At 43.1% G+C, this 130,718-nt stretch overlaps 3 protein-coding genes and 1 pseudogene across 6 annotated transcripts; all 4 read right to left on the minus strand.

Moving 5' to 3' along the window:
- Positions 1-2,088: 2,088 nt before the first annotated feature.
- On the minus strand, positions 2,089-16,741 carry fgf24 (fibroblast growth factor 24). The gene is made up of 5 exons (XM_083651386.1): positions 16,555-16,741; positions 16,347-16,383; positions 10,197-10,374; positions 5,528-5,634; positions 2,089-4,401 (listed from the first exon to the last, which is right to left on the minus strand). The coding sequence occupies exons 1-5, from the start codon at positions 16,584-16,586 to the stop codon at positions 4,123-4,125; spliced, it is 633 nt and encodes a 210-aa protein (XP_083507512.1). The 5' UTR covers positions 16,587-16,741; the 3' UTR covers positions 2,089-4,122.
- A 9,140-nt stretch (positions 16,742-25,881) lies between these two features.
- On the minus strand, positions 25,882-26,967 carry LOC310789719 (45 kDa calcium-binding protein pseudogene; annotated as a pseudogene). Its single transcript has one exon. The product of its transcript is annotated as a 45 kDa calcium-binding protein pseudogene (transcript).
- Positions 26,968-61,261: 34,294 nt separating this feature from the next.
- Positions 61,262-90,890, minus strand: npm1b (nucleophosmin 1b). The gene is made up of 11 exons (XM_083651382.1): positions 90,837-90,890; positions 90,451-90,533; positions 89,869-89,988; positions 89,165-89,258; positions 87,141-87,232; positions 86,644-86,714; positions 85,974-86,046; positions 73,381-73,476; positions 68,296-68,397; positions 68,123-68,197; positions 61,262-64,889 (listed from the first exon to the last, which is right to left on the minus strand). Exons 1-11 carry the CDS (start codon positions 90,883-90,885, stop codon positions 64,836-64,838), a joined length of 909 nt encoding a protein of 302 aa, XP_083507508.1. The 5' UTR covers positions 90,886-90,890; the 3' UTR covers positions 61,262-64,835.
- A 7,167-nt stretch (positions 90,891-98,057) lies between these two features.
- On the minus strand, positions 98,058-114,044 carry tlx2 (T cell leukemia homeobox 2; the record flags this gene model as incomplete). Of its 3 annotated transcripts, XM_083651585.1 has the most annotated exons (5): positions 112,722-114,044; positions 104,882-105,103; positions 103,048-103,285; positions 98,940-99,120; positions 98,058-98,406 (listed from the first exon to the last, which is right to left on the minus strand). In XM_083651585.1, the coding sequence occupies exons 1-5, from the start codon at positions 113,227-113,229 to the stop codon at positions 98,395-98,397; spliced, it is 1,161 nt and encodes a 386-aa protein (XP_083507711.1). In that variant the 5' UTR covers positions 113,230-114,044. The 3 variants fall into 3 exon arrangements, with proteins under 3 accessions (XP_083507711.1, XP_083507710.1, XP_083507709.1); XM_083651584.1 differs by lacking the exon at positions 98,058-98,406 and having other exon boundaries at positions 98,904-99,120; positions 103,048-103,282; XM_083651583.1 differs by lacking the exon at positions 98,058-98,406 and having other exon boundaries at positions 98,904-99,120.
- Between the last annotated feature and the right edge of the window lie 16,674 nt (positions 114,045-130,718).

A 130,718-nucleotide genomic window follows, 5' to 3' on the forward strand; every position in this document is an offset into this window, starting at 1 on the left:
ACCTGAGGGACAATTTCAGCGATATTCAGAGAGACAAAAGTTGTTTCACGTCTCGAATAGTACAAATTTCTGTTGACAGGGCTAATTGTTAAGTGTGTGGTTGCTGATCTCTAGGCCAAAGAAGCACTTTTGGTTGTTCCACTCAAATGTGTTGAACTTCTTCAGAACCACAAAGTTTTTCTCTGCATTGACTGTTTTAAGGTCATACTGTATTCCAATACCCACGGTTTCAGTGTGCTGAGATTTCTAATAATAGAATATAAACTACTTGGCAAGGAGGACTGCGTTTAAAGATTCCACCTCCTCTGAAAAGGGGGTCGGGGGTCTTTGCAGAAAGGGAATTCTATGTTTTTCATTTTGAAGTTATTGGTCCAGTTCCAAGACCATCTCGCCTCCAATGATCAAAGGTCGAGTCAGAGAAAGGCCTAGCGGGAGGCTTATGCAAAAATGTCTTCTCCTTATTGCGAATCGGGCGACACATTTGAAACCATCAGCGCTGGTTTAAATGTCAATATACCCAGATGCAGTGCCAGGCCGGCTGTGCTCGGCCAAGTTTGAAGTATGTGAATGGGGGGGGGGGGACTTCTTGCTTGCATAAATAAAATTAGGAACGTTTTGAAAGTTGCATTGATTGAATTCCTCTACTATAGACAATTGCTGATTCCAACTCCCATATAAAAAGCCAGTGTGTCAACTTAGCCAAGTCTTCGACAACAAACGACAATCTTAAAGCAGTGATGCAAAGAGCAATGTTTTGGGCAAGTTACATGGGCAACAGTGCCCAAAGACTTTTTAACAGCATTTTCAAATATAATTACCTTGCTAAATCGATTTATTTATTTATTTATTTATTCATTCATTCATTCATTCATTCATTCATTCATTCATTTATGTTTGGGGGGCGCGTTTTTTGTTCTTCTGATTATTATTATTATTATTTGACAGATCTCTTATAGGCTACAGAGGATAGAATGCACAATTGGAAGTGAGGAAAATATTCCTTGAAATGCTGCAGTCATCTTTGCTTATTCCTTCGCTGCGTTCTGCCCAGACAAGCAGGATCCTAGGCTGTTGATCCATTGTGTTACTGGTGAATCAGTAGGTCACACATTAAGCAGAACATTTCAGCTTCTAAAAGCAGTCCAGACCTCCAAATCCCATGAGGGAAGAGGGACTTCTGGGTCTATTATAGGTAGCTGCACAGGGGGGAGCCTGATAGCATCGCTAGGAATCTAAACAAAAGTCCCCCCCCCCCCCCCCCTCAAAACCGCCATCTTTCAGTCTGACGGTTACTGTAAACATCATTCCAGCACACAGCATTATAAGACATACTACTTCACATTCCTTCTGCCTTTTCTAAGATGGAAAACTGTCTAAAATATTGTATGTTTGCCAATCTGAGGAATGGAACATTTACATCAACGTAGCTTTACGCTTGAAGTAGAAGACAGGCTTAGATCAGACTCCCAATGACACAATATCTTAATTAGTTTTAAATGTTTTAGTGTCATCACCTGTATGTCACTTACTGCGCTGTGGGAGATGTGCTACAAGATGTTAATAATGTGATCATTCAAATCATTTTCTAAATATATTCAAGTTTTTGACAGAAAAAAAATTAAAGTACAGGGGGGGGGGGGGGGATCGTACATAGGTAGCTTGTCAACAATATATGGTATAATAATGATGTAATAGTATCCGTAATAAAACAACAGCTAATGTGAACTCACTGCCCTTTAGTGGTATAGAAAGGCTTCAGATATGTGCAGTGGGGCTTTCTCAATTTGAAATGGACTGACCTTAAAAGCAGTGCTCACACTCGGGGTTTGTATATAAAAATGCATACCTTGGCAGTATGCAGAGAAGGGAATGTACTCTATGTCCCACCAATCGCTACCTGCAACATTACTCTTTTAGGCAGTATGATACTCAGTGTACCATTAATACTTCACATCATAAGATTCCAGTCTAAAGTGGGAGATTAATGCATTTTTGCCGTTCTACTATACAGTACGCAAGTAAAGACATACGTGTTTTTTTAAATATAGTCCTCATTTTATTAACAGAGGCCAAATAAAACTCATCACATTGTATTTACAAAGGGAGGCAATAAATATCTTAATAATAGTCATAAAATTATTTTTTGCTTACATTTGCTTTAAAAAAAAATCATAAATGTGTCATGTTGTTAGTAGCAACTCATACAAAAGCCTGCCAGTGGACAGGTGAATATATACTACTGGTGAACAGAGGCTGGAGTTTGTTGTCAGTAAGAGGAGGAATGGTAGAAGCATAGACTTTTCCCTTAGGATTCACAAACCAAACTGCTTTCTGGCTGCCAGAACTACCGCAGCTCGCTGAACATTGTTCCCTGAATCCTGGATCAGTTGGTCATCTGTAGTCTCTCAAGCCAGTAGTCTCTATTCCACAATCGCCGAATGCTCCAGATCACAGTCTGTACTTCAGACCATTACAATTTGGACAGAGGAAGTTTTCATCTTCCAAAGAAAAAACGCCCACTTCAGATCGGAAGGAAGTTCAGTGGTACTCGACCAATCATGACACTCGGAAACATAACCGAGGCAGGTGATTGGATACCTGCCTTATTTTGAACCGGATACCCGCCTTATTGAGAGCCAACTTTGAGACCTGCCGAGGCACAGACGGTAGTTGTCGGGAGCATTTGAGAATTGCGGGAGCCAACGCGTCTGTCTTGAGAGACTAGACCATCTGGGTTTCTGAGGAGAAGTCTTAATTGTCGAATGTGGAATTATTGAGTGACTCAGGGTTGAGTTCAACTATTCCTGGATCACACCGTCAGACAGCACAGGGCCGGACTTCCCCAAAACATCTCGAGGCTATTGTGGAGCTGCAGTGTAAGTGAATGGAGCGGAGTGTGACTCAGTCTCAAGGTGATTCCGGTGACACGGCGCCCAGTGCGGCGGCTCAGCGATGACTGAAAGGTTTTTGGAGATAGATTAAACACGGAAGTCGCACAGACGGCCAGACTAGGTAGGGATAAACAAAAGTACAAGGAGGTAGAGGAAGTCTTCATCACCAACCCCAAAATATTAGCAAGCTCACACTCAAAAGAATCAAACGGATCCTTTTCCTGGAACAGCGTTATCACTTGCAAAGACTATTTGAATACATGTCCAGTGGTGACTCATTCGCCGAGGGGAGGCGAGACTAACATCCGTCTCCCCGACGTGACGAAGTTGGAAGACAGAGTGGAATTATGAATCACATCAAACTCCGCTGTTGTTTGTTGTTGTTGTTGTTGTTTTTCTTCTTCAAGTGTTTAAACAAGACCACAGCCACGGCTGCTGCCCGACTAGTCAAAGCATGTCGTGTTTTAGCTGAATCACAGGCTGCATGATCATGTCAGTGGAAATCACACAGTGCATTCCATCCACAGCAGGCCAGGAGTGAAGCTGCTGAGGCACGGTGGGGAGAGACAAGAGGGAGAGAGCGACAGAGAGAGAGAGAGAGAGAGACCTGTCAAATATTGCACTCAAAGCTACACAGTTATCTTGGCAGAGCAGTGTCACCTGCGACCGCCACCCTCTCTCCGCTCTCGTCTCCACGGCGTCCGATTCCAGTGGAAAGTATGGGATCCGCGTTGTCAGGGGCAACACAAACAAAAACCGACAGGTATTCCAATAAAACTCTAGTTGGCTGATTTTTATAACGTTGCGTCAGCTCCTGCTTCAAACGTCCGTCCCCCCCCCCCATTGTCAAAAAGGAAAGTATTACTGTATGCCTTCAGCTTGTAGTTCAAACGCAGCTGAGAAGGGCGGCGACAAGAAGTTTCTCAGAGGTCCTTTAGTTTATCCAGTATAAATAACATGACAGACACGTTAGCACAATGACATTTAACCCAGAAGAATCCAAGAGTTAGGAGATATTCAGTCGTCCTGAAATACAAAAATAAAACATCTTTGACTTTTTTTTGTTCATTATTTTGTTTTTTTTTGTTTTGTTTTTTAGTGTCGTCTTTCTTTTACAGAGGTGAAAGTCTTTAAGGTGATTCTTTTAAGACAAGAAGCTTGAGATTTTCCTCCTTTTTTTGTTTTGTTTTGATTTTCCATGGAAAATAGTGCTGCTGTCCCATTGGTCCCGTCAGTTCCTTTTGGGGTTGGGTTTTAACCGGCGAGCCCTTCGTGTCCGCTTAGTTACTGTGGTGAAACGGAACGTCTCCGGCGGGTCCCCCTTGCCCTTTGGGGGACGTTTCATGAAGTGGACCTCCTGCTGCGTCTGCGTGGTCCGCGAGCCTTTCTTGGGCCGGCCTTTCCGGTTGAAGCCCAGGTACCAGCCTTTGTACTTGGCCGACACCAGAGCTGTGTAGTTGTTCTCCAAGAATTCCTCCACAAAGACGCACTCCTGCTTCCTTCCATCGGGCTGTAAGCAACCAAAAAATATCACATTAGTACAGATTTGGGCTTTTTTACCAAATGTAATTGTTATTATTGATATACTTTAATTTTATTTCTATGCTTTTTCCCCCAGACTAGCATGCTTCCTCCGATACATGCAGTCGCCAGCCGCCAGTTCCCCTCCCCCCCGACCAGAGAAGGCACTAGTGCAGCGACCAGGACACATACCCTTAAGCCGACTTCCCACCCGTAGACACGGCCCTTTGTGCCTGTATGGACACCCGACCAAGCCGGGGGCAACAAGGGGGTTTGAACCTGTGACCCTCTTGTCGGTAGGCAGGGAATCTACCGCTGAACTACCTGGACACCATGTTTATTTACGGTATCCCCCCGCCCCCTCCCTCAATTTCCTGTGATTGATAGCTAAAACTAATCTTTATCATTACTCAAACTATGAAAAGCGCAGACATAATCTGAATGTGTCATTTGATCCCATTCTTTAAATAATCTTGTGATGGAATTAAGGAGGAAGTCAAAGGGGAGAAAAAAATCATTTCTTTCTTTTACAAATGAGGCCCCTGCAACTAAAAGTCAAAGATGCATGTTTCTAACAGATGACCGTGATGAGAGAGTGAAAACAGTGTGAATCACTGCAGCCCCACAGATGCTGTCAGCACAAGTTATTAATGCGACAGAATCACACGTGTGCCTCTAAAGCCTTTTCAGATATTCACTTGTTTTCCATATCGGGGGTTGGTCCATCCGCAGAATCACATGCAGTCATCTTTGCGCTCGTGGCCACCTGGTGTGACTAAGTGATATAATCGCAGTGGCATTTCTCCTAAGTGACCATTAGTCTCTCAATGCATTGTGGTGATTGCAGTCCGTAATTGACTGATCGAGTGTCAAAGGAGTAGGCAGATTACGTAATGGAAGAATGGCTGTGAGTTATCAAAGGGGTTTTGTTAGGGGTGTACAAAAACAGCAGGCGAAAGCACATCTAAAGTTGCGTTCAATTCAGCTTGGATTAAGAGGTCCGTTTAAAATAATCGTTTTGATAACTATACGGTTTCATTTGAGCTTTTTATGGCGATTCACTCTCGTTTGTATTCATTTTCACCGCCCTGGTAGGAAAACCAAAAGGTACTTACCCTTCCGACTATTTTGCCCTTGTCATTCATGCAAATGTAATGCTCGCTCTCTTTCCCTTTTATTCGGATATGGCTCCCGAACGTTTCGGTCTCAACGACGAGAAGAGCTGCAAAGAGAAAGAAAAAGCAGAATCATGTCATTAACTTTGAAGCCGTTACAGTATGTGTCATAGGTTAAAATCAGACACACATCTCTTTCATGGTTCCAGGACCTGGAAATGGTCAAATTAATTAATTATTACTTAAGTTCCAGACTTTCTAGGCCTGCATAGGAACCCTGCTATATAAGCTTTCTGTGTTAATGAAAAGTCAATTAGATGTCCTGACCCAGAACTTTGTCCTGAACTGAGCAGAAACGGAAAGTGAACAATTGTTGATATAAATATAAACATAAACATATGATTTTTATACATTTGAAAAAGTAGTAGCACTTTAGTAGTTGTTTTACGGTTATTGGTTGATATTTCATTTTGGTAACATTTCAGCATGTAAAACACCATAGAAATTCACCATTAGCTGTACCGGTAATTTACTTTCATCACTGGTGTTACGGAATTTCTCTCCAGTTTTCAATATTGATCATTACAAACAAGGCAAAAGTCTTACTTGAAAAGTGAGATCCGTAATATTATTACCTGGGGGGTGTAATTCTCTGTGTTTGTAAACGTGCTTAAACTACATGTGGTGATCCACTTAACCTTTAAAGGTTTGTGCAATAAAAAAAAAGTGTAATATCACTTTAACGTGCCTTATATAATGCCACAAAGAAATGTGCACCAAAACAACAATGCAACCATCACTTCAACCCTGACACAGCACTAATCCACTCTAAAGACGCATCCCGGCGGGGCCCCCCCCTCCTCCTCCCATCACAACCTTAACCCCTGTGAGGTCACCTTTGTTTCTGCTTGCCCCCTCACAAGCAAAGGGATCTGCCAAACATTTGTGGAGCGGTTACGCGCCCCTCAGGATTAGGTTTCAAGTTCCCTTTAGTCTGTGCTCACTCAATCAAAAAGTTAAGATGATCCATTTGTTTAACACACTGGGCTATTCAGTAGCGCTCAAGGGAACGGAGGAAGAATAGGCGAGGGGACAGGCTAGGCTTGGGGGCAGTAGTCAACCCCTCCACCCCCTCCCCAAAAAATGTCCTCTCTAAATCCAACCTGTGGAGGAAACTGTGGCGTAGGAAGCCTGTCTTAATGGTGATATAAAGGCAAGGAAGAAGCTATTTCTCCTCCTGTTTTCAGAGATTGACGACAGATGACATTAAAATAAAAGTAGAATCGCTCTTTTCTGGAGTGATTTTGAAAATCGAACAGCACTAGTTTGTACAGAAAGTGGATCTAGGAGAAAACATAAAGGGGCATTTTGAAAGCTGAGGTATGTCAATTCTGAAAGTCCAAACAGCAATCTTTTGATGGCAGCTTGGCCGTTTTGCGTGGGGACCACAAACTGTATAATAAATATGGTCGTAGCTATGATGTCACCCGATTGGTTTTTGGATTCTCGTTTTGAAGCCTCGAGATTGGCATTTTCATCACCATCTTGGTTATTTGGAGCCAGAAGTTATGTGAATTTGGACAAGAGCCACAGCGCCATCTGCTATTGGTCCGTGAACGGCGAGCTGCACAACTGGACAGGCGACCTGTCAATCACGCACCAAAGCAAGCATAGTCTGCCTTATTGTCTATTTTACTCTAAATGGGACCATAATTTACAAATGAACATCATTCTGTATTGAAGAAGACTTGAAACTAGCAATCGATACCATAAACTAATAATAATTTCCCCATTGACTTCCATACAATCAGACTTCTTTTTGCAGCCAGTGGAGTTGCCCCCTGCAAGCCATTTGAAAGAATGCAGGTATAAGGCACTTCCGCCTTGGTTTCAGTTGTCACGAACGGAGCTACCCCCTTGGTGGGGAGCCAAAATCTAACCTATGACGTCTCGACCCAGAACATCAGATAATACAATATTTCCTTGCCGAAGTTGTTTGTTGTGCACGGCCCTGTCCAAACCCTGTCTTTACTGTCTTGAAATAAACCCTTGATGGTTTGATCCTTGAAAAAACGAATGCGCTGGCAGCTGCAGGCTTCAGCAAACTTAATTAGATACTTGAGTCATAGTTCCCCTGAAACACAAACACTAAGTGGAATCTCTCTGTCATCAATACCACTAACAAGTGCCATTCAGTTCACACAGGAGGGAATGCGCTACTTTTATTTACAGTGTAAGCACTTCAAAAAAGCATAATCCACATAATCCACAACCTTAAAAACATTCTGTAGATGTATGAACAGGATACTCAAATAATCTCCTGGAAGCCTTCTGAGCACAAAGGCCTTGCCTGCACTTACGGTAAGAAAAAGTATAATAAAAAAATAAATACGTGTGTTCTGATTAGTTTTATCAGAACAGCAAATCAGCATAGTCCTTAAGTAAATACATTTTAAAAAATCAGTCTAAAAGGTATTTTCAGACCAAATGTTTTTTTTTTTTTTAGTCGCACAGATTATTCGCTTTTGGTCTGAAAACACCTTCAGCCTGATTCTACTTTGATCAGAACACCATCCAGAAGCTAATATATTTGAGTTTGAGAGTTTTTGTTATTGTTTTTTTCCCAGCCTCAGGTTTAAGAATCCAAAAGTGGGCTCCATAAATTAAAGTGCTATTCCTGAACAATCTATCTGAAATGTTGTAATATCCTATCAGTATTTGGACTTGAAAAGCTATCTCCAATGGATTTTGTGGTCCTGCACAGAAGCCATACTGCATATAAACTACAAGGCACATACAGCCTGCTTGCTGCATAAAGAACCGAGGAGCTTGAAAAAGCAACTTCATCTCTGTCCCTCTGAGCAAAGTTCTCCCTCTCGCCGAACAGGAAACATCGGCGCGATATGAACGATGCGGGGTCACAGACATTCACCGACCTCGATATGGAGTCACCTGTCAGAAAGGCTGCAACCTGGCTGCTTTAATTCCAGATTACAGCTTTTATCAATTTAAAAGCCTCTGCGATGACCCAACATCTGCTCCTGGCGGACAACAGGCATTCATTACGAGGGATTGCCTCTGGACGTATTCTGTACTGTGTTAAATGCAATGAATAGACTTAGACTAACACCTAAGAAGAATGATGACACCCTCTCCCGAAACTCTCCCCGCCCGCTCCCACTTGAGCCACGTAGATACGGAGTGGCTGACCTTAGCCGTCACAAAGCTCCACGCCGAAGCGATATATGTCTCCTGTGGCGGTTTGTGACCCTTGGCGGTAAAGCTACTGCACTGACTGTGGATTAGTGCAATGAAAGATAGATAGAGAGTGTCTTCTCGAGCATGTTAGTGAGTGTTAAGGGAGTTCACAGGTGCCAGGTAGTGCAGAGGAGTAGATGGCGGGTGGGAGGGGCAGGGGTAAGAGTTGGCAAAGCGTCCTGGGAAAAATTGGATCTGCTTCCACTCAAGCTCTAACAAGCAGTGAGGAAACTTCGCCTCGGCGCATCTGCGACTGAACACACACACGCTCTGGAGGCATTCGAGACCAGCAATTTTACAGCAGTGAGTCAGCTGAAAGCGAGCAAAATGTCTGCAGGAGCAGGGGTGGGAATCACCATAGGCCCCATGATACGATATTATCACAATACTTTATTCACAATACGATATTATTGCGATTTTAAACATTTTGCGATATGAGTATTGCGATAACATATATTGAGATCTATTGTGATTTATTACCATTTTTCAACTGCAAATGATGTCCCCAAAGGAAAAATCATAGATTTAGGCGATGTCTCATCATAGACGCTGGGGTAGCTGGCTGGGGGCGTGGTCAGGATGGGGGAAATCCTCCCGTTCTCCCCATTCAGCATAGTTGGCATTTAGCTGCTAGCCCAGCCCAGGCAGACAGAATCGGGGATTCAACCACCACAGTAAATGCACATCTGAACAGATGTCTATGTACCTGCTCTAGAATCCCCAATCCTGTAGTGTAGAGCCGCAGCACTGTCCTTTGGTGAGTCAGCCCATTAAGATATATGGGGTTTTCTCCCCCCACCGTCTAGTCTCGCACGCCAGCCGTAGTAACATTTTGTGGGCATTCCCACACAGTCCGACTGTATCTAGGTAGGACATATAGGGGTGGGAATCACCACAGGCCCCACGATACAATATTATCATGATACTCTATCATCCATACCTTAATGGATATACCACAATGTAATTTGACGATGCCAAAGCTTGTGACTTTTGCAGAATAGCAAATCAAAAAGTCTATTTGGGTGAAATCCTCATTTAACGGTGGTCCAATTTGGCCCATATTAGGCATTCCGGTGAATTTTCTCAGGATACCCAAATCTCAACATGAAGTCACCTTCAAGTCAATGATTTCAAAGCATTTTTGTCCAACCCAAACAGCAGTTCTCAGCTATCAGGATTCACCATCTCTCTCTTTCATGATTGCAGATCTAGCATGATTGGACAATAGACAATCATCTCCAACCGATGGCTGCAACCTGCCGAAGAGGCTGGTAGAGTAAAACATACAACTCAGACAGAATTCACCAGCATTCAGTGGCTGGAAGCTGGTGGTTTCTTCTCACCCTGGTAACAGAGCCATCAGTGTGAGCGGACTAGCTAAATGGTGAGATGCACAGGAATTCTCCCGTACCGTACTTGCCCCCATCGTCTCCATTGGCGTTGATTTTCTTGCCCAGTATCTGGACGTGTTTTCCCGTGGTTCTGCTGTACAGCTGGTAGATCCGGATCTGCTTTCGGCTCAGGTCATCCGGGTTCCTCGTGTGGTTCTCGATGTAAAACCTGAAATCAGCAGAGCTCTGCTGGGATTCCTGCGTAGAGGAGGAGGAGGAGGAGGAGGAGGAGGAGGAGGAGGAGGAGGAGGAGGAGGGGGACGAGAGGAAAGGAAAGATGAAGACAGATAGACAGGAAGAGGGAGAGAGGGGAGAGAGAAAAGTTGAGAGAGAGATTGTCATGGCACAGGTGTTGATAGTAATGTGTGCTCTTGCTTTTATGGGCCCTGTGTCAAGAAATTGTGCTTCAGGGCCTAAAAACCGAGATAACAGCCTGGAAATAGTAGCTGCAGCATTTTAGTGTTCGGCTTTTTTTAACTGGCACATTGCATCTGCATTGCATTTAGAAGCTAACCATGCTACAAGACTGCTAATGCTAATGAAGTCAGCATTATGAGTCAAGTGCAAAAGCCTCAAGTGCAACGTTTTATACACGATTGTTGCATGCTCTGTATTGAGACAGCAGCATACTATGCGCCTGGGGCGATATTGAGAAACCAGTATTCCATTTCCACAAGCAAGCAAGCCACTAGCAATTATACACCTGAAGCATCCAGACCTGTTGCACTATCATCAAACAAATATCTGCCCGCGGGCCAAGCGGCGTCCATAAATTAGGAGATGCAGCGCGGGTGGAAGACATGACAGCGATGGCAGGAGGCACCTCGCACCACACACACAAAAAAAAACACTCTCGCAGGAGTGGAGTTTTATCAAATGTTACAAACTCGCCTTTCAGAATTCACTCGCTCTGGATTCTCATGGCGTTTACGAGTCACCTTAGACCCGACGTTAAAAAAAAGGGGAAATGACTGACTTCAACTTCAACAGCGTGTCAGAGAGCAACTGTGTCACCCAACCCATGTGCAACAGGCGAGGGGAAACGTATACTTTCAGAAGCCCTGGAATCTCGGTTCGAGCCAAGATCCCGTTCCCCCAGCTGTATGGTGTGGTAATTGCACAGTAATGGCTTTTTATGTGGCTGTTCTCAGGTGGCTAATTATATACACATTACATACCCTGACTCCTTGTTATTCTAACCTCAGCAAATTAATGACATTTAGCCAACACGATGGGAAATTATGGTCACGGTAGAACAAATCCTTAAACAAACGACTTGTGCGGATCTGAGCACAGATTCTGTGGCGGCTCCTCTGAACCGAGTGTGGCACACTATCGTGACATCTAGGAAACGCGCCCATAATGTTACTTTTGGCGTCCGCTATATACAGTGTAGGAAATGAGGCACTTTCGATAATGATTTCAATGTGTCAAAATACATTACAAACTTCAAAATGATGGATTCTTGCAATGGCTTTTCTACCTGCCTGTGGGTATCGATTATTCTATTTACAAAAACACACTGCGTGTTTTTATTACACATAACAATAGTTTCCTCAAACCTAGGGTATTGGGGGGCGACGAAATATTTCAGAACCGGTATCGAATTAAGAGCATCATCAGTACAGTATCACAAAAGAGCTCATACCCAGCCCAGCAAATATCTGAATGAGAATGCTCCTATTTCAAGTCATAATTACCCCATTTCAACTTCCCACATACAGAAACCACAGCACAGCCATGCCAGACACGCAACACAGCCCAGATCTTTTTCAACAGACGACTGGCAACAAAGAGAATGAAGGAGCTCCAAAGACAGTAACCCGTCCTCACTCACTTCCCTGTCCGCTACGAACCCATCTATTAAGCCACTCAACCCCCCCCCCCATCGCCCTCAACCTCAATGAGGTAGGCTAGAAATGGGTCCCAAATAGCCGAGAATTTCTTAATTGGTCCTCAAGACCCTAAGGCTCTCCATCCGTATAACAGAGGTCATATCAGTCAGCCACAATTGAAAAGAGGGTGAGGAGGGGGACTTCCATTCCTTCAGGATGAGTTTCTTGGCAACAGTTGGCCCCTGTGTCAGAGACTGTTGCACAGCTGTAGGGAAGTTCAGAGAAGACTGAGCAGCCGAAGATGGTGAGTTCACCCTCCGGCTGAAGGGCTATTCTGTAGGCCTTAGAGTATGTTGGCCCAGAATCCCGTTAGTGAAGGGCAGAACCAAAAGGCATGAGATACAGTGTGCCCTCCAACACTTGACACCTTTCACACAGTGGTGAGATAGTAGGGAAGATCTAATTTCTGCTTGGAGTAGTGGAGACGGTGAGCAACTTTAAATTGGATCAACTGGTGTCTGCTATTAACTGAGCAGAGTTGTACAACTGAAAGACTCCTTTCCCATATAATGTCAGATAAATCAGTACCAAGTTCCTACTCAACTTGTTTAATAGCCCAACAAGGAAGGCAGATCCACTGTATTGGCAAGCTAACATAAGGTAGCACACACATTGATCATTTTCAACACATCTGTGTGACAAGTTTATGGCAGTGCACATCTGTGTTACTTTTCAAAATAGCAATAACATTATAGGAGTGTTAAGTAATCGATGACTTGTCTACCTCTATATTGGCGACAACGACAGGGCCTTGTTGTCTTTGTTACACAACAGAGAACGTTTGGAAAGCCAAAGATCTCAGCAGCTGGTGAATCATCCTTGAGTCAAAGTCACTGGTGTTGATCAGCAACCCTCTCCATCCCCTGCAGGTATGTGTGTGTTTGTGCTATTGGGCAGTAAAAATCCTACTTCTTGCACCTCTAAAGTAATCATCTCTGACATTTTCAAATAAATAAATGTCAGTTCAGTTTATCATCTCACCGACTGATGGAACACAATAGTGATTCAACGTGTGTTCCCACTTTGTTTGGAATGAACAGAAGGATAACTGGACAGTTGGCATGAGCAGCGATATAGCCACCATGGCTGAACAGACCATAGACCGTATATGGACAGAGCTACCGTGACATCACCCATTGGTTTTTGGACTCCCCTTTTGAAGCCTAAAGGTTGTCGTTTTCACCGTCGCCATCGTTATTTGGAGCCAGACGTGATGTGAATTTGGACGAGAAGAGCCACAGCACGGCCTGCTATTGGTCCGTGATCGGTGAGCTGCACAATCACTGGATGGGCGACCTGTCAATCACGCCAAAACATAGTCTGCTTTATCATCTATTTGACTCTAAATGGGACCATAATTTATAAAATGAACATCATGCTGTATTGAAGAAGACTTGAAACTGGTGATTGAGATCGTAAACTCGTTAGGAAAATGTTTACTGAGGTCATAAATCAAGTGAGAAGTACGGCCATTTTCCCATTCACTTCCATGTAACCAGACTTCTTTCTGCAGCCAGTGGAGTCGCCCCCTGCAGGCCATTCAAAAGAATGCAGGTTTAAGTTACTTCCGCATTGGCTTCACAAACGGACATACGAGCTAGCCCACTGAATAGACATGAAAAGAGCGCCACCTACAGGAACTCAATCTTGATCAACAATAACTTAACTTAATTTAACTTAACTTGACAGGTGATCTCTGGGAAGTGCAGTGCAGAAACAGCAATGAGCCAAAGATGTCGCCAAAAACAAAACAGCAACACAGACTTTAACATGCATTTTGCATGCAATATCAATATCCATGTAACGGCAAAGTGTGTGTCCCAGACTAGACACAAATGTGTTGAAAATGACGAGTCTAACATCAGCAAAGGTGCATCTCTTGTCGACCTTCTCAAATTGGACCTCAAAGCCGCCAAGCACAAAAAAAAAAAATGTACACAACAAACCTGTGGCCTGACTGGGAAGGCTGAGGGACTTATCTCAGATCTCCCCATCTCTAAACAAACATAAAGGTGTGTTTGGTAGACAGTTGCATTTCGCGTCAAAGAAAAGGCAAGCCTAAGCACATGGCTGAGGTGAGCGCAAACGACAACATTTTTTTTTATCAAGCTCTTCTTCAAAGCCACAGGATGAAAATGGATATGGTTGAAACTTCAAAAGTCTGGCGCTCGTCTTCGCTGAGGAAGCTTAGCCCTCGCATGCATGCATCTGAGATACACCTCGCTATCTGCCCGACACACGCAGACACGGTCGCGCACACAAGCGCACGCACATACACACTCACTGGGAAAAACACACAATCACACACTCACACTTTGGCATTTCGTTTGAAAGGAACTTCCAATTGTGGTTGCTTCTGTTGTTTTTCCTCGTGAAATCACAACCGCAGCATGACATGTCGGAGCCATTACCATAGCTCTGTGAATCAGAAGAGGCTAACAATTTAGAGAGGCAATATGACAGTAGGGCATTAAAGGCTAAGTCCTGCATTTTTCATGAGATTTTCAGTTTGGTCTTCAGCCTGAAAGCAGTCGGGAGAACTGATAATTATCTCATTTGTTGCCCCGTTAAAGCACTTTTACTTGTTGAAAGCCTTTACCGACAATTTGAGTTTTGAATTTGAATTATCCTTCAACAATCCACTTTGTGCGTGCCGGGCCATCTTCTGACTACTCAAACTAAACAGCAGGACCATCCTCCTGTCCTACATGTGAGGAGAAATCAGTCGGCACGATAGTGTTGTTTGTGCCAGCTCCATTGGCATAATGGCGAAATAGCACGAAACAGTGCCTGTTTTGGAGTTTATTCTTACTGATGGCTCTCTTTGGGAGATTTCTAAAAAGTCCTGGATACAGAAAGAGTGGGGAAACCTCTAGTTTACTGGCCTGAGAGCTAATGTTTCCATAACTAATGGGATGAAGTGACATAATGGCAGTGCAAAGATTAACAATTAGCACCAAAATATGTAACCAGCAATAAATATTTTATCTACTGTAATTCACACGCAAACCTTCCCTGCTACACGTCTTCAATTGTGCCGAAAGGTCAAACGAGAAGCTACGTCTGGGGGTAAGATTCATGCTGTTCTGACAGCTGGAAAGCAGTTTTTTCATGCAATAATAGTCACAACCTAGTTTATCTGTTAAAGTAATACTAATACTAATTTAAAAAATCACATAATAAAAATGTTGTGTCAATTATTGGATGCTGATGAGGAAGAAATGACATCACAGAGGTGGATGAGGGATGAAATCTATTAAATCTATTGCAGATTTCCATAAGTCATGCTTTATTTTGAGGCAACTTAACCTGTTTGAATATCTAAGATCATAATGACCACTAAGAATTGAGATTTAAAAATAAACAGCACCAGTTATAGGATTAAGCACTGGATTATAGTAGAGCTAGATAGCTTTGTGAGTATCAGAGTGAAGGAGCATGATCTCTGCAGCTTACTTGAATCACAGCGCACAGTAAAACCTGCAAATCATTATTGTTGAGATTAAGACGCAACTAATAAAACTGAGGCAACAACTGCCAAATGAACCCATCTGTTAAAAGCACAACCCTAAATAGCCTCTTATGCCATCCTGTTGTAAACAACTACAACTGCTACTTGGATTCAAGGTTGAAAAATAAAAAGAATTTGAATAAACCAATGGTGAGATTGATGATGCTGTGCACTATACAAGGACAGACTGTTCAGAATTGTGTCTGGCTTCAATTACGAAACGGATAGCTCTCATCCGATTAGGATTTCTGCAGCTCTAAAATCCCATAGGATACTACTATAACATTCCTAAATGGGTTAAGGTTTAGGCTATGTGTCTGCGGTCCTCATTAGAGGGTTTCTTTATCGCACTTTATGACATCTTTAACTTCTATGGGCTATCACTATACTATTCTTATAGCCTAATAGTGATTGACAGTGTATCTATCTACGGTGCTCAATAGTGGTTTAGGGTACTTTTATTTCTGGTCTGCAATAGCCTATTGATGTATTTGTACAGTATCCCTCCCTCTACAGTTTATCATTGGATCTTTTTCTATCCTATCATTGCGGCAGTTATTAATATTAAGAAGTATTGATTTGATGTTAAAGCAGGTCTATCCGCTTGGTGCTCAATATTATAGGGGCCACTGAGAACACAAGCCTATACACATCATCATCATCATCATCATCATCATCAGTCAGTCACAACAACAAAAAAACAGACATCCAAAACTACACACAAACAGGAACACATAAAGAATTGAAGGTGAGAGGAAACATACCTGTAGCTGGAAATAGAGTACCAGAAAATGTAAACACCTAAGTGAGAGAGGGAGAGAAAAGGGAGGGGGAGTGAATCACAGGCAATTACAAGCATAAACGCAGCCTACCTGGATGACAGCAATGCGCAAATATGAAGCTTTTGGCGACTTCTATTGGTAAGAATGCATGTTTTTGTGCAAAAGGCAAACGGAGATGTGGGACACTTACAGGTATATGAACCTTGAAGGCAGGAGAGACATCTTGACTTGCCGAAATACACCTGAAATACACCTGTTTCCACAGATTTAGAGCCCCAGGAAAGGTTGGAGAAAGCACCCCTCCCCTCTCTCTCCAGCGCGGCTTTTACGCACACAACTCCGGGGGTAAGTTTGAATCCCAATGTAAGGATAGATCACTGGAGAGCAACAAAGTCACGGAGTGCAACATTAGGTGCTTCCTTGTTGGGGGTAAAATTATCCAGAAGATTAATTTGTTTAAATCCCCCCTCTCTCAGTCTCCTCCGCCCCCCTAAATCCCGTAAAGTCTCCGTAAATCGGTGCCAAGCGTGGACAGGATTCAATATTCGACTCGCCTCAAAAATTGCCCTTTCTCCAAAAAAATCCTTTTCGTGCACCTTTAGTTTTCTCCAATCCCAACGCTGCCGCTCCAAAGATCACAGGCTCCCCAACTCCGTCCGTACCTGCGGGCGATGTCTACACCTTGCATGGGTCATTTTATTCTATACTAAGTGCTGCAAGTGGCGGAGAAAAAGCGCTGGAAGGAAAAAATGCCGTTCAACAAACCAACTCGAGAAAAGTGAGCAAAAAAAGAGAAACTTATCCAGAGATACAAAAGTTGTTCTGTAAAAGTGGTTTAAACCCAGCAGCAGCAGATCCTTGGAGAGGTTTGGGGCTGGTGGCGCAGTGCTCAGTGCCTGTCTGTCAGTGGTGTTTGTGCGTCTGCGGCTGGAGATTTGGGCACAGCGAGGCTTTTTTGTTGTTGGTGGGTGGAAACATGTCAGCGGTTTGCACCTGATAGGGTAATCTTGGAGAGACCATCAGTTTCGTTCGTCTCGGTGCATGGGCAAAGGGCTGCGCAGGGGAGACGCACAACAAGGAGCTCAACAACCTTTTTTAAGAAGTGATTTATTTTTCTAAGAGTTAGAAGAGGGATTTAATTGTTGCATGTGGAGGCAAAGACAACTTGTGTTAAAGGATCTTCACCTATATATATGGAAGCTTGGATTTTTATTTTTTATTTTTATTTTTTACTTTTGGCACCTTTGTTATGCAGACAACGTATTTTTATATTGTTTTTAACCCATATATTTTATTATTATAGTATTATTATTAAGCCTAGTAGACGTATTCATGGGTTAATTTTATTACAGTCTCTGATAGGCTAATAAAACGAATAGCTGTGTTGTAACAGCTTCTCTCTGGCTTCTCTCTTTATTTGTGCCTTTTAACCTGCTGGCTGCTGCTGGTTTGTGGATTGGCCTCCGCTCTGCCAGACAGCATTGAAATGCAGGTTGTTGTCGAGCTCGATTTTTTTCAATAATGTGCTATAACTTATCCCTCATTTAAATGAAAGAGAGGTGTGAATGTGTTTACGAGCGCCTCAGAACTGGCACTAAAGTGAGCCCACATCCCTCCTGCCATTAAAAAAATGCCTTTGTGGTTCGTCTTTATTGTCCCATTAAAACGGGGTCGTCGGGATTCAGGCCCCATTGATATTCAAACTGATTGGATACATAACTTCCCATGCTGGGGATGTCAAAAGGCCTCGGAGGTAAATAAAAAATAAATTCCAGCTGGTGATCAGCATAAGACAATATCCACCAATCTAAACAAAATATCAGTTGTATCCCCAGAAAAGCATTAATTTAGTTTTTACTTAAACCTTTTACTTTTGTTTTTCCCTTCAGGGATCAATAAAGTTTTTCTGATTCTGAAAAGAAGCTATCTTCATATGACTTATTTTATATTACTGATGAGCCATATGATTATTTTACATTACAAAGACAGACTAAGAAATGATAAACTATATTCTGCATAAAAACAAAGGTAAAGTGACTTGATTTGGCTGTCTGCAGGAGGCTTGGTCCTGTCAGCCACAGTGCACTTTAATAATCAGAGGTCTAATAGGCCTTAATTGCAGCTTGATTAATTTAATGGTTTCCCTTGAGGAAAAATTAATTAACAGCAAATAGTAATTAGCAAAAGTTATATTTCTCTAAGTCCTATACAATGTTTTGGGCCTGTTTGATCAAATGAGCTCACATTTGCCGCTGCTTACCACCAATAAACTATAAAGATGTTCTTGGAAATCCAAAATGAGGCTGCCTGACAACTGATTAAAAGCAGTGAATGATAAACAGCAATTAGCAGGAGAGGAGAGGTACAGTCACTCATCGCCTCCTATAAGCATGTTTGTGACTATAAATCCACAACTGTGGTGAGAAAAGAGAGAGCAGTGGTCTTGGATGTGGCCACCTGTGATTCAAAACAAGAAGGGCCGGTATCTCCGCTTGCGGCAAGAGTGCAGGACCCCCCTTTTTTTTAACATCTCCCCCTTCCATCTAGTGTGGGAAATTAACATCAGCCACAAGCCAAATGCGGGTGAAGTTTTGGCTGGAGCTGCTGCACTTGTCTACTCTACCAGTCACTTTGGCAGTGAACCAAGCAGATCTCCTCTGGAAATGCAGAATGAGCAGCACAAAAGGAGGCACAGTGGACAGAAAATCACTTTATAGCCGTCTTACATCTAAATGATCTCAACCACAAGCCCAATCGGCAACTACAAGGAACACATTTTCCTTGAAGGATTGAGTATAATTGTGTCTTGCTCTGCCCCTTTCTAAAGTGAATCTTTTTACTTTTTTTTTTACTTTTAACTTTTTAACTTTTAAGATGCACCAATACACCCACAATTAATTCCCTTGGTCAAATATGCGGACAGTAAACTGACTCCTGAGTCTGAAAGGAAGGTGATCAACAAAATGCCATCACATACCTGACTCATCAGGCTTTTAAATAACACGGCGTTCTTAGATGTGGATCGCTTTCATTCATTTTTTACACGCTCAGTCACAAGGGTTGGCACCGCTGCACTGACCTTATTAAAACTCTTCAAAACTATTCTAAAATTGCAAGGTGGCTAGCATGTGTCAACCAAATGGAGGCCGCTATTGGTCTAGCATTATGAATGGAGAGTGCTGTTTCACAGTCCAGTTTCTGAAGCTGGGGGGGTGGATGGAAGAGGAGGATGGTGTGTGTGTGTGGGGGGGGGGGGGTGCAGCCACTCAAGAGTTGGGATAAGGTTACCCACAGAGATTAGCCGACAAGAGCGAGGGAGTGAGAAAAACAAGCGAGCGAGTTAAAGGTCTTAGTTTACCTGGCTTGCTGTCTTTGGCGGCCAATGAAAGTGCTTTGAAGCCACCGGCTTCACCCAGTGGCTCAAATCGCTCTCTGCAGCCACGTTTGTCAATTCCATTTCAATTTCGGGTTTGACGAAAACAAATTGAACTTATAACTCGGGGGAGATGGGGGGGGGGGGTGGGGGGGGGGGGCGTGAAGCGGTGAATAACGTTATTTGACGAGTCCCAGACCCCCTTTTCAAGTCTTTGAATTTGAACCTCTCTTGCATTGCCGTGCAGCTATGCGTGTCTGTCTGCGGCGTTGGCACTGTGTGGGAATCAATGTCACCGAGGATATCTCATTGAAGTCAGAGAAGAAGGCGTCTGAGGGCGGGCAGGCGGGCGCTCGGTGGGTTCAAAGGGCCCTAGCAGGCATTTAAGGCTCGACAAAAGAACTTGGCAGATCAGTAAGTGAAGCCCAATGTACTACATTAGTGTCAGGACCCCCTCCGCGTCCCTCCCACTTTGCACTTTCATCTCTGACACGGACGCATCGACTTAAAGGAAAGGAGGGGTGCCGGGGCAATGAATGGGGGGGTGTTTGGGGGGGGGGGGGGGGTGGGGGGGTTAGGGGTGGGAGAAGGGGGTGTCCTATTGAATTGCCAAGGTGAGGGGATGGATGCAGAGGGGTGACCACTGACTCATATAAGCCACCCACAAGCTTTTTCTGAACTCAAAGTCACAGGCCAACAAGCGCGTGAAGGCCCTAACGGGACGGCCCTCTTCCTCTCATCTCACTGAAATCAGCCTCACCCCATTAGTATATGGTGACCCCCTGCCCCCGCCCCCCTCCCACTCAAACACACACACACACACACACACACACACACACACACACACACACTCCCTTTTCACACTGTCGGCTGTGCCCTCCTCCAGGCTACCGAAGTCCATTGGGCTAACATGGGTTGTTGAGGCCCGGGTCGCAACAGGGTCGCGACACCTTGACATTGTGGAGGGTGACAGAGAGAGGAGCCAGAGGAGGTGCAGCTCGCCCGCCCGCCCGCTACCACACGGACCTTTCAAGTATCACCTGAAGGAGGAGGGGGGGGAGTGTTTTAGTAATTTGTCCCCCGTCACACGTTGTTTGCATGGAGTCATTAAGGGCCATTTAGGTTTTTGCCTTGAAGGGAAGGGGCCAGAGAATGTGGGTGCGGGCGCTCTCGGTGGAGAGAGGCCGTGGGAGTGAAGGGTGAAAATTAAAGCCTCGATCTTCAACAAATCATCTGCGAGCAGCGCGCTACACGCCGAACGTATTAACGCTTCCATTCACTTCAGTCGCCTGTTTGACATGAATGGTGATTCGCTCCCACTCAGTTCAACAGGGAGTTTGAAGTTGTCCAAAAGCATCAACAAAAGTACAGGCTTTCTTGTTGCTTAGTTGCTAACACATGCAGTAATTTCCATGTGACCGCTTGCGTTTTGAACACCTCACCGAGCTATGTTTGCTCGGGAGAAATTATTTGGCTACTCGGTACAAAAAAACGGCCAAAAAGTGTCACGATGCTACAATCAAACCACGATCAGCCGACAAAACCCATATGTTCTAACTTTTTGGCCCATGTTTGACAGATAAATGTCAACTCCCTTGGATAAGCAAAGGTAATCATAAGAGCACTGCTGAACAATAGGAGTTAATGACATAATAAGCCTTCAGAGCTGGGTGGACTGCTGGTGAAGGTTTTGGGAAGTAAAATGATGTAAGTGGTTTTTTGTCAGCTCTTTCATTCTTCTTTTCTCCCTGAATTGACATAATTGTTTGTTGGATGGCCATAATTACCTAAATGAAGGGGCTGGCTGTTTGTAATGTGACGACTTGTTGGCCAGAGGGTTTGACTCATTCACACAAAATGTGTGATTTTTTTGAGAATATATAACTTATATGGTAAGAAAAAGATAGCTGTGTACACAACCTTACACAATATTTAATAAATTTTTGGCCTCAGAATGATAAGAATTTACAGAGCTCATTATGGGCATGGGCCCACAGTAAATTAAAAATCACCCTGAAAACAGCTTCACAAAGGTGATGCTCTGAGAGAACCAAAGGATCTAGTGGCCCACCAGGCTTGTGACCCGGGATCACACACATCATTTGATGAGGGACTTTGATATGAAGTCGTTACCTTCCTGTTAGGGGTGAGTGAGAGCTATGAAGTCGTTACCTTCCTGTTAGGGGTGAGTGAGAGCTATAAAGTGAGTGTTCAAAGGCGTGACCTGTCATGGGAATGTTTGTCTAATGGTTTTAGTTGAGTTGAGTTGAGTTTATTTAACAAACTTCAAGTACAGGGTAAAACCATATAAATGGCATTGTCAGGGATAGCACGATAAAGGCCAGGACTTATTTCCATCGTGGTCCCTGGTGGGCCATCAGTCCAACCCTGCTCTCCAGGTGTTTACCGTCTTTTAGACGAAGAGGCAGGGTGATTTTCACAAGAAACAACACATTAATAATAAACACAGTAACATTCAGAATTTCAATTAATCCAACAATCTGTTTCCAGTCTGATAGTGATCAATCTGTTACAGATTGTCACTACAGAAGGTATTGCAATATACTACACAAAATACTATATAATATACAGGTAATTATGTATTATTATCTATTTCAGTCTAATTAATATATACAGATGTGCAATATAGAGTCAGATAGCAGTACTAATAAATAGGTAAGATCCATTACAATCAGTTAAGATAAGCAACTGTGCAATACTGTGTTGATACTAAAACCATAAAATAAAATAAATAAAAGTGCATTTTATTAATAAAACCCAAATCAAGTTAAGTTATTAAAATGTTGCGCTCTTTGGTTTCATCTTGTGTTATCACCAGACATTTTATATTTTATGTCATTTTGAATATGGTGTCGCCAAAAGTCTCGATTTGTAAATTCCCGTGGACAAAGAATACCAATACCAGGATTTAAATAGGGCAAATGTGGGGTCTCGATTATTGCTGATGAGTGTAAGCTTTGTAGCTTGGATAGTAGCCTAACAACCAAATTGCTAGCAGTTAGTAATTAGTTAGTAATTAGTCTAAGTAATTAGTCTACACCACAACTGCCAATGCCCTGCCTAATGACTGAAAGCTTAGAAGAAATTGGACTACAATGCAGCTGCTGCATAGACGTCCTCTTTTTCAGCCACTACAAGTCCCACAGCAGTTGGAGTGGAGTCCCTCCTCGCTAGTAAGCTAGCCTGAACCTGCAGGTCCACTCAAGCTAATGGCTGAGCCCAATCCATTCCCCTGTCTAGCACCTCTTCAGAGGCCGCTCGCCCCTTTGTTCTGACAATACACAAACGACCATTCAAATGGAGGGACTCTGTAATCAGTGAAATACTAGCCTCTGGGCTTTGTAGAATAGAAAAAGGGAGGGAGAGAGAGAGAGAAACATAGAGAGAGAGAGAGAGAGAAAATCCATCCATGACCAATCAACTCTAACTACCTGTCTGGCTTTTTAGCTGCAGATGTTATTTGAAAAGGGGAAAAATGTGCCCGTTCCAGATGTAAGATGTACAAAGAGAAGGCAGGCTGGTACCTCCACCCACCGAGAAAGCGGCCGAACCCTTCCACACCCATCCAGCTTTGATACGGGTGGTGTTGTTTTTGCCGTTGCCTACGTATTTCCTTCAACGAAATATGCAACGCATGACATTGCATGGCACTTTACGCTATTTTTAGAGCGTGTGAAAGATAAAATATGATTAATGCACGGGTTCCGTGTCCATGCATGATGAGACCTCACTGGAACATTTGGCAATGGATCTTTACCTGGAAATGTTTCGGGATCGTCTACACAAGTCGGAATTAAATTCCTAAACTTTTTCATTTCAGACCTTCAAATAGATAAGCAATGGACCATGGACCAGTTTTCATAAGACTTTATCCTCAAGAACGTTAGTTATGTGAAAAGATGTTTTTCTTGCTTGATGTGACCGTCTGTTGATCTCCAACTGACTTTATACACAGATAATTTTATGCAGATATGATTTTATACTGGATTACATCTGTCTATATATAGCCTACTGTAGTTGGAACGGAACAGTGAGGACTGTGAAATCTATGACCAAAATAGACATCGATATATATACATTCTCCCACTGTGCCTTCTCTAATGAGTGAAATTGAACTGATTTGCCTCATATTGCTGCAGTCCCAGTGGAACCCACTGGGTGGAACCCCTTGAAACACCCTCAAGGACCTGGAGCTCCCCAAATCCCACTTTGCAAACTAGTTAATGAAGCGTTGGGGGGCAGGGAGGGGAGGGAGGTGATGGTATTGCTCGCTTTTAGGCTTTCTTCATCACAGCTCTATTTTACAGGGATGCAGGGTGAAACATTTTTTCGACCTTCCTATCTCTAGCTACAGCGTCTTTTCCCCAGCCCCGCCCCCTTCCTTGACCGCACCCCCCCCCACCACCCACATCCCCGTAGCCACTCCTTCTACCCACCCCACCCGGACTCTCTACGACCTTCCTATCACTAGCTATGGCCCCTTTTTCTAGCCCTGCCCCTTTCCCTCACACTTCTGACCTTTGGCCACCAAAATCTAATCTGTTCAGTCCTTGAGTCCAAGTGGATGTTTGAGCCAAATTTGAAGAAATTCCCTCAAGGCGTTCCTGAGATATCGCGTTAACGAGCATGAAACGGGCGGTCATGAGGTCACAGTGACCTTGAACTTTGTGACCTTTGACCATCAACATTTTATCAGTTCTGAGTCCATGTGGATGTTTGAGCCAAATCTGAAGAAATTCCATCAAGGCATTCTTGAGATATCGCGTTAACAAACATTGGACAGAGGGACAAGCCCAAAAATGCCTCCTCCGGCTGCAGGCATAAAAAGACATATAATGTTCTATTGTTCTGGTGGCATAATTCATATGCTACCTTTTTGGGAACATTACATTTACAGTTTAGGCAAAGAGCGACAAAGTGCAATATGATGTGCAATGAGCTTCAATTGGTGGCAACAACTAGGGCTGTCAAAATTGGCCCAAAATCATATTCCATATATATATATATATATATATATATATATATATATATATTATTATTATTATTATTATTTATTTATTTTAAAAAAAATTCGCATGTTCGTGGCAAGGCAAACCAATACAACCAGAGAGCTTATATAACTGGTATATTTATTTGAACTTTTTTTTACCATAAACATTGTTTTTCTCCCATATTTATTCAGTCAGCATTAGTACAGTAGTCGCCTACACTTTTGTTTGAGTTTGTGATGATGAGTACGGAGGGGCGGAGGTGAGGGGTGCAGGTGGAAGGGGTATCCGTTTTATCGTGTTGTCAATTTGTGTCTCGATGTCACGATTGGTGGAATGAATGCAGAAACTGTTAAACAGACAAGACACAAGTCTAATAACAGTGTGTCTTCCACACCGTTATTAAATGCAATGTGGATGCAGGGGAATGTGTGGTTGGTTGGCTTGTTGTTTATGCGTGTCAGGGGGTCGCTATTCACCAGGTCAGTAGAGCCGCAGTGGCCATGGAACTGGTCCCCTTGTCCGGCGGGGCAGACTGTCATCAGAGCGGCTGTGGCTCAGGAGGTAGAGCGCGTCGTCCACTAACCAGAAGGTCGATCCCCGGCTCCTCCAGTCCACATGTCGAAGTGTCCTTGGGCAAGACACTGAACCCCAAATTGCTCCGGATGGCTGTGCCAGCACCCTGCGTGGCAGCTTGCCGCCTTCAGTGTGTGAATGGGTGAATGTAGGCACATTGTAAAGCACTTTGGATAAAGGCGCTATATAAATGCAGCCCATTTACCAGTCCATTTACCAGAGCACCTGTGACCGCAGAGCCGCGGCGGGGGCGAGACATTGTGAATGACACAAATGTATTTTGGAGTTGTGCAGTGTCTTAAATTCAGGGAAAAACCCAAAATGGATCATCCATAGAAAGCAATAACAATGGTTCACTTTAATGACAAATGGGCCAGAGATGAAGGAAGGATGCTTTAACGCCTCGAGTGCTATTGCACACTAGAACCTCTGATAGCTAACGCCCCCGCCCAGTCAGTAAGACAGGCCTGTCTTTGAAGCAGACCAGGATGCCTTGCTGCACCCTACCTTGCTGACCGGCCGGAGAGAGGGGAGGCGATTTCCAAGAGGGGTTTTGTCCTCAGAACTCCTCGTGAACATTCCTGGGATAGCCCATGAGCTTGCTGCCCATAAAGTATTTGCTGTACATAAGAATCTCCTCCAGCTCCAAGTTGTGATTCTGGTTGACGTCTGCCACGGCGATCATCTGCTTGGCTTCGTTCAATGCGTTGTACGCGTTCATTGGGTCTATGTACTCCTCAAGTTCATCCATGGTTACAATGCCATCATGGTTTGCACATAGGTTTGCATCAATGACATCCTCAAAGTCCTTTCTCTCTCGCACTCAGTCGTCATCAATGAACTGAGCCTGCTGGTTCTCCACAATGCCCGTGGATAAGAAGATCAACTCTGACAGCGTCAGTTTCTTATCACCATCCTGTTCTAGGTGACGAACGATCTCCTTGACCATGTATTTGAGTATGCCTCTGCTGTGCTCGGGGTGGAGGAAGGACAGGAACTCCTGTTCGTTCAGCAGCTGGTCAGCCGGGCGGTCGTCAGCCTGCAACCAGCGGTATTTCAGGGTTTCCAGAAGCTCCTGAGTTTCCTCATCTACTTTCAGATCTTCATTATTTTTTATTTTCTCAGCAACTTCTTTCTCATTGAATCCTCTCCTGGCCAGAAGCCTGACCCTGTATTCATCCCATGTCACGTTACCATCTCCATCGGGGTCAACTGCACGGAAGCTCACCTTGTTCTCCTTCACATCATCCTGGAAGTGCTCCTCCATCTTCTCCATAATCCAGCGCTGCATCTCCTTGGCACTCAAGCTCTTGTCTTTGTTCAAATAAACTTTGGTGAAGATGTCAATAAGCTTCTTCTGGTTCCTCCTTGGCTCAGAGGCCTCCTCAAACTCCTCCACCTCTCTACCCAGGAACACCTCCTGATGGAAGTCCTTGTTGAGGTGGTCATCCATCTCCATCTTCACCCCATTCAGGTGGTCTGGCGGCAGAATCTCGTTCTCATCCTTGTCGTTTGGGTTCTTATCTTTGAAGGCTGACATATTGGCTGGCCGTGGGTGGGCATCCATGGTGTGGAGCAGCAGGACATACAGAAGCAGGGACACAGCCACCAGGTGTCTGCAGCACACTTGCCTCAGAACAGCCATGATGGTTATTGCTTAGGAAAGTTGTCGTAGTACTCCCACATGGAAAAATTGCACCCTAGTAGTACGAAGGTAATTGCTCAAGTGACATCACTGGTGACATCATCACCAATGACATCACAATTTTTCGAGTCATCACCTATGACCTCATGCTTGAGAGACTCATCAGTGATTTATGACAGACACTGATGATGTCATAGTCATTGTGACATCCTCAGTGATGTCATAAATCCTTCCCTCCAGAGGCTATAATTAGGATCCGGAGGTCAGGAGGAAACAGAATTCTACAGCAAAGATGGCAGAGGAGAGAAGCAGAAATCATCAACTTTCAATTTTTTATTTTTTGTAATTTTTGCATGGTTATTTGTGCAGATATTAGCATTTTTGGTGGGCTGAGAATTGTGTGTGCCTCTTTTGATTCAGTGTTGTTTGATGCATGGTGGTTTCAAGTTTCTGTTTCCCTGTTTCATGACGCCGCGTGAGCTGTGATTGGTCTACTTTTGTGGGGACATACAGACACACACACACACACACACAAAGACAAATGCTGCCTTCGGCCACACCGTGTAAAAAAAAGAAGATAGAAACGAGTACGAGAAAAACACCACATGAATGCAAAACAACATCAATTAAACTAGCAAGTAATAAATCAGGTTAAATCCTTTAATGTAGAGTTGGTAAAAATGTTCTGTAGGTCAAGAAATGCATTAGCCCAACCCAAACAATGTTTGGGTTGCCAGTTATAAGTCATCCCTCCTCTTTTATTTTGAAGTCCCATTTGCCTGTAGCCCTGCATTTTCTCCTACCTGTGCAGGGGAGGACACACAGTTAAGTGGGGAGCCGATCACAAATGCCCCATTTAGAAGATAAAAACTACCATTGTTTTATGAGTGTGCCGTTTATACAGTGAAGTTTTTTTCTTCTTGTCAGTGTGGTTTTTATCTCTGCTTCAAAACCTACATGTCACATTCAGCTACAACAGTGTCAGCTTAATGTTAGCACAATGCATGCCCAACTTAATACAACATTTTCATGAAGTCGTTTAAAAATTACTCTTGATACAACAACCTACAAGATTTTGGCCACATCTAACCCCAATTAAGCGACTCTTCATAAATCATGATTAAAATACTGTCATAGTTTTCCAAAGGCGTTCAAAAGCACGTTGAAGTGCACTTGGGTGTGTACTCTTGGCCCATTTGTTCAATGTAAATAGATATCGGCATCAGATAAATGTATTGTATACATGTTGTGCAGGGTTCCTGAACATCAAACACAGAGATTGGATCATTACATCCCAGCCCAGAGCTTAGTGCTATCCCGACTTAAATTGCAATGTTATTCTCTTTTGTTCTTATTTGTATCGGCACTTTGTGATGAGCCCTTTTTTTCCCCAAGTTTCTTCATGAATAATTTTGGGCTTCACTTGACATCTACACATACGTCTTTGCCTCCTGCGAATATCCAGACGATACACAGATCCAATCACATTGGCAGAGGGAGAAAGGCAACTGATCATGGTGGTTGTCACACACCATTTTGCTGTAAATGGGTTCATTCATCTTGATAAAAGCTGAGAAGATGCTAGAGGAGCGAGAGAAAGGATTGGTTGGGCTTCTATAAGAGTGCTGTGGGTGCCCCCCCCCCCAGCCGACCCACCCAAACACACACACACACACACACACACACACACACACACACACTACGTTAAGTGAGAGCGCATGTGAGGTGTGTCTGCTGCCTCACAGAGCTCACACAGAGCTCGGGGGCTACAGTCATTACAGATATAATTTTGTTGAAGTGTTGGGGACTGACAAATTGCCTTGCCGAACCCCATTGGTTTGGGTGAGGCACGTTTGTCAAATATCTAGTAAACCTCCTGCCTAAGGCTGATGGACTGAGCTGGAGAGACGAGTGTAAGGATTTTTCTTTTTAGGTAAAGTAAACCGTATCCCCAACAGTATAATAGGAGGTTAACTATGAACTCCAGTATGTGATCACCATAAGGTGAAGAACCACTGATATGAAGAAACAGTCTGTGATCGCCATAAGGTGAAGAAGACCCACTGATATGAAGAAACAAACTAGAGACCATCTTTCATTGTGTCTATGTTCGAACTTGACCTTCATTTTTATGTGAACTACTCACCTGTAAGGTTTCGTGACTGCATCTTACACGGTTTTTGATGCTATCACATTCACAAAGTCTGTCCACAGACAGACATATTAACACCTTGCGGCTAAGTACTCAAAACGTCTTCTGTGATAGTTCCCGCTACAATAGAGTACCACAGAGATGAGATCTTTTTGTCCCTGCACTTCCTGGTTCTTAGGGGGAACAGGCAAAGATTTTTGTATGGGAATTTTGGTTAAATGCATGAAATAAGGTCTGTGGTTAACAAAAGTCTATGAAACAGCCAAGTTTGTGTTCAGCAAGATGATCTTCACAAATGAGGACCACTTTTATGACTTTTGAAGCATTTTCTGAAAAGCTTCTATGTACTTTATCAAATTGCTAATTATTTTCAGATGTTTATCACCATGGACAGTTCTAATGGGTTTGCTTATTTGTTTTTCTTTTTTAGGGGCAATAGTGACCAAAATGAGTCACCATTGGGAGAAAAGAAGCTTGATTTTACTTGAATGGAAACTCTGGTTTTTCCAGATTTGGAGAAGTTATTGGAAATTATACATCCAAAATGTTTCAGAAATGTTGTGAAAATTTGTTCTTCATTGTTTTGTTTTGTTTTTCTCAACTGCTCAAGTCCTATTTAGTTAGAGTGCTGACCTATGGTGCTGACCAGCAGCTTTGAGCTTGTGGATTCAAACCTCAGTCAGTCAATAACGGCGACAGCCAGAGGAAAGAGTGAAAAGCCTGAGAAAAAGCTGTCTTAGAAGAAGTCACCCAGTGGCTCAAAGAGTTTGATAGCTGCCCACCAGTTTGAGCCTCAGTCAGTTTTGAGCTTGTGGGTTCGAGCCTCAGTGATTTTGAAGAACAACTTCCCAAGTGAAGACTGAAAAGCTCTGACAGAAATGCCTTGACGTTGTAAGACAGTGGCTCACAGATTTTGACAGCTGCATCAAAGTTTGGAGGTTGTGGGTTCGAGCGTCGAGCGTCAGGAGTTTTGAAGTGACTGAAAAGCTCTGAGAAAAAGATGTATTAAGAAGTATGACCCAGTGGCTCCGAGAGTTGGATTGTTGACCAGTGGGTTTGAACTTCAGTCAGTTTTGAGCTTGTGTGTTCAAGCCTGTCAGTTTTGAACGGCGACAGCCATAGGAAAAAGATAAAAGCGCTCAAAGAAGATCTGTGAGAGTGAAGGGGAGCTGGTGGTGCGATGGAGTTATTGACCACATAGCGACGCAGCAGCATGCGGGTGGCCTGTTTGATTCCTACTCCAATCCCACTACCTGGACCTCCCCCCTGACTTCCATAACAGAGATATGAGCAGGGGCTTATGAGAGAGAAAATCATGGACAGCTGAACTTTTACTGACCTTTTTTTTTAGGGAGGAACGTTGTGGACCGAAATGCGGCCAACAGGTTGTAAGATGGAAAAAGTGGAAGAAAACCATGTATAATATGGATTCCAGTACTGACAGCAGCCGGTCTGTTGCTCTGGATTTCTATGCAGTCTGTCCACACTGTGTGTTTCTGTGAATCTGCCTGTAGGAGGTGCCGTATCGCTCAGACATGTTAAAGAAATGTCTCCTCCATCAGGAATCGAACCCACACTCAGACTGTCAGGTATAGACAGAGACTCAACTACTCAGCCTGCTGAGCGGTGAGCTTTTTTAGACTTCAGCTTCTGATTTCTACAAGTGTTTACACTGACGACGACAACAACAAGCATAAAGAGTGAAACAGGTGGGATTTGAACCAGCAACCAGCTACACACCAACCATCTGTTTATCTCACTGAGCTAGAGTCAGGGGCTGTCCAGCATCCTTCATCAGCTTATATCTATCAGTGTTCGAACTACTGGTGCTAAAGAAGCACCCCTGCTACATCTTACAGTCAGCAGCTTATAATGTGAACACTTCTGATGCCAGAGTCTGATGCAGGGATTGAACCAACAACCTCCTGCTCCAAATTCATACGTTTATCTGAGCGAGCTACAGCCAACTTCCTTTTGTGGCGTTTTCATATTGTAGCTTTAAACCACCTTGATCTGTGACTGTTGAAGGAGGTCTGACATGAAGGAGATAAGAGATGAATATGAGCGTGGGATTTGAAGAAGAAGGTTGCGCTTCACACTTAGGAACTTCTTTACGGGACTTAAGTGTCTGGAAATCTTTAGGAAGGTATCCTGCAGTCGTCGATGCCTGGACCAGATCTTGCCAGGTTCTACATTGGCTCAAAGTAAATAGGACATGTGTAGGAATTGTGTTTTGGTGACACTGGTGCAGGAGCAAGTGGTTCTCAGATGGCTGAAGAGTTCAATCCTATAGCCTCCAATCCAAGCAAGTGACCTACTGTATAGTGCATACTGTACATGCTACGACATTATGCACTATACAGTATGCAGTTTACAGTACTATGCAGTATACAGTATGCTATAGATATACATGTATAGCCTAATCTAAACAGCTTTCTATCACTGTGTGTATTCATGCAGTATAGGTTGCAGTTGTAGGTGAGTGTGCAGCAGTCAAATAAAACAGCCGACTATGAGATAGCACTGACAGCATGGAAATACCTGCAATATGTTATGAAAACCTTCTGATCCCTGAGGCGAGAGTGGCAATGTTTACAAAGACTTGTGCAGACATTATTTATAAGTAGTGCAAGATTGTGCAAACCACATTAATAATAAACAGGATAAAGAGTTGTAGTAGTAGTGGGGTTACATTTCCTCTCAATTAGTGTTACTTTCAATCCAGTAAAGTAAAGTAAATTCACTCACTTATTAGCGTTAGACAAACATCATAATGGGAGTTTCTTGTTCTGTGGAACCACATACTACGTTAGAATACGTTTTTCTGTAAATAGGAGACCTAACTTCATATTGATTATCATGGGGATGAGGGATTGTGCGTCAGAAATTTACAAAAGCAAACATGACATAAGGGCTTTTTCACACTACATGCTCTTAGCCCGGGGCTATCTAAACCCTGGGCTAAGATAGCCCCAGGCTAACTTAGCCCCTTTTCACACACGCATTGTTAAGCCAGGTTAACCGAAAACCAGGGCTATGCGATTCACATTGTTTCCTTGGCCCCGTTTCACACTGGCAACTTTTAGCCCTGTGTTTAGATGGAAAGTCGGGGTTATCCCCGAAAAGTCAGGGATATCCCTGCTGCAGAGCAGGGCCAGCTAACCGGGGCTGAAGTCTGTGTTTGCCAACTTTGGAGTGGGCCAGGATTGTGCAAGTGTGAAAGCTTTCTTAGCCCTGGGCTAACAGCTCTCTTAAGCTTTGTTCACACCGAGATATTTATTTTTCTCCCTGTCACTCAATTCAACCCTTTGGAATCGCTCTGTCGCTGTGTTTAAATCGCTCGTCAACAGGCACAATTCCGAGGTCGGTCGGGGAGCGTAATGCACAGGACATACTCCAGGAAGGCAACGCAAGGCGGAGCTCCGCAAACCGGGAGCGCACTCCGCGCTCGGGCCGAGGTGTTCATACTCAGAGCTCGGAGAGAGGGAGAGACTATTTGTGCACAATTGGCAGCACCTGTGTTGGATGGTGATGGCCCGGTGATAGATGTGGGCAGGGTGCAGCGAGCTTGAGAAACGGGAGAGCACACAGACAGACAACAGACAGCACACAGCTCTAACGTTAGACAGGATGAAAACGCAAACAACACAACTGCGTTTTCCCCCGATGCAAGAATGAATAAATACTCCGGGCTTACGGCAGCCAATCAGCGTTGAGCGGCAAGCGACTGTTGCCAGCGAAATTTCGCTCGAGCTGGGATATTTCATCTCGGGCGACGACCGAATTTTCGCCCTATCGCTCTGTCTCTGTCGCTCGGACGCCCAGCGATTTTTCTCCCGGGCGAATATATGCTCAATCGCTCGTTTGCATTGACTTTGTATGTAAACTCGATGCCAGCGAAAAACTTTTAATAGGTCGGTGTGAACGCACCTTTAGCCCCAGGCTAAGAGACTGACTTAACCCCAGCTAAGTGTAGTGTGAAAAGACCTATTGTGCAAAGATATGGCATTTGGAAACTTACTGGATATTTTTGAGATGCCATTTTACAATCCGAGCCAAATATTGCTAACCTTTGCAAGGCAGCTGGATTAGCAATTTCACGATTGCGCGAGAAATCCATCTTGCCGCGCTCCAAGATATTGGTTTAAATTGGTCCCAGCAGTGGACCAATCAGCATCCAGAGGCAGCTACGGGCGGGATTTAGGTGTGACGACAGCGAGAAGAGGGCCTGTGATAGATGGTGATAGACAGATGGTTCATCCAATCACCTGCCAGCTATTTTTTTCACACGCCTGCCCTTTCCCAAACAGTTTCACAAACCATCTGGTAGCGCCATCAGGTTCAAATATTGCCATTTTTACCGCCAAATCATAACGTCTCTCTGGCTACTTCAGGCATTTACAGCACTGTTAGAGTCAAGCCCAGCTACCTGGCTTCTTAGAAAGACCACTATAAGTTCAGTAAACTCTGTGTGTTTGCGGAACACCTTTCCAGGCAGCAAAAAATGAGGGAGTGTAACGCGAACTCTGCCAACATTTAGTTACAGGGCTAATAGAAAATGAAGGGTGCTTTTTCCAAAAACAATGACTCCAGTATCATCGAGATGAGTTCGTGGGAGGTATTAAAGGCTGCAGAACAAAGCGTAGGTGAGCGAGCGCCCTTTCAGCGCGCTTGAGCCGTAAAACTTCCCCAGATCCCACTTCAGCTTCCCAAACGCCTCTCCTCTACGTTAGGGGATGGGAGGGGAGTGTGGGGGGGAGCTCTGCGTTTGTGGGCAGAGGAATGCAGCACACATCTTTGCCATAGCCAGCCGTAGAGGTAATGTGCTCGCGTGTTGGCGCTTGTCGAGTCGAGCGCACCTCCCTCCTCTGTATTAATAACCGCATGTCCTATTGCCGTACCAACTGGGCTGTTTTACTGGGCCGGAGTTTGCTTACGGGAAGATAGATGATCAACTCCCCCACCTCTTCCTCTCATTTAGCCAATTACTTCCCCCGATGTCTGTTTCGCTGAGCTCTTCCCAATCCTTGAATGAGCAAGCACCCACCCCCCCCCCCCACCCTCCACACACACACACACACACACACACACACACACACACACACACACACACACAATTCCCCACATATCCCCATTGCCAAGAGCAGACTTGAAGAGTGAATAAGAGATAGAAATTGTATGACACATTGCAAGGATTTCATTTGGAGGTGAGAACGTCCACATTAACTGATGTGAATTAAACTCTCTATTCACATTATTTAACATAGTTACATTTGGAATAAACAATTCATGATAGAGACAAATCCTGATAAGAAAAGATGAGTTGACAACTTTACTCCCAAGTCTTTTTTTTTGGGGAAGGGGGAAGAAAAATGTTTACATAAGCCGTGACAATCGACTTCTACATAGAAGGAATTGTTATTAAGATACAGTCAACTGTCAAAATCGTGCCGTGAAAGAGAAAATCACTGACGATGACAATGATGGCTTCCTTTCCGTCTAATATAAACATACCAGCATGATCACTTTTTCCCCCCGGGGCAAAGTCATTGTTCCAGTTCCATTTTGAAAGCTCTCTGTGAATGCTTGAAATGTTCCCTGGGTATTTTTTCCCCTTGCTGGTTTATTTGCTTGTATCCAGGTGATGCGCCGACCTGTCACATCAAGCACAGGCCTTCTTATTTCCTCAAAGCAAAGGTCAAAACAATCGTCATGGGAGGGAAGTGGGGGGGTGGAGGGGGGGGTGACAGACCACACTCAGTAGTTTGACACGTTAACTATAAACTACACAAGGAAACGGATAGGGTCAACAACATGTGCACATTCAAATATGCCTGTCAGAGATTTTAACCTCTTGGCAGGTACGATGTTAAAGCCGCACTAGGCAAGATTTCCATGTGAAAATCTGAATCGCAGAGTGGGGCTGCAACAGAAAACAATGCCCCATTGCTCCTAATTGAGACCCCTGGTTTTGCAGTATTTCCCCAAACTGATTACAGTCGTGTATGGTTGCTCTTGCTCCTTCTGGTGCAATAAACATATTGCACCAGAGATAGCTAAGAGCTCATTTGCATCTGTAGTCCCTGGGCGCACAGAGTCCTGTGCGCACACAGTACATATCAAATACAGAAATAAAAGAAAATCCTAGTGTCTCTAAACAATCAAGATACATGGTACAAAAAATTATGATACTTACTATTAGTAATATATAACACAGTCAAATATAACACAGAGGTAGATAGCAATCCCCTAAGATCACATAGTGGTAAATGAGGAGATGGTCAGAAATAAATACACAATGTCAGAACACAACAACATGAGACCACACTAATGCCTATAGGTGGCCACAAGACTGACCCTCTCTCAACCACTTCTTGACAGAGGACTTAAAACCTTTGAAAGTACTGCAGCCTTTAATGACTGCTGGCAGGGTGTTCCACAGCCTGCCCGCTTTGACTGTGAATGCAGATTGACTGAATTTCGTGGATCTAAATGGCACACAACAGTCTCCAGTGGAGGCTCTTGTAGTTCTCACACTGGTGTTACGGTTTGTCACCAATTTGTTGAATCGGGGGGGGGGGGGGGACATTTGCCATCAACAGGAAATTCTCGAATGTTAGAAAGTTATATTTCTTGATAATGTCACAGTCATGGCCGTAACTAGCTATGAGGACGGGGAGGTCCGGACCTCCCCTAATATTTCAGAGGATTTTTTTTTTTTTTTTTTTTTTTTTTTTTTAATAAAACAATCTGCATGGAAAAGCATGAAAAACACGGGATCGCTTTTATTTTGAAATGAAAGGCAGGTCAGGCAGGAAGTCATCTGATGCCGCGTCCGCGGTAACTTGATTCCGAGAGAGCAGCAGCATGGTGGTGAGTGATGACTGTCTGTCTGCCTGGCGAGATAATTGAAGGTGAGCGAGCTGCGAGACAGTGAGCGAGTGAACGACAGACAGTGAGTGACACTGACAGATTTTTTAGCAACAACCAAGAAAGTAAGTGTCTAGTCTGTCTCTTAAGTAATGTTACCTGTGTGACACGTTGGGATGCTACTCGCTAATCATGCATGATGCCAATTGCCAAGCTCCCGAAGTCAGGTATGCAGGTGGCTATATGCATGGTTTCAGTTTCATGACCCAATAAGTAACAAAAAGAGGTGGTGTAAAGTTAAAAACAACATAATATATTTTATTTTATTTTTCAATCGTTCCTATCAGGAATAAATAAATGTCCCTCTGTATGTTTTTTTTATTATCGATGATGACTTTGTGTGTTGTGTACGGCTTGGGTTGTGTACCTGTGTTTGTAGGTGTCATTTTGATATGAATTTGGCTAAAACAGTTTGTGTTTGTTAGTTACAATTATGTTGACAGGAGAGCTGAGCAGGTGGTGACATGAAAGAGAATATACTGAATAATGACATCACAACAGTATAATCCTAATGTTGATTTAAAATGATATATTACTCTAAATATGGCTAAAAAAGGGGGGAAAAAACCCTCAAATTTTTTCCGGCGGCGCACTTGCGGGCGCCACCGAATCCGCCTCCCCTTGCTGGACCTCCCCTATTTCGGAACTCTGGTTACAGCCCTGGTCATGATAGCTGTTAGGTTTTTTATCCAGGACCTTCAACGCTTCCAACTTATAAGGATGGAAAACACACCAACTCAACTTCAAAGGACTAGAGGCAATGAAGATCAACTGTTTGGTCTCCTCACGTGTGTCGGGGCCAAAAAGTTGCACTTGAGCACGTCACAAACACTACAGCCGGTCAATAGCATGTACGTTCTGCACTTGTGTGAGACATAGGACTGCGGATATACAAACCAGATACATGAAACAAATTTTGTAAATGCCCCAATTTTTTGGGACAGTGGGCGGGGGCAAAAGAGGCCCCCAAAATATTTTTTTAAATTTCCTACACTGGTTGTCAGCCCTTGGTTTTATGCTTGTGGAAGAAGAAGTGAATAGGTGAAGACAGGAAAATAAGGATAAACCGCACTAACAGGGTGATATCATACAGCGACAGGCTCAAGAGGCTTTCCCGGAGGCCATCATTTTCAAGATGAAGTTGAAAATTAAGAATAACTGCATGCCTCCTGTTTGATCTAATTAAAGGCAAAATGCCCAAAAAATAATCTAAAAAAAGAAAAGAGAAAATAAATAAATTTGAGAATAATGTTTTGTGGACGCCCTCTCTTCTCATGCACTGCTTCACTTAACCAGCTGACCAGCCAATCAGAGTGATTTATCTCACAGTCGGCCCGAAGCCGATTCAACATTTAGAATGTGCCGAAAAAGCCCCCGACTAGTGGCAACGGTGCGGGACGCAGCCCAACGACTTAAAGCAACAGATCCCCACCGATGGCCCAGACATTGCACATGGCCAACAGTCATCCCGGTGTGTCAGGGGCTATTCACCTTATGTTCCAACACAGGGGTCAGCCAGTTACTTCCTATTGTGTTTACACTTCCTGTGACAGTACAGTACTAGTGACCAGGTAAAACAGACGTGTGTTTTGAACAGGAAGTCATAACACAACTGGGTCAAGTGGGCGGGGCTACATAAGGTGAATAGGTTCTAAGCATGGATGTATTAAAAGAACTGTATAGGGGACCTGCCACGCCCACCCATGCATTCGGACGGAGGTAGCTCATTGGCGCATGAAGCCATCATGGGGGCTTTTTCTTCCTGGTTTTACTTCCTGACCATGCAGCCCAAGGCGAAGTGCGCATGTGTGCCATGACGTGTTCCATGACGTCTCCCACCCCTCCCACCCATGGATTGTATTACAAGAAGAAAATACCCCCGTATACGGCTCTTAGTGGCTTCTGAAGAAAAAAATGACCCATAAAAAATTAGTTGATAATTAAAAGAGTCGTTTTATACTTTGAGTGACACCCGGAAAAAATTCCCCTGGGTTTAACAGCTGCCGGAGTCCCCATGCAAGTGGATGGGAATTTTCCTTTCTGGGCTGCATGGCGTCACGTGACTTGCAATACAGAGCTTCGCCAGCATGTTCAAATGGCTTCAAAGCCCAGCGCTATTCCTGGGGGCTTGGTTCTAAGGCATACATGGGCAACATACGGCCCGGCGCTCGCTGTGTGGCCCGCGATGGAATTGGAAAAAATAAATAAATAAATAAATTTTTACAGTGCACTTGAACGCAACATGCAATATACCCGAATAAGTGTCCAAATGTTCATGTCATTCTCGGCAATACTCTTCTGTTATAGCATTTCAGTCTGGAATATGGAATATCTTTCAATAATATTTATGACTAAAAGGCTAAAAGTAATCTCATGTGTAAGAAATGACTGTTCTACATTGAAGTAGAAATTTAAATAATTAACTTGTTGGTTTTGGATTTATTTAGCTTCAAGAGTGCATTTTTGTTCTTGTGTGACCCTCAACACAGGCTTTGAGAATCCCGGGCCACTTACTGATACTTATGCTTAAATTAACCCACTTATATTCTGGTTTATTTCAAGAAAAACATTTCGGCTAGTGGAAATTCTAATTGGTTGGTAACTTTAAAATCTAGCAGCCATATTGGCAGGTGGTGAAAAAAGTTAATTTCAAGCCCTGCAGGGAGAGCAGGTGGTGACATAGGAGTGAGTGAGGAAAAGGATCAAATATTGGTGGTTAAGACTGAATAATGACATCACAATTGTTAATTTAAAATGAGTTATTCCTCTAAACCTGGCTTCAAATGCCCCAAATTTTTCGCGCTGGCGCCGTTCAGCCCTCAGCAAAATCTGGTAGTGAGGAATTTTTTTTGTGGCCCTCTCTATCATCAAAGTTGCCCATCCATGGGTTACGGCATGACAATATTTGTTCGGCCCCTGGCAACAATCTGGGTTTCTCATGTGGCCCCCCATGAAAAATAGTTGCCCACCCCTGTTCTAAGGAGTTCACTGATGTTACGTTACATGATTTCTGGGTAATGAAGTCCTTCAAACTTTCAAAAAATTCAAACAGTTACATTTCACCACCACTTGGGGCTGCCAAAGTGTGAAATGCACTAGTGCAGCTTTAAAAGGGATGTGTCATTGTGTAACTTTCCAACCCCACCCTATCTTAACAACACAAATTCACAGATGTATTAATCACACATAGTTTTCCCAAACTGGATGTGCAGATGTGTTTAAATCATACATCCTTTGTGCTGTTGGGGGGGAAGGGGAGAGGGGGGGGGGGTGTACTTGGATACATGTCTGCAAAGACACTACCTTGCATTGTTCGCCACCAGAAGCATAAATAAATTACAGAAATAGTGTCCTCAATGAGTCCTGCTCCTTCAGGAGTAAGTCTATAGAAAAACAGTTTAATACCAGATGTGATTGCACTCCCTACAATTGCACTATTTCTGAAAATAATACTTGAGTAAAGTGTGGACTTTTTGCACTAAATAATACCGAAAGCATTACGCTATTTTACAAAGCACAATGATTCAAGTAGTTGTAACTAGTTGTCCTCCACCTCTGCTTTCAACTATGAAATGTGGAGTTATCAAAGAAAGACATGTATGTTAGGGTTAATACTCCTGTCAGTGCCCCTGACCAAGGTACTGGCAAAAGAACTGGAGTTGGTCCCCGGGCGCTGCACAGTGGCTGCCCACTGCTCCTAGTTCTAGGAAGGTTCCTAGTAGAGGATAGGTCAAATGCAGAGGATGAATTTCCCCAAGGGGACAAATAAAGTATAACTTAACTTATGCACATGGAGAAATGCAGAGTGTGATTGAGCCAGTCTGGCAGTAGTGCTTGCATTGCCTCAAGGCACTTTAAACAGTGTGTAGGATGAGATTGCATAATCCCTGCCACAGATGCATGGAAAAGAATGCCTGGTGTTTGAGACTGATATACTGACACTTCTGAGAAGTGTGGAGAGGAGTGTGTGTGGAGTCACACTGTTGGCAGCAACACGGCTGATTGTATGGAAACGGGTTCTGTAGCTTAATTGATACTAGATGATGAAAGCCAAACAATGAAGCAATGAGCTGTTTGAAAACAACCATATATACTGTATATCATTCACTTAAATGCTCAAATTAGCTAGGCACATGTGTGCATGTGTTGAGCTTTCTTCCAATTGAAATGGGACACACTTTTACTGTCTCTGCTGGCAGACTGGTGCACTTACAGCTTGAGAGATCTTTGGTATTCCTCAACTAACTTGGGTTTGACCCGATGGGTTTTTGAAATATCAATACTGATGCTTTTGGATAACATATTTAAATTTGACAGTTTTTTTTTCCAGAGATTTACAAAAAAATCTGTTTGCCCCTGATCTTTGAAAGCCATAACGTCTTACTGATTTCATTGATTAAATCCACTAATGTATTGTAAAAAACAACTTATAGGTGTGTGGGATCATATCTGGTTTGCAGCAGTTGAAAGTTGAAAGAGCTGTTTTGACAATTCAATTAAATAAACTCAACTTTTCAAATCGCAAATTCATTTATTTATTTATTTATTTGTCTTTTAGGTGAGTCCCATAGAGATCGAAATCTCTTTTTCAAGGGAGCCCTGGGGCAAGTAAAAAAAACAAAACAACAGCAGCCAGTAAATAATTTAGAAATAAATGAATCATGCCAAATTAATGTTGTGTTCATTCTGAAATACCTGTCATTTCTTGTCAAATTCCAAGACAAGCAAATGCAACTCACTGTCAAAGTTGGACTTTGATGCACTGGTGCATCATACTAAATGCCTATTCAAAGGAAATACACCAAGGTAAACAAACAATAGTAAATGTGATTAAAGATTATATACTCATCATACCCATCTCTACGACCAGCAGATGCTTCAGGAGCATAAGGCAGACGGCTGTAACAAGCACATTTTATACAGCACAAACTAACCTGTCCTGCCTGGTTAAGTACACACACAGACACACGCACGCACACGCGCGCACGCACACACACACACACACACACACACACACACACACACACACACACACACACACACACACACACACACACACACACACACTCTCGAAGCAGAAACACACACTGCTGGACTGTGACTGGATGAGAGGAAAGGGCGATATTTCCCTAATAGCTATTTTGTTGTGTTTGGCTGGCACACACAGGCTAGTGATACCTCTGATGTCACCGTGCAGCACAGCTCCCTCACTCCTGTGTGGCTCAATTGGAAGAGGGATGCACTATCACCACCAGGCTCAGGGGCTCCATTACCTGTGGAGCTGAACAGGTAGAGAATGCCACTAAAGGTTAAGGCTGGGTATCATTTAAAAACTTACGATAGCAATACCCTTAAAGTGATACTGATACCAATAGAGTTCTTCATTCAATAGCTTTTTGAACATTTTGGTGGCATCTCTGCACACTGAACTGCCAACTTTGTCACATAGATAGACCATGCTCGACTTCATCAACAGACTATATGGGTTGTAGCTGCTGTGGTAGTGGGCAGAACGCTTGCATGATTGGCTGTGAGCAAAACCATACAAATGTGTGTGTGTGTGTGTGTGTGTGTGTCGATACTACTCGGTACTGATATATTTCGGTTGATACCTTAAAGGTATTGAGTACCGATACACACCTAGAGTCGTTTTTGATTGATTGATTGAATTTACTCGACAAATTGAAAAATATACAATACACCAATAGTATGAAATAATTCATCAGGATATCACAATAAAGTTGTTAAACTTATTTCCATTGTGGTCCTGTAGAGTCGTTTTTGTTTGTTTGTTTGTTTTGTCTGAACCATAGTGGAAAAGTTTGATTTGTTTTTCATTTTTATATTTGGTACCCAATCACAAGCAAACCAGGGCTTGCAAACAAAAGCCACATGGACTCACAAGTAGCTTGTTTATTGGACAGAGTGTCAGTGACCTGTCATCCCAAAACAAATGTGATTCCAGAGACTGTGAATTTAACTAGGCATGATGGACTTGTCTGTCACTTCTTCGCTGGTGTTTATACCAGTTAAGAACACATGAAGAAGCAGCTGAATATGAGCATCAGTCCACAACTTAATTATTACCTGTCCATTTGTTAGTGAAAGTGAAAGATCATATCATGAACAAATACACACTCACTCCAGGTGAGATTTTAACCCTCAGTCCCAAAATTGTTAAAGCCTGTTATTTGGTAGAGCCATACTATGCATCTGTAGAGCCGGAGACTAAGTATTATGTTCTATCCACATTCTGTTCAAGTACTTATCGTTTTGAAGATATATTCCACCCAAATACTACTTTCTCTCCAAATACTGATAGCTTTAAAGGTATATTCCATCCAAATACTACTTCATGTCCAAGTACTTAGGTATGTTTCAGCCAAATACTACTTCTGTCTAAGTACTTGTGTTTTAAAGCACAGAATATACCTTCAAAACTATAAGTCCTTCGACAGAAAGTAGTATTTGGGTGGAATATACTTTCAAAACTATAACACTTGGTCTCCGGCTCTACAGATCCATTGTATGGCTCTACCGACTAAGCTGTGTTAACAGGCTGGTTAGCTCAGTTGGTAGAAAACCGGACTTGGGTTCAAATCTCACCTGGAACAAGTCTTGAATTTATTATGTATAAGTATGTTTCACTTTATATTAGGATACACAAAAAGAGTAACTAATGGTCAGGTAATGATTAAGTACTCATAAACTACTCAGTATGATGCGCCACTTTACAATAGGGTACACAAAAGAGTAACTGTACAGGTAATAATTAAGTAATGAGTAACTAACAATTAACTACTATACTCACTGGCTGACCATTGACTAACCATTAACTAATGAGTAATTACTCTACTAAGGAACTAAGAACTAATCATGAACTAATGATTAACTACTATACTCACAATGTGACCTTAACTAATGATTAACTAATATATTCACGAACTGACATTTATTAATTATTAACGAATGATTAATTAACTAATTAATTAACTACTCTACTCATGGAACTGACCGACTAATCAGTAACTAATGATTAACTACTATATTCACGAGCTGACATTTAGTAATCATTAACTAATGATTAACTACTCTACTCAGGAACTTAGATACTAATCATTAAACTAATGACTACCTACTCATTAACTATGATTAACTAGTGATTGACTAATGATGAATTATTCATTAACTACTCATTAACTAACTATTTATGATTAGTCTACTAGTAACTACTACATTATTTGTGTACGTTATTGTAAAGTGTTACCAAATATACTATATGTGGCCCTCTACACAGTATTTGTTAATCAAGCAAGTTCAATTCGTTCACCTAATGATGACAGCACTACCATACAGTTTGTACAAGCACCAAGTAGGAACAGCACTGGCAGAAGTAATGTTTTCAGATGGTAAACAAAATCTTTAGAGTACATTTGTATGTGATTTTTTATTTAATTATTTTATAACCCATATGATGTGAGAAGCAGCTGCCCCCCGGCATTTTCACATGATCTAATCTGGCCCCCATCGCCCCTATTCAAAAAAGTTTGGACACCCCTGACCAAATAAACCCTTGCATTTCATTCCGTGTAGCACAATGCATGGGAGGAATGACACAGGCACTTCCAATATCCAACACCTCTGCATGAATTGCACTTAGATCCATGTCTCTCTGCCACACTGTCACCTTCTCTCCCTCTCCTTCCCTCTGTCCATCACCTAGTACCTTCTCTCCCTCTCCTTCCCTCTGTTCATCACCTAGTACCTTCTCTCCCTCTCCTTCCCTCTGTCCATCACCTCATACCTTCTCTCCCTCTCCTTCCCTCTATCCATCACCTAGTACCTTCTCTCCCTCTCCTTCCCTCTATCCATCACCTAGTACCTTCTCTCCCTCTCCTTCCCTCTGTCCACCACCTAGTACCTTCTCTCCCTCTCCTTCCCTCTATCCATCACCTAGTACCTTCTCTCCCTCTCCTTCCCTCTGTCCATCACCTAGTACCTTCTCTCCCTCTCCTTCCCTCTGTCCATCACCTCATACCTTCTCTCCCTCTCCTTCCCTCTGTCCACCACCTAGAACCTTCTCTCCCTCTCCTTCCCTCTATCCATCACCTAGTACCTTCTCTCCCTCTCCTTCCCTCTGTCCATCACCTCATACCTTCTCTCCCTCTCCTTCCCTCTGTCCACCACCTAGTACCTTCTCTCCTTCCCTCTGTCCATCACCTAGTACCTTCTCTCCCTCTCCTTCCCTCTATCCATCACCTAGTACCTTCTCTCCCTCTCCTTCCCTCTGTCCATCACCTAGTACCTTCTCTCCCTCTCCTTCCCTCTGTCCATCACCTCGTACCTTCTCTCCCTCTCCTTCCCTCTGTCCATCACCTACAGTAGTACCTTCTCTCCCTCTCCTTCCCTCTGTCCATCACCTCATAACTTCTCTCCCTCTCCTTCCCTCTGTCCATCACCTAGTACCTTCTCTCCCTCTCCTTCCCTCTGTCCATCACCTAGTACCTTCTCTCCCTCTCCTTCCCTCTGTCCATCACCTCGTACCTTATCTCCCTCTCCTTCCCTCTGTCCATCACCTCGTACCTTCTCTCCCTCTCCTTCCCTCTGTCCATCACCTCATACCTAGCGTTATCTCCATTCTCCACCACCCCACTTTTACACTGTTTATGTTGTCCATCTTTTTTTCCGCCCATTACCCTTCTCCCCTGACATCAAACCTCTGACATTTGGTGGGCAGTGCACTTCTATCCAAAGTACCTACAGGTCTACGGTGCAGGCATATTGGTGGCTCCAGTGGGAATCAAACCCAAATAAAACCTGCAAGTGTCAGCGCCACACTCTCAATTGAGGAACACAGGGTGACTAGATCTTTTGTGTGTGTGTGTGTGTGTGTGTGTGTGTGTGCGCGTGCGTGCGTGCGTGCGCAAATATCTCCAGGCTGGTTTAGTCAAACCCTGGCCTGGAATTCAAGTCAACCACAGAGGGGGGATTTCCACGTGCCTCTCAGTCGTCTGTTTGGAACATAAAACCGCGTGCGTCATCCCGCGGCTGCATCCGCTATTGCGCCTCACTTCCTATTGGCTACAGGGCAAAAAGTCTTCTGCTGGCAGTGAAGTAATGCCTGACTCACACTTCAGGTAAAGAGTAATCAATTCATATTGTTATGGAGTCTCTTGCTTTGTAGTTAACACCTGGACATCAGTGCCACCCAGTGGTGGCAGCAAAGAGGGATGTTATTAGAATGAAAGAGAAATAAGGTCATGTGGATAAAATCCCTGCGCCTGTGCATCCCTCCTTCCTTCCTATCTCCACTACTGTAAGTGGAGAGCCGATAGCGCACATGGCACACGGTAGCTCACTGTGATGTAACTCGGTCAGTTGTGATGTCATCAGTGATATCACTCGAGCAACTCGGCAGTTGTAGTCATCAGTGATGTCACTTGAGCAACTGTGAGGTGCCACTCGAACAGTTGTGATGTCATTAGTGATGTCACTCGAGCAACTGTGATTGAAGGGCCGATTGTTGCACAATTGCACAACTGTGATGTCACTCGGTCAGTTGTGATGTCATCAGTGATGTCACTCGAGCAACTCGGCAGTAGTGTCATCCGTGATGTCAACTGTGATGTGTCACTCGAGCAGTTGTGATGTCATAAATGTTAGGTACAAGGATTCGATCAATAAAACCATAAAGACATCTGCGGGATTCTGATAATCCAGCACATAGTACGTAGAGGGAAACTACACCTTCCCCACCCCCGCAACATCTCATCCCATCAATAGACGAGGAAGCCTGAACCTGCTGCGTACGTCTGGTGCCTGGACAACAAGATGGACACAATTGCCCAACTGTGATGTCACTCGGTCAGTTGTGATGTCATCAGTGATGTCACTGGAGCAACTATGATGTGTCACTAGGAGGTCTCCTTCGGGAGGATTGGAACCAGATGATGGCTCCCTCCGCCCCTGGGCTGAAATCTCTATTAATGGAGGACCCCTTCACGTAGGTGAAGGTGCGTTGCTCAGGAGGGATGGATGAGGAGCAGAGGAAGATGAGATGAGGCGCAACAGCCAAGATTGAGGAGGTGTGAGAAACACCGGAAACTTGAAAGAAGAAGAAGATGGTCTAGAGTGAGATCATCCAACTGTGAGAGGCAGCGCAATGTGCCCAGTAGCGGAGCCAGAGGGGGGGCAAGGGGGCGGTCGCCCCAGGGCCCACTCGTCAGGGGGGCCCATCAAAAAAAAAAAAAAAAAAACTTTTTTTTTTTTTTGCAGGCCAGGCCACCTGGCTGGCAACCTGTGTTTTTATTTTTCTTCTTCAGAACAAGCTTGTCTGTAAAGTGGCTTCACTGTAGTCTTTCTTGGACATAATATTACTTGGCTCAGTGAGTGACAAATTGTGTTTTCGGATATAGGGGCTATCAGCTATTTTACAGTTGTGACTTAAAATGACTTTATTTAATAAAGTCAGTGGTGTGAGTCTGAGAGGAATTCAATCAATAGACAATAACATTGGTGTGTTTAAAATGAGATATTCCACTAAATATGGCTAAAACCGATTCAAACATGCAAAAAAGGCACATTTTTCTTCGCGGCCTGGCAGGCCCGGTTCTACGGGGGTGCAAAAGCATGCATTGCACCCTTATTTGTCTGCATGCTCAGTTGAAAAGTAAAAAAATGTATAAATGCTACAGCTGCACACTTACTGTTTAAACTTGAATTATAGTTGTTGTTTTTCTTTGTTCTTTGATGTGATTTTATGGCTTTTTGGCACCTATATGTAACCTTTTAAGGTTGAGATAATTGTATTATCATTATATGGTCCAAATATTTCAGTAAAGCACTTGAAACACTTGAAATATTCTTGCTTGGGTGGTATCATTCTACTTGAAATGATGGTCAAATGCATTATTTTTAGTAAAATAACATGTCAAATTTTTCGGCCGGCCGGCCTTTGGCCGGCCACCCGAGTGGGCCCGGCCTTCGGCCGGGCATCTGCACCCCTTCCTATCTAGGATGCACCCCTAGTCATCTTGTTCTGGAACCGGCCCTGCGGCCTGGCCTGGCCTTCAAAAAAAAAAAAAAAATTTTTTTTTTTTTTTTTTGATGGGGCCCCCCTAAGAGCTTCGCCCCCTCTGGGCTGATAGGGTCGCTCCGCCCCTGAATGTGCCGCAAGGCATCCAGTCTGCCGGAAAGCCATTAGAAGAAGTAATGTCATCAGTGATGTCACTCAAGCAACTGTGAGCAGTTGTGATGTCATTACTGTGATGTCATAAATGTTAGGTACAAGGATTGTATCTATCTATCTGTCTATCTATCTATCTATCTATCTATCTATCTATCTATCTACTGTATCTGTAAATTTGCCAATGTGGACAAAGGCCACAGCTATGCCATTTTACATGCGATCGGGCTCACTGATGTCATCAGTCTGAGGCTCACGAGAGAGACTGAGGGAGGGGAGAGGGAGACATTGTGCACGGCAATAGGGCAGACGAGCGCGCGTAGCGCACGAGATGGCCTAGTATCAATAAAACCATAAAAACATCTACACGATCTTATCTCCACTACTATAATTGGACAAAAGTTGGCGCACAATTGCACAACTGTGATGTCACTTAAGCAGTTTGTGATGTCATTAGTGATGTCACTCGAGCAACTGTGATGTCATCAGTGATGTCACTCGAGCACACACACACACACACACACACAGCTTTTAATGGACCTCAAGACATAACACTGAAAAGTGTAGAATATGGGACCTTTATATTGTTCAGTAACAAAATGTGTGTTTTGAAGTATTTTGAGATATAGATAGAGGCATTATGCATTGGCATAAAGAAAGAAAGCTTGAAAAACACTTCTAACATAAACAAACACCAAATGATACAAACGTCACAGTTACTGTTCAGGGATCTATTTATCTGTATTTTGATTGACAAAAAATACATTTAACTACAGCCAAAGTGCATGAGGTTTTATGCATATGGCCATATTATTTTTTTGTATGAGCATACAAGGAAATAATATAGAAATGCATGTACAACTTGTCCCATGCAAACTAACACAGTGGCAAAACAGAATGATCAAAATTCAAAGAACAAAAGGGGGAAACAAACAAACAAACAACTAAAACTTATTTGGTAATTGTTGATATTGTTTTGCTAATAATAATTTGCTAATAAATAACAGTATTTTCTACATGTCTTAATTGTAGCCGACACAACCTTAGGCAATGACATGAGGTGATGTCACATGGTTCAAGGCAGCATGAATGTCATATTGTAATGCAGGGTATTTTACCTGCCCGGTGGAGGTAAAGGAATGGCTGGACAAACCCAGTTATCATAGCAACAACTGTTGAAATGTTATAGGAAATGGTGTACACCCAGACATTTATATGAGATTGAAGCATAACTATAATTATGATCACAAAGGGAAGGTAGCTGCTGATTGTCGACACTGTGATGATCAGAATGACCTTAAAGGCCTTCATCTTTGGATCACTGCTTCTCCCCTTCTCCCTCTCCCCTTCCCCCGGCCCAGGCTTCCTCAAAGCCCTGAGAACTGAGAAGCAGCAGAACAGATTCACTGAGAACAACACTAGGTACAGACTCATGCCAAAATATAGTAACACTGTTTGGCTCTTAAGCCCAAAGGCGTAGATAAAACCGAGTCCAAGCAGCAGCAGCCAGACCACAGAGCAGCAGGCCACCCTGTACTTGAGGGACTTCAGCCTGAGGAAGAGCACAGGATGGATGACCGCAAGGTAGCGCTCCACACAGATACAGGTCTGGAAGAGCGGGCGGCCGAAGTAGAGAAAAACACAGAAAAAGATAAAGGCCAGCAAGACACTGAAATTGTGATAGACGGAGATGAAATAACAGATATTTGACAAACCAAAAAGCATCTCAGACACAGCAAGGTTGAGAGAGAAGAACTCCAAGGTCACCACGGCTCTTGCTCTGGTCACCATCAGCCAAAGGATAAAGCCATTGAGAGGGAATCCCAGGATCAAGTTGATTGCATTTGCAGCAGTAAGAAACAACTTCGTAGGATCAACTTGAAGGTCAGAGCTGTTGGTGAAGATGGGGACTGAGGTGTTTTCGCCAAAGCTCATCTTGACTCCACAGTTTCTAGGGAATGTTGAAGAAATTAAGAGTGCCATGTTGCTTTCTGCTTTAATAGGAAAACCAGCTTTAACACAATCAATATTGAAAGCTGGCTAGATAATTCTGACAATGGTTTTAGTGAAGTCATTAGATCAGTAAAGTTTTCCAACCTGGTGTGCTGGTCTCCTCCGTCTCTCTTCAGCAGCTTCAGCGTAGTGTGATGTGTGGAAAGAAGTATTATCTCAAAATCTGAGAACATCTCACTTTTATGCGGTCTCTACACCTGCTCAGTGGATCATATAACTCACATGTATATTCATGTCACAACAACCATTACCTGGACAAACATGAGCTGAAAACATGCAAATACTGTGCCAAAAAATACAAAACAGCACACTGTGGCTGCCTACTTTATCAACCTATCAATCAACTTTATTTATATAGCACTTTAAATGCAACACAGTTGATCCAAAGTGCTTTACAGCACATACAACACAAGCAAGAAACAATGAAATGGAGAAGAACAGTGTTAAGAGAATAGAATAATAATTATTATTATTAGTGGCCGGGCCAGCGAAGCGGCCAGGCCACTTCTTGTATTTGCCATTATTCTTCATCCTCCCGGGAAGTTCGACTTCCCATGGATGAAAACTAACCAAACTTTGCACAAAGGTGCAGTCCCATGCCAAACGTCTTTGACACAAATTTGGGGCCAATAGTGCTAACGGTGGCACTACAGCGACCGTCTAAAGTTTAAAACTTAAAAAATTTATAAAAAATCAGGCGTACGTGCTACGGCTTTGCAATTTTCACCGAAATGTGCGCCTAAATGAGGGGAAGCTTTTGTACAATGCAACCTATGGCCAATTATGAAGTCTAAAGACCGCAAAACTGCAAAAACTGCAAAAACGAATTAAACCCTATTCCTCCCACATTTTTTCTTCAAACGACACCAAACTTCAGTATCTGCATCGTTAGACTGTTCTACACAAAAGTATCAAACCAGATTTTCGATCGGTCAAAAATGGAGCCCACAGTGCATCAAAACGTTGAATTCTGGCCCCGTGTATAGCCTAATTACCTTAATTACCTTTGGCAATTAGGTTGTATTTGTGATGTCATCAGTCAGTCAAGCAATTGTGATGCCATCACTGATGTCACTCGAGCAATTGTGTAGTCATAATATTTTTTTTCCCCATTGACTTGCATGGGGTTTCGAAAAATCTTGCAGTAAATTAGCTGTAATTCAGAAACCATAACAGCTACAGCTACGAAACTTGGTAGGGAGGTGCACAGAGGGGCCTTTTATTCTACACGAAAGAATTACACAAATTGAGCAGATGGTGGAGCTATAACAGCCCTCTTTACATTCTGGTCCATAACTTCTGAACCGTATGGTCTATCATCAAACTTCTTTTTTCCCTGGATTCCTTGGGTCCTTCCGCATCTACTCATCTAGGCCACGCCCATTTCCGTCTGACTAGATTTTCCGCCATTTTGAATTTGGTCCAAAACAGTTTTTTTGCAATTCCCGCTTGAAATTTTGTCCAGTCTTCACCAAACCAAAGCACACATCATGTGATGAGTGTCCTGCACAACACTGTTTCGTGGTATTTGAAAAAAGCACACCGTTGCGATATAATCGACTTCCAAACTTCTGTGGGTGGGGCCAATTTCACCATAACTCTAGAACACAACGTGCGATCCTAACCAACCTTGGTCCAGGTGTGGAAGGATGTACTCTGAGCCTATAGGATAAATATTGTGTAATTTCGCCTTTAGGAGGCGCTATAGCAGCATTCAGTACCTGTACCTTCTAAATTGTTTTATTTTGAAGGGCGGCAGGAAGTGCTGATTCATTGTCATTATGGCCAACCTTTCTTCTTGTATTGACACTTGACACTTCTGAGCTGATTTCAAGGCTCAAGGCTCAAGGCTCAAAGCCTTGAGACTTGCCCGGCCACGACCCATTGCTGCGCAGCAGCTATTATTATTATTATTATTCTCTTCCCTCTTTTTTTGCTCTTGTCAGAACTCTTGCTGTGACATTTTGAACATGCAAGTTGCAACATGTTTAGTAGTGATACACATAATCAACTTTTTGGGCAACAGTGCCTAAGTATAACTGTTGCTACTATCTATCATCTATCTATCTATCTATCTATCAATTTGGCAATGTGGGCTCTGTTCTCTGTTAATGTTTGTCCCACTGGCGCACACAAACACACACACACAAGGAGGCATTGTGACATCACTGATGATGCCATCCGTGATGTCATAAGGGGCACACACACCCACTGATGAAGCGATCGAGCTAGCGAGTCTGCACAGCAGCCGAGCCTAGGAATCGAGCGCGTGAGATGCCTACAGGGGTGAGCAACTATTTTTCATGGGGGGCCACATGAGAAACCCAGATTGTTGCCGGGGGCCAAACAAATATTGCCATGCCGTACGTAACCCGTAACTTTGATGATAGAGGGCCACAAAAAATGTCCTCGCTACCAGGTTTTGCTGAGGGCCGAAAGGGGCATTTGGGGCATTTGAAGCCAGGTTTAGAGGAATAACTCATTTTAAATTAACAGTTGTGATGTCATTATTCAGTCTTAACCACCAATATTTGATCCTTTTCTCACTCACTCCTATGTCACCACCTGCTCTCAGGGCTTGAAATTAACTTTTTGGACCACCTGCCAATATGGCTGCTAGATTTTAAAGTTACCAGCCAATTAGAATTTCCACTAGCCGAAATGTTTTTCTTGAAATAAACCAGAATATGAGTGGGTTAATTTAAGCATAAGTATCAGTAAGTGGCCCGGGATTCTCAAAGCCTGTGTTGAGGGTCACACAAACATAAATGCACTCTTGAAGCTAAATAAATCCAAAACCAATGAGTTAATTATTTAAATTTCTACTTCAATGTAGCCTTTTAGTCATAAAGATTATTGAAAGATATTCCATATTCCAGACTGAAATGATATAACAGAAGTGGAGTATTGGCCAGAATGACATGAACATTTGGACACTTATTCAGCGGGTATCTTGCATGTTCCGTTCAGGGGCACTGTAAAAAAAAAAAAAAACTTGTTGCAATTCCATCGCGGGCCACACAGATGGCGCCTGAGGGCCGCATGCGGCCCGCGGGCCGTATTTTGCCCATGTGTGCTATAGTATATAAATAAAGGAGCAAAGAAACCTGGAGGCTTTGGAGACCACTATGTTCCAGACCATCTAACTCCCACGGGTCCACTACTAATAATAAAGCGGGCTAGTTCTGCACCATGGCGTTCCATTTGCTTGAGTGACATCACGGATGACATCACAATTGGCTTACGTGACATCACTGGTGACATCACAATTTATTACATAGACAGAAGTGACATCACTGATTACAAGAAATCGGCTTGACTCCGGTTGGGTGTGCGGAGATTATTGTAAAACACATGAGTTACACATGGATGAATTTGGTCACACCCTAAAAAGGTGCACCCAATGGCGCATCCTGTCCAGTCTGCACGTCCTGATATCGCCGTGTTGTTGGTATCATTCCCGGACGATCATTTTTCCCTAGTATGAGCCGGGATGACCACGCCCCGAACTCATTTGATTGGTCGCCGCAACTGCTTCTTCCTGAAAACGTGCGGCAAGTAAAAAAAGATGTGGTTAAGATTAGGGTTTTCTGACAATTTGGCTCCCCTATGGCTAAAAATGGAGGCCAGCCCTATTGCAAACTCTTCTCTGTCAGCCATGTTATTCTCTAAGCTAGAGACGCCAGGGGCTCTAAAGAATTTAAGTTTTGTTGTGAAAAACTCAGTCAGAATGAATTATTAAAAAATTATTAGAATGAAAGAGAAATAAGGTAATGTGGATAAAATCCCTGCGCCTGTGCATCCCTCCTTCCTTCCTATCTCCACTACTGTAAGTGGAGAGCCGATAGCGCACATGGCACACGGTGGCTCACTGTGATGTAACTCGGTCAGTTGTGATGTCATCAGTGATATCACTCGAGCAACTCGGCAGTTGTAGTCATCAGTGATGTCACTTGAGCAACTGTGAGGTGCCACTCGAGCAGTTGTGATGTCATTAGTGATGTCACTCGAGCAACTGGTGAAGGGCCGATGGTGCACAACTGTGATGTCACTCGGTCAGTTGTGATGTCATCAGTGATGTCACTCGAGCAACTCGGCAGCAGTGTCATCCGTGATGTCAACTGTGATGTGTCACTCGAGCAGTTGTGATGTCATAAATGTTAGGTACAAGGATTCGATCAATAAAACCATAAAGACATCTGCGTGATTCTGATAATCCAGCACATAGTACGTAGAGGGAAACTACACCTTCCCCACCCCCGCAACATCTCATCCCATCAATAGACGAGGAAGCCTGAACCTGCTGCGTACGTCTGGTGCCTGGACAACAAGATGGACACAATTGCCCAACTGTGATGTCACTCGGTCAGTTGTGATGTCATCAGTGATGTCACTGGAGCAACTATGATGTGTCACTAGGAGGTCTCCTTCGGGAGGATTGGAACCAGATGATGGCTCCCTCCGCCCCTGGGCTGAAATCTCTATTAATGGAGGACCCCTTCACGTAGGTGAAGGCGCGTTGCTCAGGAGGGATGGATGAGGAGCAGAGGAAGATGAGATGAGGCACAACAGCCAAGATTGAGGAGGTGTGAGAAACACCAGAAACTTGAAAGAAGAAGAAGATGGTCTAGAGTGAGATCATCCAACTGTGAGAGGCAGCGCAATGTGCCGCAAGGCATCCAGTCTGCCGGAAAGCCATTAGAAGAAGTAATGTCATCAGTGATGTCACTCAAGCAACTGTGAGCAGTTGTGATGTCATTACTGTGATGTCATAAATGTTAGGTACAAGGATTGTATCTATCTATCTATCTACTGTATCTGTAAATTTGCCAATGTGGACAAAGGCCACAGCTATGCCATTTTACATGCGATTGGGCTGACACTTTCAGGAAGTGTAGAGCACCCGTGCGGGTGACCTGACGGAGCCGTATTTAATTAGGGCAGCTTAATTGCCCTAAGGCTGAGGCTATAGTTCAGTGATGACATCACTGATGTCATCAGTCTGAGGCTCACGAGAGAGACTGAGGGAGGGGAGAGGGAGACATTGTGCACGGCAATAGGGCAGACGAGCGCGCGTAGCGCACGAGATGGCCTAGTATCAATAAAACCATAAAAACATCTACACGATCTTATCTCCACTACTATAATTGGACAAAAGTTGGCGCACAATTGCACAACTGTGATGTCACTTAAGCAGTTTGTGATGTCATTAGTGATGTCACTCGAGCAACTGTGATGCCATCAGTGATGTTACTCGAACACACACACACACACACACACAGCTTTTAATGGACCTCAAGAAAGACATAACACTGAAAAGTGTAGAATATGGTACCTTTATATTGTTCAGTAACAAAATGTGTGTTTTGAAGTGTTTCAAGATATAGATAGAGGCATTATGCATTGGCATAAAGAAAGAAAGCTTGAAAAACACTTCTAACATAAACAAACACCAAATGATACAAGCGTCACAGTTACTGTTCAGGGATCTATTTATCTGTATTTTGAAATCAAAGGACAAAAAATACATATTAAACTACAGCCAAAGTGCATGAGGTTTTATGCATAGGCCTATGGCCATTTTTTTTTTTTGTATGAGCATACAAGCAAATAATATAGAAATGCATGTACAACTTGTCCCATGCAAACTAACACAGTGGCATAACAGAATGATCAAAATTCAAAGAACAAAAGGGGGAAACAAACAAACAAAACTAAAACTTATTTGGTAATTGTTGATATTGTTTTGCTAATAATAATTTGCTAATAAATAACAGTATTTTCTACATGTCTTAATTGTAGCCGACACAACCTTAGGCAATGACATGAGGTGATGTCACATGGTTCAAGGCAGCATGAATGTCATATTGTAATGCAGGGTATTTTACCTGCCCGGTGGAGGTAAAGGAATGGCTGGACAAACCCAGTTATCATAGCAACAACTGTTGAAATGTTATAGGAAATCTTGTACAACCAGAAATTCATATGAGATTGAAGCATAACTATAATAATTATCACAAAGGGAAGGTAGCTGCTGATTGTCGACACTGTGATGATCAGAATAACCTTAAAGGCCTTCATCTTTGGATCACTGCTTCTCCCCTTCTCCCTCTCCCCTTCCCCCGGCCCAGGCTTCCTCAAAGCCCTGAGAACTGAGAAGCAGCAGAACAGATTCACTGAGAACAACACTAGGTACAGACTCATGGCAATATATAGTAACACTGTTGGGCTCTTAAGCCCAAAGGCGTAGTAGATAAAACAGAGTCCAAGCAGCAGCAGCCAGACCACAGAGCAGCAGGCCACCCTGTACTTGAGGGACTTCAGCCTGAGGAAGAGCACAGGATGGATGACCGCAAGGTAGCGCTCCACACAGATACAGGTCTGGAAGAGCGGGCGGCCGAAGTAGAGAAAAACACCGAAAAAGAGAAAGGCCGGAATGACACTGAAACTGTGATAGGCGGAGATGAAATAACAGATATTTGACAAACCAAAAAGCATCTCAGACACAGTGAGGTTGAGAGAGAAGAACTCCAAGGCCACCACGGCTCTTGCTCTGGTCACCATCAGCCAAAGGATAAAGCCATTGAGAGGGAATCCCAGGATCAAGTTGATTGCATTTGCAGCAGTAAGAATCCACTTCGTAGGATCAACTTGAAGGTCAGAGCTGTTGGTGAAGATGGGGACTGAGGTGTTTTCGCCAAAGCTCATCTTGACTCCACAGTTTCTAGGGAATGTTGAAGAAATCAAGAGTGCCATGTTGCTTTCTGCTTTGATAGGAAAACCAGCTTTAACACAATCAATATTGAAAGCTGGCTAGATAATTCTGACAATGGTTTTAGTGAAGTCATTAGATCAGTCAAGTTTTCCAACCTGGTGTGCTGGTCTCCTCCGTCTCTCTTCAGCAGCTTCAGCGTAGTGTGATGTGTGGAAAGAAGTATTATCTCAAAATCTGAGAACATCGCACCTTTATGCGGTCTCTACACCTGCTCAGTGGATCATATAACTCACATGTATATTCATGTCACAACAACCATTACCTGGACAAACATGAGCTGAAAACATGCAAATACTGTGCCAAAAAATACAAAACAGCACACTGTGGCTGCCTACTTTATCAACCTATCAATCAATCAACTTTATTTATATAGCACTTTAAATGCAACACAGTTGATCCAAAGTGCTTTACAGCACATACAACACAAGCAAGAAACAATGAAATGGAGAAGAACAGTGTTAAGAGAATAGAATAATAATTATAATTATTATTATTCTCTTCCCTCTTTTTTTGCTCTTGTCAGAACTCTTGCTGTGACATTTTGAACATGCAAGTTGCAACATGTTTAGTAGTGATACACATAATCAACTTTTTGGGCAACAGTGCCTAAGTATAACTGTTGCTACTATCTATCATCTATCTATCTATCTATCTATCAATTTGGCAATGTGGGCTCTGTTCTCTGTTAATGTTTGTCTGACGCACACAAACACACACACACAAGGAGGCATTGTGACATCACTGATGATGCCATCCGTGATGTCATAAGGGGCACACACACCCACTGATGAAGCGATCGAGCTACCGAGTCTGCACAGCAGCCGAGCCTAGGAATCGAGCGCGTGAGATGCCTATAGTACAGGGGTGGGCAACTATTTTTCATGGGGGGCCACATGAGAAACCCAGATTGTTGCCGGGGGCCAAACAAATATTGCGATGCCGTACGTAACCCGTAACTTTGATGATAGAGAGGGCCACAAAAAATGTCCTCGCTACCAGGTTTTGCTGAGGGCCGAAAGGCGCCAGCGCGAAAAATTTGGGGCATTTGAAGCCAGGTTTAGAGGAATAACTCATTTTAAATTAACAGTTGTGATGTCATTATTCAGTCTTAACCACCAATATTTGATCCTTTTCTCACTCACTCCTATGTCACCACCTGCTCTCAGGGCTTGAAATTAACTTTTTGGACCACCTGCCAATATGGCTGCTAGATTTTAAAGTTACCAGCCAATTAGAATTTCCACTAGCCGAAATGTTTTTCTTGAAATAAACCAGAATATGAGTGGGTTAATTTAAGCATAAGTATCAGTAAGTGGCCCGGGATTCTCAAAGCCTGTGTTGAGGGTCACACAAACAAAAATGCACTCTAATATAAATCCAAAACCAATGAGTTAATTATTTAAATTTCTACTTCAATGTAGCCTTTTAGTCATAAAGATTATTGAAAGATATTCCATATTCCAGACTGAAATGCTATAACAGAAGTGGAGTATTGGCCAGAATGACATGAACATTTGGACACTTATTCAGCGGGTATCTTGCATGTTCCGTTCAGGGGCACTGTAAAAAAAAAAAAAAATTGTTGCAATTCCATCGCGGGCCACACAGATGGCGCCTGAGGGCCGCATGCGGCCCGCGGGCCGTATTTTGCCCATGTGTGCTATAGTATATAAATAAAGGAGCAAAGAAACCGGAGGCTTTGGAGACCACTATGTTCCAGACCAGAGGGGGTCTAACTCCCACGGGTCCACTACTAATAATAAAGCGGGCTAGTTCTGCTCCATGGCGTTCCATTTGCTTGAGTGACATCACGGATGACATCACAATTGGCTTACGTGACATCACTGGTGACATCACAATTTATTACATAGACAGAAGTGACATCACTGATTACAAGAAATCGGGTGTGCGGAGATTATTGTAAAACACATGAGTTAGGATGAATTTGGTCACACCCTAAAAAGGTGCACCCAATGGCGCATCCTGTCCAGTCTGCACGTCCTGATATCGCGTGTTGTTGGTATCATTCCCGGACGATCATTTTTCCCTAGTATGAGCCGGGATGACCACGTCCCGAACTCATTTGATTGGTCGCCGCAACTGCTTCTTCCTGAAAACGTGCGGCAAGTAAAAAAAGATGTGGTTAAGATTAGGGTTTTCTGACAATTTGGCTCCCCTATGGCTAAAAATGGAGGCCAGCCCTATTGCAAACTCTTCTCTGTCAGCCATGTTATTCTCTAAGCTAGAGAAGCCAGGGGGCTCTAAAGAATTTAAGTTTTGTTGTGAAAAACTCAGTCAGAATCCTGAACCAGATCAGGAGAGTTCTGAGTATACCAGATGTTTCTGTTCAAACACCAATTTGTTTTAGTCACTCCTATTTGCCCACAGTCAGACATAACTTATTGTGTCTGGAGTGGGAAAGGGCTGTTTTCCATCAGAGACCTATACATAATGGTTATTTTGCATCCTTTGATCTTCTGAGGAGGCTTTTGAGATCTTTTGAGTTGCCCAACACACATTGGTTCAGATACCTACAAGTCAGAGATTATGTACAGTCCAAGATTTGTGACTTTGAAATTGATGTCTTGTTGAGCCCCCCTATTCCAGGCACATTATCTCTAGATTTGTATATCTGTTTGATGGCTCTGTCAGGGCATCCACTGAAAGGATCAGAGAGGCGTGGCAGGAGAAACTTGGTGTTGATTTGTCTGAAATTATTTGGGACAGGAGTTTGTGGTCCAACTCTGCTCAATTAACAGCAGACACCAGCTGATCCAATTTAAATTCACTCACCGTCTTCACTATTCCAAGTTGAGGTTACACAAGATCTACCCTTCTGTCTCACCATTATGTGATAGGTGTTAGATAGAGGGTACACTCTCACATGCTTTTTTTGCCCTTCACTATCCGGATTCTGGGGCAGAATATTTGACTGGTATATATATTCCTGTCACAACAACCATTACCTGGACAAACCTGAGCTGGAAACATGCAAATACTGTGCCAAAAAATACAAAACAGAGCACACTGTGGCTGACTACTTTATCAACCAATCAATCAATCAATCAATCAATCAATCAACTTTATTTATATAGCACTTTAAACACAACACAGTTGGTCCAAAGTGCTTTACATCAGTGGTCCCCAACCACCGGGCCGCAACCATTTAAAAAATAAATAAACATAGGCTATAATATTATAGGCTGTGTATGGTAGTTGAAACATAGTTTCAAGTTGACGTTTATTTATGTTTGTAGTTCAAACAAAAACATAAATACTGCAGCTACATACAGTACAACACAAACGGCTGTTATTTACCCTTTGTCGCCACCTGGTGAGTAAATATATATGTAACTAAAACCATTAAAATTGACAACCGGTCCGTGACTTTCTTTCCATGTATCTACTGGTCCTTGGCACAAAAAAGGTTGGGAACCCCTGCTTTACAGCACATAAAAGGCCTATAAAATAACCCTTCAGCCGGAGGCAAAACTCGCCATCCTCTCTGCTCCTCCCTATGGCTGTGCAGCAGTCTCTGACGCAGGGGATGACTGTCGCCAAAAGACTCATTCTGAAGGAGTGGAAGTCCCCCTCCCCACCTTCTTTTCAGCTGTGGCTTGCGGACATGGTTTCGGTTGTGCGCATGGAAAGACTCAGGTTCTTGAGGACTAACTCACTCAGGAAGTTCTCAACTATATGGGACCCGTTTCTGGCCTACTTGGACGAGGTTAGAAAAGACGAGTGACTTGCCCAGTTGATTTCTCATGGACTCCTCGCACGAGATTTTATGTATAACATCTTTTGCAAGAACATCTTAGGTGGCTGGTAGCACCATGTTGTAATGTCGGTATGTGTCGTTTTCTCTCTCTCTCTTTGTCTGAGTTTATTTTCCTTCTTTTTGTTTGCCTTTTGTTTTTCATGTTCTGAAAGTTGGACAATTTTAAAAATAAAATGGAAAGAAAAAAAAAGATTAGGGTTTTCTTATCTAACCATGATGTTAATCAAACCCTAACCAAATTGTTGTCCTTGCCCTAATGTTTTATAAAAATGTGTGTGGTTTGACCGGGACTTAAACCAGTCCTCATTAAACCACAGGATGGAACACACCCTAAGCTGCACTTTTTTCACACCCTAACCATAATCGTAACCAAATTGTTACTTGCCGCACGTTTTCAGGAAGAAGCAGTTGCGGCGACCAATCAAATGAGTTCGGGGCGTGGTCATCCCGGCCCATACTAGGAAAAAATGGTCCGGGATCGATACCAACACGGACGTCCATCCAATCTCCACCCTAGAAATTTGCACGCAGATTTGTAGTCAGATTTATGAACATCAAACCATGCCCCGGCCACTCTAGGGCATATGTTCTGGTCCTGCCGAGCTCTGAGCAACTTTTGGTCCAACATTTTTGAGTGTTTTTCATCCATAGCTAACACAACACTGAGTCCTAATCCCCTCACTGCCATCTTTGGTGCAGTCCAACCAGAAGTGAGCCTCCGAGGTCACCAAAGAAATGCAATTGCATTTGCCTCTCTTCTGGCCCGCCGACTTATTCTGTTTAATTGGAAGGCAAAAAACCCACCGTCCTTTAAGCAATGGACTCAGGAAGTGATGTCAATGTTGAAATTGGAGAAGGTCAGATATACTGTACGTGGATCAAAGGAGAAATTTTATGAAACCTGGTCAACTTTTATTAGTCACTTTGAAAGTATAACCTTTGACTGAATATTATCTACCTGGCATACATACAAACGCTAATGACAAAGCTGGCAACTATTTTATTTTATTTTTCCTCTTTTTCTTTCTTTGACTGTGTTTGTTTGTTTGTTTGTCTGTTGTATGACCCTGGATGGGAAAATGTGGGTGGGGGAGGGTATGGGGTTTAAAGTGTATTGATAACATTTCAATGTAATATTGCTTCATTACATAATGTGAAAACTTAAATAAAGTTTGTAAAAAAAAAAAGATTTATGAACATCATGTCACCAGGAAACTTTCAAAAAGATTTTCGACATCGCGGCTCACATTCTTGCATGTTGCTGGGAGCGATGCCATCTGTATGGCCCTAAAAAAAACACACTATACTGCAAGCTCTGGTTTAATTACAATGTTGCATTGCTAACATTGTAATTTTTTCTATGACACACTAGATGAAGTGAGTGAGTCAAAACTACGACATATATCGAAGATTAATATTTAGCCCTATACTATACTATTCATTAAAGAACGTGACGAAAAGCCAGTTGGGATTTACTTTATTCAGGTAAATGTTACAGTTGGGTGTAAAAAAAAAAGAAAAAGAAAGGATGGATGTTAAATCTCAACAAACCATTAACAAATATCTTCCATTAGCAGTCATGCTTGAACAAATCAAGAAACTTTGACTAAATAAGATGAAATACACACTTTCTTCCAATGTTCTCTTGAGCGATACTCACAATACAGTATGTACCAACATGTCCAGCAGATGTTTCAATGTATCAGTTTGTTTGATCACTTTAATTAATTGTGCCAATTCACTTCTCACCAACTATCGACTATCAACTAACTATGGACAAAAATACAAAGAGGCCTCATCCAACTAATCACAAAACAACAAAGGCTTTATCTAAAAGTCTGATTCATTGGTAGTTACATTCTTATATCTTGAAATCAAAATCAAGTAAGCACAGATGACAACCATATACTGCCATTCAAATCGGAGTTAACAATAATAATACATGGGAGTTCTATGGCGTTGGCGTAATTGTAATTGATTGTAATCTAATTAAACTTGCCTGCCACCCAACAATAGTGAAATGAGTGCAGTCAGTCAGACAATTTGATGTAACACATTCTTATTTTATCCAAAACAGGCTAAACAACATACAGTACACCCAGTTATCAACAAAGTAAATCTCGTTTAGACATCTTCAGGTACGGGCTTCAAAATAATTCAAATAGAACAAAAGGTATGGACTAAGGACTAAAGATGGCATACATTCAAATCAAACAACTCACAACATTTGAAAATATTTGAAAGGGGAACTATCCTACACATAAAACACCAACAGAATCTCAATAATGTTTCAAAATAAACATCATGAAAACAGATCCAAGCTGCAAAACAAGCAATTAGCAAAAGGGCGGATTAAGCATACACTTAAAAATATAATTCAAAAGCTGCCGTAATGGTGAATACAAGTAAGAGGACTATTTACAGGAGAACCAAATTCACAATTGATATTGATGATGTGTTTGATATAGGGGAGGTTTGACCGCTGAAACAAAACCCTCGGCTGCCAGACATTACAGGTACGTCAAATTTTGTATCTGAATAAAGATATTTGATGAGGGATAGTTAAACACTTGGATTACAGTTATTTCATTGTCATTGGTGATAGATGCCCTCTAACCATGCTGAAAATTCCCCTTAAGCACAGCCGTGCAAGCAAAGCATTACCGGTTGCTATAACCTGAAGTGGTGTGGTGTCCATAAGGCGTTATGAGGCATCATAAGCACAAACTGAACGTATGCCAGTTAGAATCACAGCGTGATAAGTAGCCTACTGAAAATATAGTGCAAGAAAGTTATACGGGGTAACTGCATGGATAATGCCATGTGCATGTAATGTCTAATGAATATTTTGTAACAAAAGATAACTCAAGCTTATTATAGGCTTATAATGTTTTCAATGCATCACAATGCACTTCAACTCTTATTGTAACTAGAGAGCTAGTTATCAAACTATTTTAAGCTTACTTTTTTATTGTTATTATTATTTTTCATCTTGTATGTCTATTACTCTGAAGAAAAGCTTTCAGTCAGCACTCCTGCGTTGGTAACCACTTTGTAAAAGCTGAAATACCATGTGCATGTTATTCGGCTGCAACTCGTACCCATTATCACGGTACAGATGGCCCTCTCTGCTATTGCTGATGGATTCATTTTCACAAGCGCTTTCAGTTCATTTCCAGTGTCACAAATGGCCGGGGTTTTGACTGGCATTCTTCCATAAACAACTGGTTAAAATAATGCACATGTCCTCTGAAATGGCTTCATCTGCGGGTTTACAATATTTTAATTTGAGGGTCTGCAACATGTCTGCCAAACAAATGTAAGAATCGTGACCTTTCTACGCGTTTTCTTCAAAGTCATTCAATAAATTAACCCCATGCACTAAAGTATTTTATATGGAAAACAACATGAATCACTGCAGATATATGGATCTCAGAGTTCTGCTGTTATCCACCATATTGTTTCTGTTTAGTTTCTCTAATCAAATCCAGTCATGTCTTTGACATCTTTTTTGTGTTGTTTTCTTTCTATAAGAGCATACTGTATAATGTCCTATTGTAGAGGTTTGGTGATTCAAGGCTTGGCAGCAAACTACAAAGGTGTTACAAGTAGGGTTGGGCACAGTTCACATTTGAACCGATACCGGTACCGGTTCCGGTAACTGGAATTCGGCACCGGCACTTTTTTCTGTCCGTAATAGGGCTGTCCCAAATTATTACTTTCTTCTCGATTAATCGAACGACTATTTTTTCGATTAGTCGAGTAATCTAACGATTTTTTTTAATATACTGAACCTCAAATTCAAAAGGATTGCTGACAGATTAATGTTTAAACTGTAGTAATATGCAGTTCAGATCATCACTGGCAATAAATGTTTTTTCATTAGTGTGGAGCGAGGAAAGTAATTGAAATGATATAACTTACATCAATTAATTGCAGGGATGCAAAATCATGACATGGGTAGTGAAATAGTTGACCGATACCAGGGCAGACATAAAACCACTCAGAAATCCTCCTATTTTATGATGAAAAGGGTGACTGTCACTGCGTGATCAAAATGTGTTTTAAAACAGGACTGACTAGGCGCTGTCTGCTGCCCATCAACAGGATGCGCTCCAGGTGTACATGGCGTTACGTTTGTGGACGAGTGGACAATAAAGATGTCTGCACCTGTCTCAATCTTGTGTAAAAGTAAAAAAAAAAGTAAAAAGTAAAACATGAACATTTCTGAATGAAAATATGTTGCGCATGTCATGTTTCTAGATAGGTGAATATTAACATTATGGAGTCTAATGCCGTGTACAATGTTAATATTCACGCTCATTCTCAGTCTCATGTTGAAGTACGTCGCGGGCGCCTAAGGGAGTAGGGGTGGGATTGGAGAACTTGTAGCGTCCTCATCTTACAAGCAAGAGAGCACCAGTTCAACTCCCACGTCGTGTTTCTACTTTCGCTTTTAACCCTGACTCAAACCATAACCCAAACCTTAACCAAGTTGGTTAAGTTGCCTAAACCTAACCAAGTTGTTTTACTTGCCTAAACCTAACCAAAAGTGGTTTACTTGCCAACATAACCAAAGTGGTTTTATTTGTGTTTAACGTTAGACAGGCAGCGCGGTTTTTAAATTAACTGCCATTTAGTTTTTCGTCTATGCAAAGTATTTTGGTTCAGAAATGTTCATATTTTACATTTCCGTGGATTCCAAAAAAGTACAATGCCGTCATTTTATTGGGTTGTCAAATTCACACAAAATGAGACTCTGATTCACCTCAGTTTACAGTGGAGCTATTTAAAGGCACATTCTGCAATATCTCCTATTGCATAATTAACTTACAAAAAAACCCAAACCAAAAAAAACGCCCGAATCATTGCATCAACTGCATTTCCCGATTCCAGCGCTCTGTTACTTCTGATCACTCAGTCGTACTTGGCGGTACGGACGTGGCTGAGTGGGAAGGAAACCTCGCGGACTGTGCCTTTAAAACTTCTTGCGGGGTGCAAAACATACATGTGATTGAAAGTGACAACATGTGTGTTACTTTTTCTCAATCTTCAGTGTTTGTACAAAGCTCCAGAGGTCCTTGATCACCTGAGGAAGGTAAGGGAGGGGATGGGAGGGGGGAGGGGTGGCATGAAAGAGAGAGACTAATTATAAAGCGTCCAAATGATGTGCTATACTGCATGAGACACACATGACTCACTTTTACTACAACATGCTTTTTGTGCCGTGTCTGGCCTGTGGGAACAGTGAGTTGAAATGGGGCTGCTGGGGTACGACGAGGGCTTGGGTGGGGGCAGCACTACATACCAGAGTATATGACTAGGTGCTCGGGCTCTGACAGATCTCAGCCTTGGCTGATGGAGCCAAAGCACTTGTACAGATGTTTCTACACACACTGGGATCAACAAGCTCTCCCCAACCCAACCCCCCCCCCCACTCCCTTCCCTGTCCACCCGGGCCTCGCTGCACTCTAAAGAGCTTTCACCTGCTCGCGACTGTACACTTAACGCTTTTACATCGAGGCGCAAACGCATGTTCACATGGCCTGTTTCAAATGAGCGTCTGCAAACCAGATCCTTATTAAACATGCGATATAATGTAACCAAATGCAAAAGCATTCCACATGTTTCAGTGACTGTGTTTACACGGGCTGCAATATTCTAACAATATTTGAACCCGATTAAGACAAGACTCTGAATAAGACACCGCTGTAAACAGCATCTTCTGATGACCTTAACCTGAATAAGGTCACAGTCAGAATAAGCAATAGTCGAATTAAGACGTGGAGTATTCTGATCTTAGTCACATTATTGTAGCGCGTTGTAGACATGTATACACCTTAATAGCACTGTGACATCTGAGTTTTCGCAGCATTTTGCAGCAGTCCAGCTGCTTGACGACACGTGTTCTAGCTTCCAGCGAGTGATGTCAACTTGTTTACAGAAGAAGACTAGAGTGGATAACTCCGTCGTGGCGCAGCGTTACGTCAATCTGTTTAAAGCTTAGGCGCCTTTTTGTGATTAGCTACCCCTATTGCCACGCCCCCCTTTTGGCCAATGGACGTGGAAAGTTAATCACTTTTAAGTTGGCCCATAACCTGCTTTTCTGCCAAATCTGTTCATAACCTTTTGAGATCTCCTGCTGACAAACAGGGACGAAAACATAACCTCCCGCCAACTCCGTGGCGGAGGTAAAGATGAAGTCCCAACATTTTGTCCCTAACACGGCAGGCCTAACCCTAACATGACAGAAAGGCTTTCACGTTCAATTCCAGAAGGAAACTCGGACGTAGGGACGTCATGTGGGCGTGTCTTCAGTGATTCATCGGACTCTGCTCTGTAGCATGTAAACCGGAATATGCGTGGGATCTAAAGCAGCTCATGTAAACACTTTAATCGAAATATTGTCTTATTTATAATAAGGACAATAGGCAGATTATTGCAGTCCATGTAAACTTGAATTTTAATTTGGTGCCACCATCACAAAGGTGCCACAATGCAGACAATACGGGATTACTGTTTGACACACAAACTCTAGAAAAAGATTGAGTCTAAAGTGATTATCTAAAAGGTCTGGGTGATTTATTCGTCTTCTGTAAATCAATTGTGCCGGGACTGTTGTTTTTCTTTTCATATGGCAGGAGGTATTAGAAAAGCTTTAAATCCTGCATTTAGGAGAATCTTCTTTGGATTTGGTCAAAGGCCTTGGATGTGAGAGAGACTGGTACCATCCACATACCTCCAGTCCCTTCATTAAGGCTACAAAAGACACGCTTGTGAGAGAACGGACCAGTAAATCACTGGGAAAGAGTTTTCCCTGGCAGGTCTACTCCCATTCCATCTCTAAAGAGTCCACTGACGCAAAAATGAACATCATTCATAGAGTATGCACTGTGCTGCACAGCAATCACAGGCATCACTGGACAGTGTACGGTGTGTACTGTCAATGTAAGGTGTGAGGACATTACTGGACAGTGTGTGGTGTGAGGACATTACTGGACAGTGTGCAGCATGAGGACGTTACTGGACAATGTAAGGTGTGAGGACATTACTGGACAGTGTGTGGTGTGAGGACATTACTGGACAGTGTGCAGCATGAGGACGTTACTGGACAGTGTACCGTGTGAGGACATTACTGGACAATGTAAGGTGTGAGGACATTACTGGACATTGTAAGGTGTGAGGACATTACTGGACAATGTAAGGTGTGAGGACATTACTGGACATTGTAAGGTGTGAGGACATTACTGGACAATGTAAGGTGTGAGGACATTACCGGACATTGTAAGGTGTGAGGACATTACTGGACAATGTAAGGTGTGAGGACATTACTGGACATTGTAAGGTGTGAGGACATTACTGGACAATGTAAGGTGTGAGGACATTACTGGACATTGTAAGGTGTGAGGACATTACTGGACAATGTAAGGTGTGAGGACATTACTGGACATTGTAAGGTGTGAGGACATTACTGGACAATGTAAGGTGTGAGGACATTACTGGACATTGTAAGGTGTGAGGAACAATAGTGCATTCCTGGCTATGTATAATGGCACTGAGGTATTAGCTTAGCTCTTAAAGCTCAAAATTATGGTTGACATGAATATGGCCATAGCTACCAACACTTAACACCTGGAATATTTCTGGATACCTGACAGCAAGCACAGTCAGGAAGTGGAAATTAATTGGCCGTGTCCATAAAACATAAATTCCTGTTATTCGCCTGTCATAGCGGGGCCAAAAATATTCAAATACATAAAAAGGCGTTTTGAATCATGAATCATGATAGGGATGCACGATAGTAGATTTTCTAACTATTTTGGCTGATTGCTGATACAGACGTATGCATGCATTTTCCCCCACCTAATTTCAGAGAAGATCAAGTCTCTCCTGTAGTGGAATTAACACATTGTTTTGCCCGATCTTATTGTGATGTCCCACTTGCAGATGCAGACATAAATACAATGCTTTTCAAAATGTGACGTTACTCACTGGGCAAAATAATAAAAAACGACTTCACCTTAGGTTATGTAAAACTGACTCAGCATTGAGCATTTGGGCATAATTAAAGCGTAATTTTATCGACAGAAATGCTTGTTTAGGAGCCGATGGCAATATTTCATTTGAAAGCCTTTATCGGCCGATACCGATGACGTGCTGATATATCATCGTGCATCCCTAATGAATTAAAAAAAGGGCAATGCACGTGAAAGAAATGTGTTGCTTTGAAACCCTTTTTTTGATTTTGATGCCCACGGTGTTGTGGTAATACTAGCACCATACAACAATTACACATCAAAAAGAGACAAAAATATTACTTACTTTTTTATCTGAGATTCTAAAAGAACTTTTCGCAAAGTTTTCAAACTTCTGCTCGGTCTTCGGTAGTCCTTTTCCCTGATGAAGGGGGGGGGGCATTATAATATCATTAGCTTAGCTGTATGTCGGACGTTCAATTAAGGATGGTACGTTGCAAATGAGGATGGTAGCTTTACCTCTTTAGCTGCTGATGACAACTTGTTCTTAATCTCGGTCAAAGAGGGAGAGGGAGATTTGGACGGGCCAGCCTCAGGCTTGCCCTTTCCTGGGGTGGGTGTCTGAAAAACACATTAGAGAGATTGATCCATGAGACAAATAAAGACAGAGATGACCGATAGAGCGATCAATAAAATATCTATAATCACAGTATGTAATTCTGTAAAAACTCTAGCTGTTATCTGTTCATTTTGCTGTGTGCCACTATGAAATGAAAGTCTTTACGACCAGTAGTTCTCGAAAATTACAGTCTAGACAACAGACTCTTGGAAGTTCCACTGGGATTTCTCCTAAATCAAACGGCTAATTGTAATTGATTGGTGATGAACTGGTCGAGTGTGGGACAGGATTTGGCCTACAGACCTATCGTGACCTATTCAGTCTGGGGCTGTGCTCTTAACAGGCTTGGCGTGGGCAACCAGCTGGAAGGGGATAAAAGCGTAAGAAAGGACAACAAATTCTACCCTAATTACACCACCTTTTTTACAAATACATCGGGTACAAATTATCCTTTTATTGTTTCCAAGCAGGAGAGGGCAAGCCCAGACTCTACGTTGAGCAACACGGACTGTTTGTCGAGAGGAGGAAAAAGGAAAAAAGAAAAGAGTGTTGTTTTTTTTTGGTGGCAAATCCTAATTACTGAAGCGGAGGAGAAAAGGGTCACGCTTGTCGAGGGGTGCATAATGTTCTCATCATGCTCCTTTATTGATAACAGCTAAGCATGTGCTGCTGATGTCAAATGAATATCACTTCCACAGGAAAAGATAACATTCTATTCTGTTGAATGTCTTTATGAATTGCCAAATTATTCCCCCCAGATTTCTTTCTCCCATCTTCTCCCCCAACTGTACTTGGCCATTTCCCCCTACTGTCCCGGTCGGTGCTCCACCCCCTCTCTGCTGATCTGGGGAGAGCCGTAGACTAGCACATGCTTCCTCCGATACATGTGCAGTCACGAGTTGCGTCTTTTCACATGACAGCGAGGCGTTTTCCCGGCAGGACGGAACGCGTGGGAGGCTCACGCTATTCCCCCCCAGTTCCCCTCCAACCTGAATCAGGTTCCCCCGACCGACCATAGGAGGCACTAGTGCAGCGGCCCAGGACACATATAATACCCTTAATAATCCAGCTTCCCACCCGTAGACACGGCCAATTGTGTCTGTATGGACACCACCCGACCAAGCCGGAGGTGACACAGGGACTCGAACCTGCGATGGTGTTTGATAGGCACAGTAGGCAGGGAATCTACTGCTACACTACCCCCGGACACCTCATGGATTGCCGAGAATAAAACCAATGCTATTATAAGCCACAGGTCAAAAACACCACTTCTATGATGTCACTTCTGTGACCTCATTGTGTTACTTTGACACGCAAAGAGGCCTGTGTTTGTGTAGATGTTGTTCCCTTAGAGAGAGAGAGAGAGAGAGAGAGAGAGGGAAGCACAAGAGAGAGAGAGAGAGAGAGAGAGAGAGAGGGAGAGAGAGAGAGAGAGGGAGAGAGAGAGGGAGAGAGAGAGGGAGAGAGAGCAGCACGAACACTGTACCAGCAGGACTACAGGTGTGTCCAGACCCAGGCGGCCCCCTAGAGGTCCTCAATTAGGAAGTGTCTGAATGTGACACAACAACAACACATACACGCCATACGCCGCGGCTGCGTGTTACACAAGCTGTACAGCTTGTCCCTACATGCACGGCCAGGCTGGAATCCAGAGAAATTGCAGGGTTTCATTGATAGCCAGAGACACATGTGAAACAGGAGAGGAGAGACTCATAGAGGAACTTCTTTACCCAGTCACTGAGAAAACAGCAAGGCGTCAGGATCAAAAGGCTGCTGGTACACTGAACTCAGTGATTTGTTTTTGGGCCGTTCTTTTCAGTCGATTATCATTTCTGCATTAACACGATATTATTCTTTACACAAGGCTTCTACTGCTCAATGGGTAGAGCCGAGCGTGGCACCCATACTGCCCCCTAGAGTTAGGGGGCTTGATTCTCTCTGGAGGCAGCCATGCTAAAAATATAATGCACTGTAAGGTGCTTTGGATACAAGCCTCCACCAAAAGACTACAAATACGAGCCAAGAGCCGAGTGTTGAAATAAGCTACTTGATTCCTCAGACAACCTAACATTATGTACAAGTATCTTCAGGCTTTGAACCAAGTATGAGAGCATTTGAAACCAGGCTAAGACTTGAAATGGTAAAAAAAAAACGAAGAAGCTTGAAAACAGTTAGGAAAATACATTCTCTATCTTTCCAGCTTGACGAATGCAATCATCTGTCGCTGTCCCCAAGACATCGGTATTTTATAGCACAGATCAAAAGGTTTAAAATGAAGAAAACACACACACACACACACACACACACACACACACACACACACACACACACACACACACACACACACACACACACACACACACACAACACTACAAAAAAGGAGCACATATGCTGCTGGCTCCTGGCCAGGCCAAAGCGCTACGTATTTATGATTTGGGGGCGTCTCTGTACTTGCAAAGGACAGCTGTGGAGCTGAAACAGCTGATAAACAGACAAAGCCAGCAAGCTTTTTCATCTGGGCCAGACGCTGATTACAGATGCCACGGGACATGGAACTTAATCACTAGCACGCTATCATTTGATGCAATCGCTCGTCTCCAATCCACTGCAAACACATGGTTGTGACACCTCTGATCACCAAGTCTGTCGGATGGTAATTGTCACTTTGTCGGAATGAGAGCTTTGGGGGCCAAGTAAGGGGATGGAAAAAGAAGACGGGTCACTGATAAACTGTGACTCTCACAATCTATTTAGAAGTATATATGTAAGGACACGTTTTTTAGACAAGCACACACACAACAGATCCAAACTGTCGACTCAGTCGAAGTAAAGAATCACAGTCAAACTGGGCTTACATTCTTATGGAAAAACAAACAGGTAGGCCAAAGCTTTAAACAGGTAGGCGGGGGCACCTGTTGAAACACATGTCAATCAGCTGCGCAAAAACAATGACAGACACCCTTTTGGGGGGGGAGAAGCACGAGTAAAGTGGTTAACAAGTTTACGACGGTGACGTGTGCTCCTCCGAGGCATCGGCCTCTCCACATCCATCAATCAAAGCGCAGCAGCTGCGAGATAAAGTGACTTCAGATCAGATCAGCGCGGCTTGGAGTTCACCGCTGAATCTCGTGTCGAGCCTGTTATGCAAGAAGGTGTAGCTACACGCAGGGATGTGAGAGGTGAGAAATTCAGTACTGGCAACAGATCTGACAAGCCAATCTAATGACCAGTCACCTGCACTTAGGAAAGAGGGAGGGGGGGGGGGGGGGGGGGGAGACACCCACACCCGTTTCCCCCCGCTCCTCAGGGGCATCTGGAAGCGCAAGCTGCACCAGACATCAAACGCTGGTAATGAGAGCAATTGGGAGAAGGTGTGTCCAGGAAGTCGGGGGGTGTGAAGAGGTTGTCGGGAGGGAACAGTTGTTGTGTAGAAGGGGGGAGAGAGAGAGAGAGGGGCGCGGGGCGGGGGGGGCCGCGCTCCAGGCTCCGCGGGCCCTGGGAGCTCAACTGGCGGGATGGTTTCGGCGGTTCAGCTGCCCCGCCGGCTAATCCCCCCGGAGCATTTCCACAGCCACTGTGTTATGTCTGGACAACCGCCATTACAGAATTAGCCACACTCTCCCACACAGCAAGAACACTGTGCCTGAGGGGAGGGGGGGGGGGATCGGTTTCTCGCCTCAGGTGCTTGGCGATCAAGCGGCTTAGTGTTTAGCATCACAAACGATCATACAGCTCTCTCTCTCTTTCAAAACGGCAGAGATGTGACAATTTGTTTATGTCCGCTGGGAACGAAACAAATCACCCAAGAGGCATGTGCTATCAAACGTGCAGCCTGCAGGGGGCGTTTGCCTGCCAACACATATCATCTTATCTAAACTGAGCTTCTTTCCAAGCCTTTTTCGTTTTGAATTATCACTGTAACAGGATTTGGGAAATGAGTAAACTTGCAGAAAAGCTTGCAAATAAGGGGTGTGTGTCACAGAGGGTTGAGGGGCATCAAAGGTGGGCTGCCTGCGACTCAAGAGAGCGGGGTCAGGCTAAAGGGGTGACGGGTTTAAACCTTTGCCCCAGGAAACCCGTTTAGAGGTCAGGTGTGTTTGCTTAAAGAGAGCCAGAGTTCAAGCCTTGAGGTTTTGAGAGGCGGCCGTCCAAGACATTCCACCGGAGAAATTAACTATCAGCTTGAGCTAATTGCTACGTGCATTTATCGCATTCTTTGGCGGTGGAATGGCAAAGGCTCTCTGATGTATTTTGACGTGTTTTAATAGCGACGGCCAATACACACAAACAATCACCCCTGGTCAAAGATGCCCTGTGCACAGCCGTTATCTGCCCAGGTGCTGCTTTGTGCGGGGATGGTTTTCCGCACAAAGATGAAAGTATTCCCCACACTGAGCTTTCATTGCATTCGTATGTGTCATGGTTTTTTCCAGAGCAACAAGTGCACCGGCTTGGATAACGCATCTTGCCTCCAGGCTTCATCAGGTTTGCACTTAACACATAAGTAGTTTGAAATGTCCGTGTCGAAGCTGATTTCTGAATGGATGTTTTAAATTAATGGTCCTCAGCTGCTTTATTCCAGCGGGAGAGATTTTAACTTATTGTTGTGTTTTGTGACCCACCTTGACTCCTCTGTTTAATCACCATTTTGAATGGTGTTTTTGATGAGCAGTTTACAGTTTTTGCTTTAAGTGTACAGTGTGATGGCTGTCCCCCTTTTACCACAAGAGCTATACCATGCACACAGTGTAAACAAAGCCGAGCAGGTGATGTAGGCCTACCTTAGTCTGTGGTTTGAGTACACCATGCACACAGTGTAAACAAACCCGAGCAGGTGATGTAGGCCTACCTTAGTCTGTGGTTTGACTATACCATGCACACAGTGTAAACAAACCCGAGCAGGTGATGTAGGCCTACCTTAGTCTGTGGTTTGACTATACCATGCACACAGTGTAAACAAACCCGAGCAGGTGATGTAGGCCTACCTTAGCCTGTGGTTTGCCTGCGGCTGATCCTCCTGCTTTTCCTGCAGAGCCGTTTTGTTTCGTACTCTTGGGCTTCTTAGGTGAAGACTCTGGGCTCTGAGAAGAGGGGGGGGGGGGGGAGAAGAAAAAACACAACTTAACAAGATTTGCAAAAGTAGATTTTGGACAAAATATCATTATGAACTTTCTAAGCCAAACATAACTCAAATTCCCAGATTCATTTTACTCAAGTGTTCATAAAAAAAGTACCGGTATGTGTTTGTTTCAAAAGCTCAGAAGATAAATTGAATTGAGCAAATCAGCAAATCACAATAAACAAAGGCCAAAGTGGGGCGACAGTGTTTTAGCAGGGGGCGCCATTTCTGCCATATAATATCAACGTTATAAATATTAATGCTTTATATTCACCAAAATGTGATTAGTATGCACTCAGTGTTTCCACTCTTTCACACAGGCTCAAACTCTAGTCCCAATTCTTTTAGTTTAAAAAAACACTATTTCTTGTTCTTGTAATTCAATAACCAAGTATTTTATCATCTGTCATCTTCATCTGTATTTGTGTGCTTCATTTTATGCAACACACATTGTGATAATAAAATTGCTCATCACTAAGATGAAAGAGGAACCACTGGGCACACTTGAACAGTTTCTTACTCATCAGTTACTTAGTTGCCCAATGACCCCTTGCTGTTCCTCTCCACACTGCAGGCCTTCCTGTCAGGTTCCCATTGCTCTCAGTCACCTGTATAATTACCTTGTAATAGCTTAGGCAAGTACCTGCATTTTCTGAGCACTAACGTTTCCTCGCAGTCTCTGGCATTCGCTTTGGAATGGCAGAGAACTGTAATTGCCTGTGTTGACATAACTGGTAGAAGGCAATTACACATGTAATTTCCTAGAGCAATGCCTGCTGGGTAATGGAAGGAGATGGAAGGCTTCCCCCAATGAGGGCAGGCTTTTTTTTTTTAATGGAAAGATGTTCATACACCAAATGCAGATCTCAAATCAAAGAAGGAACAATGTGTTCTCTTCAAACTGTTCGTAGATGCACTTCAGCCCGGATAAAAGGTCAATTCTGTGATGTGTCATCAGACTCGCTTTAATCTTGAGGTGAGATGTTAGAAGCCTATAAAAAAAATGATCTCACCCAACACGCATTAGTATCTTTTGTTCTTTATCATAGTTTTCTTTTTCTTTTTTCTTCTTTATCACATTGATTCTTAGGCTGGTACAATGTGAGTTCATGTGACCGGATGGTTTACCAGGCTAATTGATTCTATCTGTCACTGGGCAAATAAACTGAACCAATCCCTTTGGCTACCAAGTGGAATAACAACACAGAAACAGTTTGTCAGGCTGTGTCACGTGTCCGGAGATACTGTATATTAACTACATTCACACTGTCGTCGTCGTTGTTGTTATTGATGAATCTACTCTAGGATGTGTAACCTATTTCTGATGCCAATATGAATGGACAACAATGTTGAGAACATGCATGTGCATGCTGGGCGATATGGACCAGAAATCATAACTTGGTTGTTTTAGGCTGAATGGTGATCTACTATATATATATCTCAGTATCTTCTACGAAGTGGGCTACATGTTCAGTTGTCAAAGCCACATGTGAGATGTGACATCATAAGCACTTGTATTAAAACAAGACTGTGATCAAAATCAAATGCAAAGACAGGGTTTCCTTCTCTGACTATTGGTGCTTTCACAACATATGTACACAATGAGATTTTGGATTAATAATCATCAGAAATCTGGATAATATAATGACTAAGTGAGTAAAGGCAAATAATAGAACACCTAGAACAGTCTGGTAAGTTCAGAAAAGTACATCACTTTACTGTAATGCAGCCTTTAAAACCAGGACACAACACTTCTGCCATATCACAATATTACAATATCCAAAATCTAAGACTATATTTAGTCCCATATCATGATAATATTGAGATATTGCCCAACCCTAAATGCACAGTAACATTACAACAAAAACATGTCACATCCGTTTTGGTACCGATGCAAATTGTGCTTCTTTCAAACACCTTTGGATGACAGTAATCTACTCCATTCAGCTTTTTTGTGTTCACAAGATTAGAAAACATGTTTTCCTCCACCAGGAAGTGATGTTTTCTGTCTATTTTGGCATGGATCCAATCTGAAAGCCCCGCCTCAGAAAGGAGGCGGGGCTAGGGAAAGGGTGCTGTAGCTAGGGATAGGAAGATCGTAGAGTCAGGATTCGAGGGCTGGGTAGGGGGAGTGGCTAGTGTGATGTGGGTGCTGGTGGGGGGTGGGTCAAGGAAGGGGGGTGGGGCTGGGGAATAAGGGCTGTAGCTAGGGATAGGAAGATCGTAGACAGTCAGGATTCGAGGTATGGGTAGGCAGAGTGGCTAGGTGTATCTGGGTAGTGAGTGGGGGCGTGGTCATGAAAGGGGGCGAGGCTGGGGAATAAGGCCCATAGCTAGGGATAGGCAGGTCGTAGAGAGTCGGGGTTCGAGGGGTGGGTAGGGGGAGTGGCTAAAGGGATATGAGTGGTGGGAGGGGGTGTGATCAGGAAGGGGCGAGGCTAGGGAACAGCACCTGTAGCTAGGGGTAGCAAGGTTCGTAGAGAGTCGGAATTCGAGGTATGGGTAGGCAGAGTGGCTAGGTGTATCTGGGTAGTGAGTGGGGGTGTGGTCATGAAAGGGGGCGAGGCTGGGGAATAAGGCCCATAGCTAGGGATAGGCAGGTCGTAGAGAGTCGGGGTTCGAGGGGTGGGTAGGGGGAGTGGCTGGAGGGATATGTGTGAATTAGGGTTCCGATCCGACTCACAAAATCTGCATAATATCATAGCAGACTGGAGTATCGGCCTTGGCGGAGGTCTGGAGAGTGCAGTGCACTTCTAGTTATGTGTGTCACTTAGGAGGGAAACATAGTCGTAACATAGTCATTGACGCCTCGTCGTTAAACAGTACACACTGCAAACAGGACATGGACAACAGGATTTCACATTGGGTACAAAAAGAAGCAGTGTCTTTGATAAGAGTATCAAGTTGCCAAAAAGTAGAGTAGCCAGATGGGGGGGGGGGGGGGGGGGGGGGGGGTCCGTGAGGGGACACATCCCACTGGGAAGGTTTTTGCACCACAAGTTCAGTATTAGAGCTCCATCACATAATAAGGGCTCTATTCATGAGCTTTGAAGGATTAATCAACAGATTTGTCTCGGAGCAGCAGGACATCAGTCTCATAAGAGCTTTCTCTCGTTGAGGACGTTCAACATTTTTGAACAGTAGTAGGATAGTTAGAGACAGTATAGGCTTTTAGCTAAGTTAATTAAGTACCAAACACATTTTCAACAAAGTCAAGATGATCTTGCAACTTGTTCACCCTTAAAACAGATTCATAAAGTTATTTATGAAATTTACATTTTCACCACCATGGTCGGCTGCATTTTCACAGCAGGATGACAGCCACTGGGGAAAGTTGGACTGATCAAAAATGTTTTCACTCAAGGATGAAATAAATATCACCAAGAACAAATAAATAAAAGCAATAATTAGCCTAAATGCACATGAAATAGTCAATAAAAGAAGTTCAACATAAGCAGAAGAAAATCATGCATGATGCGGTATTTGAACTCGCATTGAGAAAACGTGTCTGGCCTCCCACTGAATGCTGCTACATGCCGTAGCCTGGCTGCATGGAGAGAACACTCTCTCCGATGGCTAGGTTAAGTTGCACATCACTGAATGTAAACAAAGAAAGTGTCACTCATGGTATAGGCTACTCGTGCACACAGTCACACAAACATTTCAGATATAAGTGAATCACATGTGTTTTCTTGATGTGGGCTTACAGTCTCTTACTGAGTGGATGAAATGCAACAGGTGCAGGGGAGATACGCAACAAATCATCGAATTAGAGTCAGACGCAGCCCGCTTTAGAACAAAAAACACCATTAAAGGTACATTCAGCGATGTTTTTGTGTTAAAATCCGACCTTCCGTTTCTCAGAAAATGTCAACTTTCCTCTGATTGGATCAAAATTGGTGGCAAATTCAAACTATCCAAACACTGACCAAACACTATTTCAGTGATTGCTGTCAGAATATAGAGCCATTTAACACTTATTTTAACACAAACACATCGCTCAATGCAGCTTTAACAAAAGTGGCTGGCTGGAAAGTGAAACACACGAGTGTTTGCACTTGTAGAAGAAGACACTGGAGAAGGTGCAAGAGTCATAGTATGGATTGGACAGTAGACTACATCACTCTGCATAGCACATGCAAAGCAGCTCTATAATAGCTGTGTGCCTGAGATAGCTATGGAGCGATGAAGCAGAAGGGTGAAGAAAAGGATTAAAGAGGAGGAGGAGGAGGAGGAGGAGGGGGGTGGGGGGGGGGGGGGGTTGGAGAAGACAACAGAATAAATCAACAGGTGACAGAAATGCTCAGCTGTCATGTGACCCTGAGGCCAGGATGGGCGCTCACGTCGCAGGTATGCGCATCTGCCCCGCTTTGATCTGCCGCCTGGCACAGTTTGCACTTGGACGGCCGTGTTGGGAAAAAAAAAGAAAAATCACAAACAGACACCCGCGTAAAAATAACAAAGACGAGGCATACACACACACACGCGCGCGCACGCACGCACACGCACACTTGCAAGTGATTGTGCTGCTAACACGCAAAACAAGTGTTCAAAGACAAAGAAGGGCCAGGTGCAAAGGAGAAATGGCACGAGAGACGATAAAAAAGGAGCAATGATATTAACAGTGGGATGACAGAAGGACAAAGATATGCCGGCTTACAGAAACATCGACGACGTTTCCCATAACTAGTGTGCATGTGTTAGAGCAGTGTGTGTGTGTGTGTGTGTGTGTGTGTGTGTGTGTGTGTGTTCATGTTCATGTTCATGTTTTATACATTTGCATGCTTGTTTGTTGTTGTGACAGGGACTGGTATTTTTGGGTAACAAGTAGGCCACGGTCTATTTTTACTTTTCTTTTTTTACAGATTATGAAAGTGCAGATTGTACGTTTTCAAATGATGTCATACATTGAAATCTGAAAATATTTGCAGAAGTTCTGCTTATTTGAATGTCCGTCCTCCTAAAAGCAACATTCAGTGAAAATCACCCTGAAAGTCGATGAACAAGCTTGATTTCCCCAGAAAAAGCTTAGTTTGCTAACATCCTAAAACTGCTGTTTATATTGAGTGCGTTTTTCAACATCTAAACTTGCGTATTGCGTAATATAAAAAAGAGTGGGAAAACTTTTTTCTTCCGAAAGAAAAATACATAACCTTTTATCTTGATTTGTGCGATTTCACGGTTCCCTACTTGTTATAGGGGTGTCAAAAATAATCGATTATAAGATGCATTGCGATGCGGACGTGCACGTTTCTGCATCGATTCACAAATGTCAAAAATCAATTATTTAAAAAAGAAAAAAGAAATAAATAATCGAATAAAATATAATGGAAGTACATGCAGTTGTTTATTTGGATCATAATACAATGCAATTCCAAATGCACTTTTATTTTAAAAGTAGCCACACAGTGAGAAAAAAGAGTGAGAAAAAATAAATTGTGTATTGGGAAAAAAAGTGACGCATCGATTGAAGATGCATCGAGATGCATCGATAATCGTAATCGAATCGTAGCCCTCTGAATCATAATCGAATCGTGAGGCCAGTGAAGATTCACAGCCCTAGTTAGCCCTTTTACCAGACCGTTTCACGTGTTTGCATGCTTGTATATGTGCATTTGTGTGTACGCATGTGCGTTATGTCCACGTGTAAATAAGTGTGTGTATGCACGCATCTCTGAGCGTGTGTGTGTGTGTGTGCGTGCGTGTCTGTATGTGCGTGTCTTTGCGCCCGCCTGTATAGCATAACCTATATCTAGTGCCGTCTTGCTGGTGAGACGGTGAGAATTCAACTAGATTACAGAGGAGAAATCACAGACCCTGTGTTTTACTCTGGGAAAACAGGTGGGTGCAAGAGGGAACAGGAGGAAAAAGTGCCATGTTTTGTCTCAAACAACATGGTGGACGGTCAGCGAGTGCACAAATGGGAAGGGCCAGGAGAAATCAAATGCCACTTACAGTATATCATACAATCTGTTGAGTAAAAAAAAAAAAAAAAGTAAACATAAAAGGATCCGGGACCAATTATATCTAACACGGCATGGGAAAACTCTAGAAACTATTTTTCACAGCAACTATGTGTGAGGACGAGGCCTTGGCTACCCTGACACCTGGTGGACAATGAAGGGGATTGGAAACGCTGCAAACAAAAACAAGTTGCTGTACACCTACCAAAACATTCATTTTCACAGAAGGTGATTAAAGAACACAGCAAAACAATATCATAATTGCTCATTTGTGCAGGTAAGAGGACTCCAAAACATCTCACCTCAAAAAGGACACAAGAAAAAAACAAGGCAAAATCTGATTAGTAACTTAACTAAGCATGATGATTTGTCTGCACTTTTGCATAATTTACCTTCTCTGGTGTTTCTACCACTTAGATAGAACAGAAGAAGAAGCAGCTGAATCGGAGCACCAGTCCAGACTGCAGTTTGTAATGCTAGACTTTCCAAGCATGAGTAACTGCTGTCAACGTCAGTCTCTACCCATGAAAGCAGGCATTTTGGGGTCATTTCCTGTAGTTAGCTCAGATAGCATTCTCACTCAACAAACCACACCATAGCTCGCGCATGTTGTGGCGTCTAAGTGGTACCTTTGAGTGACATGGGTCTCATAAAAGGAAGAGATCTAAAGGAATAACAGAGTTTGAATAACAGTCTCCAAATATGCCTGGTGTGAGTGGCCCTCAGCTGGTACCTTGCACTTTCCATTTAATTCTCACATGTCGGGGTGGACAGATCAGGACTAAGGCAGAGGGCAGTTATATTACAGCAGGTCTAAGGCAGAGAGCAGTTATATTACAGCAGGTCTAAGGCAGAGGGCAGTTATATTACAGCAGGTCTAAGGCAGAGGGCAGTTATATTACAGCAGGTCTAAGGCAGAGGACAGTTATATTACAGCAGGTCTAAGGCAGAGGGCAGTTATATAACAGCAGGTCTAAGGCAGAGGGCAGTTATATTACAGCAGGTCTAAGGCAGAGGGCAGTTATATTACAGCAGGTCTAAGGCAGAGAGCAGTTATATTACAGCAGGTCTAAGGCAGGGGGCAGTTATATTACAGCAGGTCTAAGGCAGAGGGCAGTTATATTACAGCAGGTCTAAGGCAGAGAGCAGTTATATAACAGCAGGTCTAAGGCAGAGGGCAGTTATATTACAGCAGGTCTAAGGCAGAGGGCAGTTATATTACAGCAGGTCTAAGGCAGAGGGCAGTTATATAACAGCAGGTCTAAGGCAGAGGGCAGTTATATTACAGCAGGTCTAAGGCAGAGGGCAGTTATATTACAGCAGGTCTAAGGCAGAGGGCAGTTATATTACAGCAGGTCTAAGGCAGAGGGCAGTTATATTACAGCAGGTCTAAGGCAGAGGGCAGTTATATTACAGCAGGTCTAAGGCAGAGGGCAGTTATATTACAGCAGGTCTAAGGCAGAGGGCAGTTATATTACAGCAGGTCTAAGGCAGAGAGCAGTTATATTACAGCAGGTCTAAGGCAGAGAGCAGTTATATTACAGCAGGTCTAAGGCAGAGGGCAGTTATATTACAGCAGGTCTAAGGCAGAGAGCAGTTATATAACAGCAGGTCTAAGGCAGAGGGCAGTTATATTACAGCAGGTCTAAGGCAGAGGGCAGTTATATTACAGCAGGTCTAAGGCAGAGAGCAGTTATATTACAGCAGGTCTAAGGCAGAGGGCAGTTATATTACAGCAGGTCTAAGGCAGAGGGCAGTTATATTACAGCAGGTCTAAGGCAGAGGGCAGTTATATTACAGCAGGTCTAAGGCAGAGGGCAGTTATATTACAGCAGGTCTAAGGCAGAGGGCAGTTATATTACAGCAGGTCTAAGGCAGAGGGCAGTTATATTACAGCAGGTCAGGTCTAAGGCAGAGGGCAGTTATATTACAGCAGGTCTAAGGCAGAGGGCAGTTATATTACAGCAGGTCTAAGGCAGAGGGCAGTTATATTACAGCAGGTCTAAGGCAGAGAGCCGTTATATTACAGCAGGTCTAAGGCAGAGGGCAGTTATATTACAGCAGGTCTAAGGCAGAGGGCAGTTATATTACAGCAGGTCTAAGGCAGAGGGCAGTTATATTACAGCAGGTCAGGTCTAAGGCAGAGGGCAGTTATATTACAGCAGGTCTAAGGCAGAGGGCAGTTATATTACAGCACATCTAAGGCAGAGGGAAGTTATATTACAGCACGTCTAAGGCAGAGGGAAGTTATATTACAGCAGGTCTAAGGCAGAGGGAAGTTATATTACAGCAGGTCTAAGACAGAGGGAAGTTATATAACAGCAGGTCTAAGGCAGAGGGAAGTTATATTGCAGCAGGTCTAAGGCAGAGGGCAGTTATATTACAGCAGGTCTAAGGCAGAGGGCAGTTATATTACAACAGGTCTAAGGCAGAGGGCAGTTATATTACAGCAGGTCTAAGGCAGAGGGCAGTTATATTACAGCAGGTCTAAGGCAGAGGGCAGTTATATTACAGCAGGTCTAAGGCAGAGGGCAGTTATATTACAGCAGGTCTAAGGCAGAGGGCAGTTATATTACAGCAGGTCTAAGGCAGAGGGTACCGGTAGTTATATTACAGCAGGTCTAAGGCAGAGGGCAGTTATATTACAGCAGGTCTAAGGCAGAGGGCAGTTATATTACAGCAGGTCTAAGGCAGAGGGTAGTTATATTACAGCAGGTCTAAGGCAGAGGGTAGTTATATTACAGCAGGTCTAAGGCAGAGGGAAGTTATATTACAAACCCAATGTTTTAGCTCTTTCTGCAACTGCTGCGCCTGTTGCTTATTGCACTTTTATACTCTTTTTTTAAAGTTTTGTTGTGATGCTTTTAAATGTCCATTTTATTTCTTCTTTTCGTTTATTTTCCTGTCAACCATTTTATGTGCTTAACTCATTCACCGCCAATGACGTCTTTGACGTGTTATCAGCAATGGCCTTCCCCGCCAAGGACGTGTTTGACGTGTTTTTGTTTTTATTGGTGCAGCGCCTGCAGCAAACACTTGCCCAGCCTGTCACACAGACACAGGTCCCTGCCTTCAAAGGGTAGCCGACAGCACGCGATCAAACACATACCGCAGCTGTTGTTTTGAAATCTAGCAAGAGGAAAAGCAGAGAACGGGTAACGCTTCCTTGTGCAGACAGGAGAAACGCAATTGAAACGCCCTCGGCACGAGCTGGAGTCGCCTTCCTCTGTGCCAGCCAGGAGAAAACGGGAGAAAGTAATCAAGAGATGTGTTTGATCATCGGAGGAATGAGGAAATGATCGATCAGTTTGCGAGGGCGGTGAGGACGTGTTGAATAGCCGAGGGGAAAACGGGAACGATCAAATAGCAGAGTTGATAGGGAGACGGGTGTACCAGAACAAATCAAAAATAAACACAGGAACAGCTAGGCAGCAGCGGGCAGAAGGCACTCACAGCAGCCCGCTGTCCTTCTCAAGAGCTCTTCAGTTATGAAATCGCTGGGCTGCGTGCCCTCCAGTGTTGCTCCTGGCCAATCCCAGCGCCACAGGGCGTGGTTATTGCTTATCCTATGTTGGGTTAGAAATCTAAAAGGGGGATCGTGTGTGTGTGTGTGTGTGTGTGTGTGTGTGTGTGTGTGTGTGTCTGTCTGTCTGTCTGTCTGTCTGTCTGTCTGTCTGTCTGTCTGTCGGTGTGTCTGTCTGTCTGTCTGTCTGTCTGTCTGCACACTCACACCGAGTAAACTGTATTGTTGAATGTAAAAAAAAGCACTTCATGTGTGTATATATATATATATATATATATTTTTTTTTTTTGTCATTTGTGTCCTAACGAATAATATTTACATGTCTGATGTCAATACAGTTCAAAATAAAAGAATTGAGAGTGAGTTATGCCTGAGATTGTGCCCTTTTACAAAAATGCTTTTTTCTCCCTTTTCTCTTCCCAGACAGGCTTTTTTGATGAACATTGGGTGTATAAAAAGGGTTATAAGTAGAGTACAGAACATGCTAAAAGCTAACTTTCTTTTTGGGGGTGAAAGTAGAGACTTAGATCTTCATTTCGAGGTATTGGACATCACTGTAGTCCTAGTACAGAATTTACTGTGGGTCTTGAAAGATGACCAAACATTATGGAAATACTTGGCCTGTGCCAAAAATGCCAGTCAGATATTGGCAGTGAATGAGTTAATGAAGTTGCTTAATGCACTTTTTATACTCTTTTTTTTAAGTTTTGTTGTGATGCTTTTAAATGTCCATTTTACTCTCTTCTTTTCTTTTCTTTTCCTGTCAACCATTTTATGTGAAGCACTTTGAATTGCCTCTGTGTATGAAATGTGCTATACAAATAAACTTGACTTGACTACAGCAGGTCTAAGGCAGAGGGCAGTTATATTACAGCAGGTCTAAGGCAGAGGGCAGTTATATTACAGCAGGTCTAAGGCAGAGGGCAGTTATGAGAGGTACAACAGTGAAACTAAGATCAAAATAAGTAATTCTTCCACATTCTATAATTTTGTTAACTTAATGTATGAATTTTGTTGGTGTAACCTGCGTTGTGTTGACAGTTCTGGCAGCAACCCATGTTAAGGGCTTGCCCAGGGGTGGGGCGGGATTCGATCCACGATCTCCCACTTGCAAAGCGCACAGCGCAACCTCAAGAGAGCTAGCTCCCTTGGCGGAGCTGGTTAATGGGCCTTTATACTGGGGAGTGAATTTAACCCGCTACCACTTGGGACTCACAAGGACTCTGATTCACTCGGTTTCACTGGGGACGCCTGGAATCCCCTCAAGGAGCCCTGGTGGTACCTGGACCCCACAGAGAACCACTGTAATAATGGATCGACTGTATATACATATTGCGGTAGATTCACATATCCCTCTCAATGTTACACACTGCACACACTAGGGCTGGCACGGATCAGAAAACCCACGGATCGGATCGCGTGACGGATTTTGAGCCACGGATCACGGATTTTTCGGATCAGCAAAAAAAAATATATATCAGATTTTTTCTCTCAAAATTAGATTTTCGATTAGATTTTTTTAATACTATTATAATTCTCTAACCATTTGTTGCCCTGCACAGCTCAAAAAATATTTTTTTCTCATAAGTGACACAATGTATGCTTTTACTCTGAAGGCAGAACGACCCAACTTCCTGTTTTAGGTGGCACTGCTATGCCTAACTTCGTGGCTGTTGCTTGCACCAGTCACATGACACGGGTACAGACCTACAGACCAGACCAGGTCAGTCTGGAAATATAACGTTGATGCTACGTTAAGCTACTCAGTGGCCCCACGTGTTGTTTTGTTGTTATGTGTCCTAAGGCAACATTTCACCGTCCGGTGATAATGTGTTTGTGAAACGTGTGCGCGCGTGTGTGTGTGTGTGTGTGTGTGTGTGTGTGTGTGTTGTGGCTCTCGTTATCTTGTGCAGCGCGCAACACGCTGATCGCATTCCTGTGCTTTTTCAGAGGTGTTGAAATAAGTTTGTGTGACTCTGTCTTTAGTAGCCACTAGCCACAGCCTTCAGACATACTTTACAGCAGCGACAAGGGATGAGGAAGCTCAATTGTGCTTGCCATGATTATGCCTGTCTGTGTCTGGCTGCGCTGGGCGTTCTCATACACTAACGTTAAACGTTAAATGAAACGAAAGGGGGGGGGGGGGGGGGGGGGGTCCCCGGACTATTGATGTTCCGAACCGCGTTCCGAACCGTGGGGGCTGATCCGTACGGGTCACGGATTATCCGTGATCCGTGCCAGCCCTAGCACACACACACTGCATGTGTTGAAATTGTCAGCTGCATGTGTTTACAGTATTAACACCAATTGTCTATCTTTTCTTTTATGCTCATACATCTTTTTCCCCTTTTTTTGTCAGCACCAGTGGCTCCTGCATCCTAGGATAGTCCTTGGATGGGAGGGATACTGGTGCTGGACATGGTGTTGGAGGACCAGTAGGAGGTGCTCTTCCACTCTGGTCTGATGAATAATCTGGTCTGATGAATAATCTCCCCAATGCCCCAGGGCAGAGAGACAGGGACTCTGTCCTGTGAGTGGGCACCGTCCTTCAGATGAGATGTTAAACAGAGGTCCTGACTCTCTGTGGTCGTTAAAGATCCCATCGGCACTCTTCGCAAGAGTATTGGTGTAACCCCGGTGCCCTGGCTGAATTCCCAAACAGGCCTTCCTTCAATCATGGGACCATCATCCCTCGTTACTTAATTGGCACATTCAGTCCTCCTCAACTCTCCACCATGATAGCTGATGTGTGTGTGGTGATTGGTGGTGGATGAGTTGAGTTCCCTCCCCTGATATGTGAAGCGCTTTGAGTGTCTAGAAAGGCGCTAATATAAATCCAATCAATTATTATTATTATTTTGCATTCCGTTTGCCGGATTTGTCCATGGGGATCATTACGGTTTCACTTTCGTCTTATCTCAATCTAGCAATCTTATCTTTTACAGAATGAACAAAAAACATAGCCAAGCTTACTTTTTTGGGTGATTTGACGACATTCTTCTGAATCTTCACATCATCTTCATCACTTTCATCATCGTCAGCGTCACTGCAAATGAAATAGGGGGAAACAAAACGCAATGTGTTAGCGTTGGGAAGTCTTAAAGAATTCATGGAAAAGTGTTGAATAAAAAAGCAAATGTAAGCATTCCTATCATGGCATGTAGGGTGCTGTCCGACACTGTTACTACCAGTTGTGATAATGTCTCGAATCAAGTCCTGTAGAAATAGTTTGCTTGGTGAATAAACTGATTCCATATACTTTGTAGGATTTTGTCAAAGCATAGTTTCTGGCAAACCCAATTCAAATTCATAAATCAAACATTGTAGTCCAGAACCAGCTGTATGACTGTGATGAGCGGTAACAAAAATATACACATTGATTTACTCTGCATGACGTACACTGCACTTGTGTTTAAGGCACAACCAGAATCTTATACCTATATATTAGATAGATAGACAGACAGATAGATAGATAGATAGATAGATAGATAGATAGATAGATAGATAGATAGATAGATAGATAGATAGATAGATAGACAGATAGAATTTTGACCTGGCACTCTCAAGTTATATACTATTCCAAAAAGTCAGACCAGATCACAGACACAGGAAACAATTATTTCAGTATAAATACAAAGCATACTCATCATCATCTTCATCACTGTCATCTTCTTCATCGTCGTCATCATCATCTGAGTCCATCTTTAGTTTTTTCTGCAAGATCAAATATATCATCATTATGTATTAGGATTACAGTAGGGGCTGGATGATATATCTATTTTTAGGATCCAATACTGATATTGACATTTGAGAAGCTAAATTACTAGTTAATTTTATATATTTTAATATAGACTTTTCGTGATAGCATGTTTCTACTTGCCTTACACTGTAGGGGAATTAATTCAAAGAAATGATTAAAGGATGGGTTTACCGATGGGGAATATGAATATATATTAATTCTTAAAAAATCTTAAATTTCGAATCCGTTGAAATTTTTGAAATTGCTTGTTCACAGCCAGAGAAAAAAAAAATGAAAAAAAAAAAAAATAATAAAAAATTGGGCCAGGTGACGCGTTTCGCGTCGAAACGCGTCACCTGGCCCATTTTTTTTTTTTTTTTTTTTTAAATTGGTTTAAATACCAATGCAGGCTTCTTCCCCGTCATAAGGCTTGCAGGCCTCTTCACAGGCGACGAGTTGTTCTCCTCTTCTTCATCGTCTGAATCCTTCACACCTACAAAGTGACCATGGGCAGTGATGTTACTGACAGCCAAGCTCTGGAGCATGCACCGTTACTCACTAGGCAGTTGTATGGCTTGCTCTGGTCTGGGAAAAATCACCTGACTTAGTGGCTGTGCACACAGGATGTGTGTATTTCAGATCAGAACGTTTTGGAAATCATGTCGAGCGTGCTTCCAACATGCACAGACCACAGTGCATGCACAGTTTTTGTTTGTTTCTTTCCCCCCTGCCGTTTGCATGGCCCAGTCATACGAGGCGACTCACACACAGTGTATGCAAATTAAGACCTCGAAATAATACAGAGCCCCGCCGGCTGTTGCAGTGACATTGACGAGCAGCGCGCTTTTCCTCCAAATGTTTGACTTTTTTCAGCTTGAGACGCCCAGAGCGCTCCACCCAAAAAACACTAGCCACCCAGAGCGCTTAAACGCCAGGTGCGGTCCTTGAAAGAGCAGCGCGTCCTTACCGTAGAGAATGAATTGCAGAAAGGCGCTGGCTTCTCAAATACACACGTCCTGTGTGCCCAGCCCCTTATGACGTTTGAAGCAGTTGTCCGCTTCATTCGATCACGTGACTGGTTTGGTTTGACAGCTTGTGCCAAACCGAGTCAAACCAAAGCACACAGTACCCCAAACCCCAAGTAGGGGTATTCCAAAACACTTCTACATAATCTGTATTTGTACCAGACCCATATGGAAATGACATGTTAGTCGATCTTTATTTGTATAGAACATTTCATGACAGCAGCATAAACTGCTTCATAACAAAAATAGAAATATAGATATGGAATTAGACGGGTCAAATAACACACACCGCCTTCAACATTAGAGAAGTCAAACAGAAATGTGCAGCAGCATGGCACATCACATCCATAAGTCCTTGAAAGAGCAGCGCGTGGGGGCGGCTTTAGCTCAGGAGGTAGAGCGGGTCGGCCGATTACGCAAGGGTTGGCGGTTCGATCCCCGCTCCCTCCCAGCTGTTAATCGTTGTGTCCCTGGGCAAGACACTTAACCCTCCTTGCCTCATATGATTGGTATGATTGGTATGAATGTAGACATGATTGGTATGAATGTAGACATGAATGATGGTGGTTCGGAGGGGCCGTTGAGCGCCAATGTGTGGCTGCCACGCTTCTGAACCACCGGTACGAATGGTGTGAACGAATAATCATCCTGTGTCAGCGCTTTGAGCCTTGGAAAGGCGCTATATAAATCCAATGATTATTATATTATTATTATTATAAGTATCCCAGAATGGCTCCATGCTCAGAACCAATCATAGAGCATCTGGGTCTTGGTTGCACTGTATTTATTTGTCCAGCAGATGTCATACACGCGTGTTATTTGAGGTTTTGAGTAGTGAACCCATTTCCGTCACAATTGGGTGTAAAGCAGGGATACTCAACTTGCTTTGCCCGGGGGCCACTTTTGTGAAATGATAGGAGGCCAGGGGCCAGTTAATAAACAAACAATATACATTTTTCTGTAGCGGTTGTAGTTTTTTGGGGTGTCAGCCAGAGTTTAGTCTGACAATGTTGTGCACACGGGATAGTTAGTTAGGTTAAGTTAGTTAGGTTAAGTACATACATAAGTGCCTGGGTAGCGAGCAGACGGCGGTATTTGACAATTTAACTGGAGCTCAGCCAAACTTTATTTCACATTAGTTATTATTGTGAATTAAATTCTAATTCACAATGAAAACTAACATGAAATTATTAGGAAATGGTCGGGGGGGCCACTCTGCACCCTGTCGCGGGCCGCATCTGGCCCCCGGGCCGCAAGTTGAGTATCACTGGTGTAAAGCCTCAAAAGCTTCAGAATGCCTCATCACTAACTATGGGTTACAGTTAAGTCTGCTTCTGTGAGGTACATATAGTAACCAAAGTATCAGCAACTGTAGTATTGACAATAACATGTCTACTCACTAACAAAATGCTGTCCACTGATGTGTACTGGTCCAGAGCCAGACTGGAGACGGAAGGTGACTGGAGGGGTGATCTCAAATCCACCTAGACTCATCTAGACAAAAAAGCAAAGGGGGAGAATGTCACAGCCCAGAAATAAGTAATTCTTTAATAATACTTTATTTTATTTTCATCCACTGACAAGGCACTGTGCTCATATTCCTCACTACCGGTTGCTGATAATTTTGACAATCTGGCATTCAAAGTTTATTCTATTGTTGTACTCATTGTAAGTAGTTTTCAATAGGGGCATTGGGTTAAAGACTAAAATGTTGATGTCTAAATGCAGAAACATTATGGCCATATTACAGTAACATGCAAATATACCAGAATATATCAAGACTGGTCTATAAGAAAGATTCCATGAAAACTACACATATGAAGAGTTTAATCCAATTGCTGCTTTTCCGCACATTTAATCTCTCACACCAATTTGTTCCATTTATTAATATTTACCTTTTGACATTCTCAAAATGTAAGTAAACACACTGGAGTGAACAATGTGTTTTATGTCACAGCTCTATCGAGTTCACCCGGGTTTAGGTATGAGTGAATAAGCATGCAGGAAACACAAAAGTGCACAGAAGGAAACACAAAAAATGGCTCTCATAATCAGATGAATATGCTTGTTAAGATGCTGAGATTTATCCGTGTTTTAGACTCACAGATGGCTGGACGGACGGTTTCAAGACAACCAGTGGCACTTTGGTCGTCTTGCCATCATAGGTGAGGCCCTCGATTTCCACCATGTGGAACTTATCCTCAGCCTCCGCACCCAGACACACCTGAACGCAGACACAGCACATTCTTAAAAACCACATATTGCTATGATCAAGCTGTTACTGTCCCTGATGTCTGTCTCTCCGACTAGTCAGTTACAAATACATACAGCAGGTGAATTCACCATGAGTAGTGCTTCAGGCCACTGCGAAAACTCACATGCTTGTTTTTGATTGTTTTGTCTGACTGTCCTGGTGGGGGGGGGGGGGGGGGTCAGTCTATGAACTGGCCATCCCAAGGTTACTGGGTAGATCTTTTATTTCCGTACAACATGCTACTTTACTTCGTGTTTATTTCGTTTCCTTCCTTGTGTTGTATTTTGTTACTTTGCATAATACATGGCTGTCAACTTGAACAAAATTTTGAAACATGGTTGACTGAAAAAAACGTTACTTACTACTACTGCTCTTACATTGCCCTTAACTACCCACTATGTGCGAGTATGTGTGTGGGAGTATTTTGCTTACTGTTTTGAGTGACAGTTGTTGCTCCGTATCATCGTCCTCTACGTCAACTTTAAACTCCTTTCTGTCCGATTTGAGAGTACAACCTAGGATGAAAACGATACGTGCAGCATGAAGTTAACGTTATGTGCACATTGTAGTAGTAAACAAACAAATACAACCCGTGGTTACAGATGCTATGAGGGTAAATCCCTTCCTCGGTTAGCTAACGCTAACAAAAGGGCTGAATTGGCGCGTGTGGAAGCAGACGGGTTAGCCAGCTATTTTTCTGTCTGCTGCTGGCTGAAAATGTAGCTAGAAAATTAGCATTTCTACATGACAACATGACGATATAACTTAACTGATTGTGCAACTACATATTTTAGCTTGGTAGAATTAGGCGAGCTCACCAAACAAGTACATTTGTGGTCTGCTCAAATCTGGGATGTCGTTCTCCATCTTTGTTTGTGGGTGGCTACACTTCCGTCAACTGGTGAGACGGACACACCAGCGAGCCAATGAGACAGCAGAGAACGCTGGAGCGAAAGATACATTGGGCCAATTGAATTCGACACTGGGCGGGGCGAATTAAACTGAAAAGCTTGACTGTTTTAACGGATGAACACTAGATGGCGGTGCTGTAAAAGCTTTAAAATGACTGTAACAAACCAGCCATGACTTCCATCACTGGCTTTCATTCAAATTGAGCCTGCAGTATGAATTTACTAAAAGCTACAGGACAGGGTATTATAACCTAACTGCCAAATGGTTCTGTGTGATCTGGTCTTATGATCTCACGCGAATCCAGCTGCCTTGCAAGGTTAGGGTATTTAAACATCGGTCGGTCAGTGTCTTTTTCATCCAGGCACTTTAATGAGTTCTTCACATAAAAATCAAGCTTTTAAATTTGAGTTTAGGACATTCTCCCTAATGTCCACACTGCTAATGTTAAATGTGTTGTTTGGGCTAAATGAAATAGGCCTTTGGCCAATGATATTAAAAGCCCAGCCCTGGGGGCGCACACAGTCTATGAGAGTCTTCTGTGGTTCTTAATATTGATAATAAAATGGAGATGTGGCAAACTCACTTATTAAGGAAGAAATGAACCTGCTATAAAATTGCCCAAACTACATGCTTAATGCAGGGCACTGTTTGTTTTGAGAAAATTCCTACCCCAACTCAGATTAAACCCAACTTGACTGTAAACATAGATTATTTGTTTTTATTTGTATTTTAGGATTTGTTTGTTTGTTTGTGTGTGTGTTTGTTTAATTCATGAAGATACAGTAGCCTATATTTCCTGTACATATGTATTCCTGTACAGTGGCAGATACATGCCTAACCTGCATTTATTTTACATTGGGTTTTATTTACTTTCTTCATCTTTAGCTAAAATATTCATATTCATTTCATAAGCAAAGAATATCAATGACGGTAAACACTGTCAAAATGTTCATTGTGAAAATCGACAAAGCAGTTTTTCAGAATCAGAATCACTTTTATTGCCACATTGTGTAAAGATGACATATGAGGAATTTGACTTAGTGTGGCTGATCCTATATAGATTATGTCAATGAAACGGGCCCTGATTTCTTGTAATTCAATTGAATTCTGTGACACTTTCTTCTCTTCCATCCCTCAACGGTCAGGCTCAGCTACAGACCAACACTATGGAGCTGGTGGGGATTGAGTGTTTTGCTCAAAGGCACTTCCGCAGAGCTTGAATCAACACCTTCCATTTGAAGGAAGGTCTAATGTACCTACTCATTACATCTTCCTGTAGGCTACTGGCCTTTCTACTTCAACATAAATGATAGTATATATCTATGAAGTGGCCCTAGATGGGGGAGGGGGGGATCCTACCTTTTCTCCCAGGCTCTTACTTCTCTTTTGTACAGTAGCCTCTCTTGTCAGGTTGCTGTGGCTGACCCTTGCACTCCTTATGATTGGTTGGCTGATAATGGAGGGAACCTAAACGTATACAGTTGCACTCCTTGTAATTCACTCTGGATAAGAGTGTCTGAAGTCTAAATGTAAAACGCCAGCTATATAGTTGCAGTGAATCATTTTCCAAAGCTTATACTGTAATAGTAAGGTAACAGGCCCCCATCAAGCAGGCGTCGGTCGAGACACAGAGCTACCAGTATGAAGGAATGACTCATCTTCACGCATGCCTGAAAGCTCAAGAAGGTTTTAATGTGTCACAAACTGCCGGGACACGTCTGGGGATCCGCTCTCATAGCTGATACGCTGCTGCTGCTGGTGCAGGTCAACTTACTCAACACGTTTGCTTGGTCTCTTTCTGTGGGTCTCCTCTTTTTCTCTTACTTAGTCATTTAATTACTTATTCCCTAGCTGCATCCTATCATAATACAGCCCGTTTCAAATATTGTATGGAATATTAACTGTATTGTTAAATATTTGTCCTGTTTCCAAGTTGAAGTTTAAAATTTTACAGCTTTGTTCTTCATTATTATTATTATTACTTTTTGAATCACCCACATGTTAATTTTGCATAACCGTTCTCTTTTGTAGGTTGGGAATTTGCACCAGGGTTTATAGGATAATATGAGGGTTGGATGCAAATGGGGCATAGGTAACATTTTGTCTAAACATTAGTATTATAGAAAGCTCTTGTTGAGCTCTATCTGACGGTCACATTGGTAATCAGAAATAAAATTAAATCAAAGGAGGACATCCAAAAGACTCAAGAGTGTCCAAGACATTAAGTTTGGTGCAAAAAAGGGTGTAGTAACTCTTTATATAATATCAGTTTTCTTCATCTTAATCTCTGTAAATAGCCTGATATAAATAATTCCTGTATGTTGTGAATGACAATCATTAAAAGTTTAGATTTTGCCCTGCAGTGCAATTAGGAAAATCACATACCTCCCCTTGCTCTACACACAGTAAATCCTCAGATCGTGCCTGTGTGTGTGTGTGTGTGTGTGTGTGTGTGTGTGTGTGTGTGTGTGTGTGTGTGTGTGTGTGTGTGTGCGCGTGTGCGTGCGTGCGTGTGTGCGCGTGTGCGTGTGTGTGTGTGTGTGTGTGTGCACACGTGCGTGCAGGCGTGAGTGCGTGCGTGTGTGTGTGTGCGTGCATGCGTGTGAGTGTGTGTGTGCGTGTGTGTGTGTGTGCGTGTGTGTGTGTGTGTGCGCGCACGTGTGTGTGTGTGTGTGTGTGTGTGTGTGTGTGTGTGTGTGTGTGTGTGTGTGTCAGAGATAGAGAGTGAAGGATGAAAGCATGTCATCATCTCAGCAGGTCAGGTTAGCTCTGAAGTTGTCATGCTGCAAAGTGAGTCCTTCAGTCTTCACTCCAGTCTGCTTTTGGTTTTTCCAGGTAGCCTACAGAAGCAGACTGTTCTGCATACCGGTAAAATAAAAGCCATTTTGCATACATTATTACTGTATGCACAATCATTATATCCAAAATGTGAAGACCTATAGTAAAAGGGGAAAAATACATACTGGGTAAAATATTCAGCTAAATAGTAATGTAAATAATAATAATGTAAACGTAAAATGTATAACTTTTTTGACATTTTGCATGTTTACTCATCTTGAAAAACATGACATGAATCTGACCAAAAACCTGATTACAATAATCATATCAAACGTTGTGTATTGTGATAATGTATAAGTGTACCTACATTTAGACACACCACAGGGACTGTCTCTTGTTTAGTTGAGTATTTTCTCTCCACAGTCAAATTCCACTGCAATAAGGAATGATTATTTTGCATGAAGCAGCCTGCACACCACATGATGTAAGCCAAACTAACGGGCCGCAGCAGTGTCTTAAAGTCAAGCACCATAAAGGGCTTTTGTCAACAGAGCCTCACATGTCAACACATTAGCAATGGTCTAATAGATTCTGGCAGTGTGAGACCGCGGATTGCTTTCTCTCAAATGTAGTGGTTACACCAGCTGTCACAGCCTGAAAATGGTTGTTAAGACTTTGGCCTGATATTATTACATCTGGTATCAAGTAAAGCCTTCAGCGGTGCTTCCCGACTAACAATCTCAATATCTCGCCCGGGCTCATTTAGACATATTATTAAAGTAATCATGGACATACCGCACATCGGCTTTTGGGTATGGATGCCATAAACAAGTTAGCAGCAGTATAATTGATCACACACTATATTGATAGTGACTATCAAAATAAGAGTGTGATCAATGATAGGCTACTGTGCTGATAACTTGTTTATGTCCATCCCTTAGCTTACTGACTATATAATGTGTCATTGAGGAGTCTACTGAGTTTTACGTGATACAACACTGTGAAAAGAAGTCTTTTGATATTCATTATCTGGGTTGGCTTAATAGGGTTATGGTTACATAGTCTGTGAAATCAAACCAAATAGGCAAGTGTCACCTTGTTGATAGTTTTTTACTTTTTGTTACCATAGTTGAGTAGCAACATTGCACTATATCACGTGTATAGTTCAGTTCAGTTAGCCTTAGCCCTATGATGTGCCATGGACATTCCTTCCGATGGCAGCCTTCCTCTAACCTCACGCTGCCAGATGCTTTGTTTCACAGTAACTATCTGGGACTTGCTCGGAAACCGTTTAAAAAGGGTAAGCACGTTCCAAAAAATACCTGGCAGGTGCTTGATGGACCATCTGTCTATCACGTCTATCAGGGGCTCGCTTCCACCTGTAGCTGCCTCTGGATGTTGATTGGTGCGACCCACTGGTGGTTCGGATTCAGACCAATAGAGTGGAGCATGGCACAATGGATTTTTCGTGTGTCTGAATGCAATCTCGTGATCTTGCGTGCACCCAGCCGCCTCGCAAGGTTAGCCGTCCCTCACCGATTCCAGATATATTTTCCAATCTGATGTTGTTTATCCATTCCTTCTTCGTCTCTGCTGTCTTAAAACCGTAGACTCTTGGAAAATTGCCACTTATGTTGGAAAATGGCCACTTAACACCAAATGCGCCATTTACTGGGGGTCTTACAGTGCTGTTTTAGTTTGAGTGCCTCCACTGGGATTTGAACCTCTAACCCTTGTAGTGTCATGGTGCGTTGAGCCGGTGAAGCCGTCACCGCTCCCAGACGATGACTTAAATGTTTACTGCAGTTCACAGGAATGGAAACAACTGATAGGAGCGGGTTGAGCGTGACCCAGAGCACACAGCCTTTATGTGACGAGTAGTATTTTGGTGCCCTGCTCAAAACAAAGTGCTTGATAGGAAGTCTGATATAGGCCCAGCCTCTTGCTCTTGTTCATCTTGTGTGGTGACATTTTATTGGATAAGGACGGGGTGGCGAGAGAGAGGAGGAGGGGGTGAGAAATATACAGAACCATGAGCAGGAGAGAGAGAAAAAAATCTTTTAAGCACCTGTAGTAAAACACAATGCAGGGTTTTGAAAACAGTGAAGGGAGGAATTTCTGCAGAATGGGCCAAGTCACGTCTTCACGGCATCGGAGACAGGCAGATGAAAGCGGCGTGGGACGTGGTTTGGCCAGAGGAAGTGGGGGTTGAGTAGGCGTCACCTGGAGGAACGCCTGCTATTGACAGGATCCCAACCAGGCGAGACGCCCTCCAAACTGACTAAACATAGAGAGGGAAGCGGCTGGGGCTGGGTGGGGGTGTTGGGGGTGGCTGCACTTGCAGACAGCTGTTTCGAACCAGATCATCGAGCTAACTCTGAGCCCTGTCCCGTGGAGGCTCCAGATCATCGAGCTAACTCTGAGCCCTGTCCCGTGGAGGCTCCAGATCATCGAGCTAACTCTGAGCCCTGTCCCATGGAGGCTCCAGATCATCGAGCTAACTCTGAGCCCTGTCCCATGGAGGCTCCAGATCATCGAGCTAACTCTGAGCCCTGTCCCATGGAGGCTCCAGATCATCGAGCTAACTCTGAGCCCTGTCCCATGGAGGCTCCAGATCATCGAGCTAACTCTGAGCCCTGTCCCATGGAGGCTAACTCTGAGCCCTGTCCCGCAGAGGCTCCAGATCATCGAGCTAACTCTGAGCCCTGTCCCGCAGAGGCTCCAGATCATCGAGCTAACTCTGAGCCCTGTCCCGCTGAGGCACCAGATCATCGAGCTAACTCTGAGCCCTGTCCCGTGGAGGCTAACTCTGAGCCCTGTCCCGTGGAGGCTAACTCTGAGCCCTGTCCCGTGGAGGCTAACTCTGAGCCCTGTCCTGCGGAGGGTAACTCTGAGCCCTCTCCCACGGAGGCTCCAGATCATCGAGCTAACTCTGAGCCCTGTCCCGTGGAGGCTAACTCTGAGCCCTGTCCCGTGGAGGCTAACTCTGAGCCCTCTCCCGCAGAGACTCCAGATCATTGAGCTAACTCTGAGCCCTGTCCCGCAGAGGCTCCAGATCATTGAGCTAACTCTGAGCCGTGTCCTGCAGAGGCTCCAGATCATCGAGCTAACGCTGAGCCCTGTCCCGTGGAAGCTAACTCTGAGCCCTGTCCCGCGGAGGCTCCAGATCATTGAGCTAACGCTGAGCCCTGTCCCGTGGAAGCTAACTCTGAGCCCTGTCCCGCGGAGGCTCCAGATCATTGAGCTAACTCTGAGCCGTGTCCCGCGGAGGCTCGAGCAGCCAGATACCAATACATTGATATCCAAACAAAAGCCACACAATGTTAATTATTTACCCAGGAGTTTGTGACACCCAGTTCTGTCATAAGGCGTGTGCTTGGTATTTTTCATCAGGCATGGCCAAGACAAACAGTAGGCCCAACGCACGCACAGCCCAACGCAGTGGAGTGATTCCCTACGGGGGGAGGTGATTTTTCTACGGAGGTGCAACGATGCCAAAATTCATGAGCGGTCCGCCATGTTGAAGGCTCATTTACCAGCAAGGAACCTGCAGATCGGCTTCGACGGCGTGTTTCCCGCGCGTCCCTCTAGATAGCAGCTTTTTGTTATGACTTGGGCGATAAGCATTTGTATGATAGGGAGGATGTGATGATAACCAGTGTTTACAGCTGTCTGGTGTCTAGGTGGCTGCATTTCACAGACAACACTGGAAGCTAAGTGGCATGGTGTGGTGTAGTTAGGATTTAGGACCCCCAAAAACACAGGTTTATTTAGTTCGACAGCTGGTTGGTCTTCATGTTGAGGTGTATTGGAATCACTGGGTGGGGGGGAAGGGGGGGCAGACCAATGCAGTTATGATGGTATCTTGAACAATTTGTACTTTCTTCTGTGCTCTTATTCTAAATTGAGCTGCATCAGTTTTCAAACCTTTATCTATCCAGGGAAGGTTTAGCTGACCATGCTTGCTGTTTTTCTCCAGATTCACACACGGGAACTGTAATCATCAGGTTCATGGATTAAAAAAAGGTATTACCGTCGTATCCTTGTGATAAAAACTCAATGCTATCTTACCTTTGGGTAGATTGAAACTGTAATGTATAATCATATAGTTTCATCCCATGACGCTGAAAACCTCACTAAATCCTGTGTCATATGATGTCGCATGGTTTTTCATCATGGTAACAAAAAGAAACAGGCAGTGTGTGAAAGAATCCACAGGACACAACAAGAGGCAAGAACAAAAGAAAGAAGTTTGTCATCTTTTCAAAAAGTCACAATATCATTTAATATAAAACACCTTTAAATTGAACAGGGAATCCATGAGCAGGAATTCCACCAATCGGCTACCACTTGCAAACTGAGACCGGGGGCCGATACCGGCCTCGACGGCAGGTGACTTCAAAGGTACTTCCCAGTGCACACAGAAAAGGCCAGGTGACTTCAATGGTACTTCCGAGTGCACACAGAAAAGGTTTGAAACATGCATTTTACTACATTGTACAAAGTCAAAAGCGAGGAGAGAAAAAAAAGGGAGGTCAATTTTTTTTGCCATTTGGCAGAGAGTCAGAGTCTCTGCTGCCTCCTGAGAGCTCCAGAGGCAACGGGGGAGACAGTCTTGATAGTCGGGCATCTATAGAGGTGTCCATTTGTTTCCTGGCACTTAGGGATAAAGTGCCCTCCTCTCTTTTAGACCGACAGCTGAAGGGAAAGTGGAAATCTCGTGTAAGGCAGGACAATGACTCAACACACTCAGATATTCAAGATAACAACAACAGGGCCAGACCCACGGCTCCTATACGCTGTGGTGTCCGCGCACACAGTGTGTTGTGGGTCTTGGCAGTAATAGATACAGTAACTGCCTCTCTACACACATCTCCCCCACCTCGTTGCTGGTTACGATCAATGCAAAATGAAACACAATGTCCATTCAAAAAAAACAAAAAAAATCCAAACTTCATTTTCCTGTATCTATGGCAATCCCATAACGGTGGTGCGTTTTTGAACGTCACACACCTCAACAATAGACTGAAGAAATAGGTTCCTCCCATTTGTCCATTTATACCGATGACACTCCTCTCTCTCTCTCTCTCTCTCTCTCTCTCTCTCTCTCTCTCTCTCTCTCTCTCTCTCTCTCTCTCCCTCCCTCCCTCTCCCCCTCTCTCTCTCTCTCTACACACACACACACACACACACAGTCACACCACAGATGCCACGGAGGTGACGGAGGTCACCTTATTCTCATCTGCCCAGGGCTGGAGGTTCTGCAGGGCGTAGAGGGAGGAGTTGTGCAGGCACAGCGGGTCCTGCTGCAGTGGCTGGCTCAACGTCTTCTGGAAGGCTTCCTGCTGGAGCTGCAGCATCAGCCGGTTTGCCTGCTGCCTCTCCGCCTCCCGCTCCTCTGCAGTCTGCCTCCTGTGTGGAGGGGGGGGGGGGGGGGTGGGGGGGCATGATTTAAGACCTTTCCTCTTAAAGGTGCAGTATGCCAATTTTCAACCAGCTTCGTGTCATTACAAACTCGTTAGTATTATGCAAATGAACAATGTTTAACGTCCCTTCATCTTGCCTGGACCAAGAGCTCCCCATTCATTCATAGAACTTCCTGGTCCAAATGATGTCATAATGATGTAATTTGGTCCAGGAGGTTCTGTGAATGAAGGTAGAGAGAGCAATAATGATAGTGATAATGACAGCAATTAGTGACACCATCGGCGGCGGCTGTAGCTCAGGAGGTAGAGTGGGACGTCCACTAATCATTTTGGATAAAAGAGGTCGGTGGATCGATCCCCGCCTCCTCCAGTCCGTATGTCCGCAAGTGACCTTGGGCAAGATACTGAACCCAAAATGATCCTGCATGGTAGCTTGCCGTCATTGGTATGTGAATGTCTGTATGAATGGGTGAATGTACCTAATCATTGTAAAGCGCTTTTTATCCTATATAAATGCAGGCCATTTACCATTTACACCATGGCAAAACTGCTCCAAATGACATCAGTATGACATCATTTGGACAAGAAAGTTCTGTGAATGAACGGGGGAGCTCTCGGGCCAGGCAAGATGGAGGGAAATTAAACATTGTAAATTTGCATAATACTGCTGATTTGTTAATGATACAAAGCTGGTTGAAAATCAGGTGGTCCTTTAAAGCAGCAGTATGCCACAGTGATTCTCAACCTTCTTTATATCAAGGACCCCATAATTTAGTCCACATTAGAGACATTGGACCCCAATATGAGGATTTTGTCTCAGACCCAAATCTGAGAATATTTTTTATTGTTAGTTATAATTTTGTCTAGAACACCATGACTTCCTGTATTGTAGAGAGAGAACAATGAAACTATGATCACAACAGTCATTCTTCTACATTCTCCAATTGTGTTAACTTCTTGTGAATGAAATAGTGGTGAAGTTTAACAGTTCATCCATTTGTAAGGGACCTCTTGGAATGCCCTCAATGACCCCTGGTGGTCCATGGACCGCACATTGAGAACCACTGCAGTATGCAAATGAACAGGATACACATACATACATTATCAGATATCAGATTGTGTATCTGACTTCTCTGGGCTGACAATATTCCCTTCTAAAATTAGATATCAACCCTTCGGAAAAAAGTTCCCTCTTAAAAAGGAAAGAAAACAATGGTAGCATAATACTGCCACTATAATCAAAGCTGCAATAATATGCAACTTATTTTACATTAAAATAACATGAAGTAATTAAGATGGTTTATGAATGACAAGTGGCTAGGGCAGGAACTTAACCAACTGAGGTGGGCGGGACTAACAATATACTTCCTGCCTCAAGGCCAAAGGTTGCATATACTATCATTTTCAATACATTCCTATGTCTATGTTTAGGACAACATACATGTTTTTGTTTCTATTCAGCTTAGCGCATGTTAACAACAACATACATACAGACAGACAGACAGACAGACATACAGACAGACAGACAGACAGACATACTACATACATACACACATACGCATGCACGCACACACGCGCACGCACACACACACACACACACACACACACACACTGTAATGTGTCAGTGTATGCTGTGCTGATATTAAGGATGGACATTGTTGTGGTTTTGAAAATACAGTTTTGCTACTAATATGATACAGTAAATGCACTATAAGATATTGTTGGTTGTTGTCAAATTAGCAGCAAAACACACAGCCATGCAGGCTATAGGTAGACATGTGCAGCAGGTGGAAACACCTCTAAAATACTCTTTCATGCACACCATCCTCCATCCATTAGCCACACATTATTGTTAACAGCATTATGATAATCGGATTCCCCGGCTGTTGATTTGATCATCCTCTTGTTACTAGCGTAGCCGTCACGCAAAGACATCCCTCATGCTCATCCTATCAGGTGCACACTGTAGGGAAACGGCATAAATCTCAGCAAAACGAGGAAATCAGGAGAGCAGGTTAGCCAATTCGCTGCTTATTCATGACACGCCATTTAGTCTTGGCTTTATTTTGGCTGCTCTCATTTACTTTGGTGGTGTTTTTTTTGTTTTGTTTTTTTCGCCTCACACTCATCTCAGGCATCAGGTTTCACTGCTACAGTCTGTCTACATTTGGTTCGTAAAAGGATTATAAAAAAGATGCAAAGGGGACGGATCTGACTGACTGTTGGATTTTGATTCAACAACTTTTTTGTATCAAGTCGTCGTCCCCCACCATTTCCCCCCCAATTGTACTTGGTCAATTCCCCCTGCTGTCCCCGGTCATTGCTCCACCCCTTCTGCCGATCTGGGAAGAGCCGTAGACTAGCACATGCTTCCTCCAATACATGTGCGGTCGTCGCCAGCCGCTTCCTTTCACCTGACAGTGAGGCGTTTCACCGGCAGGACGCAGCGCATGAGAGGATCACGCTACTCCCTCCAGTTCCCCCACCCTCGGCCTCTCCTGACACCCGCAGACACGGCCCACTGTGTCCGTAGGAACGTCTGACCCAGCCGGAAGTACGGCTGCTGGGAATTGAACCCGGGTCTCTTAGGTGGTAGGCGGCGAGTGCTTTGACCTCTACACTACCCAGAGGCCCAAGCAAGGAACTGTTCTCTTTTGATTTCACAGTTTTCTTTATAAATACATGTATTCATTTTCATCTTTAAAAAGGGATCGTCAAGCCAAATTTCAATATCACATTCCTCAAGACAAAGGGGCCTTGGCTTCCCCCGGTAAAAGCAATAAAAATGCCATTTAAACACGATAGCCCAAAGGTAATTTAGCTGTTTTTAATATGCTTTTGAAATATGTGCACTGTCCCCTTAAGTAAGGGGCAGGGTATCATAATTGGATTTCCTACTCATTTACTTCAAAATGGCTGTAAACAACAGCTAGAATGAAGTGGAGAGGTGTGTGTTTTTTTCTGTCTATGGACTTGGCAGTCAATTCCTCCTGTGAGTGTTTCAGTATTGCTTCAGACAGCAAGTTTCTAAAAAGCCTTTTAGGAGGCTGGGGTAATTGTGCTTGGTCAAGCGAACTGGCCTCAACCGGTCGCTAAGCTAAGCAGAATAGGTGTTGTGTTGTGCAAACGCTTGGAATGCTACAGCTGCAGTCTGTTTGACTGGTGTTTAAAGTGAAACATGGGTGAGAGCTTCCTCTCCACAAGCAAAATCCAGATACATTCACTGTTGTTGTTGATTTATGGCACTATCACAGGCAGTGAAGAAAAATGGAAGAAGTCCCTGCCTCATAAAGACTCAAATCCTCTGAAAGATCCAGCAAGGCCTTTTAGTTTGCTCAAATTGTTTAGGGAGGATAAATATAACATGTAAAAGCAACAGGAAGCTAGTTTATCGTTTATACAGCGGTTTTGGCATTATTCGCCTTTTTCACTTCCCACTCAATGCACCCATTTTGTGTCTAAAAGGCAGGAAGTAACACAGGTGCAAGCAAAACATTAATGAGGGTTTCCGACGTAAAATCCCATTTAGGTGTTCCAGTGGTGGTACTTGCAACAACCCATGTTAAGGGCTTACCCAGGGGTGGATTCAAACTTCCAACCTTCGGCTTGCTGGATGGACAAGCTAACCACTGCACCAGGAGAGCTAGCTCCCTTGGCGTTTTTTTTTTTGATTAACGTGCCTTTATACTGGGGGGGTGAGTTTAACCAACCTACTCGCTACCACTTGGGACTCACGAGGACTCACATTCATTCGGTTACACTTGCACCTGTGTTACTTCATGCCATTTAGACACAAAATGGGTGAATTGGGTGGGAAGTGAAAAAGGCTATTTACCATCTACTTTCACACCAACAAAGCAGGTTGAACCGAACTGAATCAAACTCTGAGAGAAACGCTCCGCTGGAACCCTACCGCCATTTTGTCCGTCTGTTCTGGAACCAGGTCTTGACTTGTGCGTCCGTCATCTTCAGGGCCTTGGCCAAGGTGGCACGCTCGGCCGACGCCAGGTACTTCTGCCGGTGGAAGCGCTTCTCCAGCTCGCAGATCTGCACCCGGCTGAAGGACGTGCGAGGCTTTTTCCTTTTGGGTGGCGTGCGGTTCTGGTACGGGTGGCCGATGCGGCGGGTCACCGAGAAGGGCGAGAGGGCTGCTGGAATGGAAAGAGGGAAATAAGTTATTGGACTTTATTTGATAGTTCAAGGAAAGCAATGTATGTAATAGATATAGCAGACACCATATCATGCACTTTATTCTTAAAGGGATACGCTAATGTTTTTGGAGATTCGCCTATTTGCCATATTGCCAATAGTAAAAGTAGACATGCGCCTCATGACAAACGAGGAAGTAACTTTGGTTACTCTTTGTTAGTCCGGTTACTCTTTGTTAGTTCTCGGTGTGTGGATTTACTTTGGAAATGACCGTTTCATGTGACTTTGGATTATTTCATCGCGTGGTGAGTACGCGAGTCACAACATGTACATGTGAGGGTTTTTGGCGCTGTTGGAATGTGTATTTTGGTCGACTGACGGGAGTCTGCAAAAGTACCATAGACTGCCATTGTAGTGCTAAGCTAAGTAGCAGTGAGGGCTGTACCGCTGTTTGTACTGCACGGACAATGAAGATAAAGGCTTCTAGTTTCTACTTTTACTATCGGGAATATGGCAAATAGGCGAACCTCCAAAAATGTTGGCGTATCCCTTTAAAGGGAACATTTGACAATTTTCAACCAGCGTGGTATTATTAAAAAATCTGTGGTATATATGCAAATGAATAATGTTTCACTTCCCTCCATAGCTGGCCCAAGAGCTCCCCGTTCATTCGTTGGCAGTTTTGCCATGATGTCACTATTACTGTCACCATTACTATCATTATTGCTCTCTCTACCTTCATTCGTGGCAAACTGCTCCAAATGATGTCATTTGGAGCAGTTTGCCACGAATGAACAAGGACCTCTCGGTCCAGGCAAGATGGAGGGAAGTTAAACATTGTTAATTTGCATATCCTGCTGATTTTGTAATGATACAAAGCTGGTTGAAAATCAGCAAAGTGGCTCTTTAAAAAGCTGTCAGGGGTTGGGGTTAGTCGTGTTAGGGTTAAGGTTGGGGGTTAACATGGGCTTAGTAGTGTTAGGGTTAAGGTTGGGGGTTAACATTACGGTCAAAGGAGTTTATGTACCTTCATCAAGTTTGGCTTTAAGGGGATGTTAAGGATTAGTGTGGGATTTAGATTAACGATAATTAGGGTGAATATCTTTTTTCCATTTGTAAATTGGATTGATGAGGTGAGTGCTTCTAAATGACAAACTTATATTTCCCTTGAGGTTTTGTTTTTTATGATCATGTTATGAGCGCAATTTTGTTTATCAGTCCTTGGTTAGATGAAAAATGTTGTATCTTTTTATTAACTCTAGAAAGGCCAATGTGTTTTGGAGGTCTGAGAGAAGGCCAACAAGCCATCAATTGAAGGGGTCAAATCAATGGAATTATTGAGTATTTCAATTCTAAAATTCAAAGTATTGTCCTCAATTGACGGATTGGCCTTTCTAGTGTTACAATCATTAGTCAGTGAGAATTAGAGCACAATTACAAACCAAGATTGTAATTTCTGTTACAAAAGTGCACATTTTCACAGGCAAGCTTGACATGTCGGTCATCCAAACTACTGTATCTTTGCTGCATGGGGGAAAGTCAAGAGGGATGCATTTAAAAATCAGCTGTGGGGGGTGTAAAGGGAGGGGTTGACTCACCTGGGCAAGCACCCTTTACGAAAGGATAGTCTGCTAGAAGGCCATTGCCATCTCGCAGGTGAGCGAGCTCGGGGTAATAGCATTTGGCTAATGTCTCCACAGTGCTCCAGACAGGGACCCTGCCGATGTCTCCCTTGGGGAGAGGACAGAGGCCTGGCAGGGACCCGGTGGCCCCCAGCCCCCCTGGGACCTCTCCCGCTCGGCTCTCCTCTCCCTGCTCCCCTAAAGGAAAGGGAGACACAGTAAGGTCCCGCATCTGGAGCACAGCAGCCGGACGGCACCGGCGCACAGTAGCTAATCAGATGAAGATGTGCTTGAATTCTGCAGAATCTATTGTAATGTTATTTACTGATATTTTGTTAGGTAATCATCTGAAGAGGTTTGCTCCAAAATGAGATAGGCTATATGTCTTTTGAAAAAGTGACAACAGTCAGAGTCAGGCCGATATATCAGGCCGATATTGTCTTTTAATATCAGTCACAGTCATCCACTGCCAATATGATGGAGGTGAGGATATATATATATATATATATATATATATATATATATATATATATATATATATATATATATATATATATATATATATATATATATACATACACACACACACACACACACACACACACACACACACACACACACACACATCCCATAATGGCCTAATATCTCTTGTTTCAGAGGGGCTTTCCCCTGCTGAAATAAATGTCACTGGGACACTGAATATATAGGCCTATTGTTTTCTATTTTTAATTTATTTTGTCATGCAAATGGTCACATTTAAGATCAAGCTGGCACAAAATATCTATAGTGGAATCTTCAACTCATCCTTATCATGCTCTATCAGTCAAAGTGAACAAAATAATTGATAACAAATGAAGACAATTGATGACATTTTATGATGACATTTTAAAGGATATAGTGGATTGTATTTATATAATAATCCATATCAGTCAAACCAAACAAAAACTATTATAATGACTGATTGACATGATTATTTTAAAGGATAGTGGACACAACAAGTCAATAGCCATATTTTATAGATTATAGAAGTCGAGATTTTTTGGTTATTTATTTCAAAATGGATTGACAGTGTTGTAAATTAACTCTTTCGTTTTTGTAGCTAGACTATATTCAAATAATTATGTAAATTGCACGCAGTTAGCCCACCCATTATGTGTTTAGCAGTGCCTGACTCCAGTAGTTCACTTTCACATATCACTGAATCTGGTATTAATAACAACTTATCTTCTGCATCATAAAATATCTATGAATCCTGTCTATTTTGTCAGCCATGGGTAAACAGAAGATCGATAAATGTAACGAGATCGTTTCTGGCCATGGATCCACTCCCCAAGACAGTCTCAATTTGACCCAGAATGGAAATTTTCCAACAACAGAAAAACATTTTTTTTCCTCTCTTCTCTGGGTTCCTCCCCAGCAAGCTGTTCTGCCTGCTGTCTTACAGGGTGTTTATTTGTTTTTGTTTTGTCGGAAAGCCCACCAGGAGCCAAAATGAATATGAAAACATCTGCATAGGTGTCCCCTGAGGGCCACACACACGCCGCCGCATGACAGACTTTCTGCGACCTGAAAATTCATTTGCCACACAGAGCACACAGCACAGTCACACGATGACAATTTGGATGGAAAATGGAACACGAAGCTATTACGCGCTCGGCAGTCATTTCCAGGGACCCGCTGACGTCCCCTGGTAGTCCTGAACACGAGTGGCAAATTGAGGCGTATATCACAGAGCAAATGATTTAAAGTAAAGATTAACTGCTGCTCTGTGCAATTACAGTATAGGTCACATAAAGTTAACATTACCTGAGTACAAATTAGCAACACATATTTACTGTTTAAAATAAGAAATCGTGACGTTCTGGAATCATATTCCTATTGGGTTTGTTATGCTCAATAGTGGGTTTATTATGGACATTACGGTATTTCTTTTAAACTCATATCATTATAAAATCGTAGTTGTTTTTTTAATCTCTGTGGTATCCCTATAATATAATATTACTATGGACTTATCGGCTATGTCATGTAATAATTAAGAGTGAGTTTAGTGACCTTATTTTATAGGATTTTTATTTACAATGGTATCCTTATAATATTCCTATATGGATTTAGTGTGGCTGTCATTTGATCATGGTGACTTTATTCCTATAATATTCCTATAGGTCCTCTCCTATTATATCCATATAGCGTTACTTGTAGTTTTGCAATGATATTGGCTGAGTTTCCCAACAAAGAAGCTTCTTAAGAGTTAAGAAGCTTCTTAAGGAGTTAAGAAGCTTCTTAAGGAGTTAAGAAGGCTCCAAAGAAGTGTTTCCCAAACGCCTTCTTAACAGTCGAGAAAAATAAAAAAAATAGAAGGCTCTTAAGAAGCATCTTAACTGGAGCGGCTCACTTGATGGCACTCTGAGCCCAGCAGTGGGCCACGACTCAGTGGTTGAGAAACACTGTTAACACCTAATCATGGTCATGTTAAACTTTATTAAACATTATTTATTTCAGACATGGACTGCAGTTCAAATTGCTTTATATACACAGCATACAACAAAACAGAGAAACACTACAGAATTTAAGCGACCTTGGGTTCTGTGAAAGGTGCTATATAAATCCACAACATTATAAAAGGAATCCATTCTGATTAGAGAAATATAGCCTACGGTAAAACATTTAAAACACAAGTAACCATACATACAGGGGAGATTTTCAAGTGTTCCCCAATTTTAAACACTAAAGGGTGCATGAAAGAAAGGAAAAAGGGAAAAACACAAGAGGAACAGTGGACACAAGTATCTCCTTTTGCCTGATGCGGCTGGATCTGCCAGTGTTTTGTCATTAAGAAGGTGTTAAGAAGGCTCCAGACCCTTCTTACAAAACCTTCTTAACGAAAGATCATCTTAGCGCTAAGAAGCTTTTGGGAAACGCAGCCTTCTTAACGGAGGATAATTGGAAGATAATTTTAGGCTAAGAAGCAATCGGGAAACGCGTTGGCTTCGTTGGCTTCTTACGGGAGCCTTAAGAAGGGTCAAAGAAGCTTCTTAGCGCTAAGAAGCTTTTGGGAAACGCATGCCTTCGTAAAGAAGCAATTGGGAAACGCGTTTGCTTCTTAAGGGGGCCTTAAGAAGGGTTGAATTAGCTTCTTAGCGCAAAGAAGCTTTTGGGAAACCCAGCCATTATATCCATCTAAAATGACCATTGAAAAACGGGAACTCATGCGTGTCTTTGCCCAAAACTATGTGTCCGAGTCACATGCTGAGCTGAGATCAAGCAGGTCTGCTGTTGCTCCCAGCAGCAGGCCTGGCAGATAATACTGCATTAGATGGCTATTTCAGGCCATCTGCGGGCTAACTAATGGACCAGGCACATACAAGCACGTTCAGAGGCAACCCAAGTGGAGCAACAACAAGGACACTTTCACTTTGAACCTGCATGGCAACTGCAGCACATGTTTGGCCATACAATGTGCAAAACGTTGACAAATATTTTTTCATTCATTAACCTTTTTATTTTACCAGGAATATTCCCATTGAGATTAAGAATATCGTCAAGGGAGTCCTGGAAAGATAAAAAATCCTGGAATATGTGTCAGTCACATTTAATGCTTTGGCTGTCATGGCCAATATAAATCAGATGCGTATCCAGATGCATTACTTTATTATGACCCTGAATTAATTTATATGTCTACTGCTGGAGTTCATGCAAACTGCAATCATGGTGGATTTTAAGCAACAGCCAAACTGCAAGACCTCCGTGTGTGCGTGTGCTTCCATCAAAACGGCATGTTGCACAATAATATTGCTATAAATATTGCTATATATGGACTTAATGGGTCTGTGGTACTCCACAGTGAGTTCAAGCGACCTTATTGTACTTTATAATATTCATATGGCCTCACTATATGTTTCTATACGAGTGTCTGTGGTCAATATTGAATTGCCGCATTGTGCACGGTGTATATTCCTATAATATTATAGCGATACCATTGGGGGGGACCATAAAATACAATAAGGTCACGATCAACCTAAACACAGACACAATTTAAATTCCGATAGGAATATTATGGTGACCTCATATCACTATTCCTATAATATTGAGAACTGATAGGCGCAATGTCTTAAAATACAGATTATTATGTAAAAAAAAAAGTGAAAATGTATATGATGAGAAGAATTTGGCAATTTGTCGAATTTAAAGACTGTAATGCAGCAGCAATGGAAAGTCATTATGGGGTATGTGAGCCACATCGGGCCACATATTACATTTCAAAAGGGGGAAATCTTGTTTCATGGAGAGAGAAGAAAAAACACATTGCAAAATATCATCCAAGCTAACCTTCCTATTTTTACCTCTGTGAAATGACAAAGGAAATGGGCGAGAATAGCCTAATCTGTTGCCTTGGTAATACAATTTAGCATATCAAAAAATAAAATGCTACCGTGGAGAATATGTTTCCCATAATAAAACCACTTATACTTAATAACACTTCATGGTGACAGCGCCTCCCTTCCCCACTGCGGATATTACCTTTGTAGCAATCTAATAAATATATCCGTGAAGGTTTCTAAAGGGGATATTGAAATATAACATGAACATATTGCTATTTATTACAGTATACGCGGACAAAGCAGGGATGTCTTCTGTCACACCAAGGATCAGGACGCAGAGACACATTGGCACATCTGACGCATTGGCCATGAAGACCAAGGAGGAGATTTATATGGTGAAGAACATGTTTGATAATGTGTTATTATTGGTGTTATGTGGCCAATAAGGGCGCTAATATGGGCCCGTTATCCTCTAATGGCACTCTCTCATTAGACCTATTTTTGACCACTGCTGATATAGGCTATTACTAAATTTAATAATGTGCGTTGTAATGGCTTAATGATTGTCTAGTCTATTATGTATTGTACTTTGTACTGCATGACATTTGCCTCTTTTTAGTGCAAAACGCTTAATTTGTAACATTTTATCTAAAATTAGCTATTCAAATTATTATTATTATTATTATTATTATTATTATTATTATTATTATTATTATTATTATTATTATTATTATTATTATTATACCTATCGGGTTTTTTTCGCCACAATCTCGTTGACTGCAATGAGCAGGTAAAAAAAGAAAAAAAAATCTCATTAATAAAATAGAGAATTTTGGAAAATCCAAAGCGTATAAAGCTGGCTGGACTGAGCCGTCACATGCCAGTCCATCACAGAGAGATAAACCTGCTGGTGCAAAGCTCCTCTTCCAAACTGCCAAGAGCTCAATTAAGTCCCCAAAAATATCCTTTCCTCCAGATAGAGCTCTTCAATATCCGATCTCAAGATGGGTCAGTCCGAGCTGGGACATTCGTGGCCAAATTTGGGACGAGATGGACAATATTAATTAAAATGATAATAAATAAACAGACAAATAAATAAATCGAATGTGAGGCGAAAAGTTCTGGTTAAAAAAAATAGTGTAAGCTATTTTGGTGATCATCATAAGACACAAACCCCAAAAAATCAATTCGCTTATATTCTTAGAAAATGATTATAGCCTCTGTCCCTGTTCCCATTCAAAACTGAAAAGGTTTTGTGCAAATGTAGACAAATACAGGCTGGCTGCACACAATGCCATAAAGATATATTGTAGCCTATCTCAGCCCTAAAGCATCTATTCTGAGAAGGGGGGGGGGGGGGGGGGGGGGGGGAATGGGGGGGGGGGGGTCTGCGTGGAAAACTGTTGAATTGAAATATCGATATTGCAGATTGATACATTTTACAGATTCCTAAAGCTGACGTTTTTTTGCTTAGTTTCAGGGAGCCATTTTTCAAATAGGAAAAACGACGAGAAAACATCGAAAAATATGAAGAAACTAAAAGATTTCAACCCGTATAGTTATTACTCATCATTATGATAGATGATAGTCTATTTGATTTACGGCCCTTGAAACACATGCTAAATGTGGAGTGTGTGAGAGTGTGTGCTGCTATGAGCTTGGCTAATCAATACAGTGGAAAGATATAGGCTGCGAAATAATTACAGCGACACAAAGCTGAGAGAAATTAAACGAGAGGCCCTTGGTGACTATGAGTAAAATTGATAAGCCTATTTACACTGTATCTTTTTGCAGTTGACATATCGTCCCCCAGTATTTAATAATTAATGTGCTGAAAGAACGGAATAGTGAATATTTAATGTGGGGGGAGGGGGAGGGAGGGGCAAATCTATGATGTTCTTCATTTTCATCTTCATAACGATGAGGTCATGTGCAAGACCCGTGAACCCCCGAATGAGAGAAACCCATGCATCTCTATGTTACCAGGCAATATAATCTAGCAGGATTATTTCAGTAGTTTTAGAAATAAATATCCTCGGAGGTTGAATTTATGTGCATGCATAAGCTTATAAATGGTGTTGCCAATATAATGCTTCCTATAATTTCTCCTGACACCATTGGTACAGTTACAGTAGGCCAGGCTACAGAGCAGCAGTGGACAGAAGGGAGCTATAATTATCTCATGTGAACTATATGGAGACTCAAAGTCTGGCTTCATGAGTCCAGTGAAAGTCAATCAGATGAATGTGAGCTGTCTAATATTTTTTGGCCCGCTGTGTGTGTTGCAGTGGGAGTTATGCAGTTATAGGTGTGTAAAGCTCTTTTGACTGCTAAATAGATCATTCAGGCTTTGTATGATTAAAAGTGATACAAATTAAATCATTATTATTTTTACTACAACTTTTATTATTATTATTATTATTATTATTATTATTATTATTATTATTATTATTATTATTATTATTATTATTATTATTATTATTGTTGTTGTAGTACTAGGCTAAATTGCTGTTGATGTTATTGTTATGATTATCATCCAGTATAGCCTATGCATGGTGAACAACAATAATAATCATCGGAATAATAATCTAAACAGGTCTGGTGATTGCCCTTATTTGCTATTATCTGCTATTTCAATAACTTTTAACTTGACATAGTCTATTTATAAGACTGTTCCTATTTTCTCAGTTGGCTTAAAAAAAATCATGGTGAAAAAATGGGGAACGTCGTTATCCGTCATCCGCTGCAAATGGAGAGTGATGGTCCAATACAGATTCATCAGCGTGTCCATGTCAATCTCTCCACTCGTTCATCACGCTGCTTCCACCAGAATACAACCCACTTTGTGTACATACGATTCGTTAGATCACAACCTAACCTACATGCATCAGCTCCACTTTATCAAGCTATTTTACACATGCCAGTTTTTAACCACAAATGCCAGTTTTATCCAAATTCACAAGCAATGTCCACACCACGAGGAAAATATCCAATGAGCTCAGGATGGTCGCTTGAATATGAAAGATACGTTCTGAACCAAAATATCAGGCAACGTTAGGCTACGTCATCTGCTATAGTATTGAATGCGCGGTGGCCATTCAGCCCTAAATCATAGCCCTACATTAACCAAGTTTTAGTTGCCTAGAACCATATCGTTTTAGTTGCCTAACCATAACCACGTTGTTTTATTTGTGTAGTTTTCCAAATTAACTGGAAACTCTGCAACGTTTTGTAGGATTTTCAAATTTATATGCAGGATTAATTTTAAATGTTGATGTATTTTTGGTTCACAAACGTTGAATGTCGTAAACTGATGACATTTTATTCTGTGGCGACTGGGTTGGCATGCGTGGCTACTTCTAGGAGTGGATTTAGGCTAAGTCATGAAGGTCTCAAATGCAGGTGAGACGAGCTAACAGCTTGCATCTATAGGCCTAAAGACAGATTGCAGGTGTGTTTCCACAGGCTGCATCACGTTTAACAGGAAACTATTTTACCTGTTAGTCTGTCCTTGGCGAACCTCCGACTGCTCTCCATCCAGGGGAAGGTGAAGTTCCCCGCGGTCCCCATGCCCATCCCGGTCATCGCGGTAACCGACGGGATGCCGGCAGGCCCGATGCCCGGTGGATGCGTCGGAGGGGGCGGATGTGGCGCGGCAGCGGCACCGGGCGGCGGAGGCGGCATGGGTCTGTGCGCCGGTACGCGGATCACTCCTCCGCTCGCACTATTGGCCGAGTTCACGTTAACGTTCATGTTCATATTCATACTGACGTTCATGTTCATGTTGACGTTATAGGAGCCGGCCAGGCCCATGGAGCAGGCCGGGTTGTAGACGCTGTTGTAACCGTTGCTGTAGACGTTGGAGGCCGCCAGCGCGTAATCCGGGTCGCGCATGCAGCCGCTGGACTGGTCCGAGCTGTTCAGGATCTGGTCGATCCCGAAACTGATGGGCTCGTGCTGCTGCTGGTGCGTTTGGTTCACCTCCTCGATCCCGGTGTGCTCCATGGCTTTTGTCGGTGCGTATTTTATCACTGGCTCGAATAATTTCTCCTGTATTCATTCAAGCCTTTATTGGGAAAATGAAATGTTTATATGCTGCTGCAATACAGAGCTGTTGTTGTTTTCGAGCATCAGCACACACGGGCCTATTCTACTCCAGTGATTCTAAATGTGGGGTCCAGGGACCACCGGGGGTCCTTGAGGGGGTTCCAGGGGGTCCCCAGCAGCAATCTGATGAATTGTTAAACTTCACTATTATTTCACTGACAAGTTAATATAGAGAATGTAGCCTAGAAGAACGACTGTTCTGATTCTATTTTCATGGAGTTCTGGACAAAACCATATCTGACAAATTAAAATACTCTCAGATTTGGGTCAAGAGTCAAGAATCTCATTAAATGGACGTCTGTAGTTCTAATGTGGAATAAATGTGGGTCCTTGATACGAAAAAGGTTGAGAATCACTGCTCTACTCCGAGGAAACGCAACGTGTTCAGCGTTATCCAAAATATTGCCATTATTTTTGTCCAACAGTGCATCGACTGTTTCCTAAATGAAATGCCTATCCGTCGGGCTAAGGAAAAACGTATCCATCGTTAAAAGCAGATTCCTTTCCCCAATGCATTTAAAATAAGGCAGCGTAGACTAAGAAAAACCAAGATGCTTATCCTTATTACTTACAGACAAAAATCCGTGATTTTTTTTGGCAGGGAGTTCTCTGGAGAGGCTTGATGCGCTTTGTTCGCCTACTCTTGCAGAGACGATCCATACGCAGAGGGCATAGGAGAGCCGAGCTCGTCGTGTCACAAAACAAAACCCCCAAAAATGACACAAAATGAAGCGTAACCTTGCAAAACGCGGGTATTAAATTGGAAGTGAGAGCGAAAGATCTCTGTTGTGTTGAATGGTGAAGTGCGTTTCAGCAGGTGAGCCAGCCCTCTGCGTAAAGCTGCCATTCGGTCATCCGCCCCCCCACCTCCCTCACTGGGTTGGTAGGACAGTTGTTTTGCTCTCATCTCTTAAAGAAGCAGGCAGCTCCCTTTTCTGCAGCTATTCAACATGAGGAGGTTTTGCTTGCCATAATGGTGCTTACAGGCCCGGGACGGGGGTTTTCAAACGGGTTTCATGTGAATATCCCTCTATATAAAAACATCTTTACAAGTTCTTCACTCTCATCTTCGGTTTGAAATTCGTATTTCTTGGACCAAGTTTTTAAAATTCTGCTAAAGGGGTCGCAAGAATTTCAGTTGGTTCCAGTTTGTTGTATCAATAGCCTGAAAGGAGTGTGACGTAGCTATATCAGGAAGATGGCACCGAATTTGGATTAAGCAAATTCGTTTTGCATTGCATACAAATATAATTATTTCACCGATTTCTAATATTTTGTATTTCACTCCTTTGAATAAAAAAAAAATTATATTACGTCTCAATACATGGTTTGCTAAAATGGTTTGCAGTCTACCCCTGTGGCATGTTTTTAATGATCTGGCAGACTGAAATTCTTGAGTTGTTTCGATAAGGTGCACTTTTGTAAAGTTTAGGTCAAAGTAGGTCTAAAGTCTTCAAGGACCCCCAGAGTAGAGAGGCCCATTAGGTCAGGATCCCCGTATGATAAGGTTTTGCCTGCTGCTGACAAGGTTTCTGCTGTTGGATATGATTTGGGTCAGAAATGTGTCTTCAAATAAGGAAACTTGTTTTTAAGCTTAATTGCATTGTTTTTTATTTTTTTATAGTTCCAATTTTCACTGTCTTGTCTTATCGTCCAGTGAAATAAAAGGGGAATTAAACTAACCCTCGCTCACGGACCACTGAAGGTCCCTGGACCCCAGTTTGGGAAGCGCTGCCTGCCTCAATGGCACAGCCTTGTCATTAGGAGAATATGAGACGTGGAATGAAATGGCAGCCTGCAGATCATGCTTGAAAACGAATCATAATGTTAGACTCCAATAATTAAAGTCAGGTTATAGGCCAACAGCTAAACGGTGTTCAGACGATATTACACCAGTCCAGGTTTATTTATTTCAACCTATAGCTGAAGCTGTTGCAGTGTTGCACACAATACAGACATAATGCACAGATAGCTTGACGCAAACTGTGCAGAGTCTAATTTAAAAGCACTGATTGTAGCCTATAATACATTATTACAAATGAAATGCAAACTCGGCACCAGTTAGTCTATTGCCCTATAGGAATTATCAAATGCCCATGGAGTAAAGTAAAAAAAAATTATCATTAAAGTAAAGAGTTAAGATATCCAGACAGACAGACAGACAGACAGACAGGCCTACATACATACATACATACATACAGTACATACATACATATAGGATACTGTACGTACGTGCATACTGTATAGCCTACATAGGCTACATACATACATACATATACACATACATACATACATACATACATACATACATACATATGGATACATGACAAATAAACAAACAAGTATCAAGTAGGTCTCCAGCTGGAGTCAGATCATGAAGCCCAATGTGAAATGCTGATTTGCACAAATTATTTAACCCTCCTCCGCCCGAAGCGACGCGGCGGATCGCCAGGGTCTCAATTCAATGAAAATGAAAAATGGCTCATAATAAAAGCGCGACACGACGGGGAAAAACGAATTTAATACATCACCGTTTTATTACGCACTTATTTCACTTTCCCTGCGAATAAAGATATCTCTCAACTGCACAAGGTGGCTAGAGGGAAGCATAAAAATCAATTGTGTGAATTCAAGACCATATCAATAACGGTGCGAGGACGAGAACAGGGTGAGTCCGCTATTAGGCCTGTTTATATTTGTGCGTCTTATAATAAAATGAATAGGGATGATGAGATGCGCTGAGGCTGCGTCTCCGCCTCACACCAGCTTACTGACAGGTAATTGGCCGTTTATGCAAATACAGGAAGAGTTGTGGCTAAGGTGGACAGAAATGATGTTTAAAAGCCTGACACGTCTCAGCCAGCTGCTGGTGTAACGAGCAGGACTGTGATCTGTCTGCTTGTTCTTCACCTTTATCAATGGATCTATAGCCATTGGCCATGTCGCAAATTATCTGCTATTACACACACCTGTCACACACCTTATTTTATTGTGCTGTTGCCTTTACAGTCAGGAGTGTATGTGTTGATTGGAGAGTTGTTTGTCCAATCATAGAGCTCAAAATATATATACACAAGTTATGAATTAAGCTGGCATGATGTCGAGTCAAATGAACACAAATGTTTTTTGCAGTGTGCTCATATTGTCTGATCCAGCTACTGTATATGGGTCCCCCAAGTTTTTCCATGTCAAGGACCCCCAAATGGGCACCTATCAGACCTCAAACCAGTCCTCTATAGGCATCCCATTGTGTCATTACTGAATGAATCCTGGATACCCTCAAGCTGGAGCTTTCTGGATTTCTGTTTGGCAGACGGTTGGACAAACTGACTGCAAGTTGGCTCAATCTAATTTATCATCAGGAAGTTAAATGTAAATTAATGTGAAACATGTCAGAACCCTAACATTCATCAGCCCAAAGTCAAACTGGCACAGCCTCACCTCTCACTGAGCTATTATTACCTTTGACACCCCCCAAAACAAACAAACAACAAAAACAAAAAACAAAACCACCACCACCACCAACAACAACAACAACAACAACAACAACAACAACAACAACAACAACAACAACAACAACAACAACAACAACAAAGATTCCCATCTCAGATGAGAATGTTTTCTTGTTGTTGTCGTCCATTATTAGCAGTCAGCAACATTAACTTGTCAATATCAGATCTTTCTTGAAAGGCCAATAAAACTATCGGTTGAAACCCATATTTGACAACAAAATAAGACTTAACTCAATATGGACAAGTCAACCTATAAGATGTTTTTTCATGCTCTGTTCCTTGATTGAGACTTTGCATGTTGAATACAAATCCAATTCAGAGAGCACACAAATGGTAAACCTGTAATTGGTTTAAACCCCTGATTATTAGAGCAATATGATCACTCTTTATTGAACCTGACAACCCAAGCTTATCAACCAGTGTATGTGTATTGTTTGTAACCAGTGTAAGAGCTTTCCCATATATAATCCTTATTTTCAGCAGAAATGTCACTGATGTCCACTTCTGCACCAAACTTTCCACATGTTCTTCTGATGATGTGAACATAGCTACGGATGCACATTTGCACATCCACTTCTGTAAATCTGCAAAGCAAGATGTGGTTTTAATTTGATTTAATTTTATTTATTTGTTTGTTTGTTTATTTATTCATTCATTCGTGTGTTGGATTATTCTATTATGTTCCTACTGTAATTATGATCTCCAATAGCCTTATTCTTATACCTACATCCTTCTCTGCCTGCTGAAACAACTCAATTTCCCCACGGGGATCATTAAAATTTCATCTAATACGCTATTTGCAAAACATGAGGGATTTTAAAGGATGTTTTTTAAAGGCCTGTGACTTATCATGACCTGCCACACACGCTATTGATGGCAACAGTTACAAAATACAAAATAGACCTATTGGCTAAGGATAATATAGACAACAGTGACACGATTTTGTGCAGGATTGTAATCAACAAATTTACTAATGCAATCAAACCCTGTTCCAATTAGGGTGTGCCCCCCTCCTAACCCCCTCCCCATCTCTCTCTCTCTCTCTCCCTCTCTCTCTCTCAATATGAACCCCCTTGCTGCCTGGATTTGCCCAGAGGCGTTGTCTATGGTTGCCGGCTGTGCGTGATGAATCGTTATCTCCAGGCCATGCTGCTCGTCTGGGTAATAAAGTACCAGCAAAGCGGAGACAAAAGGAATTTGTCACAGTTGCCTCCCCGATATATTAGTGACCTACCGGTTAAGTAGGTTTTGTTTCTTCTTTCTGGGGCTGCTGTGGGCTTATAGGCCATTTACAAAAAAAGAAAAGTGCAGTGGCTGGCCGTTGGATGAAGCAATGAGCCACCAGACGCCTGCTGGGTTTAGGGTATAGGCACTGACTTCAGAGCAGCTATAAGGCCTTGGTTAGGTGACAACACACTGTTTGTGAAGGAGCATTCATGTTCAATCTTTTATAGGCCTATTACTGCTACAGGCAATTTAATAATAACATGTTATTCTTATGCCAAGCTATACAGCTTAATGCCAATCAGAACAGAGGAACTAATAATAGAGCACCTATTCATGCTGCTGTTTTTAGCATAAAGAAGAGCAACAATGAAAAGAGTCATCAATGTGAATTCATGACACATTAGTCCTGCATCAGCCCAAGGTTGTAGCTAATATAAAAGTTTAAGGACTTGTCTCCTATTATTATTATTTTTTTGTTTATATTTCTGGTAAGCTAGTAGGCTATAAGATGATGATGATGATGATGATGATCCTATATTAATTAGTGTTGTTGTTGTTGTTGTTGGTGTTGGTGGTGGTGGTGGTGGTGTTTTTATACATTGTGCAACATTTCTGTCCATCAACACAGTCACACTCATATAGCTGTAGGGCTTTTCCACAGTTCAAGGAAATCTCTATTGGACTTCAAGTCACAAACAGCCTCCAGACTCTCAGCACTGTTTTTCTTTGGACACCCCGACAGTCTCCACTAGCCTGTTGTTTCTGTGAAGAGGAATGGCTGGCCGGGGAGAGAACGCCACTTTGACTCATATTTGCACCCAGGGTGCCAACCACACACACACGCACGCATAGCCATAACTACCATTGAGGACACCGAGGTCATGACCTCTGTATTTCTTTTATATCGCCCGGCCCCCAGATATATTCACCTGTGATTCATGTTTTAAAGCCTTCAAAAATTACATGATATTTGACATAGTTGATCAGAAATGCAACAATTTGCTTCCTCTCTGTGTGCTATATAGAAGGAAGAGAGGTCACTCTCATCACAGCGTTAACATTTTATATTAGGGCTAGACTTTGGGGACAGTTCTATTGAAGTGAATGGGGCAGACATGGAAGTCCCACTATAAACCATCATCATCAGTATCTGTGTTGTTTCACCTTTGATTGAAAAATGCTTAAATGTTTCCACAGATTGCAAAATGTTAATGCTGATGTGATTGTTTGTACTTGCGTTCTCCCCTGTAAGTGATGTTGGTGTAGATGGGCCATTGTATTTAATTCAGCAGTATTCTACCATATGTGACCTGTATGCCGAATATATATTGGGGAGACATTTATTTTTTGTATCATTGTAAACTAAAGCAACAGCACAGTAAAGATGATATTAATCTAATATGATAGTTCTTTATAGATCTAGCCTCTTAATTTTGCTCTCAAAGTGCACCAGATTGAAGCATTTAACTTTAAAATGGACAAAATTTTCTAATCCGGGTCCGAGGGGGCACAGGCCTCCCCGGACCCTCCACGCCACGCTAAAATGACCTCGGTATTTCTCAAATCCTGGCACACATGCACATGTGCACACGCACGCACGCGCGCACACACACACACACACACACACACACACACACACACACACACACACACACACACACACACACACACACACACACACACACACACACACACACACACACACACACACACACACACACACACTCTCAAGGATGCTGGAGATTAAGGTGACGAACCTGTCATCCACCTCCTGTTATATCACTCAAGTTACTCGCTTTCATTCAAGCCTACAAGAGAAAACAATGAATTAAGAGTTAAAGGAGAACTCCACCGAAAAACAATGCTGATTTATTTTACACATGTTCTCACACATCTGAAAACTGTAAACAGTTTTGCAGGCATTCATTTAATTTGACAGTTATTGAGAGTGGACCAGTGATGTCCTTTGTGCATGAATGACATCACTGGTCCACAACTGAACTCAAATCAACTCTCAACAACTGTCAACTAATGCCTGCAAAACAGTTTTAGGATATATGTGGGATCATGGGCAAATTAAATCAGCATTGTCTTTCGGTAAAGTTCTGTTCTCCTTAAGCAAATAGGAGCAAAGGGCAGAGTAAAGCATTACAATATCTTAAATAGGTCTACATATTGTACAATAGCTAAGTATACAAAAAGTTAAAAGTCATAACAAAACACAGGAAGCAACAACAAACAACAACAAAAAGAAAAAAGAAAATGAACAAACATCAGCTCCATTACATAAATTATGTTTTGAAATACCAGGTTCCCTGTTGGTATTGACCCCTGATTGTCCCCTATATATACCTGTTGTAATGTAAAGTGAATCGAGTTATTGGACACTGGCAAATTTCAGTCTTTCCATAGTCCAATCGATATTGTCACTATAACCTAAAATAAACCACCAACTAACGACATCACATCAAACAGTGGCTATCAATCTTCGTTCTTGTGATTGTGGCATTATTGTAGTTCCATTATCGGACGGGTTGTCATTTTTATGTTATTGTTTTGGCCTTTCCCCAACATCACTTCTACATTTCTTTTTGATGGCAAGATGGGGTCTGTGCTACTGTATACAGCAGCTGCCTTACTAATATAAGATTTAAAGAGCCTGCAAAGCAACAGGAAACTGCAAGATATCATATTGACCTTTTACTTCGAAATATGAGTGTATCACCACAAAAATGCCCTCATGCGTTGTTAGACCTGTCTACATGCTGTCAGCTGACTGTTTGTGGACGGTTGTCGTCCCGTTTTTTCGGGAAATGGGGGAAAGAGGCACGCCAGACAGACAGGATAATGGATGTCTAGCCGGCGAGGTTTTACATTGACTCCTGACATGATTCCAGACCTGAAAGGAAAAACTGGCTCTCCAATCAAGGATGTCGGAGATTAGAGTGACGAAGACTGTCATCCTCCTCTCTCCTCGGCTCTGTTCAGCTCGCTGCTGTAATTGAATTTCAGAGCAGATACACCCAGGAAAAAGAGGGTTCCTGGGTTTAGGGTTTGTTATCAATTATATTTCCAAAGAACCGTATGATTTGTGGTGAAAATAAAGAACTGAATAACGGTCATAGCGTGGTTGATAATTAAAATGTTGTCAATTTGGAGCATTTCATGCATTCATCTATTTTGTTAATAGCACATATATTAAGTTATATATCATAATATTTGTGAGGTGACTCACTTCCGCTGACTACGCCAATCTTTGATTGGGTCAGAGAAGTTGAATCTCTCTGCCTTGCAAGGGGGCGGTGCCGCAGAAGAGCACCTTATCGCCCTGTTCCTTTGCTAGCTTAACTGTTCACAGTGATGTAGAAACTCATGCGCCAAGCATCAGTTCAGCGACAGTGCCTGCCCTACGCCTTCTCCTCTACTACTATCGTTACCAGCTAATGTAACCCGCCACAGTTACTGCCACTGAAAAACAGGTTTACCAGCCACGTAAACCTTTGTCTCGTGTTATCGGCCAGATTTCACGCGACATGACTAGCACATAAGCTAGTCGCTTTGGCTGGGCCCCGGCTCGGAGCAAGCACCGGATGGCGCTTCAGAGCCTCGCACCTGCCAGTGTGGAATGGCGAAGATCTCCCCGAAGGATCTTCAGACGGTCTGTCTCCGGTGTCTGGGGTGTATCACACCAGCCAGGCGGTGACCCCCCCCCCCCCCCCCCCCCCCCCCGGCTCATGTGGGCACTGCACCTTAGGCAGTCCCAGGTCAAGACTCCGATGACGATTGCCGACTGGGCCACCCATGTCAAGCTAGCTTCGGACCCCAACGTAATTGTGGTGGACATCCTGGAACTGGATGCTGGGGAAGATGAGGATCCCCCCTCCTCTGCCAGACTAATCTCTGATGATGAAGTTGATGGAGACGAGGAAATCTTCAACGCTAACTTCCTGGTAAACCCCGGAGCCATGTCCGAGTCTGCTTCCACCGGGGCGGTCACACCCTTCCCCTCACAGGCCTCTTCCTAAGACCTTCTCCACAAGGCAGTCGAAAGTCAAGACTTACAGCCCCTTCACACCATACGCCGAAGCAACGCTCAACCTAAGCTCAACCTACGCTCAACCTATGCTGAACCCACAAGTTTCATTTCGGCGTCCTTGTTAACAGGCGAAGCCGTTCACACCACCCGCGTGTGTGCTCAAGCAATCGTTCAGGATTCAGTCTAATTTTCCAAGCGTGATGCATGAAGAGTGAAGCTGCCAGGCATGAAGTCAATGGGAGTTTGTGGGCGGGTTCAAGGCGTGCCGAGTGAGGCGCTGAGGAAAAGAGAAGGCTAGAACACCTCCCTAGGGAGGCGACCAGGTGGCATCCTTTTCAGATGCCAACCACCTCAACTGGCGTCCCTCAGAGATGACTGAGCTTCTCACCGTATCCATAAGGGAGATGCCAGCCACCCACCTGAGAAAACCCATTTCGGCCGCTTGTATCCACGATCTTGTTCTTTCGGTCATGACCGATCTTTCATGCCCATGGGTGAGGGTAGGAAGGAAGATCGATGGTAGATCGAGAGCTTTGCCTTCTGGCTCAGCTCTTTTCGTCACAACGGTGCGGTAAAGCGAATGCAATACTGCTCCCGCTGCTCCAATTCTCCGGCCCATCTCCCACTCACTGACCTAAAAATATGGACAGAGCTATGCCATTGATTTTTGGCTCCCACTTTGAGTTGAAGTGGTGGCCGTCGCCATCTTGATTTTTCGTCAGCAGAGTGGGAGGGAATGGCTTGAGTCCTTACGCAGCTCATGTGAGATGGGGGTGTCCCAGAGCCGCAGCTGCCAGCTCCACCTGCTATTGGTCCGTGATTCGCAAGCTGCGTGATCACTGGACAGCCGACCTGTCAATCACCCCCTTTTCTATCGTCTATTTTACTCCAAACGGGCGAGTTATATAAGAAATGACCCTCCTACAGTTGTTATGAAAAGGTGAAATTAGCTATATAGACCAAAACCGTGTTGAGGCCCAGGCTGTAAAGATGCTTAAAAGTGGGGCATGTTAACATGGGGGTGAACGGGAATGAGGGGACTTCTGAGCCCTGCATCAAGTGGCCCTTCGAGGCCTGCACATCAGCATGTACTACCAAATACTACACAATTTCAACCAATAATATCATGAACACTTCTATTTGTTAAAACATTTCCGGGGACCACCTTCCCAAATAAATGGTTGTCATTCTGATATCTTGATGTGAGAGGGCCTCCGCGGCCCACTACCTGGCGCTCTGAGGCCCACCAGTTGGCCGTGCCCCAGTGGTTACGTCAGCATGTACTACTACCCAATTCAACCAATAATATCATGAGCTGACAGCTGTCAATCAATCTTCGTGGCTAGAAGAAAATTCAGGAATGCAACATGGCTGCCTACATGGACAAACTGCACATAAATATTAAAATAAGTTAGCAAATGAGCATGTAATATAAAAATAAAACCAATGGTAATGGTAGATGCAAATGACATGTAATCGGCTCGTTAACTCGCATTCCAGAAATATCGCCATTTACCATGGTTGTGGCCCACTACAAGAGGAGAGAGGCAGCCAGGCCTCTCCCTCGGTTAAGAGGAGGCCGTCCGCCTGGGGGTACCTGGCCCCCCAACCGGTTCTCTGCTCTGGGGGCTGGATGGAGTGAGCCAGCAGCGAGCAAGTCCACAGGGCTATATTTACTAGCCTGGGTAAACCCATCCCCCACGTGACCTGCTCTCAGACCTGTTCTCAGTCACTATGCTAGTGACTGGGAACTGAGAGAGCAGGTCACGTGGGGGCTGGGTTTACCTAGGCTATATATTTACATTATATTGTTTGTAACATAGACTGTTCTTGAAACGTGACCGGTATAGTATAGGTCAGATTTTTCAGGTAAAATACATTATTTAGCGGACTGCTTTCTCCCTCTGCTCGGAGGCAGTTTCCTGGGTCCACTTGACTCACCTCCATTCAGTCAGTCCAGAGCAAGCCCCCAGGAATAGCGCTGGGCTGTGAAGCCATTTGAACATGGTGGCGAAGCTCTGTATTGCAAGTCACGTGACGCCATGCAGCCCAGAAAGGAAAATTCCCATCCACTTGCATGGGGACCCCGGCAGCTGTTAAACCCAGGGGAATTTTTTCCGGGTGTCACTCAAATTATAAAACGACTCTTTTAATTATCGACTAATTTTTTATGGGGCATTTTTTCTTCAGAAACCACTAAGAGCCGTATACGGGGGTATTTTCTTCTTGTAATACAATCCATGGGTGGGAGGGGTGGGAGACGTCATGGAACACGTCATGGCACACATGCGCACTTCGCCTTGGGCCGCATGGTCAGGAAGTAAAACCAGGAAGAAAAAGCCCCCATGATGGCTTCATGCGCCAGTGAGCAACCTCCGTCCGAATGCATGGGTGGCCGTGGCACGTCCCCTATCCAGTTCTTTTAATACATCCATGGTCCAGAGTCAGTCCCTTGTCCCAGACACGCCCACTTTTCAATGGTCAAATCAAACTCCTCCAAAGGCTAGGTCCCGCCTCTATACCCTGTTTCATTGTTTCAGCTCGACTTTAGCAATTCATCAATTTTCTGGAACTCCCTCATGGACCCCTGGTGGTCCCCGGACCCCATGTGGAAAACCACTGTTGAATGTTTGTTAATTGGCGATTCTGCTATGCCTATAAAGAACCATTTTCTGATACTAGTATGAAACCCCTTTTGTTAAGAGTGTATTACAAGCAAGAACCGTGTCGTGGTGCTTCAGCCTGTGGGACCCTTTTTGCTGAGAGTGTAGAATTACATTATTCTGCATTTGGAGGGTTCAGTCCTTGACTCTTCGCCTGCCTCAGGGGAAAACCTGGCGCCTCCTGCCCGGATCAGACGACTGGAACTGGACGAGGAGAGGAGGAAAGGAGGGGGAGGAAAAAAGTAGAAACGGAATGGGGGGGGAGGGAAAAGCGTTGAGATGGAGGTATGTCATCGCTGAAGTGAGTGCTGCAGGCCTCAGAGGCTGCTCACGAATAACAGGTAAAAAAAAAACGTCGTCTCTTTGTCCATGTTATCTGCGCTATTTCTGCTATTTTTAGTCTCAAGAAATTATTATAATAATTATTGGAGTAATTCATAATGTTACTGATCCAGACTGTGCTTTTGTTAAATAACAATGAACATGGTTTTATTTCTCTCCTCTTCTCTTCTCAGTCCAATCCTGCCGGGGGGGGGGGGGGGGGGGGGGGGGGGGTGAATCAGAAGGTAATTATACCTTCTGCAAGGTATACAAATTTAAGATTTCCAAAATGTGTTTTTTCCCCCTCAACTTTAAATGCAAACCAATTCATTTTCTTCTTGCCATGCAGTGTTTGCCTCAGATAAACCTATCGATTAGACATCAGTTGGATTCCTAGCCCAGGCTTTATTGAGTAAGTTGGTGAACCTTAAAGTGAATTACAGGAACTGCCTGCCCCTCCGGTGAACTATTTAGGTGAATCTAATTTACTTTGATAAAGAACATTGATTTTATTTACTCTGATCGCCGTTTTCAGCAGGGGTTTATTTTAAAACTGTAAAATCTGCAGATGCTCTGGGGGGAATTTACCATGAATGTCTGATTTAAACTGATGGCTGTCAATGTGATTTGATGTGATGTCATTCTATGTTTAGCAAGGGAGATAAATGACCATCATTGTTATTGTTATTGTTATTATTATTATTATTATTATTATTCAGGCTATTATAATTAGGCCTATTATTATTATTATTATTGCTCCAAAAATCTATAAATGAGCGTTATATATGTGTAACAGGTGCAATAAAGCCATTCATATTCTCAATCAATGCTCTATAGAGCAAACCAATCGATAGCATACATTATAGGCCGAATTACTTTTGTGGTAAAGCCTTTGTGGATTTTAATATGCATTGTCTTTTTTTGTCTGCAGGAATGACAAAAATCAACAATTTCATCCACAGCAAACAGAGGGGAGAAATGTGAATTATATCTGTTTTCATCACGATTGGGTTATTTTATTTTATCTCACTATGGCAACAGCCTGAAGTATTATTTATTTATTTATTTATTTATGTATTTATTTATTTATTTATTTATGTATTTATTTATTTATTTATTTATTTATTTATCAATAGATTTAATTTACAACAACATATTTTAAAAATAATTATATTTCATGGGAGAAAATAGCTTGTTTGATGTAGCCTAATATGATGCAGTGGTATAGAAATAAAAATTCGAATGTAAATATCAGCCGGTGATTATCATAAAGCATTTATACTAATCAAAGTTTAAGAATACCTTAGCCTAATTTAGGTTTTCCTCAAAGACACCATCTAGCCTAATCAGTTTGGCCAAACGACTATTATGAATTGTGAATTTGCCTCGTAAAAATGATATCAGCACAAAGGTGAGTAAACTCTAGCTCTGTCTATAAAAATGGATAAATGTAAAGAAGATTCAAATGACTTGAGGTGCGTTCACCCTCCACTAGCTTATACATCCCCTCTCGGGCTGCAGCGAGAGCCTGTTGTACACATGCGTCGCATTTAAGTGTAATTGGCCGTATCATTGGCTTTTGTCTTGTTTACAAAGCGGCAACAGGAGCGCTAATTTAATTTCCTCCGCCGCATTGAAGAGCCACCAGCCGCCTGTCAGGCCCAGCTCAGCCTCCCCAACCCCGGGCAGTGGGCAGCAGCCTGGCCCTGCCCGGGGCTTCTGCCCTGAGGGGACAGAGAGGGAGAGAATTATGGGGAGAGAGAGGGAGATAAAGGGGGGGGGGGGGGGGGAGAATGAGGGGAGAGAGAGAGATAGAAATAGAATGATGGGGAGAGAGGGAGAGAATGAGGGGGGAGAGAGAATATAGAGATGAGTGGGGAAGGTGGGGGAGGGTCTGTCAGACAGCATCCTGCACAATGAAGATGTGAACGATATCCAACGATAGTGGAGGATACCCACCCAGATTCAATTGAGCTTTTTTAAGCTGAAATAATCTATAAACATACAGTAAATCTAATATATAATATGCATAATAAAATCAATATACATCCCAGTGAGTATAGGCTATAAAATCGATTTAAGTATTTTGCTGGAAATGCACATCTGCTGTTCATTTTTCACATACCCCTTCATTTTAACTGTTAATTATATTTCCATGGTTCCACTATTTCAGATATATAGATTTTTTTTTATATTCAATTACTGTCTACATACTTGTGTGTTTGTGTGTCAATCAATCAATCAATCAACTTTATATTTATATAGTGCCAAATCATAACAAGAGTTATCTCAAGGAGCTTTACAAGAGCAGGTACCAGGCTCTTTATTTTAGACCCAAATCACATGCACTGTCGATTTTACTGCAGTTCACGTGGCAATTGAAAAATTTCCCCAAAAGAGCATGCACAAGGAAAAGGACCGAGGGAAGAAACCTTGAGCAGACCTGGCTCTGTGTGTGTGTGTGTGTGTGTGTGTGTGTGTGTGTGTGTGTGTGTGTGTGTGTGTGTGTGCGTGTGCGTGCGCGTGTGCGTGTGTTTGTGTGTGTGCGTGCGTGCCGTGCATGTGTGTGTCTGAAGGCATACATGTAGGAGGATAGTCTGTGATCACATAAGGCAAACAACCATTCATATTACTGTAATAATACAATCATTTGTAATTCCAGAAAAGTATTAAAATTACTGTTTTTCCTTTAGTTTACTGTAAGTGTATTTGCAGGCTACATTATGAGCAGGACACCATGGCACAATCCATTCTGCACATTTAAAGAGTTTATAGTTCTAAAATATCATTTGAACAAAAGGTGGATTATGCTAGTTTTTCCAAGGATATTAGGTCACTTAAGTGCTTGGTTGACAAAACACTTTCCCAGACTGAATCCTTCAGTAGCCTATATCTGAGAAATCAAATAATGCATTTAAGGATTTATGGATAATGGATATAGGCTATGCATTTTGCAAATCAACTCTTTATTGGCATCACACATACTTGAGGAAGTAGGCCTAGGCTACAATGAAAAATGAAACAAGTATTGTGCTCTGTGTGTCTGTGTGTTTGTGTGTGTGTGCGTGTGCGTGCGTGTGTGTGTGCGTGCGTGTGTGTGTGTGTGTGCGTGCGCGAGTGTGTGTGTGTGTGTGTGCGTGTGTGTGTGTGTGTGTGTGTGTGTGTGTGTGTGTGCGTGCGCGAGTGTGTGTGTGTGTGTGTGTGTGTGTGTGTGCGTGTGCGCGAGTGTGTGTGTGTGTGTGTGTTTGCGCACGCGTGCGTGCGTGTGTGTGTGTGTGCATGTGTTTGCTAGACCAGAGAAAAAAGAGAGAGAGAGCAGATCAGGCCTGAGGGTGCATCATTATTAGAGAGGCTGGCTTCTCTCCTTCCCTCCCTCCCTCTCTCTCTCTATCCCATCTCTCTTCTGTCTCTCCCTCTCTCTCCCTCTCTCCCCCTCTCTGTAGGTCTCTCCCTCTCTCTCCCCCCCATGCCTTCTCCATCCAATCAAAGTGGTGGTTGAAGGACAAACCGGCGGCCGCCCGCCAAACAAGAGCTTCCATATGGGCAGCACAGTTCCGGGGTTTCTAATTACGGCCATGATACAATGCAATATTCCGTTGCAAACATTTCCCACATAAATTTCATTTCGCAAGCCATTAAAGATACAGCGGGTGAGATCATTTACATCAGCGCTCCCCGCACAATACAGCACGACGCAGCCTTTATACAACACTGCCAAATGTGCCAAGTCCCCCCGGTTGAACGGCAACCTGGTAGGCATTAACTCAACATAATGTCTCACAAATTAAAGTATTGCTGGGGCTACCACCACGGCGTCAGATAAATGCGCTCTATTAGGGAGGCCCCAAGCTGTGCGGAAAACAATTGATTGCTTGTTTGTGTTTTCATATGGCGTCGAGCGAACATGCAGAGTGATGGATGAGAGCGCGCCATCTCCAGTTGCCGTTAGTCGATTGCTTTCTGTGTTTTTTCTCTCCCCCCCCTCTTGATAGGAGAGCTGGTCACTCCACACACTCCTTCTATTTTCTTTATTGAGACAGTAAAGGCTGAGAGGGAGAGTTGAACCAAGGCCAATAAGGGGACATGTGACTGCAGAGACAGCAGCAGGGTCTTTAAGAGCCACTTTGTCGATTTTCAACCAGCTTTGTATCATTACAAAATCAGTATTATGCAAATTAACAATGTTGAACTTCCCTCCATCTTGCCTGGACAGAGAGCTCCCCCGTTCATTCACAGGACTTCCTGGTCCAAATGATGTCATAATGATGTCGTTTGGACCAGGAAGTTCTGCGAATGAAGGTAGAGATCTTACTAATATAATTGGGCGAACATTGGCGTGACGGCGACCCACAATTACTCAACTGGGCAATGTGCGCATAGGCGAAGTGCATGCCAGTTGAGCGGGTGAGGCTGCGCTGCAGCCGCGCTGCGTCTACAAGCCTGCGAAGCGGTCGAGCAGGTGTAGCGTGCGAGCTGCGTCTGCGAGCCCACAAAGTGGTCGAGCAGGTGTAGCGTGTGAGCTGCATCTGCGAGGCTGCGAAGTGAGTGAGACCTCGCTCAAGGGAAAACCAACAAGGCGTGGTAGAAATGAGCAATGAGGAGGAGGAGCAGGAGAATGATGACGAGGCACAGTAGGGGTGAGCACTGCCAGTTCAGCAGGCGAGGCAACGAGGGATAAGAGAAAGGAGCGCGCTTTATTTCTAGTAGCAATAATCATAGTGATTAGTCATTTTATCCAGAGCAATTTACAGTGAGAAAGCAGGTAGACCTTCAGCGTCTTGATCAAGAACACTGACTGGACATAAGGCATTTGATGGACACATTGACTGTGACGGGAGGTCGAACCTGGGACCCTCTGGGTACAGAACGGTGTCTCTCAACAACCCGCCAGGCCAACCTGCTCTCCTGGGCCGAAGAGAAGGCCAACTGAGTGAGAGTGTTAGTTTCAAAACTTGATCTATTAGTGAATACCTCCTTTAAAGTGTAATCACCCACTTAATCCATTTGGATTCATCCAGATTGGAGATATAATCTGATTATGTTCAGTTTGGTTTGAAGTTAATTTATTGTTCAGTTTGTTGATAACAAATTGACCAGTGTATGACGTCATCTATAATGATGATTTCAAGTTGGGAGGCTTCAATTCAAAACATTATATCTATCCATTTGACAAAAACGTTACCTGATGTTATTGTTCTGAAGTTGTTATTTTGTGATCAGATTGCTGTTATTTTTTCCCCTATGTCATAACCTTGCAAAGGGACTTACTGGTATAATAGTCGTTATCCTTTGATGACACCAATTCTGTTGTTCAAGTGGGCTTCAAGTTACATTTGACTGTCTGTGTAAGATGACAAAAGGGACTGTGTAAGAATAAATGACCAAAGATGTCTTGTTTACCTATCTTTGTTTGAACAGATGTACAGTAGCCTACAATACACCAGAAAATGGGTTTATTTTCCCTATCATATGGGACATGCTTGCAGATACGCATCAAACTGTTAAAGTGGATGTAATCAATTCTCATCCGTAAGTCGCTCTGGATAAGAGAGCATCAGTAAAATGAATAAAGTGTAGCCTAACTGCAAATCTAATTGATGCATGAAATACTGTAGAACTGCAACACTT

This window comes from Poromitra crassiceps, assembly GCF_964638095.1.
Source record: "Poromitra crassiceps genome assembly, chromosome: 15".
Classification (NCBI taxonomy): Eukaryota; Metazoa; Chordata; class Actinopteri; order Beryciformes; family Melamphaidae; genus Poromitra; species Poromitra crassiceps.

What these genes read in the sequence shown, in the direction of transcription:
- fgf24 (XM_083651386.1), bottom strand. Translation starts at nt 16,586, where the DNA reads ATGTCTCTCCTGCCTTCAAGGTTCATATACCT. An exon ending in CCTTCAAGGTTCATATACCT is followed by an intron (nt 16,384 to 16,554) that starts GTAAGTGTCCCA and finishes TCTCTCACTTAG; the next exon opens with GTGTTTACATTTTCTGGTAC. An exon ending in AGACGATGGGGGCAAGTACG is followed by an intron (nt 5,635 to 10,196) that starts GTACGGGAGAAT and finishes TTCTCTTTGCAG; the next exon opens with CTCTTCTCGTCGTTGAGACC.
- npm1b (XM_083651382.1), bottom strand. Translation starts at nt 90,885, where the DNA reads ATGGAGAACGACATCCCAGATTTGAGCAGACCACAAATGTACTTGTTT. An exon ending in CAGGCAAACCACAGGCTAAG is followed by an intron (nt 68,398 to 73,380) that starts GTAGGCCTACAT and finishes TGTGTTTTTCAG; the next exon opens with ACACCCACCCCAGGAAAGGG. An exon ending in TGTCATCAGCAGCTAAAGAG is followed by an intron (nt 68,198 to 68,295) that starts GTAAAGCTACCA and finishes CCCCTTCATCAG; the next exon opens with GGAAAAGGACTACCGAAGAC.